Here is a 115232-nt window from a genome sequence, read left to right on the forward strand (position 1 = left end):
CCAGCTTCTGACTGTCAGAGGTTTAGAGACACCCAGAGCAAAGACAAAAAATGTCTTGTGAGGTTTCGATGGAAAAATTATGGTTTGCAGAATATGTTGATCCTATATGTATGTGTGTATCATTTTTGCATCTGAAGTTATTAATATTGACTTTGTAGCTGTATTTCAAGTGTAGTTACACCTGGGTGACACTCACTTGGCAAAATTCTTACAGTCCAGACAGCTGGTTGAGAAGGCCCTATTCCAGGTAATGGGACATTAGGGGAAAGGACAGTCTCTAGGAGAAGATTATACCCCATTTGGTGAGCCTTTGGGAGAACATTCAGGACCGTCTATGGATAATGTGTGCTATGACTCAGCAGGCATTCAAGAGCATGGAACCAGACCACATGACACTAAACTCCATTTTGGTACCTGTACTTTTCTGCTATATAATGTGGGGAATGACATCATCTCTTGGCCTCACTCCCCACACAAAAGAACTCCTGGAAACACCTGAGGAAAAAGAATAATAGAATCATAGAATATCAGAGCTGGAAGGGACCTCAGGAGGTCATCTAGTCCAACCCCCTGCTCAAAGCAGGACCAAAAAGGACTGAACCGGGGGATGTGCTGGTCCCAGGATAAAGGGATTTCTAGCCTGCGTATGGAAACTTGGTGGACTGCTTGTATCCTTAGTCAGGGTGAGAAATTGCTAATTCATATCCAATCTATCTAGCATGTTAGCGTTAGTTTGTGGGTTTTTGGTTTGATCAGATTTCTATCATTTTTAATCACTTGAAATCCATCTTTTTGTAATTAATAAACCTGTTTTATGCTGTATCTTTACCATAAAGTGTCTGCTCTGGTAGAATGACTGTTGCATATATTTCCCACATCAAGGGGAAAGCGACCTATATTAATGAGCGTATGCTGTACATACTCCTGCGCACTGCAAGGTGGTATAATTTGGGGTTTATACTTCAGGAAGGGTGCAAGGCTGGATAGCTGGGAAATTGGTTGTTGTCTCCTGCCTGTCTTTGATTTGTTGACCTGAATTTGATGGGTTAGTTGTTATGGCTCACCACTGATTGCATCCGACCACAAGATTTATAGGTTCTTGTCCAATTTGGACTACAGATTTCAAGAACTCAGAGAGTTCTATAGCAGGAGAGGACTCTCAGGGTGCTTGGCAAGAACACGTACACTGAGGACACTGAGAAATTGATAAAACCTTTATTGACATTAACATAAAAATAAGAAATGCAATGAAACTTATAACTGTAAAACAGTAAAAGAATTCCAAAACTCCTTTGCCTCACTGTTTAACTGACCTAACCAGATCAGCCACACCATCACCGGTTCATTCACCTGCACGTCCACCAATGTAATATACGCCATCATATGCCAGCAATGCCCCTCTGCTATGTACATCGGCCAAACTGGACAGTCTCTAAGGAAAAGGATAAATGGACACAAATCAGATATTAGGAATGGCAATATACAAAAACCTGTAGGAGAACACTTCAACCTCCCTGGCCACACAATAGCAGATCTTAAGGTGGCCATCCTGCAGCAAAAAAACTTTAGGACCAGACTCCAGAGAGAAACTGCTGAGCTCCAGTTCATCTGCAAATTTGACACCATCAGCTCAGGATTAAACACAGACTGTGAATGGCTTGCCAACTACAGAACCAGTTTCTCCTCCCTTGGTTTTCACGCCTCAACTGCTAGAACAGGGCCTCATCCTCCCTGATTGAACTAACCTTGTTATCTCTAGCTTGCTTCTTGCTTGCATATTTATACCTGCCCCTGGAAATTTCCACTACTTGCATCCGACGAAGTGGGTATTCACCCACGAAAGCTCCTGCTCTAAAATGTCTGTTAGTCTATAAGGTGCCACAGGATTCTTTGCTGTTTAACTGAGAGCAGCTGGATTTTTGTTGTTGGTTTTTTTTTGTTTGTTTGCCTGAAGGCAGAGTAGTTAAGTTCCTGCAAGGAAATTCACAAGCTGGGTTTTTTTCTTTCTTTCTAGCTCTTCAGTTAGGCCAGGCTAAGCACAGGAAGGCTAGGATGATGGAAAGTGAGGTCCAAAAGAAACTAGAAGTAGCCAGATTGGAAGCTGAAGAGAGACAGAAAGAACATGAAAGACAAATGGCCTTAAAGCACTTGGAGTTAGAAGCGGAGGAGAGGAGAGGCAAGACACTTGGAGATGTAAATGGAGGTGAAACGCTTGGATACGGAGTTAGAGCTGAAGCGCTTAGATCTGGAAAGGGCTAAGCTGGGTCTACCAGATAACCTAACAGTCCTTCTCCAGGTACTGCTCCCCATTCCAAAAAATTCCCCACCTACAAGGGAGGCGATGATACAGAGGCCTTCTTAGAAAATTTCCAAAGGGCCTGCCTTGGGTACAGCATCTCTAGAGACTAGTATATGGTGAAGCTGAGGCCGCAGCTCAGTGGATCCTTAGCAGAGGTGGCAGCTGAAATGCCTAAAGAACACATGAATGACTATGAACTTTCTTTAAAAAAGGCCAGACAAATGTCAGAGGTGTTGCTCTGTGGAACCCTGACACAACCCTGATCTTAGGGTCTCAGAGAATCTGATCACCTTCAATGTCTTTATCCTCCCACCACCACTGCGACGCAGGGCAGGGCTTTTATCCACCTTTGTAGGGGTTCAGAGACAGCCAATGGCTTGCCCAGACTCATGCAAAGCCAGTGAATCTAACCCAGTTGTTCTGAGTCTCAAGCAGTGCCCAGACCACAGGACCAGCCTTCCAGCCATCTGAGCGGTGACGTTCGTGGTTCAATGCTCTGCTGCACAAGCAGAGATCCCCCCTGAGCTGCAGGGAGTGGGGATGGCCAGGAGGGCACCCAAACATTTGGGAAAACACTTGGTTTTAGCGTCCACCCTTCCCGCCTGTTCGTATCACTGTTCTGACCCTTTCTGCATGCTCCCACAACTAGCTGCTGCAGCCGGATGACTCTTATTCTGGAGGGGATCTAGTAACTTAAAAGTGAAACGGCCTTCCAGCCTGCTGGACCTGCTAGCACAACACTGAAATGGTTAAAGAGCCATTCCAGTGGTAATGAAGCCATTTAACAGGCATTTTCCAACCCCCAGGTATATACTGACAAAACCAGTTGTGCATGACTGTAATATTCACTCAGAACAAGTTAGTCTACACAGGGCTGGTGCAAGGATGTTTCATGTCCTAGGCAAAATTTCCACCTTCCACCCTTCCCCATCCCCGAGCCCCCGCCCTGAGGCACCCCCCGCTGCCCCTGCAGCAGCTCCCCCACTTCGCCCTGAGGCGCCCCCCACCCCAGCTCACCCCTGCTCCGCCTCCTCCCCGAGCACGCCGTGGCTGCTTCACTTCTCCCACCTCCCAGGCTTGCGGCGCCAATCAGCTTAGGGAGGTGGGAGAAGTGAAGCGGCCACGGCGTGCTCGAGGAGGAGGCGGGGCAGGGGTGAGCTGGGGCGGGGAGTTGCCCTGCGTGCTGCCTCCCCCCTTACTTACTGCAGGCGGCCCTCCCCACGCTCCGCTGCCCCAGCTCCCTCTGCCTAAATGGTGACGACGACCGGGGTGGCCAAAGATCCGGCCGCCACGGTCGCTGCCGGAGAAAATGTGCCCCCCGAATCCCAGCGCTCTAGACGACCACCTAGGTTGCCTAAATGGTTGCACCGGCCCTGAGTCTACAGGACCTTAGTTTAAAATTTGCTTTAAAAATATTTCCTTAGAAGATTGCTGAAGATTATAAAGTTACATCTCTAGAAAATTCTTGCATACATTTTTAGATCCACAATCTGAGTATTCATCTTTAGCCTTAAATGCTTGGATCTTCGGACTTTTTTTTTTTTAAATAAATCCTTCAGAAGACCACTCTTATCTAAAATATACATTTTAATTTTAATTACTATCATACAAAAAACTTGCTTCCAAAGTCTTCCTGTCCTTTCTGTCCACCTCTTTCACCCTTCAGCCCCTGTTGAAAGGAAGCTAGCCCTTAAAGGGACATCACCCCTTTCCTTCCAGATAGCTGGACAAAAGAGTTTCCCTTTCTTTACTTCTGACTATTTGATGAGCTAGTTTTAAAAGAACCCTCCAGCAAAATCAGTACCTAGTAAGATATAAAATCCTTTGTTAAGCCTAAAATCTTTGCAAACATATTTTTTTTAAAGTAGATGAAATTTCATAAACATGTCTGTTGTTATGGAGATCACACAAAGTAAATGAGTGTTCCCTTTTTCTAAAAGCAATGAACATTATTATGAACACACTAAACCTCTGTGACTGATTAATTTAAAATAATGTCTTTGTTTCAGTGAGTTAAATATGTAGCAATCTGTAATAATTACTTTATGAAGGCTTAAGAGTACCTGAGTTCTGAAGAAGTGAGGTTTTTCACCCATGAAAGCTTACGCCCAAATAAATCTGTTAGTCTTTAAGGTGCCAACAGACTCCTTGTTGTTTTCATTTAAAATATAAAATCAGCTCAGAAATACTGATTAAGAAAATGTAAAACAGAGAAGAGCTGCATCATGTATTCCATAATATTTAATGTTGTATTCAGCAGGACAGCTGATTTGGTCTTACCACAAAGTTTTTGTAAATAAATCTCTGACAAACTTCACGGTATATCAAAATACCTGTGACTGACATTTTTTATGCCTAAATTTAGTGCTTTTAATTAGGTATCTTCTGCATGTCCAGTCTTCACCTTCTGGCATGCAGTGCAAAACATATACATTTTCTTAAAAGCAAACAAACAAACAAAAAAACCTCTTCCACAATTTCTTTCTAATATCATTTGCTTCATTCAGGGATTTGCCTGGAACGGGGTGAGCAGGGAGGGGGAGGGAAGAGAGGAGGGAGACAGTGGGGAGGGGTGGAGCCTGGGCAGAGAGGGGTGGGGTTGGGGTGCAGGGGGTGGGGTATGAGCGGGGATACAGGCAGAAGAGGTGGGCTGGGGCAGTAACCACCCCAAGCGGCAGCTTCACCCACCGCCCATGGCAGCAGGTAAGAGCAGGTTGGCTCCCGCACACCCAGCATGTGCTGCTGTGTCCTAAGGCAGGGGCCGTATTTACAGCACCGAATGCTGCGGTGCCGTGCATTCTGTGTGAGGGAGAGGGTACCGGGGTCTCTACGGGGATCTGTGACTCTCTGCCACTGTGAGGTGGGCCGGGTGGCTCAGTATCCTTGCTGCCTCATGCCTTTCCCCCTCCACAGGCTGCGATGGCAGGCTGCCGTCGGGCATAGGGGCACCAGTTTAATAATACTGCAGAAGGACCCATAAATCCTAAGGACGGCCCTGCCGGCTACAGGGGTTTGATTCACCTGCCTGTTCTCCTGCTGCCTCAGCAAAGTTTAGAGCAGCCTGGGGGCTGAGCTGATCTGCACCTGATGGTAATGGCTTGCAAGTGCACAGCCCACTGTGGCCAAGACCTTGTGGATAGGGGCTGCCCCACAGTGCCACCTTGTGACCTGAGGTAGCATAGCAGGCACCCTCCCCTTCCCTCTAAGGTCCTTGCCATGACTTACTCTCAGCCTGGGATACTTGAAACAAGAGCCCCCTTTGTGGGGTCACATTAATTCAGTCATCTCCAAAACACAGGCTCTCCTACCCTCCAGCCCCATCCTCCTCCTTTGCTCAGGATCCCCCCACCCTCCTGCTTACCGGGGTCAGTCTTGTTCCAGGCTTGCTGCAGCCTCACTGGCTTCTCCCCAGCTGGTACCCATGATATCTCAGTCCCTCTCTCCAGGGCTCAGCGAGGGCAGCTGTCCGTCCCCTGCTGGTGTTGCCCATGTTTCTCCAGAGGATGCAGCCTGGCTGCCCTTCTAGGGCTCCTCCTGCTTCGCATGGAGTGAAGCTTCTGTCAGCTCCAAAAGGCACAGGAATCTTAAAGGGCCACACCCTGAATCAGGGGTGTACTGACACCCCTAAGCATTCCAACAACAAAAAGGGGATACTCCCCAACACGTCACCTCTAATGGCCACTCAGTTAGGGTGGACCACCCATCCTGAATTGGGCAGGAGAGTCCCAAAATACAGACTTGAAGTCCCAGTGTGGGCTGAAAGACTCCCGAACAGCATTTGTCCCAAATTCCCTGTGGTGCCAATCCACACTGCTTTTCACTGCTGGGGGGCTGAGGTCCTTAGCCCTCACTCATGATGAGGCCTCACCCTGCTCCTCTTTCCCCCAAGGCCACATACCCTGACCGGGGCAGGTGAAGGTTCTGGGGTTCCCCAGAGCGGCACTTGCTCCCCGGGCTTCTTTTACCACAGCCTGGCTCTGAGATCCGGCCTGGGCAGTGGGTTGGGCTTGGGGGAAGAGAGGAGCAGGAGGTGGGAGTTGAGGGGGAAGAAGAGGGCCAGGGGTCAGGCCATGCAGGGGGTGGGGCTCCTGAATGTGTCTTGCTTGTTCCTTTTGAGAAGGTGGCCACCCTGCACTGAATGGGCTGGACTGGGTCAGGAGATCTCTGTGACTCTGCTGGGGAGCTGAGGCCCTTTTCAACCCGTTGGCATTGCTGGGGCAGCAGAAATGGAGGGGAGGGGAATATGGGCCCGAGTCTCTCCCCAGGACTCCTGTGCGTCAGACCCTCACACACACAGCCAGCTCTGCTCTGCTTCCATGTGGAGTGGGCTCAGCAGGTGTGCTGTGTGCAGAGCCACCAAAGGTGGTGGTTAGGGTGTTGCCTGAATGGCTTCTCTTGTGAGTACTGCACAATGATGTCTCTGACAGGACTCAGTCAGAAGCTCCTAGCTGAGGGAGTGGGGAAGGGTGGGTGTCCGTGCCCCTTGAATAGCCCCTGTCCACAGCTGGTGCAGCCCCCATGGATCACACAGAACCCAGAGCACTCAGGAGGGGCCAGGACTGTGACCACAAAACAGCTCTGCAGCTTTTTTTATGGCCTATGGATGTTTAACCAGAGACAGGACAGTGACAGGCCAGGTGTAACGGGAAACAACAACATCCACATCCCTTCTCTTTATTGAGAATATTGTCAAGGATTCTGAGGTCAGAGCAGCCACCAATATGGCTCTTTATGAGCCAACATCCCACCGGTCCCCTTGTTCTCCACAAACACAGTCACTCTGTAAATGCTGTTTCCTGCCTTGGTCTCCTTCCCCCAGTGCCCTGTCCTCCCTCACCAGTAGGTGGAGACAGCTCCTATATCTTTACTTCAGGCCTTAGACCCCATCTGAACCAGTCTGTGCAGAGTGTTGGTCAGTAGCTCATGTCATCACAGATATAAGGGTCCAGGATGGAATAAGTTGCCGGGTCCTGTGTTTCTTGTATCCTATGCCACCAGCACTGGCGCGGGGTACTAAACTGACCCTTCACTTCACGAACACCCTGATTATCCTCGCACGAAGGTGTTTGCTTTTCACACTGTACACAATTGGGTTCATCAGAGGAGGAACCAGAAGGTAAATGTAGCCCAGGACAATCTGAAGCAAGGGAGAAGAGCTCTTCCTGAATCTGTGCATCAAAGTCAGGGTGAACTCTGGCATGTAGAAGAGCAGGACGGCGCAGAGGTGGGAGACACAGGTGTTCAGGGCCTTGAGGAACTCCACGTGGGAGGTGATGCTCAGCACTGTTTTGAGGATCATCACATAAGAGAGGAAGATGAGCAGCGAGTCCAACCCCACTGTTATAACTGTAATAAACAAGCCATAAATGTTGTTGACTGTGATGTCTGCACATGCCATTGTCATGACCTCCATGTGTAGGCAGAAGGAATGGGAGAGGACATTGACTCGACAGAACTGGAACCTTTTCAGCAGAAGGGGGAGTGGGAGTATTACGGCCACCCCTCTTAGCACAAACACCAGTCCAATCTTGGCTATTCTCGGCAGTGTTAAGATGGACGTATATTTCAGTGGGTTACTGATTGCGATGAAGCGGTCAAAGGCCATCAACAAGAGCACAGAGGATTCAATGAATGTAAACGAGTGGATGAAGAACAGCTGGGCAAGACAGGCATTGAGGCTGATCTCCCTTGAGTTAAACAAAAATACACCCAGTATTGTCGGCATGCTGGCTATCAATAAGCCAAGGTCTGTGATGGCCAACATTGAAAGGAAAATGTACATTGGATCATGAAGGCTTAGATCTGTTTTTATAATGAACAGAATGAGAGAATTTCCTACTATCGAAATAGCATAGGTTAAGCAGAAGATGATAGAGATCCAGAGCTGGACGTCTCCCTTCCCAGGTATCCCGGTGAGAAGGAACACTTCATAGTGGAATTTGGTGTCATTGACAGCTGACATAATGTACTGGGAAGGTCTGATGAGTTTTGAGCTTTTCTTCCTGAAAGGAGAAATAATAGGAATTTAGACAACTAAAGAAAGAAAGAAACAGAATTGTTGAAAGTCTCTGGGTAAGGATAAAAGGAGTAAAAAAACAAGGGTGACGTCATGGTAGGGGTCTACTACAGACCACCAAACCAGGAAGAAGAGGTGGATGCAGCTTTTTCTAAACAACTAATAAAATCATCCAAAGCACAGTACTTGGTGGTGATTAGGGACTTCAACTACCCAGACATCTGTTGAAAAAATAACACAGCCCCAGGGCACATATTACCCAACAAGTTCTTGGAGTGTATTGTAGACTTATTTTTTATTGCAGAAGTTGGAGAAAGCTACTAGGAGGGAAATTGTTCTTGATTTGATTTCGACAATTAGGGAAGAACTGGTTGAGTATTTGAAAGTGGAAGGCAGTTTGGGTGAAAGTGATCATGAAATGGTAGAGTTCATGATTATAAGGGATGGTAGGAGGGAGAAAAGCACAATAAGATTACAATGGATTACAAGAAGGCAACTTCAGCAAAGTCAGGGAGTTGGTAGGTAAGTTCCCATGGAAAGCCAGTCTAAGGGGAAAAACAATTGCAGACAGTTGGCATTTTTTCAGAGACATTATTAAGGGCACAAGAGCAAACTATCCCACTGCAAAGGAAAGATAGGAAGTACGGCAAGAGACCACCCTGGCTTAATCAGAAGATCTTCCATGATCTAAAACTCAAAAAAGTGTCTACAAAAAGTGGACACTTGTTCAAATTATAAAGGTTTAATATAAACAAGTAGAAAAGCCAAAGCACAAAATGAGATCAAACTAGCTAGGAACATAAAAGGAAACAAGAAAACATTCTGCAAATACATTAGCAGCAAGAGGAAGTCCAAGGACAGGTTAGGCCCATTACTCAATGAGGGGGGAAAGACAATAACAGAAAAAGTGGAAATGGCAGAGGTGCTTAATGACTTCTTTGTTTCGGATTTTACCAAGAAGGTTGGTGGTGATCTAACATAGTGAATGCCAGTGAAAATGCAGTAGGATCAGAGTCTAAAATAGGGAAAGAACAAGTGAAAAATTTCTTAGACAAGTTAGACGTCTTCAGATCACCAGGGCCTGATGAAATGCATCCTAGAATACTCATGAAGCTGACTGAGGAGATATCTGAGCCGTTAGCGATTATCTTTGAAAAGTCATGGAAGACGAGAGACATTCCCAAAGACTGGGAAAGGGCAATCTATAAAAAGGGAAATAAGGACAACCCGGGAAATTACAGACCAGTCAGCTTAACTTTTGTACCCGGAAAGATAATGGAGCACATAATAGGAGATAATAAGGTGATATGTAACAATCAGCATGGATTTGTCAAGAACAAATCATGTCAAACCAACCTGATAGCTTTCTTTGACAGGGTAACAAGACTTGTGGATGGGAGGAAGAGGTGGATGTGGTATATCTTTACTTTAGTCAATCTTTTGATACTGTCTCACATGATCTTTTCATAAACAAACTAGGGAAATACAACCTAGAGGGAGCTACTATAAGGTGGGTGCATAAATGGTTGGAAAATCATTCCCAGAGAGTAGTTATTAGTGGTTCACAGTCATGCTGGAAGGGCATAACAAGTGGGGTCCCACAGGGATTGGTTCTGCGTACAGTTCTGTTCAATATCTTCATCAATGATTTAGATAATGACATAGAGAGAAGACTTATAAAGTGTGCAGGTGATACGAGGCTGGGAGGGTTTGCAAGTGCTTTGGAGGATAGGTTTAAAATTCCAAATGATCTGGACAAACTGGAGAAATGGTCTAAAGTAAATAGGATGAAATGCAATAAGGACAAATGCAAAGTACTCCACTTAGGAAGGAACAATCAGTTGTACACATACAAAATGGGAAACGAAGTACAGTCAAAGTACTGTGGAAAGGATCTGGGGGCCATAGTGGGTCACAAACTGTGTATGAGTTAACAATGTAATGATGTTGCAAAAAAAGGCAAACATCATTCTGAGATGTATTAGCAGGAGTGTTGTAAGCAAGACATGGGAAGTAATTCTTCCGCTCTACTCTGCATTGATTGGGCCACAACTGGAATATTGTGTTCAGTTCTGGTTGCCACATTTCAGGAAAGATGTGGACAAATTGGAGACAGTCCAGAGAAGAGTAACCAAAATTATTAAAGGTCTAGAAAACATGACCTATGAAGGAAGATTGGGTTTGTTTAATCTTGTTGGAAAAACCATAGTGCTAATGAAGCCTTTCCGTATTAGGCCTGAGTAAACCAAAGTTATGTTATGCTTGTCCAAACTGTGTTGGAAAGCTTACAGAACTCATTAGACTGAAGGCCGTGTATCTACCTAAGTCAGCTATTTCGCTTATCAGTTTTGTTTGGCTCCCCAAGTATATGTTGGCTTATGCAGCTGCGTTCACATGTATGCATCCAAAGTATCTAGTACAAAGGGTCAACGGATGTATCTTGTGTCCCCTTCAGAATGACAAATGTATCCTCAACAGCTGTATGTCTCTTGTAGCCCCCACAAAATGATATATGTATCCTGCGTACCCAATTATCCACAGGGTCTATAGGTCAACCAAATGACGTAGACAAACGTAGGCTAAGTTGTTTGTTTCGGGGTATAAAGGTAGGCCCATCTGGCCATGTAAGGTGTGTCTCTTTCTCTGGCACTAGCCGAGAGGAACACCCGCTCAGCTGACCGATCAATAAAGGGTGTGGTACTCGTCTTCCTGTCTCCGTGCCTCCTTGGTGTAATTAGGTAAGCTCCAGGGGGAAACGAGCCCTTTTGGCTAACAATCTGGAGAAGAGAAGACTGAGAAGGGACATGATAAAAATTTTCAAGAGTGTAAAAGGTTTTTACAAGGAGGAGGAAGAAAAATAGTTTTCCTTAACCTCTGATGATAGGACAAAAAGCAATGGGTTTAAATTGCAGCAAGGGAGGTTTAAGTTGGACATTAAGAAAAACTAACTGTCAGGGTGATTAAACACTGGAATAAACTGCCTAGAGGGGTTGTGGATTCTCCATCATTGGAGACTTTTAAGAGCAGGTTAGATAGATGACCTCTCAAAGTCCCTTCCAATTCTATGATTCTATAGATATAATTTTTTCTTCACTCCTGAGAATCCAGATTATGCCACTGCCTCTTTGCAGCACATGGGACAAATAGTTAGGGCCAGATTCTTAGTTCAATTATATTGATTTCAGTGGCACCACTCTAGATTTACATTTGATCAGAACCGGGCTCTATTAACTTTCCCTTACCATTTGCTCCCAATGATACATTCTGACCTTGAAAAATTCCAAGAGAAGCTGATGTGCTTTGCCTTGTCAATGTCACAGACAGTTACTTCAGCTGGGGGAGGGAGGGGCTGGTGTCACAAATGGGTGAATAGTGGAAAAACTGGGTTAGCACTAATATCCAGCTGAGTGTGCAAGTTACTTCAGCCATGTTCTTGTAAAGGTGCTGGGTGTAAATTGCATCAAAGACAGTATAATACACCCCTTTCCTGCACCTCAGCTCTACTCTTTGCTGAAACACAGACCAGCAGTTCTGTTCTCTCAGGACTTTTACAAATCTCTTTCACAGGTAATACAGAGGAGATTGTGTTCATGACCCTAAATGTAACTGTTAGAAACAGCTAATTACCACAAAACCTTTGCACACAGTATGTGGAGTACTTTGGAAATACTTTCTAAAGCAAAAGTCATTAAGCAGGTAAGTTACCACTGCTCCTTCCTGCAACAATGCCAAGAACTCTGCTGCTGTCTTTGGGCATGCATTCATTTCACGAAAAGTTGGTTTGTGATATTTGTATTGCAATGAAATATTCTGTCATAAGATTTACACATCTGAACTTTCATGCACACATGTCAACTACGGATACCAAACCTAGCCAGATCTGCTGGGTAAGCACAGATGATCCACAGTATGCGGTAGCTCAGGGTCCAGTCAAGGGTGGGAAAATTGTGAGATTCCACCCCATGAAAAGGCAGGGTACGAGGCCTGACATCTGGCACTCGGAGACCAGAGTGGGGGCAGAGATGCCGGTAGCCCTGGAACTCTGAGGGGTATCTACAGGGGAGAAATGCGGGAGCATTCAGACCATCAGGAAACAGAAATATGCCCTATCGGACCTGTTACCACAGAGCAACGCAGCTCTGAATTCTCCTGCCTTAAAAATTGAGCCTGAGAATAAAACTGTTGAAACTGTATTTGCTGATTAAATTTCCTGCATCATCTAAACCTGAGGTGATTTGGGAACTAGTCACTGATATGCCTTGGGGTCTCCTCTGGCTCAGACCCTGGCAGGATCGGGCCCAGAGCACACGGCACCTCTAGAAATCGGACCCATTCAGAAATCCTGACGTGGAGCATTGGGGTTTTAACACTCCGAGCTCACTTTGAATGTTAGATTTCTGTGTAACTTTAACAGCCCAATGCAGATGTAGGGGACGGATTCCCAAGCTACCTAGCGCTGCCTGCTCTTCAGCCCCCATCACTGAGTCACCCCGACAGCCCAGCTGAGTCCTCGGCTGCTGTCCAGAACATCTGCAAATGGAAACAGTTTGCAGCCTTTACCTTTTACTTTGTATTTTAAAGACAGTGAAACCTGCCAACGTACCCAATTCCTGCTAGAAGGGGAGCCGTTGACACCAGAAATCTTCACCTTAAAGGACAAGGAGTCATCGGAGAGGTAGCACAGGCAGCAGGCAGTGTCTGTTCAGATAGGGAGGCTACTGTCTTTATGAAGCATGTCTGCACATTCCCTTGGGGGCCACTGGGCCATCAGGGAATCCTCAGCTGCTTGGCTTAATGTGCACCAGCTGTAACCCCTGTGACAGCCAAGGGCAAACTGCAGGAGGCCAAATCACAGGGGATGTGGGGTGATGCTATCCAGCTGGACTGCAGTGGCAGCCCTGCTGCAGGCTCTATTCCTTATGGTTCCAATCAGTCACAAGGAAACCTTGGGGGTGGCCGAGTGGTAACAATGATGTTGTCACAGCTGTGATCTCGCTGAAATAAAATATAATAAAATATAATTATTATAATATAGGACCAGATTTTTCCCCAGCAGTCCCCTCTCCTGCATTAGAAACCCAGGTTTCAGGGCAGGCCAGGGAGATTCCACAAGGCTCCATATATGGACATTTCCCTCAGATTTTTCCAGGGCCTGTCCTTGAATACTGCATGCAGATGTGGTCACCCCACCTCAAAAAAGATCTATTGGAATTGGAAAAGGTTTAGAAAAGGGCAACAAGAATGACTGGGGTATTGAACAGCTTCTGTATGAGGAGAGATGAATAAGACTGAGACTTTTCAGCTTGGAAAAGAGGCGACAAAGGGGGGTTATGACAGAGGTCTATAAAATCATGAGTGGTATAGAGAAAGTAAATTAGGAAGTGTTATTTACTCCTTCTCATAATACAAGAACAAGGGGCCATCAAATGAAACTAATAGGCAGCAGGTTTAAAACAAACACAAGAAAGTATTTTTTTCACGCAATGCACCGTCAACCCCTGGAACTCCTTGCCAGAGAGAGTTGTGAAGGCCAATAGTATAACGAGGTTCAAAAAGGAGCTAGATAGATTCATGGAGGATAGGTCCATCAATGGCTATTAGCAGGATGGGCAGGAATGGTGTCCCTAGCCTCTGTTTGCCAGAAGCTGGGAATGGATGAAGGGGATGGATCACTTGATGATTCCCTGCTCTGTTCATTCCCTTTGGGGCACCTGCCACTGGCCACTGTCAGAAGAGAAGATACTGGGCTGGATAGACCTTTGGTCTGAGTCTGAAGGTATTGTCAGTGCAGACCCGGGCTGCCCATGCACTCGGAAGAGGGACTGGAGGGTGGGTGGATGAAGAGCTTGTGAGGGTGGAACCTCAGCCAGATCTAAGATCTGTTTGGAGCTCAAAGCATTAGTCGCTGGATGTGTGTGTGTTTGAATCCCAATTTCCAGTTCAGTCCAAGGGGCCTGCTCTGAAGATTGGATCTAGTCCAGCAGGATGGGGCTGCTGCCCCGCACCGACACTTAGTGGGGTTTTTGGCTGGCTTCTCCCAGTAACAAAAGAAAGGAGAATGGATGAAGAGAAATCAGAATCATGAGACTGACAGTCCCCAGGGCCAAGGGGGAAATGCCAACACTCCAGGTGAGCCTGATTGTCAGGGCAGGCTGGCCAATGAGGGAACCGGAAGCCCAGGATCCCATCCTCCATGTGAGGGGAGCTGCCTGAGGCGAGCGGGGCAGAGCTAAGGGGAGAGCAGCAGCCAGAGATAGGGGAGCTGGAGCAGCTGGGAATGGGCAGCGCAGACCAGCCGCGCCATCAGGGAGCCAGGGCCAAGCTGCAGCGGGGAGCTGCGTGGCCAGAGCCGGGACTGCGGGTGCCGGTCACGCTGGAGCCGGGCGCGGGGAGTGGCTGGGGAGAGCGAGGGGGGCCCTGGGCAGGGGCCCAGCGCAGGGAGACGCCCCCAGACACGCAGGCCGGACTCGGGGGAGAGGGAACGTAACAATGACTGGGGGGTGGGCAATGCTGGGGAGAAGGGCCTGGCCGGCTAGAGCCTGAGGCCTGGGAGGGAGCCGGGAGTGTGAGGAACAGGCTGTGACCTGCCCTCACGTCCCAGAGACGCCGGGTGTGGTTCCCCTGAGCCCACAGGGCGGGTCCCTTGTTCCCCTTAACCCTCTTCCATTTTTCCTTGTTTCCCTTACAGTTGCAGTTTAATAAATTGTATTTGGTTTGAACTTCATGTGCTGATCAGGGGACAGGGAAGCGGCCGGTGCAGAGAGAGTACCCCGGAGTGGGGCCATCCCCGAGCACACAAGAATCTCCACTTTCATTTAAAAAATAGTAAATGTCTAGCCCGTCATGTTCAAAATGTGACACCCCCCCCCAATGGTTCAGAAAGTATAAGGCAAATCAAAAGAATCCCCCAGATAATTTTAAAATCTCATGATTTGGGAGGCCTGACTTGTGATGTCTGAATGTACTGGGTCGTGAATGTTCTCCTTTCCTTATTCAGAATTTATTTTCAGGGAATATAATGTACTATTGAGGAGACAGTGTGTTCCAATGGGCAGAGCACTGGCTGGGCAGTCAGGAAACCTCAGTGCAGTTGCAGCTCTGCCACTGACTTGTTGCATGAGCCTGGATGAGTCGCCTCTCTCTACCTCAGTTTCCTCATGTGTTTAATAGTCTACTAACCCAGACTGCCCTTTGAAAGGAGCTTTCACAGATTCCAAGGCCGGAATGCTGTATCACACAGGCCAGAAAACTTCCCCAAAATCATTCCTACAGCAGATCTTTTAGAAAAACATCCCGTCTTGATTTAAAAGTTGTCAGTGATGGACAATCCACTACAACCTTTGGTAAATTGCTCCAGTGATTAATTACTCTCACCAATATCAATGTGGAAGAAGGGCCCAGGGAAGTAGAGCAGTCAATGGGAGGGAACTCCAGTTTCTAGGAAAAGGCAGGTGTTAGTAATGGGAGATTCGATTATTAGAAATGTAGATAGCTGGGTCTGTGATGACCGGGAGAACCGTATGGTGACTTGCCTGCCTGGTGCGAAGGTTGCGGATCTCTCGAGGCATCTAGATAGACTTATGTGTAGTGCTGGGGAGGAGCCGGTGGTCGTGGTACATGTAGGTACCAATGACATAGGGAAGGGTAGGAGAGATGTCCTGGAAGCCAAATTTAGGCTGCTAGGGAAGAGACTGAAATCCAGGACCTCTATGGTGGCATTTTCAGAAATGCTCCCAGTTCCACGCGCAGGGCCAGGTAGGCAGGCAGAGCTTCAGAGTCTCAATGCGTGGATGAGACGATGGTGTAGAGAGGAGGGGTTCACGTTCATTAGGAACTGGGGAAACTTCTGGGATGGGAGGACCCTATACAGGAAAGATGGGCTCCACCTAAACCAAAGTGGAACCAGACTGCTGGCGCTAAACATTAAAAAGGTTGTAGAGCAGTTTTTAAACTAGGTGATGGGGGAAAGCCGACTGCTGCAGAGAAGCGTGTGGATCGGACACAGACTTCTCTTAGGGAGAGTCTGATGATAGAGAATCTCCAGGTTATAGTCAGGAGCAGAGGAATGAGAAATATAATGTAAGGGCCGGATCAGATGATGAACAGTCACATAAAAAAGAATCTGGCACATCAGAAAAAGGCAGGCTAATAAACAGGGACAAGTTTTTAAAGTGCTTGTACACAAATGCCAGAAGTCTAAATAATAAGATGGGTGAACTAGAGTGCCTTGTGATAAAGGAGGATATTGATATAATAGGCATCACAGAAACCTGGTGGACTGAGAGCAATCAATGGGACACAATCATTCCGGGGTACAAAATATATCGGAAGGACAGAACAGGCCGTGCAGGGGGAGGAGTGGCACTATATGTTAAAGAAAGTGTAGATTCAAATGAAGTAAAAATCTTAAGCGAATCCACAGGTTCCATAGAGTCTCTATGGATAGAAATTTCATGCTCTAGTAAAAATATAACATTAGGGATCTATTATCGACCACCTGACCAGAACAGTAATAGTGATGATGAAATGCTAAGGGAAATTAGAGAGGCTATCAAAATTAAGAACCCAATAATAGTGGGGGATTTCAATTATCCCCATATTGACTGGGAACATTTCACTTCAGGATGAAATGCAGAGATAAAATTTCTCGATACTTTAAATGACTGCTTCATGGAGCAGCTGGTACGGGAACCCACAAGGGGCGAGGCGACTCTAGATTTAATCCTGAGTGGAGCGCAGGAGCTGGTCCAAGAGGTAACTATAGCAGGACCGCTTGGAAATAGTGACCATAATACAGTAGCATTCAACATCCCTGTGGTGGGAAGAACATCCCAACTGCCCACCACTGTGGCCTTTAATTTCAAAAGGGGGAACTATACAAAAATGAGGGGGTTAGTTAGACAAAAGTTAAAAGGTACAGTGACTAAAGTGAAATCCCTGCAAGTTGCGTGGGCCCTTTTTAAAGACACCATAATAGAGGCCCAACTTCAATGTATACCCCAAATTAAGAAAAACTGTAAAAGAACTAAAAAAGAGCCACCGTGGCTTAACCACCATGTAAAAGAAGCAGTGAAAGATAAAAAGACTTCCTTTAAAAAGTGGAAGTCAAATCCTAGTGAGGCAACTAGAAAGGAGCACAAATGCTGCCAACTTAAGTGCAAGAGTGTAATAAGAAAAGCCAAAGAGGAGTTTGAAGAACGGCTAGCCAAAAACTCCAAAGGTAATAACAAAATGTTTTTTAAGTACATCAGAAGCAGGAAGCCTGCTAAACAACCAGTGGGGCCCCTTGATGATGAAAATACAAAAGGAGCGCTTAAAGATGATAAAGTCATTGCAGAGAAACTAAATGGATTCTTTGCCTCAGTCTTCACGGCTGAGGATGTTAGGGAGATTCCCAAACCTGAGCTGGCTTTTGTAGGTGACAAATCTGAGGAACTGTCACAGATTGAAGTATCAGTAGAGGAGGTTTTGGAATTAATTGATAAACTCAACATTAACAAGTCACCGGGACCAGATGGAATTCACCCAAGAGTTCTGAAAGAACTCAAATGTGAAGTTGCGGAACTATTAACTAAGGTTTGTAACCTGTCCTTTAAATCGGCTTCGGTACCCAATGACTGGAAGTTAGCTAATGTAACGCCAATATTTAAAAAGGGCTCTAGGGGTGATCCCGGCAATTACAGACCGGTAAGTCTAATGTCGGTACCGGGCAAATTAGTTGAAACAATAGTAAAGAATAAAATTGTCAGACACATAGAAAAACATAAGCTGTTGAGCAATAGTCAACATGGTTTCTGTAAAGGGAAATCGTGTCTTACTAATCTATTAGAGTTCTTTGAAGGGGTCAACAAACATGTGGACAAGGGGGATACGGTGGACATAGTGTACTTAGATTTCCAGAAAGCCTTTGACAAGGTCCCTCACCAAAGGCTCTTATGTAAATTAAGCTGTCATGGGATAAAAGGAAAGGTCCTTTCATGGATTGAGAACTGGTTAAAGGACAGGGAACAAAGGGTAGGAATTAATGGTAAATTCTCAGAATGGAGAGGGGTAACTAGTGGTGTTCCCCAAGGGTCAGTCCTAGGACCAATCCTATTCAATTTATTCATAAATGATCTGGAGAAAGGGGTAAACAGTGAGGTGGCAAAGTTTGCAGATGATACTAAACTGCTCAAGATAGTTAAGACCAAAGCAGATTGTGAAGAACTTCAAAAAGATCTCACAAAACCTAAGTGATTGGGCAACAAAATGGCAAATGAAATTTAATGTGGATAAATGTAAAGTAATGCACATTGGAAAAAATAACCCCAACTATACATACAACATGATGGGGGCTAATTTAGCTACAACGAGTCAGGAAAAAGATCTTGGAGTTATCGTGGATAGTTCTCTAAAGATGTCCACGCAGTGTGCAGAGGCGGTCAAAAAAGCAAACAGGATGTTAGGAATCATTAAAAAGGGGATAGAGAATAAGACTGAGAATATATTATTGCCCTTATTTAAATCCATGGTACGCACACATCTCGAATACTGTGTACAGATTTGGTCTCATCAACTCAAAACAGATATTCTAGCACTAGAAAAGGTTCAGAAAAGAGCAACTAAAATGATTAGGGGTTTAGAGAAGGTCCCATATGAGGAAAGATTAAAGAGGCTAGGACTCTTCAGTTTGGAAAAGAGAAGACTAAGGGGGGACATGATAGAGGTATATAAAATCATGAGTGATGTTGAGAAAGTGGATAAGGAAAAGTTATTTACTTATTCACATAATATAAGAACTAGGGGTCACCAAATGAACTTAATAGGCAGCAGGTTTAAAACAAATAAAAGGAAGTTCTTCTTCACGCAGCGCACAGTCAACTTGTGGAACTCCTTACCTGAGGAGGTTGTGAAGGCTAGGACTATAACAATGTTTAAAAGGGGACTGGATAAATTCATGGTGGCTAAGTCCATAAATGGCTATTAGCCAGGATGGGTAAGAATGGTGTCCCTAGCCTCTGTTCGTCAGAGGATGGAGATGGATGGCAGGAGAGAGATCATTTGATCATTGCCTGTTAGGTTCACTCCCTCAGGGGCACCTGGCATTGGCCACTGTCGGTAGACAGATACTGGGCTAGATGGACCTTTGGTCTGACCCGGTACGGCCTTTCTTATGTTCTTATGTTCTTATGTATACCTTATTTCACACAGGCTCTGTTCAAGATGGTTTCTCTCAGCCGCAGTCTCCCAGCAAAATGGTGACTGGCTCTCCCCTTGCTCAGGCTCTCTTCCAGGGGCCCAAAGGTGCTGGTGTTTTGTTTTCTGAGGTGAACGAATGTGGGGTTGTCTGCCCCTTTCTTTTCTAGTCCATTGAGTCTTGGAAGCTGATTCTTCTAAAGCAGTGGTTGTCAACCAGGGGCACGGGGTACACAGAGGTCTTCTAGGGAGCACATCAACTCCTGTCGATATTTGCCTAGTTTTACAGCAGGCTACATAACAAGCACTAATGAAATAAGTACAGGTTAAAATTTCATACAGACAAAAGGAGACAGTCATCAATTTGTCAGTAAGAGTGTGCTGTGACACATCTGTATTTTAGATCTGATTTTGTAAACAAGTTGTTTCTAAGTGAGGTGAAACTTGGGGGTACACAAGACAAATCAGACTCCTGAAAGGGGCACAGTAGACTGAAAATGTTATATCCTTGGGGGCAGCCGGTTTAGGAAGAAATCACTTGAGGCCAGACAGCAGACAGCTAACAAAACCACCATTTTATTTACAGACACAGAGCTCACTCAACCGGCCGAAGCTGGCCGGGCTATCCCCTAATAATCTAACTCAGTTGCCATAGGAACAAAAACCATGACAACCAAATACACAACAGAAAAGGTTGAGAGCCACGGTTCTAAAGGATCCCCCTCAAAGCAAAGTTTATCCAAACTGTGAGGAAGGCGACCTGAAGTCTGGTGGTGAAGGCTCTGTGTGTAACCCACACACCTCCTGGGTATGGTGTCCTGTCCTGTCAAGTGGCACCAAGACCACTTAATGAGAGGGAGAGAAAATGAGTCTGTGCTGCAGCCTTTTAGCTCATGCGGTAGAGATTCATGCAGTAAGTTCCAGAGGCCCTAGGTTCAGTCCCGCTCGCCACCAACCGGGGTCTGTCAATGTTACAAGTGGGGGCTCGTCTGGGATTTCAACCGGGAAGTCTCTGAGCTCGGGACGTCCTTCCTCAGCGAGGGGAAGTCTGTAACCCACACACCTCCTGGGTGTGGTGCTCTGTCCTATCTAGTGGCACCGAGACCATTTAGAGGCAGTTCAATGAGTCTGCTCTACAGCCCTCGCTAACAGCTGGTTGGCTCTTAGTTCATGCAGTTGAGGCTCATGCACTAAGCTCCAGAAGTCCCAGGTTGGATCCTGCCTGCCAACAACCAAGGTCTATCAACATTATTTGTGCTCTTCTCCCTCCCCCTCTCCCCACTTGCATTTGCTGAGATGTAAATTGCTCTGTTCGCTACCATCTCCTTCCCCTGCTGTCTTAATGTCCCTGTTTGCTGCTTATCTAAACCCCCATTCCTTTGTTTAGGACAGACCTCTTTACCAGCGTTTGCCTAGGAGGGGCTGTCGGGTTTTCACAAGTAATGTCGTACAGGGGCAACTCATAACTCTCTATGTAATGTTTCATCACAATCTTATTGACCAGAGAGTTGTTAGTTTTCAAATGGTACCTCACAAGGCATATTTTGTACAAAGATTATTACCATCACATGCAGTGTGTGACTAGAGGGCGCTTTGGGTCACATATGCTCAGTAGGGCTTCTGCAAGAGTGGAAGGCCAATTCCACTCCCAAATTTTAAAAAAAGAGGGTGCCAACCTGTTCCGCCAGTTCAGCCAGCCCCAGAGAGAGACAGCCATATCGGAAGGGCGCTGAAGATCTCTGCCCCGAGGGCTGATGTTTGCAGGCCTGCTTTGGCTACCTGCAGCAAGCGGACAACTGCCAGGAGAAGGATCCCAGCTTATTCAAAGAACAGAGTGCTTGCTGCTTGGTCAGCTCAGGCGGGTGTGAGGACATAAATGCCAAATAAGCAGCGCATGCTTTCAATGCATAGGATTAGTGGCCCGTGTACCTTTCAGTACTGAAGAAATCTGTATGTTAGATACTGTTATTTTTCTTTGACTGGTATGTGCTGTATTGATGTAATGATAAGAGCATGTTTCGATTTATGAGGCATCTCAGTTAACCCACAGATTGTCGTCTTATCAACGGAAGGATTTTTTTTTTGTTTAGTCTGAGCAGCTTTACTACACTGTGGTGTCTTTCCTCCACATCGGAGCAATTCAGGGTACTGGCATCCCCAACTGTCCCAATTTGCATATTTGTGTTGTTCTCCACAGGTGGGAGTTCTGCTGTCAGAACAGACTGAACCTGCTCACTGTCCCTGCAATACAATGGAATTATTACAGGTACGGGTGTAATCAAAGTTTGGTGGGTTACACTCAGGCCAGGCCCTTGTCTCCGGCTCTTTAACGGAGCCCTGACTCTGCTCTCCCAGGAGCCCCTCTCTGCCTGAACACAGGTTCTCTTACAGGCCCAGCTCACTAGGTGACATCTCCCAGACTCCATGGAAGACTGGAGAACAGAGCAGGATTATGACATCACAGGTATCAAGGAGGCTGAACAGCTGTAACAGAAGAATGGCCACACTGGGTCAGACCAAAGGTCCATCTAGCCCAGTATCCGGTCTTCCGACAGTGGCCAATGCCAGGTGTTTCAGAGGGAATGACCAGAACAGGGAATCATCAAGTGATCCATCCCCTGTCATCCATTTCCAGTTTCTGGTAAAGAGAACCTAGAGACACTCAGAGCATGGTGGGGCATCCCTGCCCATCTTGGCTAATAGCCATAGATGGACCTATCTTTCATGAAATGATCTAGTTCTTTTTTGAACCCTCTTATAGTCTTGGCCTTCCCAACATTCTTTGGCAAGGAGTTGACTGTGCATTGTGTGAAGAAATACTTCCTTTTGTTTCTTTTCAACCTGCTGCCTATTCATTTCATGTGGTGACCCCTAGTTCTTCTGTTCTGAGAAGGAGAAAATAACACTTCCTTATTTACTTTTTCCACACAAATAATGATTTTATAGACCTCTATCATATACCCTAAGATGAAAAGTCCCAGTCTTATTAATCTCTCCTCCTATGCAAGCTGTTCCACACCCCTAATCATTTTTGTTGCCCTTTTCTGAACCTTTTCCAATTCCAAGATTCTTTTTGGAGATGGGGAGAACACATCTGCATGCAGTATTCCTATGCTTTTTTTCCTATGGTTCAGCCAGTTACTGATCCATGAAAGGACCCTTCCTCTTATCCCATGACAGATTACTTTGCTTAAGAGCTTTTGCTGAGGGACGTTGTCAAAGGCTCTCTGAAAATCCCAGTATGTCAGTGCACTGCAAGGCCTTCAGTGGCTTTTAAACTTTCCCATGGGGACATCGGAGACATGGTCCAGTTAACTTGTGTTCAGGCCTAACAAGAACTCAGATGCAACCTGCTGTGAGAAACTCGTTTTAACAAGGATGCCCCTGTACCAGCACAGACCACAGGTCAAAATGTGTAACTTCAATAACAATGGTATTGGAAGAGCCCAAAATAACCATTACAGGAATGTATTGACTATGACCCCTTACTTCAAATGCATTGTGGCCTAGTGGATAGAGCACTAGATGGAAATCAGGAGACTTAAGTGCTAGTCCTGGCTCTGCTACTGTCTTGCTGGGTGACCTTGGTCAAGTCACTGCTCTTCTCTGTGCCTCAATTTCCCATCTCGAAAAGGGGGCTGATGCTACAGACCTCCTTTGTAAAGTGCTTTGAGGTCTACTGATTGAACATGTTAGATAAGAGGTAGGGCTCTTTATTATCTTATGATACAGGGTGCTTTTCTTAAAGCGCCCACTGCTGGAGACAAGTGATTTATCTGAGAATCTCTGCTCTTTATTTTAGTTTATTTGTTAGCCAATTTTAAGCCCTCGTGGTTGCAAAGAGAAGCTGGAGAACATGAATTGAGTGCACCCTAGTGGCTCAGACACCAGAAGGCAAATATAGAGTTCCCCAGATGATTGTTTTGTGAAGATCTCATTATTTTGAAGCCAATCTCATGATTTCGGTGGGGCCTAGCTCATGGTGCTGGAATGCTTGTGGCTGGCGATACCATGAATGTTTTTCTGCACTGGTAGCACTAGAGAATCACTTCAGGGCTGCTTCTCACTTCAGGCTGGGAGATTCTGCCTCAGTCACAGGGGTTTTAGGAGTTCCCACAAGTAGGGAAAAAATGTCCCTTGCCTAAGGGCTGGAGAGTCCTAGAGCTTGGAAAAGACCCAGGGTTTTCCTGGGAAACCTGATGCCCTCTCTCCTGCCCTATTCTGAGCCCAGCCCACTTGGGCGATTGCCCCATCCCATCTCCTGATCTAAGTACAGCATTGACACCTCACAGACTAGAGGGAGATTGCAGGAGGGCAGCCCCATTGTGACCTAGAGATGACATCAGCGCCTGCCTGATGCCAGAGCAGCAACCTGCCCTCAGGTGTAGCCTGGGTACTTCTTGCTGCTTTGAGAGTGTCTGTGTTGAGAGTGTCTTAGTGCCTGAGCCCGAGGAAATGAGTTCACTCCTCCTCTATCTGCTCTTTGCTGTCTTTTATGCTGTGCTGAGGCTCGCCAGATCTGAGGTAAATGAGACTCCTAGAGAGATGGAAAGGCTGGATTGATGCCAGCTGAATGTAGGAACCAAACATAAGTATTTTTCAATCAGCAGGCTCGGATCATCTCCACCCAAGAGTCCTCAAAGAGCTGGCTCAGGAGGTTATTGGCCCACTGACATTGATTTTTTAACCAATGTAGGATTCCTGAGGGAATTCCAGAAGGCTGGAAGTGTGCTAATGTTTTGTCAATATTCAAAAAGCTACGGGCGGTTGGCCTGGCTTCATATAGGCCAGTTAGCCCGAAATAATGGACAAACTGATATGGGATTCAATCAATAAAGAATTAAAGGACGGGAATATTTTTAAAGCAGGTTAACAATGTTTTATGGAAGATGGGCCATGTCAAACATAGATGTGACATACTTAGACTTGTGTAAGGTGTTGTTTTTCATAGATTCCAAGGCAAGATGGGCCCACTGTGATCTTCTAGTCTGACCCTCCTGTCTAGCACAGGCCCAAGAACTTCCCCACAATCATGCCTACTGCACACCTTTTATTAAAATGTCCAATCTTGATTTTAAAAATTGCCAGTGATGAAGAATCAATCCACCATGACCGTGGTAAATTGTTCCAATGGTTCATTCCTCTCACTGTTAAAAATGGACGCCTTATTTCCAGTCTGAATTTGTCTAGTTTCAACTTCCAGCCATTGGACCATGTTAGACCTTTCTCTGCTAGATTGAAGAGCCCATTTGTAATTATTTCTTCCCCAGGTAGGTATTTATAGACTTTTCCTCAAACCACCCTTAACCTCTTTAAGCGACATTGACCGAGCTCCTAAAGTCTATCACTACAAGGAATGTTTTCTAATCCTTTAATCATTCTTATGGCTCTTCTCTGAACCCTCTGCAATTTATCAACATCCTTTCCGAATGTTAGACACCAGAACTGGACACAGGATTCCAGCAGTGGTTGCACCAGTGCCAAATACAGAGGTAAAATAACCTCTCTCCTCCAACTTGAGATTCCCCTGTTTATGCATATAAGTACCGCAGGAAATTTGGATTAAAAATTAGCACTCTACAGTATCAATGGAGCACAGGTTAAATGGATTGAGAACAGGCTAATGGCTAACTGACAGATCTCAAAAAGTAATTGTCAAAGGGCACATCAAATGTGGGTCTTTCTAATGGGGTTCTGCAGGAATCTGTACTATGTCTGATGCTATTCAACATTTTTTCAATGACTTGGAAGTAAATACAAAATTGCTGCTGATAAAAATGTACTGATGACACAAAGATTGGCAGAATGGTAAATAACGATGAGGACAGGGCAGTCATACAGAGAGTTCCGGAGATTTTGTTTGGCTAATGGGGCCCATTCAAACAAAATGCATTTTCACACAGCCCAACACAGAGTTATACATCTGGGAACAAGGAGGGCATATTCAGCTTTGGATTTCACGATATTTAGTTTTGTATCATCTGCAAATCTGGCCACTTCACTGTTTCCCCGCTTTTCTAGATCATTTATGAAGATGTTGAACATCTCTGGTCCCAGTACAGATCCTTGGGGGACCTTGCTATTTATCTCTCTTCATAAACTCACCATTGATTCCTACCTTTGGTTTCCTATCTTTAAAGCAGTTACTGGTCCATGTGAAGACCTTCCCTCTTATCCCATGACAACTTACTTTGCTTAAGAACCTTTGATGAGGGATCTTGTTAAAGGCTTTCTGAAAGTTCAGGTACACTATATCCACTGGATCGTCCTTGTCCACATGTTTCTTCACCCCTCTCACATTACACCCCATATTCTTCATAGAAATATTGTTCTATGAATATGTCATAACTAAGGTAAGTTTTATGCAAGATGGGTCATGTGAGATATCATTGGAAAGGTTCTGATTTACTGAATGGGATTATCCTATTTGTATGGATGTATAATTTCTGTATCTGAAGTTAGGAATATGGGCTCTGTATGAATTACAAAAGTGCTTGCACCAGGGGAATGCCCCCAAACAGTGAGTAATCAGCCTGGATGGGCCATTAGGAAGGACAATAGGACTTTAAAGATACTAATCTTCCTCCTTCCTGAGAAGTTTCCTGGCATGCTGCTTTAACACTGCAGGGTCATGTGATCATGTCACCTCATAGAATCATAGAATCCAAAGAATATCAGGGTTGGAAGGGACCTCAGGAGGTCACCTAGTCCAACCCCCTGCTCAAAGCAGGACCAACTCCCAACTAAATCATCCCAGCCAGGGCTTTGTCAAGCCTGCCCTTAAAAACCTCTAAGGAAGGAGATTCCACCACCTCCCTAGATCACCCATTCTAGAGCTTCCCCACCCTCCTAGTGAAAAAGTTTTTTCCTAATATCCAACCTAAACCTCCCCCACTGCAACTTGAGACCATTGCTCCTTGATCTGTCATCTGCTACCACTGAGAACAGTCTAGATCCATCCTCTTTGGAACCCCCTTTCAGGTAGTTGAAAGCAGCTATCAAATCCCCACCTCATTCTTCTCTTCTGCTGACTAAACAATCCCAGTTCCCTCAGATGGACATCATTTGGAACTGGTGGTATTTTTCCACTAGAAGGGAGTGGGGAGTCAAACTGGGAGACAAAGGATTCCTGTCATAGCCAAATCCTATTTAAGGCTTAGAAGGGAGTTAATCTAGGTTCTTCTCCACCACCTCCCTGCCCAAAAAAGGAAGCCTGCTGAAAACACCTGGAGAAATAAAGGAACTAAACTGTGGGGGAGGAGGGCAGGGGCTGAGCCCAGGCGAGAAAGCTCTAGCCTGTGAAAGGAATACCTGGCTAGTTAAGCTGCAAGCAGTGCAGTTTACCTTCAAGAAACTTTGCAGCTCCCAGGCGAGTGGGCTGAACTCATGCCAAACTGTTGTTGTTGTTTTTTGGTGTAAAAGAGCTGCCGTTTAAGGATGATATTGGGGTTATATCAGCACTTGTCTGGGTGGATTTGCATAACCCATTCATGGCTTCACCACTCAGGAGTAGCATGGCCATCCCAAATGCATGCAGATAAAATCCCGATATCATGCATTCCCTAAATATGTATCTAGGAAACACTGATGTCCAGAGGTCGGATTTCTCCCCCAAGGTCTGAATTCCGTGCATGGTATCTGGGGTTAGTTGCATACCCTGCAATCCTAAAACCTGCAGAGTTTTGTCATCTCTGCAGGAGAGAGAACTTTGCAGGCTCTCTCCTTCAATGTTTATAAACTCTGCAGGCTCCTGGTACCAGCAATTCCTGTTTCTCCAACCCCTGGATTGTTCCAGTGACCCCTGTTATGGGTTGTGCTGTGTGCCCTATATTGTCTGCATCACAGGAAAGCACAATGCCTACCCATGAGGCCTCATAGTGCAATACTCTTCCACAAGGAAAAGCTTCCCCCTGGCCCCACATGGCAATCACCTCTGGCTCATTGTTCTCACGGGTTTATTGATGAGTTCTCTTCTAACCCTGCTGCTTTCTCTGTGTGTGGCAGGTTTCTCCAAGGAAGAGGAGACACAAAAAGAAAAAGAAGAAACCAAAAGGTAAGCAGCCCCTGACCCCACAGCTGCGGTGGCAGACCCCGGCCCCATGCAAAGCAGAGAAATAGGGTCTATTCCCCCACCTGCCTCCCCTCTTCCTGCGAAGGCGCAGTCGTGCCCAGAGTCGTGCAGAGGCACTGGCTGGGGCTCCGTTCACAGGCTGCCTCTGAAATCTGGGGCAATAGGGTGCTAGGAAGCAGAGGGTGCCCAAGCAGCTCAATGTCTCCTTTATGTCTCACTTCTGGCAGCTTTTGGGTGCTGTGAGGAAGAGCTGGAGGAGGCTGGTGCATCCCTAGAGACATGGTAAGCAATGCCCCCCTCCATGAATCTGCAGTGGATCAGTCCTCTCCTTTAGCGTCATGCAATTCATCCCCACTCGAGTAATCCCTCCCCTGCCCCGACCTATGTACCACGCAAGCAACTCTTCTCCTTTAGACTCCTGCAATTCATTCCCACCCAGCAGAAGTTGCCATCTCTAATCCACCCCCACGCATCGTACAGTGGGTCATTCCCTTCCTCGAGCATCATACAGTTCATTTAACCTGGGGCAGTGGTGGTGGGGTAGATTGTGACGACTGGACTGGATCATCCTCCCATCCCAAGAGGGGGAGAAAATGTTTTCTGGGAGCAGCCCCGTGCACCCCGGGGAGATGAGGTCAGGAGGAAGGCTGGCCTTTCTGGTACGGTGAGTAGGCTGAAAGGGATCCAGCAGCACTTGTGTAACGGCCCCTCCTCCAGTCCCCCGGCTTGGGTTCCCAGCAGGATTTGAACCCTGGACCTTCAGCTCTGCAGCATAAAGCACCCCTTAGAGCTGAAGAGGTAGCTGCATTAGTTGGCAGCTATAGTAGGCTGTTATCCTATATGTTGATTAGGTTCTGTGGGTGGGACATGACACACACGCTGCCAGCAGGATACACTCTCACCTCCTCAGCACTAGACAGGGCTCACCTCACAATCCAGCTAACCCCAAACCAGAACATCCAAGGCCCGGGTATTGCAGGGGAGGAGGCTGCCTCAGTGGAGAACGGGACAGGGAGCCTTTTGGTGCCGCCCCTCTGGGTAAAAGAGGGCCTGAGGGCAGGGCCTGCACTCAGCTATCTGCTATCTCTGTTCCACAGCTGCCCTGTGCACCTGGAGAAGCTCCCCTTGGCTCAGCGCCTCAGGCTGGTTGAGAGGAGGCTACAGGATGTGGCCATACACATGGATGAAGTTCTGATACCGTAAGGCAACTGACCAGGGGGCACCAGACTGGGGGCTGGGTGGGAGGGCAGAGTGAATGTAGAGAGGAGGGAGCAGGGAAAACCAGACACTCCAGGATCCTAAAATAACAGGGAAAAAGCCAGTAGGAGGCTTTAGCTTCCAAGGTGAGAGACCAGTGAAAGTGAGGTGAGGGATTATCAGAAATTCAATGCAGAGACTACAAGTTGGGGTTGTGAGTAGGATCAAATCCTTCTGTACGGCAATATCTGCCAGCCGGCGACTGTCTAGAACCTGCCCGTGCTGTGTTTGAAAGAAAAAGCAATCCAGTGACACCCTGCAAGGGGGTGTCCACCCCACACAGCACTGGAAGGGGCTCAGGTGGCCAGGCAGGCCCATTAACTCCACAGGATGCACCTGCAGGAAGAGCCAGGGAGCAGGGAAATGATCCAAGCAGGCTCAGCTGGCAGGAATAGGCGGGGCCTATAAAGCCAAGAAGCTGGCACCAAACAGGGGCTGCGGCTGGGAAAGGGCAGCCCCTCCCTGGGAAGAGGGGGGAGTGTTTGGAGCTGGTGCACCCAGAGCAAGGAGGGAACCAGGAGTAGTAGGAAGCAGTCCAGGCTGGGAGAGGAAAGCCCAGAACTGCTGGGTTGAGGGTCCCTGGCCTGGAGCCCAGTGTGAAGTGTGGGCCCAGGTTTCCCTACCAGCCACCGAGGGCATGGCATAGACCGGCGGGGCAGTGAACAGGAAAACTGTCTGGGTCACTGTGAGAGTGACAGTGATCCCATGCGACAATTGGAAGGGGCATTGACCTGGAAAGCTAATCCCCAGAGTAGGCACCAGACAAGCAGTGAGTGGGACACCACATGATTCACCCCAAACACGAGTCATCAGCTGAGTTTAAACCCAGGACTTTCAGGACCATAGCACAGACCTCCACCACTGGAGAAACTCCATTAACTGGGAGCAATGGTAGGTTGTTAGCCTCTAGTGTATCAGCCATTAGAAGAGGACAGTTTTCCAGTGGGTTAGAATGTAAGAACATAAGAACAGCCAGACTGGGTCAGACCAAAGGTTCATCTAGCCCAGTATCCTGTCTTCCAAAACTGGCCAATGCCAGTGCAGCAGAGAGAATGACCAGAACAGGGAATCATCAAATGATCCGTCCCCTGTCGCCCATTCCCAGCTTCAGACAAACAGAGACTAGGGACACCATCCCTGCCCACCTTAGCTAATAGCCATTGATGAATTTATCTAGTCCCTTTTAGAGTTTATAGTCTTGGCCTTCACAACATCCTCTGGCAAGGGTTACACACACATGCTCACATCTTCCTCCCCCAAACCAATTGTTGTTAGCTAATCTTTCTATTAAAATAGCAGTAGATCCCTGATCATGCTCAAGGGCCCATTGTGCTAGGTGCTGCACATGTGCGTGTGACGAAGGGTTATCGTTCTAGAGAAAATGAGTTCCAGCTCCCCCTCTCAGTCCTTCGTCACCCAGCTGATGTCCTTGTGTCAGGGTGTGGTGTGCAATGCATGCCTAGGCACTGCCCCATTGCACTACAGTTGGAAGGCTGTGCCCAAGCCCTGCCTTTGCTCAGCAGGGCCATGTCCCATCTGTCCCTGTCTGCTCTCTCCCACAGGCCGAGTGTGTCGACATCTGGGATGAGACAGTTCTCCTACTCCTCTAGGGAATCCAACACCTCTCCCCTCTGGAGTCCCAGCTCCTTTTCCCTGAGAGAAGCCTCCGTGACTTGGTCAGAGCCCCTCTACCACACAAGGGAGATCATGACTGTCACAAGCTGGGAAGGATCCACTCATCCCATCCAAGCCCAGCCTCTCCCCAGGCCTCTTGCCCACAGCAGACGAGACCGGCGAGAGCAGAACATAGGTCTGGACCAGATGTCAGCCCATGGCTCAGACTTCAACATCCGACAGAAGCATCTGCAGAGCCAACTGGGGGCTCCACAAACCCCCTTCCCAGGAGAGCCATTGCTGGGTGAGCAGGACGCCAAGCAGCAATGGGAATTCAACACAGATCGGCCCAAATGTGGATTTCCGGCAAAGGTCCCAAAGCCCCTGAGATCCGACACCAGGCCTCAGCATGCACAGGAGATCCAGGAGCCATGTGTCTGCCCCTGGGGAGCCCTGCCCCAAAAGGCCCACAGGATTATAGCATCCCCTGAGGCCATCCTGGCCAGGTTTGTGCCCACGGTGGGGGTCAAGCTGCAGGATCACGTGGCTCAGAAATGCTCTGAGATCCAAATGAAGACTTTTCCTAAGATGGTGCGAAAGTCGCACAGAGATGCTCCCCTCCGGAGAGAGACTGCCCTGCCTGGGCCACTCCGCCCCCCTAGGGAGCCAGGCAAGCACAGGACAGCGGCATTCCCAACAATGGGACAACAGCCTGCCCACCCCGTCGAACTCCACATAAGGCGTGAGCGTCTCATCATGCAGAGGGGGCTGCTCAGCCTGGATCCAGAGCCCCCGGCAAAGCTGCCTCACGCCATCCAAGCCAGGGGAGCCAGTGTGGAGTTCAGTGAGATGGAGACCGATTTCCTGCACACAGGGAGGCAAAGCACAAGCTCCTCTTCTTCCACACGTCCTCCAACGCCAGTGGAAGATACCACCATGGAGACGGGCAGGAATGATGGCGCGGCAGGAAACCAGACTAACCCAGATCGCGGCACTCTGCCAGCAGGGATGGATCTGACATCGCCACCTCCAGGAACCACAATAGCAGAGAAGACAGTCGAAGCAACACTCCAGATTTATAGGAGCGAGTTGAGAAAGCCCCTTACCAGTGTGTGTGACAGCAATGGGACTGAAGAGAAGCTGGAGCTGCACATGGAGAGGAAGGTTACCTTGGGAGAAGGCTCCTGCCTGGGGCCAGGGGCACAGGCAGGTGAGGGCAGGGCAGATCTTCCCAGGACCCAATGCCACCAGGTTGCCCCAGAGGCCCCAGGCTCTGAGCAGCTAACCAGATCCACCCTTGACTCTCTCATTGCTGGGCAGGCTGCACACGACCTGCAGATCAAGCACCTGACAGAAATGTTGAGCAGCTCCCGCCCCTTGGTGGCCCAGGTCTCAGTTTGCCAGCAGTGCCGCAAGGCACATCCAGGAAAGATGAAGGGTAAGAAAACTCCGAAGGAGACATCTGCTGAGCTGCATGGTCTTCAAGACATCATGGATTCACATGGGTTCGATGGCACTGTGAATTCAAAGCTCTCCAGGGACCAGCCGCCAATCAAAATCTGCAAGAAGTGCAGTAAGCTTCGATGGAAGAGACTAGCTGGCTCTGCAGGTGCTGACTTGCCCAGCAGATCCCATGGAATTCCACAGCGATGGACTCCAGGAGACTCCTCAGCATCATCCAACCACAAGATACCAGTGGTGTGGCTCCTTCCAGCAGACAAGAGCAAGACGCAGGATGGAATGAGGAAAACATCTCCCTACAGGCAACCAAAGATGGTGTCCATTGCTACGAGTACAACAGGGCTTTCGCAAGCTGGGGAGAAAGTAACTGGGAGTCCTGACGGTTCTCTCCGAAAGTCAACAAAGGCCTCCAGAGCTAGGACACCATCCCCTTCAAGGAGAAAAGTTCTCAAACAGATGTTAATGCGCCTCAAGCAAATCTTCAGCAAGCTTCAAAACAAAGTGAAGTCCCGAATGTCCAAGGACTCTCGTTCCAGAACCCCCGACACTAAATTTATAAAGCCACCCTTTTGGAAGGCAAGGGCCTCCAAGGGTGTCCGGTTTCCATCCTACTGAATCCCACCCTGCCAGCAGGCCCAATAACAGAAGGGGCCCACAAATTCCAACATCTCCCTATCATCCAGTGGGTCTGGTAAGCATGGGCTAAAGTGGCTGAGAAGAATGGCTTGTTGTCCTGGGACACAGAGACTGATGTATAAGAGACTCTCCTTGGGGTATGACATTTAAACCCAGATTCCAAGATGAAGGGGGGCCTGGGGGCTTGGATGAGATTGAGGGTGTGGCTAGCTCACTGGATTTGTTACTTTACCTCATGTGGTTCAAGAATCAATCCTTCCTTCAAGAAGAGCTGATACTAAATTTACAAAGCCACCCTTTTGGAAGGCAAGGGCCTCTAAGAGTGTCCAGTAGTACTATTAGGGCCCTACAGTCAATCAAACCCAAACCAGCCCCATGACCCCTAAAACCCCACCCCTTGACCCCTTAAGCCCCGACCACCTATCACCAGAAGTCCCACCCATGGGGGTATTACTTCCGGGTCGAGGTGGACACATGATCGGAAGCAAAGTGTGTCATGTGACCCCTCTAAGAACTCCACCCACTGCCCTCTACCAATCAGGAGGGGTTTTGCCCCCATAGGCCTGCCCCAAGAGGTGATTTGACCAATCAGGGGTGTTCCAGGGTGGGGTGACCCATCCAGATGTGGCTTGTGTGACCCCTCTAAGAACTCCTCCCAATGCTCTCTACCAATCGCGATGGGTTTCCGCCGCATAGGACCACCCCCAGAGCAGATTTGACCAATCGATGGTGTTCCGGTGCGGGGTGACCCACCCAGATGAGGGTCGTGTCACCCTTCTAAGAACTCCTCCCAGCGCCTTCTGCCAATCAGAGCGCAACACTATCACCCCATAAGTCCCAGCGCCGGGGCAGAAGAGGCCATCTTTTACCAAGGATGCGTGCTTTAGAAATCATGGAAACATGGACTCCTTCACCACCTCTGTGAGCACTTTGGACTTTGTTTTAGCCCCGAGGGCCTTTAGACTTGTGTGGAGAAAGCGCTACATCAGCGATAGTTCCCTCGAGGGCTCTTTGACTCAGCCGTTGATGGATACACCAGAACCCGAAACCCAAACTCTCGTGAGGCACCCCAATGAGCATGAAGGCCTCTCATTGTTCACCCCCTAGAGGTGGAAGGCGAACACAGCTCGGTTGAGTCATCGGAGGACAAGGTGAATGGAAAAGACATTGCTCAGGTAAATGAATGATTAAGAAGTGACTGCTGATGATGGGGTGTAATGGGGTTAGGAACCGGGGGTGGGGGGGCTGTGTATGTTTAAAAACAAGCAGTGGGAACTTACACTGTTTCTTTTCTGAAAATCTCTCGACAGCTTGATGATGCCTTTCTAGAGGACCCGGAGGCCCTGGACAGCGTTACATCAAGCACCGAAGATGAACCGGGCTCTCCTTGTTTTTGCTCAATGCCGATACAAATTGTTGAAGAGGACTCTGAGGATGACAGCTATGAGGAGTTTAGGAGGCTTGGCATGGAACTAACTGAGCCAGTGCCACGTCGTGAGCATAAAAAAGTCATGCGGACTATTGTATGTGTTGCTGTTTATGTGTCCTTAATCACTGCCTTAGGGAAAAGCTTTTTGAAGATTGTGAGGGCCGTGCCATAGATGTGCCAGCCCAACGGCGCCATGACTGTGTGACTTGGACTTCAGTAGATCTAAACTGCAAGCTCCAGGGCCTGTGTGCTGAGCTGTATTTGGAAAGCTTATTAAACACTGTTCTTGCCATAGGTTATGCGATGCAATGTCTGTGCCTAACCCAAGAACATTTAGCGTAAGGGGTGATCTTGATAAATGCTGTGCAATATTGTGCAGACCTTGACCATGTTTTAAAGAAAATGACCAAACCGGAAGATGCCTGTGTCACATTATTGACTTGAACTGTGACCGTATAGAACATGGTTGCAACCAAGGTCCTATAGTGGCACCAAACCTTATGTAAAGGAGGTCATATAAAGGGGTCTAAGACCAGGTTATGGGTTGCTGGTTATGATTATGCTGTCTGTATGCGTGTGTCATTAGGTAGTTGAAGTTATGACTATTGGCTCTATCCTGTCTGTATTTCAGACTTATGCTATGCTTCTGGGTGACATCCCAGACGAGTTGGTGTTAGCTCTGCCTAGCCTGCTTGATGGCCCATTAAGGACCATCAGCTACACAACTGACCCATTGAGAGAAGGCAGATGTGCCTTGTAAGTCAGCAAAGTATGCAGGGACTTGTCCATATGACTCCAAACTCCATTTTGCTTGTAATTTTCCACTGTACGGACAAAGAGCTGTTCTTACACCTGGAAAAGATGATAAAAGGCTGATGCCTCATCTCCATCTTGTCTTCAATCCTGCTTCTTACCTCTGGAGGGACTTTGCTACAAACTGAAGCTCTGAACAAAGAACTGATGACCCATCCCAGCTGGGGATGTACTCCAGAGACTTAATTTAAACCCGCCGTTTATTCTGTCATTGCTACAAGCCTGAACCCAGAACTTTGCCATTACTGTATGTAATTGATTCCACTTAACCAATTCTAGCTCTCATCTGTATCTTTTTCCTTTTATGAATAAACCTTTAGATTTTATAGATTCATAGATTCATAGATTCTAGGACTGGAAGGGACCTCGAGATGTCATCGCGTCCAATCCTCTGCCCTCATGGCAGGACCAAATCCTGTCTAGACCAGCCCTGATAGACATTTATCTAACCTACTCTTAAATATCTCCAGAGATGGAGATTTCACAACCTCCCTAGGCAATTTATTCCAGTGTTTAACCACCCTGACAGTTAGGAACTTTTTCCTAATGTCCAATATAACCTCCCTTGCTGCAGTTTAAGCCCATTGCTTCTTGTTTATTCTTAGAGGCTAACTAAGGTGGAAAATGGCCCATTTCCAGCAATTGACAAGAAGATGTGAGGAACTGTAGTGGGGAGAAAAATAAGCATGGGGAAATAGTTTTACTTTGTGTAATGGCCCATCCACTGCCAGTCTTTATTCAAGCCTAATTTAATGGTGTCCAATTTGAAATTAATTCCAATTCAGCAGTCTCTTGTTGGAGTCTGTTTTTGAAGTTTTTTTGTTGTAATATTGTGACTTTTAGGTCTGTAATCAAGTGGCCAGAAAGACTGAATTGTTCTCCGACTGGTTTTTTAATCTTATAATTCTTTACGTCTGATTTGTGTCCATTTATTCTTTTACGTAGAGACTGTCCAGTTTGGCCAAAGCACATGGCAGAGGGGCATTGCTGGCACATGACGGCATATATCACGTTGGTAGATGTGCAGGTGAATGAGCCTCTGATAGTGTGGCTGATGTGATTAGGTCCTATGATGATATCCCCTCAATAGATATGTGAACAGAGTTGGCAACAGGCTTTGTTGCAAGGATAGGTTCCTGGGTTAGTGTTTTTGTTGTGTGGTTGCTGTAGGTTTGGGGGCTGTCTGTAAGAGCGGACTGGCCTGTCTCCCAAGATCTGTGAGAGTGAGGGATTGTCCTTTAGGAGAGGTTGTAGATCCTTGATGATGCGCTGGATAGATTTTAGTTGGGGGCAGTGGGGGATTAACAAATTTGCCTCCCCTAGGCCCTCAAAAAATTGCCGCACCCCCCCCCCCCACGCGCCAGCTCACCTCCGCTCCCCCACGGCAAGCCTGGGAGGGAGAGGGGAGAAGGAGAGTTGTGGCGCGCTCGGAGGATGGCGGTGGTGGAGCAAAGATGAGCTGGGGAGGGGAGCGGTTCCTGCCCCCCCCAGGTTATTCCGTGCACCCGCAGTCCGCAGCTCACTTCTGCTCCACCTCCTCTGAGTGCGCCGCTACTCACTTCTCCCTCCCTCCCAGTGCTTTCGCGTGGCAAGCCTGGGAGGAAGGTGGAAGGAGAGAAGCACGGTGCGCCTGGGGGACGAGGCAGGCCAGGGATTTGGAGAAGGGGCAGAGTTGGGGAGGGGGCGTGAGCAAATTTGCCGCCCTAGGCCTAGGCCTTGTTGGCCTAGGCGATAATACACCGCTGGTTGGGGGCTGAAGGTGATGGCTAGTGGCGTTCTGTTACTTTCTTTGTTGGGCCTGTCCTGTAGTAGGTGACTTCTGGGTACTCTTCTGGCTCTGTCAATCTGTTTCTTCACTTCAGCAGGTGAGGACTGTAGTTGTAAGAACGCTTGATAGAGATCTTGTAGGTGTTTGTCTCTATCTGAGGGGTTGGAACAAATGCGATTGTATCGTAGAGCCTGGCTGTAGACAATGGGTTGAGTGGCATGGTCTGGATGAAAGCTGGAGGCATGTAGGTAAGTATAGTGGTCAGTAGGTTTCCGGTATAGGGTGGTGTTTAGGTGGCCATCGTTTACTAGTGCTGTAGTGTCTAGGATGTGGATCTCTTGTGTGGAATGGTCCAGGCTGAGGTTGATGGTGGGGTGGAAATGTGTAAAGTGTAAGTGTCCCTCTCTGAAAGCCAAACTGTTACCTGTCTTCTATTTAAAGTTTTACTATGCTTTCTGGCCACTTGAGAAAGAGGGTTCACCCCGCCGAAGCTCCCAACTTCCCCGGTGATGTAATATATTTTCTTTAACAGAGCTGCCTGTGTAGAAATGACTGTTACTGGTACCGTCTTTTACACACAAATATGAAGGGGGACACATTCATATTGACACATTTAAATAAATAAGTTTTATTAATTGTCTGGTTTAACACGACCTTTTACAGCCGCCTGTAAAAATGGACACCACAACTACTACCATAAGAGATTCTGAGCTGGTTCATTCTTCCATTTTGTCCTTTTCTGGATTTTCTTCTTGAGATCTGTGTCTCAGACATGAGCGAAACCAGCTGATGCATGATATATTTACTCCCACATAGTGGTGAGCTGGAGCCAGTTCCCACCGGTTCGCAGGAACTGGTTGTTAAATTTAGAAACCCTTTTAGAACCGGTTGTTCCAGGACAACTGGTTCTAAAACAGCTTTTAAATTTAACTAAAGCTCAGGCAGCTATCCACCCGGCCCCCAGCCCCAGCTCACTTCCCTCTCCTCCCCTGAACGCTCCGCCCTCCTTCTCCTCCCCCTCCCCTGCTTCCCGCGAATCAGATGTTCGCGAGAAGCCTGAAACAAGCAGCAGGCAGGTAAGCTGTGGGGCAGGCATGAGGAGGGCTGCAGAGAGGCATGGCGCGGCCCAGTCCGGCTCAGGCCGAGCGGCTATCTCCGGCCTGGCCACTGGCCTGGCCCTGGCTGAGTGCCCCTACTCAGTCCTGGCCAAGCACCCCCGGCTCTGGCCCCAGTGGCATCAGCCCGGCTCGGGTCCCGCGGCGCCAGTGCTGGTCCCGGCCGACCGACTCCGAGCCAGCCCGGCTTGAGCCCCACAGCGCCGGTGCCGGTCCCGGCTGAGCGGCTCCGGCTCAGCTCGGGCCCTGAGCCTGTGGTGCCGGTCACGGCCGAGCGGCTCTGGGCAGCCCGGGCCCTGACTCCCCGGCCCAGCTCAGGCCCCGCGGTGCGGGTCCCGGTCCCCGCCGAGCAGCTCCTGCCTGGACCCTCTTGTGGTGTGAGGAGGACAGAACCTGTTGTTAATATTTTGGCAGCTCATCACTGCTCCCATGAGACTACCGATGTCAATTCTCAAAGGCCTCTAGAAAGGCATCGTCGAGCTGTTGAGAGATTTTCAGGAAAGAAACAGTGTAAGCACCTCACTGCTTGTTTTTAGATTTACACAACTTCCCGGTTTCTAACTTCATTACACTCCATCATCAACCATCGCTTCTTAATCATTCATTTACCTGAGCGACATCTTTTTTGTTCACCTTTTGTTCACCTGGTGACTCCCCTGAGCTGCTTTCGTCTTCCACCTCTAGGGGGGCGGACAACGAGAGGCCTTCATGCTCATTGGGGTGCCTCACGAGGGTTTGGGTTTCGGGTTCTGGCGTATCCATCCACGGCTGAGTCAAAGGGCCCTCGTCGGAACTGTCACTCGTGTAGCGCTTTCTCCACACAAGTCCAAAGGCCCTCGGGGCTAACACAAAGTCTGAAGTCCTCACCAGGGTGGTGAATGAGTCCATGTTTCCACGATTTCTAAAGCACGTGTTCTTGGTAAAAGATGGCCTCTTCTGCCCCGATTGCTGGGACTTATGGGGTGAGAGAGCTGCGCTCTGATTAGCAGAGGGCACTGGGATGAGTTCTTAGAAGGGTGACACGACCCTTTTCTGGGCAGGTCACCCCACCCCGGACATCACCGATTGGTCAAATCTGCTCTCAGGGTGGTGCTGTGTGGCTGAAACCCATCGTGATTCGCAGAGGGCAGTGGAGGAGTTCTTAGAGGGGTCACACGAACCACTTCCGGATGGGTCACCATGCCCCGGAACACCCCTGATTTGACAAATCTCCTCTCAGGGTGGGCCTACAGGGGAGAAACCCCTCCTGATTGGTAGAGGGCAGTGGGAGGAGTTCTTAGAGGGGTCACATGACACACTTTGCTTCCAGTCGTGTGTCCTCCTTGACACTAGAAGTAATATTCCCCATGGGTGGGACTTCCAGTGACAGGTGGTCGGGGCTTAAGGTGTCAAGGGGCAGGGTTTAAGCAGCCAAGAGGAGGGGTTACAGGTCCCTTATACTATTTCCGATTTCCATACTACTGAATCCCACCCTGCCAGCATGCCCATTAACAGAAGGGGCCCACTCATTCCACCATCTCGCTAGCAACCAGCGGGCCTTGTAAGCATGGGCCAAAGTGGCTGAGAACAATGGCTTGTTGTCCTGGGACACAGAGACTGATGATAAGGGACATTCCTTGGGGTATCACATTTAAACCCAGATTCCAAGATGAAAGCGAGGCCTGGGGTTTCAATAAGACTGATGGTGTGTCTAGCTCACTGGATTTGTAATTTTACCTCATCTGGTTCAAGAAGCAATCCTTCCTTGGCAGATGCGTGGCTGAAGTCTCGTCCTTACAGATGTTTTGACCACATGTGTGAATAAAAGCCAACAACCCACGGAGAAGGAGATTAGCATGGCCCATGGGTGATTAACCAGGGATGGGACAGTGACAGGCCAGGTGTAATGGGAAACAACAGCCACATCTCTTCTCATAGTGACTTTATTCATAGGAATTCTGAGGTTAGAGCAGCCACCGATACGGCTCTTTAGGGGCCAACATCCCACCGATCCCCTGGCTCTCCACAAACAGAGTGACTTTGTAAATGCTGCTGCCTGGCTTGATCTCCTTTCCCCAGAGTGCTGTCCTCCCTCAATTGCGGGTGGGGATGGCCCCCCTAAGCTTCAGGTCTTAGACCCTGTATGACCCTCTCTCTACAGAGTGGAGATCAGTAGCTCTTGTTTCCTCGTATATAGGGGTCCAAGATGGAATAGGTGGCCATGACCTGTGTCATCATTTCTGGAGCCGGATGATGAACTGACTCTTTACTTGACAAATACCCTGATTATCCTCGCTCGAAGATGGTGGCTTTTCATGCTGTACACGATTGGATTCATTAAAGGAGGAACCAGCAGGTAGATATAGCCCAGGATAACTTGAAGCAAGGGAGAAGAGCTCTTCCAGAATCTGTGTATGACAGTCAGGCTGAACTCTGGCATGTAGAAGAGCAGGACAGCGCAGAGGTGGGAGACGCAGGTGTTCAGGGCCCTAAGGCATTTTGTGGGGGACGTGATGCTCAGCACTGCTTTGAGGATCATCACATAAGAGAGGAAAATAAGCAGCGAGTCCAACCCCACCGTTATGACTGTAATAAACAAGCCATAGATGTTGTTGACTGTGATGTCCGAACAAACCAGCTTCATGACGTCCTGGTGCAGGCAGTAGGAATGGGAGAGGACATTGGCTCGAAAGAATCGGAACCGTTTCAGGAGAAAGGGGAGTGGAAAAATTACTGCCACTGCTCTTAGCACAAACACCAGTCCCATCTTGGCTATTCTTGGCAGGGTTAAGATGGAGGCATATCTCAGCGGGTTACAGATTGCGATGAAGCGGTCAAATGCCATCAACAAGAGCACAGAGGATTCAATGAATTGCAGAGAGTGGATGAAGAACATCTGGGCAAAACAAGCATCAAGGCTGATCTCTTTAGAGTTAAATAAGAATAGGCCCAGTATCGTCGGTATTGTGGCTATCAATAAGCCAAGGTCTGTGACGGCCAACATGGAAAGGAAAATGTACATGGGCTCATGGAGGCTTGGATCTGTTTTTATAATGAACAGAATGACTGAATTTCCTACTATCGAAATAACATACATGAAGCAGAAGAGGACAGAGACCCAGAGATGGATGTCTTCCTGCCCAGGTATCCCAGTGAGAAGGAACACTGCAGGTGTGAATTTGGTGTCATTGGCAGCTGACATACCGTACTGGGCAGGTCCGAGAAGATTTGAATTTTCCTTCCTGAAAGGAAAAAGAACAGGAAAATAGATGATATTTAACGAGACATCTTTCTGCTCTGAGTGCAAATCTAGGATTCCCAGAAGCTCAAGGAAGATCAGAAAAAACATAGATTTGGATTTACACCCCCAATAGGCTATGCCAATAGGAAGATAGGCACTGCCAGACTGGATCAGACCTATAGTCCTTTTAGCCCAGTAACCAGTTACACATGCGTCAGGGGAAGATGGAAGAATCCCTGCAATAGGGAGCTATGAGATTAATTGATCCAAGGGAAAGTTTCCTCCAGGCACCCACTAGATAGACATATTTTGTGGTGTAAATTCAGTCCCTCTCTGAATCCTGCTAATCCCTTGGCCCCATTGATATCTTGTGGATCAGAGTTCCACAGCCTTCTTGAGCACTGTGTGCGTTTGCAATAATGACATTCACACAGACACCCTTTCTGGCCCTCAACGTCAAAGTGTGGCCCATTGTATCATGACATGTGTGTACACATATGGCAAGTGCATGACGAACATGGTCATTGTGTTTATCTGTCCTGTATTTAAGTTATTCATAAACGTGTTTCATTGCCTCATTATATACATTCTTTTTTTATTTTCTCTGCTCCTGTGAGTTCAAATTATGCCACTGCGTCTTTGCAGCACATGGGATACATTTTCAGGGTCTGTTTCTGAATTCAATAACGGCATCACTCCAGATTTACGTGTGTAAATTCGTTCAGAACTGGGATCTATTAACTTTTCCTTACCAAATTCTCCCAGTGATACACTCTGACCCCCAAGAATCCCTCCAAGAGAAGCTGAAGTGCTTTGCCCAGCCTATGTTGACTGAATCCAGAGGGTTTGATCATCCTACAGGTTCCCCTTCATCCTCACAGGACACGCATCTGCTCCCCATGCAAGGGATTGTAGTTATCTGGTAAGTTACACGCTAACATGGACAGTTACTTCAGCTGGATGAGGGAGAGGTCGGCAACGCAAATGGGTGAATAGTGCAAACACCAGGTTTGCACTAATATCCAGTTGAGTGTGCTAGTTACTTCAGCCATGCTTTTTTAACAGGTGATGGAGGTAAATTACATAAAAAACTATTACACTGCTCTTTCCTGCACCTCAGCTCTACTCTTTGCTGAAACACAGACCAGCAGTTCTGTTCTTTCAGGACTTTTTGGAAAGTCTTGCACGGGTATTGTAGAGTTATTGTGTGCATGACCCTAAATGTAAGTATTACAAATGGCTTCTGCTCCGTTAGCAGTGGAGAGTACCATACAGCTGTTCACTGAACAGAGAGTTAATAGCACAAACCCATTGCAAACAGTATGTGGGGTACTTCTGAAAAACTTTCTAAAGCAAAAGCCATTAAGCAGTAAAGTTACCACTGCTCCTTCCTGTAGCAATTCCAACAACTCTGCCGCTGGCTTTCAATATGCATCTATGTCATGAAATTTTTGTTTGTAATATTTGTATTACAATGAAAAGTTTTGGCATAACATTTACACAGCTGTACTTTGGCACACACATGCCAACCACAGGTACAAACCCAGCCGGACCTATTGAACAGGGACAGTGGTCAGTGCTCCAGCCACATTGTGCGGTAGCCCAGGGCCCAGTCTGAGGGTGGGAGAATGGCGGGGTTTCACCCCGTGAGAAAGGAGGCTACGGAGCCTGACATTTGGCCCTCAGACACCAGAGAAGGGAAAGAGATGAACATAGCCCTGTAACTCTGAGGGGTATCTTCAGGGCAGAAGTGCTGGAGCCTTCAGCCAGTCAGGAAACAGAAATACAGGCAAGTCACATCTTAGGCGCATTTAACATGCGCGAATTCAGCTTTGTGCAGTCGGTAAAAAAAGGGGAAAAAAGAAAAAATTACAATTAAAAACTGCATCTGTAGAGCGGGCAATTCTGCCTGCCATTCAACTCAATGAGTGTTTCACCATACGTGGTTTTCACTTTATGCGCTAACAATGGAACGGAATCCTCGCATAAAATGAGACTTGCTTGTATGCCCTCAGAGCTACACAGCTCTGAATTCCTGCATCCACAATCAAGTCAAAGAATAAAATTGTTGAAAATGCATTTGCTGATTAAATTTCCAGCAGCAAATGTACCTGATGCAATTTGGGAAGGAGTCACTGATATTCCGTGGGGTCTCTTCTTCTTCAGCCCCTGGCAGGATCGGGCCCAGAGCACACAGCACCTCTAAAAATGGGACTCCTTGAAAAATCATTACTCAGGGCATCAGGGTTTTAATGCTGCAAGCTCGCTTTGAATATCAGATTGCTGTGTAGATTAAATTACTCACCATGGAGCATGGGCAGATGTAGGGGAGGGGTTCCCAAGCTACCTATTGCTACCTGCCCTCCATCCCCATCACTGAATCACCCCAACAGCCCAGCTGAGTCCTCTGCCACTGCACAGAACATCTGCAAATGGAAACAGCTTGCAGCCTTTACACATCACTTTGCATTTTAAAGATAGTGAAACCTGCCAACATACCCAATTCCTGCTAGAAGGGGAGCCGCTGATGCCAGAGGTCTTCACCCTAAAGGACAAGGAGTCATCGGAGAGGTTGCAGGGCAGCAGGCAGCATCTGTTCAGATAGGGAGGCACCTGTCTTTATGAAGCATGTTCGCAATATCCCTTAGGGGTCACTTGACCATCAGGGAAACTTAGCAGCTTGGCTTCGTGTGCAGCAGCTATAAACCCCGTGAGAACGAAAAACAAAGTGCAAGAGGTGAAATGATAGGGAATGAGTGCTAATGCTACCCAATTAGACTGCAGAACCTGCCCTGCTGCAAGCTGTCTTGCTGGAATTGGGGCTTATCATCCCTGTTATTCACGTGGCTACCTCGAGGGTGGCCGAGTGGTAATGATGATTCCATAACAGCTGTGATCTTGCTGAAATAAAATAAAATAGAATAATAATATTAATATAGGAGCAGATTTCTGCGCATCAGCCCCCTTTCCTGCATTACACACCCAGGGTGCTGACCAGAGTACAGAGAATCCACAAGTCTCTGTACATGGAAATTTCCCTTAGATCTTTCCAGGAGGGGAGCTCCCTTCCCTTTCCCTGAAGAATGAAAAGGGGGGAACCGTGGACCCAAGAATCCCCAAAGCTATGCCCTGATCTCAGTGATCCATTGGGAGCTAGGCCCACTCATGCACAATCTCTAGGCCTCCCCAACTACTCCAGGACCCTCTCCAGCTCAAGGGTAGCTCAACAGAGATGTGCTCCCAGGGCCTGTCACAATAGCCCACAGAGATCGGTAGATTGCTTGGTGTAGCTGACGGGCACAAATCCTCAGCCATAGACTGGTTGGGAGGTTTTGACCTTTCCACATCCAGAGTGCAGCCAGAGACTCCACCAGTGCAGCCTTCATTTATGTTACAAGGGAGAAGCAGATGAAATGTCCCAATTTCTCTTGGGGATCCAGGCAGCTGCAGCTGGGCAGTATCGTGGAAATTGAAATTTTAGAGAAAAATTTCTCTAAAATTTTTCACGGGCTTCTATGAAAACACCCCAGATAATGGATAAAAAGGAAACATTTTAGTTTGGGTCATACTTTTTTATGGGGGGGTTGTGGGGGGGGGGGACCTCTCAGTTTTCCAGCCCAGCTCTAGCTTTGAACCATGAGCCTCTGTCCCATTTCATGTGTGAAATGATGTTCTATTTCCATGAATACTCATGCATTTGACTTTGAAATCAGTGTCCTGCAAACCCTCATCGTGCCTGAATTACAGCTTTGGGGTCACTATGTACTAGAGAGTGAGAGCTCAGGGAATGCCTGTTACCACTCCGGATACAGGCTGCAGACTGACAGAACAGAACCTGAGGAGAACCAGTCACCTATTAACCCAGGGACAGAGGAGCTGCTAGACTTTTGTTTGCTGACAAGCCACTGAATGAGGGCTGAGATGTTGGGATCTTTCAGGTTCTGAAGAAATCCAGATGACAGATGCTACATTTTATGTCCCACTCTAGCCTGAGAAATCATCTCTGAAAGACGAACAGAGGGGAACAAGTGGGTTTACATGGGTGTGTCAAAGTACAAATGTGTAAATGTTATGCCAAAATTTTCATTGTAATATAAATATTAAAAAGACAAAGTTTCATGACATGCATGTATATCAAAAACCAGCAGCAGAGTTGTTGGAATCTCTACAGGAAGGAGCAGTGGTAACTTTACTGCATAAAGGCTTTTGCTTTAGAAAGTATTTCAATAGTACTCCAAATAGTGTTTGCAATGGGTTTGTGCTATTAACATTTCGTTCAGTGAACAGTTGTATGATACTGTCATTAGGTAACTGAGGAGAAGCTGTTTCTAACACTTACATTCAGGGTAGGTCTATACTCACCGTCCGGGTCGACGCGGTGAGTTCGACTTCTCAGAGTTCGAACTATCACGTCTAATCAAGACGCGATAGTTCGAACTCCCCGCACGCTCCGGTTGACTCCGGAACTCCACCACCGCGAACGGCGGTGGCGGAGTCGACCTTGGAGTCGCGGAGTTCGACCCCGCCGCGTCTGGATGGGTAAGTCAGTCAAACTAGGGTACTTCGAATTCAGCTACGCTATTCGCGTAGCTGAACTTGCGTACCCTAGTTCGACCCCCCCCCCCCGTTAGTGTAGACCAGGCCTCAGAGTCATTAACAAAATCCCTCTGCGGTACCCGTGCAAGACTTTCCAAAAAGTCCTGACAGAACAGAACCGCTGGTGAGTGATCCAGCGAAGAGTAGAGCTGAGGTGCAGGAAAGGGGAGTGTAGTAGTGGTTCTATATCGTTGTGATGGGTTGGATCACAGAAACCCCTTGGGATGTGCCACCTGGTGTGCCGAGATTACCTCTGAGCCCATTTTCTTTGGCAGTTTGGGACTTCAGTGCCTTGCCTGGTTTGAGCCATACACGCTATGTCTGCTGCAAACCCAGACCCAGGTATGAACAACATCCCCCAGAAGCTTTAGGCTTAACTGAAAGCAGCTTGAGAAGTGTTCCTGTCTTCAGCACTCAGATGCCCAGCTCCCTATGGGAGGTCCTAATGGGATCCAAACCCCAAATAAATCCGTTTTACCCTGTATAAAGCTTACACAGGTAAACTCATAGATTGTCTGTCCTCTATAACACTGGTAGAGAGATTTGCACAGCTGTTTCCCCCCCCCCCCGCCCAGGTATTAATACATACTCTGGGTCAATTAATAAGTAAAAAGTGATTGTATTAAATACAGAGAGTAGGATTTAAGTGGTTCCAGATAATAACAGACAGAACAAAGTGAATTACCAAGCAAAATAAAATAAAACATGCAAGTCTAAGCCTAGTACAGTAAGAAAGTGATTACAGATGAAATCTCACCCTCAAAGATGTTCCAATAAGTTTCTTTTACAGACTAATCTCCTTCTAGTCTAGGTCCAGCGATCCTCACCCCTGTGGTTACTGTCGATTGTTCCAGTTTCTTTCAGGCATCCTTTGGGGTGGAGAGGCTAACTCTTGAGCCAGCTGAAGACAAAATGGAGGGTCTCCAAGGGGCTTAAATAGACTTTCTTTTGTGGGTGGAGTCCCCCTCCTCTCTCCTGTGCAGAATCCAGCAAGTCACATGTCCGCGCATGACTCAGAACTTTACAGGTGGCAGCCATTGTTCACATGCTACCTTCAACGTCCCCAAGTAGACTTCTTATGTGGATTGGAGTCTTTCAAGGTTCTATTGTCCATTAAGTGTTTCTTGATTGGGCACTTAACTTGCAAATTCCTTTCTTAAGAATCTGACCAAATGCCTTACTAAGGCTACTTAAAATCAAACAAGTATACAGCCAAAATTTATAACTTCGAATACAAAAATGGTACATGTGTACAGATAGGATGGATAGATTCAGTAGATCATGACCTTTGCAGAGATATGTTACATGGCATGCCCAGTTATGTCATATATACATTCATAAGTGTATTTCCATAAAGCATTATAGGATGCAACATCACAATCATTTTCCAATTTTTCAAAAAAATCCTGAGAGAACTGAATGGCTGGTCTGTATTTCAGCAAAGTCTAGAGCTGTGGTACAGTAAAGGGGTGTGTGATGCATGGCTAGAAAGGGTTAAACATCTTGCAAAATAAATAACCCACAGAAGACATGTGGGGAGATAATGTTTGTGGTTTTGTGTATTTACATATGTATGAGTAGTGTGGAAAATTTAATCAACAGTCCCTGTCTACGCTGTATTCTGATAATTCAGAAGTCAAAAGAACATTCTATCATGTAAATAAATTGTAAAAACAGGCTATCTCAGTATTCATCTCTCTTTGAAATGTACTGTGAATGGTGGAGAACAAGCAAATGGCCTTATGTTAATTTGTGTAGCTAAGTAATGGTGATGGACGTCCTTCAAAGTCATCCCAATTACCTTTTGTTCTCTGAGGAATTCCAGCTTGACAAAAGACATGAAATTGTATAAACGATCCTTGGGTCCTGATTCTGTCATGTCAGATCTGCTTAGACTTCATCAGGGGAAGTTTGAGTCGCAAGCCTGAGGTCCCAGTTATCCTGGTACGCCCTGAATATGAGATTTGAACATTGTACTCTGACCTTTTGAACTGAATTCTAAAGGAACTCTTTGCAACTACGAAGGTCACCATCTCTGCGATGAATCTGCATGTTAACGAATTGAACTCATGTCTGGATGTACAGAAATATGTTAATCATACTCTCTCTTTTTTGTTTTTTAATCATTTTAATTTACTTAATGAGTGCCTGTCTGGTATCTCAGAAGTAAATCTGGCATTAGATAAGGCTCAGGGAAATGTTTCTCTGGAACAAATTAAAGTTGGTGATCAGGTTAAAGCCCTAACTGAGGAAGGAAGGGGGACAGTCTTGGTGAGTGATGAATTGTTGGCTAGTAAAGCTTGGGGAAGTCAGCCTGACCCAGGTAAATGCCATGTGCTTAAAGTAGCTCATGTAATAAGACACTATTTGTGGAAAACAGCAGTTTACCTGGTAAGGGAAGGGAAGGCAAAGAAAGTTTAGATGAGCCTAGGCAGCCTTCTGAGCTGATGGCTTTGACTAATCAGCAGTTTGGGAAGGGAAGGTTAGTGGAACATGAGGATCCCTATATCTTACCTGTTGACAGTGTGGAGAACTGTAACAGTGAAGGAAATATTCCTGTGTCTGTTAGGGGTAATGACTTTCCCATGAAGGGAGCGATCGCAGTCTCCAAGCAATTGTCCTCGAACAGCCATGTGGGACAGGGGAAAGGATATCCCAAGTTGTTTGCCTGTTAAAGGGGAATGTTTCCCCAGCTCAAGGTCCTTTTGGCTGAGTGTGACTCCCTCATTTGTGAGAAGTTAAGCACAGTTCTCCTCACCTTTGTTCATACAATAAAGACAATGACATTGATAACAACATTGCACTACCCCGGCATTCAGTACAATGGTGATTTTGTAACCCAGCACCAGCCACAGTAGATCACTTTGAGCAACACCACTATCTGCTGAATGTTTGCTCCTGAGGTCTCTCCCACACCCAGCTAGCTGTCAGGGGGAACTCATTTAGACCCTGCTTACAAAGGTTTATGCACCGAACAATATGCCAGGGTCACGTGCCATAGAAGAGGACTGGACTCATTGACCTAGGTCGCGTCCAGGCCTATGTCCCTATGGGTCACATTAGCCCATTTTGCATCACTTCAGGAGCTTATGTGGAGTTGCTTGCCAACTCTGACCGTGCTCTGCACCCTGGATGATGGATTTGTCCCTCCATAGATTCAGGAGAAAGCATGACACAGCATTATCATCTGGAAAAGGAATTGTTCTTGGGCTCTTGTTTAGTGATCTCATGGGAGTTTAATTCCCAGGATTCCTGGTAATCTCAGCATGCTGAGCTGCCAGCTGCTCCCACCTGTCACTAGCCCCAGGGAGGAAGGATGGTTCAGGGCTTAAAGTGCTGTCCTGGGTCTCAAAAGAACTGGCTTCAGTTCTAGGCTCTTCCACAGACGTCTTCTGTGACCTTGGGCAACTCACTTAATTCCTCTGTGCCTCATCAACATATGTTTTAATATGGCTCAATGTAAAGGTTACAGCTGGGAACAAGGGATTCAGGCCATCCTTGCCGGATGGGGGACCCAATCCTGAGAAGCAGTGACTCTGAAAAAGACTTGGAGGTCAGTGGTGTGCTATGGCTGAAAAACCCAGTGTAATCCAGGAAGTATAACCAGGGGAATCTCAAGCAGGAGCACAGATGATATTTTCCATGGGTATTTGGCACAGGTGGGAGCACTGCTGGAATACTGTGTCCTGTTCTATTGCCTACAGTTGGAGGAAGACATGGATAAATTGGAGGGGGGACAGAGAACAACCAAGAAAATGATTAAAGGATTAGAAAACCTGCTTTAGAGTGATACACTGAAGAAGCTCATTCTATTTAGTTTAACAGAAAGGGGTGTTATTGTTAAGGGCTGACGTGACCAAAGTCTGTAAGTACCTACATAAAGAACAAACATTTAACAATGGGCTCTTCAGTCTAGCAGAGAAATTTATAACGTGATCCAATGGCTGGAAGATGAAGCTAGACACATTGAGAAAGGAACTAAGGTGTAATTTTTTTTTTTTAAGAATGAGGGTAATTAACCATGGAAACAATTTATCAAGGGCCGTGGTTGATTCTCCATCACTGACAATTGTTAAATCAAGGCAGGACGTTGTTCCATTAGCTCTTCTCTAGGAGTTATTTCAGGGGAGGTCTCTGGCCCATGCTATACAGGCAGTCAGACTAGGTGATCACAATGGTGCCTTCTGGTCTTGGAATCTGCCTAGTGGTGTTAATGACATTGCCCTACAGCACGGGGTGTTGTACTGATAAATATGTTACAGACTGAGAGGTCCTCAGATGCTACAGTAATCTGGGCCATAGATTAGTGCCTCTCTTACCCTCCAGTCCCATCCTCCCCCAGTGACCTCCTTTCAGGGGTCCGCAATAGTTCAGGGATGCTGCATCCCCTGCTCCTCATTTTCCCCTTAGAGCACCCACCCCCTGTTCCTCCCCTTCTCCTGAGGCCCTTCCCCATGTTCCTTCTCTTCACCTCACGTGCGGTCCCCAGCCTGGCCGGAGCTGGGTTGTGGTAAGAACTGGCCAGGGAGCCCAGGACACTGTTGAGACACCTTTAATTGTGGTGTGTCCTGGTGGTGGGAACACGGGCTGGGGGCTGTTCTTGGGTCCCCTGACCCTCCTGCCCAGGGAAGGTGGAACATCAGGGCTCTCTGGCCAGCTCTTACCACGGCAAGGCTCCATCTTCCAGCCTGGGCAGGGTCGGGGATCTGGGGGAAGTGGAGGAGCAGAGGGTGGTGCCCCAGGGGGAAGAATGACCTGAATGGCGTCTCCCAGGGCTCCTGCATTAATCATGTTTCTGACATGACTCAGTCACAAGCACTTTTCTGAGGGTGTTGGGGAAGGGTGGGTGTCCATGGTCCTTGAATAGCCTCTGTCCACAGATGGTGCAGTGCTCATGGATCATGCAGTGCCCAGACTGCAACTGCAGAACAGATTTTATCATGGCTCTGCAGCTTTTTTCATGGCATGTAAATTTTTAACCAGAGCCAGGAAAATGACAGGCCAGGTCTAATGGGAAACAATAGCCACATCCATTCTCTTTATTAACTGTATCAACAGGAATTCCGAAGTCAGTGCAGCCAAGGATACAGCTTTTTATGGGCCAAAATCCCACCAGTCCCCTGTCTCTCCAGAAACACAATTACTTCGTACATGTCAGGCCTCCCTTGGTCTCCTTCCTCAATTGCACTGTCCTCCCTCACCAGCGGGTGGGGACATCCATCTCCCATTCTGCCAGGGCTTAGACCTCATCTGAACCTCTCTAAAAAGTGGAGATAAGTAGCTCATATCAACTCAGATGTAACGGTCCAGGATGGCCTGTGGTCCATGTTTTTTGTCTCCTAAGTCACCAGTGCCATAGCCAGGTGATGAACTGACCTGTCACTTGAAGAACACCCTGATTATCCTCACACGAAGGTGTTTGCTTTTCACGCTGTACACGATTGGATTCATCAGGGGTGGGACCAGCAGGTAGACATATCCCAGGACAATCTGAAGAGAGTGAGAAGAGCTATTCCCAAATCTGTGTATCACAGGCAAGCCAAGCATTGGTGTGTAGAAAAGCAGGACAGCACAGAGGTGGGCAACACAGGTGTTCAGGGCCCTGAGGGACTCCATGTGGGATGTGATGCTCAGCACTGTTCTAAGGATCATCACATAAGAGAGGCAGATGAGCAGCGAGTCTAACCCCACTGTTAAGAGTGCAATAAACAAGCCATAGATGCTGTTGACTGTGATATCTGAACAAGCTAACTTCATGACCTCTTGGTGCACACAGAAGGAATGGGAGAGGACATTACCTCGACAGTATGGGAACCGTTTCAGGAGAAAGGGGAGTGGGAATATTAGGGCCACTGCCCTTAGCACAAACAGCTGTCCCATCCTGGCTATTCTGGGGAGGGTTAAGATGGACGTATATCTTAGGGGGTTGCAGATTGCGACAAAGCGGTCAAAGGCCATCAACAAGAGCACGGACGATTCAATGTATGAAAGCGAGTGGATGAAAAACAACTGAGCAAAACAGGCATCGAGGCTGATCTCCCTAGATTTAAACAAGAATATACCAAGTATTGTTGGCATGGTGGTTACCGATAAGCCAAGGTCTGTGACGGCCAACATGGAAAGAAAAATGTACATGGGCTCATGGAGGCTTGGATCTGTTTTTATAATGAACAGAATGATTGAATTTCCTACTATTGAAATAACATATATTAAGCAGAAGGGGACAGAGATCCAGAGATGGACGTCTTCCTGCCCAGGTATCCCAGTAAGAAGGAACACTGCAGAGTTGGATTTGGTGTAATTGACAGCTGACATAATGTACTGGGCAGGTCCCAGGAGTTTTCAACTTTCCTTCCTGAAAGGAAAAAGAACAGGAGACTAGATGATATTTAACAAGACATCTCTCTGCTCTCAGTGCAAGTCTAGAGACTCCCAGGATCTCAAGAAAGATCATCAAAAACATAGTCTTGGATTTACACCACTGATGGGAAGATAGACATTGCTAGAGTGGGTAAGACCAGTATTCCATCTAGCCCAGTAGCCTGTTTCCGATGCTGGAGAGAAAGGTGGAAAAAGCCCTTCAATAGGCATCTGTGAGATAACCTGCTTCCAGGGAAAGTTTCCTCCTGACACCCAGCACTTACACATATTTTGTGGTGTAAATCAGGAAGGTTTAGAGCCCTTCCAATACTTTATTAAAAACAATCCTCACTACTGTAATTAGATTTTCTGGTAACCCATATAAACACCCAGTTCATCTACACCAGCGACATCATCACAGGACCTAACCAGATCAGCCATAACATCACCAGTTCATTCACCTGCACGTCCACCAATGTAATATATGCCATCATATGCCAGCAATGCCCCTCTGGTATGTACATCGGCCAAACTGGACAATCCTTACGTAAAAGGATAAATGAACACAAGTCAGATATTAGGAACCACAATATACAAACACCTGTAGGAGAACACTTCAACGTCCCTGGCCGCACAATAGCAGATTTAAAGGTAGCCATCCTGCAGCAAAAAAACTTCAGGACCAGACTCCAAAGAGAAACTGCTGAACTTCACTTCATTTACAAATTTGACACCATCAGCTCAGGATTAAACAAAGACTGTGAATGGCTTGCCAACTACAAAACCAGTTTTTCCTCCCCTGGTGTTCACACCTCAACTGCTAGAAGAGGGCCTCATCCTCCGTGAGTGAACTAACCTCATTATCTCCAGACTGATTCTTGCTTGCATATTTATATCTGCCTCTGGAAATTTCCCCCACATGCATCTGATAAAGTGGGTATTCACCCACGAAAGCTCGTGCTCCAACACATCTGTTAGTCTATAAGGTGCCACAGGACTCTTTGTCGCTTTTTACAGATCCAGACTAACATGGCTACCCCTCTGATAATATGTCTACACTGGTATAAAGTCTTGTGTCATTCCAAGGTTTTTTTCTGGAAGAGTTAAAGGAATTAAGTTATCAATTCAAAGCTAATAAATTCCCATTGCCCATAACACAAAGTCACATAATGTTGTACCAGGAAAGGGAAATGTCTTTACAGGTACTCAGCAACAATAAAAAAAGCATCCTCAAAGGGAAACTGGCTTGCAACACCAGGTATTGTTCTGCCTTTGCACCTCAGCTCTATGCTGAAACACAGCCCAGTGTTCTCTCTTGACTTGTCTTGCACAGGTATTGCAGAGGGATTTTGTTCATGACCCTGAATGTAAGTGTTAGAAACAGCTTCTCCTCAGTTACCTAATGACAGTATCATACAACTGTTCACTGAACAAAGAATTAATAGCATAAAACCACTGCAGACAGTATGTGGAGTATTTCTGAAAAACATTCAAAAGCAAAAGCCATTAAGCAGTAAAGTTACCACTGCTCCTTCCTGTAGAGATTCCAACAACTCTGCTGCTGGTTTTTGATATACAGGCATGTCATGAAGTTTTGTCTTTTTAATATTTATATTACAATGAAAATTTTGGCATAACATTTACATGTTTATACTTTGACACACACACATGTAAACCCACTCATTCCCCTCTGATCGTCTTTCAGAGATGATATCTCAGGTTAGAGTGGGGTGTAAAATATAGCATCTGTCATCTGGATTTCTTCAGAACCTGAGAGATCCCAGCGTCTCAGCCCTCAGTCAGTGGCTTGCCAGCAAACAAAAGTCTAGTAACTCCCCTGCCCCTAGGTTAATAGCTGACTGGTTCCCCTCAGGGTTCTGTTCTGTCAGTCTGCAGCCTGTTTCCAGAGTGGTAATGGGCATTGGGATCAGTATATAAACTCTACATTCCCTGAGCTCTCATTCTCTAATACATAGTAACCCCAGCACCTGTTACTCAGGCATGATGAGTGTTTGCAGGAAGTAGTTTTCAAAGTCAAATGCATGAGTATTCATGGAAATGGAACCTCATTTCCCATATGAAAGTGAGTCAGTCAGTCTCTCTCCCCTCCCGCTCTTCACTGTATTAATAAAATACGCAGCACCCAGGAGTGGCGTTGTGACTGACACGGAGCTGAGCTGCCATAAAGAATGTGCATGTTAACTCCAGTTCTTGGGATGTTTGCTGTATTGGCTCTTCCTATTTTAATAGCAGGCTGTTGGAAAACAAGCAGGAAGGGAAGTAATAGCTTAAGGAAAACCATCTCTCAGGATGCGCTTAAGGGAAGTTGAGAGACCACAGTGGAGCTACAAGCAGGGAATTCCCTGCTCCTGGGCTCCAGCCACGTTACACAGCTCGTTTTGCCAGCGCTAGGAGCCTGTGCAGAGCTGGGGCAGCTGTTACTGCGGCGCTCTTCAGTCTGACAGGCACAGACACTGCTGGGGAAGACTCAAGGCCCTTGGCCTGCCTGGGTCCCTGTCAGAGTGGGAGGGCTTGGGGTCAGAGACGTGTGCTGACTGTTGTTTGAAAACCCTCTTATTCTCCCATGTTACACTTTGTTCCTGCTGTTTGATTAAACATTATTTTGGTTCAAGAAGGCTGGTCACCGGTCTCAGCACATGCTCACAAAGGGAAGAACCACTGGTGCCGAACTCACTGGCACTGCAGGGCAAGCACAGTCGATTCACAATGTGCTGTAGCCCAGGGCCCAGTCTGAGGGTGGGAGCATCACAGGATTCCACCTCATGAGAGGGAAAGGCTAGGACGCCTGACATGTGGCACTCAGAGACCAGAGAGGGGGCAGAGATGCAGGTAGCCCTGTAACTCTGAGGGGTCTCTACAGGGCAGAAACGTTGGAGCCCTCAGCCAGTCAGGAAACAGAAATAAACCCTATCAGACCTGTTACCACAGTGCAGCGCAGCTGTGAATTCCTGAGTTCACAACCAAGACAGAAAACCAAACCTTTGAAAATGAATTTTCTGATTAAATTTCCAGGAGCAAATAAACATGAGATGACTTGGGAACTAGCCTCTGATATTCCGTGGGGTCTTCTCTCACTCAGCCCCCGGCAGGATCGGCCCAGAGCACACAGCACCTCTAGAAATGGGACCCCTTGAGAAATCCTGACTCAGTTAATAGGGGTTTTAACACTCCGAGCTCGCTCTGAATGTCAGATTTGTGTGTAGCTTGAATATCCCAACGTGGAGAACAGGTAGATGTAGGGGAGGGGTTCCCAAGCCACCTAGTGCTCCCTGTCCTACAGCACCATCACTGAGTCACCCCGACAGCCCCGCTGAGTCCTCTGCCGCAGCACAGAACATCTGCAAATGGAAACAGCTTTCAGCCTTTCCCCTTCACTTTGCATTTTAAAGATACCAAAACCTGCCAATGTACCCAATTCCTGCTAGAAGAGGAGCCGCTGACACCAGAGGTCTTCACGCTGAAGGACAAGGAGTCATCCAAGAGGTTACATGGGCAGCAGGCAGTATCTGTTCAGACAGAAAAGCAACTGTCTATATGAAGCCTGTCTGCACATTTCCTTGGGGGCCACTTGGCCATCAGGGAACCTCTGCAGATTTGCTTTCTGTGTTCCAGCTTTAACCCCATTCAGAGCCAAAGGCAAACTGCAGGAGACCAAATCACAGGGGACATGGCCTGTGATGCTACATAACTGGACTGCAGCGCCAGCCCTGCAGCAGTCTCTATTCCTGGAATCCGGGCTTGTCATTGCTGTCCGTATGGTTCTGATTAATCACATGGCTACCTCGGGAGTGGCCGAATGTTAGTGATGATGCTTTCAAAACTGTGATCTTGCTGATATAAAATGAAATATAATAAAATAATAATAATATAGGACCAGATTTCTCCCCGGCAGTGCTCTGTCCTGCATTACAAACCCAGGGTGCAGGCCAGGGAAGGGAGAGTCCACAAGGCTCCATACAAGGAAATTTCCCTTGGATCACTCTGTGGGGGAGGTCTCTTCTCTTCTCCATGAAGAATGAAAAGAGGGACCCAGGATCCAGGGATCACCAAAGTTATGCACAGATCTCAGAGATCCACTGGTAGCTCAGCCCACCCACCCACAATCTCTGTGCCTCCACAACTGCTCTAGGACCCTCTCCAGCTCCCTGCTAGCACAGGTTCATCAGAGATGTGCTACCAGGGCCTGTCACAGTAGCCTCTGCCTGCAGGATCTGCTGAAGGGGCCTTGTACAGGGTGGGGGTGGGGCTGCACAGAGATGGGAAGGCTGTCTGTCTGTGTAATGGCCTTCTCTTACTGTGACAGTCTGAGGCCTGGTTCTTCGGCTAAGCAGCTGAGACAGCCATAAGCTGGGAGGTGTATGGTCACATCCTCACATTCCAATCTAGTCACATTGAAATAAGGTGCTATTGGGCTATTAGGAATACAATCCTGCCCTGATATTCCATCACCTCCAGAGAAAGGGAAGAGCCTAGAAGATGTAAAAGGAAACTTAGTTTAATAGCATCCTGTCTGGTAAGAACTCACTTATCAATAGACAGAGCTGGAAAACCCTTACGTCTGTATAGATGTAGTTGTGAAATCCTCACTTCTGTATTGTTTTGTATGTTTATTTGCATGGTCTCTGTCTGGTTCTGTGATTGTTTCTGTCTGCTGGATAATTAATTTTGTTGGGTGTAAACCAGTTAAGGTGGTGGGATATAATTGATTAAATAACCATGTTACAATATGTTAGGATTGGTTAAATTTCAGTACAATGATTGGTTGAGTTATAGCTAAGCAGAACTCAACTTTTACTATATAGTCTGCAGTCAATCAGGAAGGGGGGTGGGAATTGGGATCCTGTTTTGCTAAAGGGGGAAATGGGAATAGGAACAGGGACATAGGCCAGGCTCTGTGCTGTCAAAGCTGGGAAGGGGACACTAAGGAAGGAAACTGGAATCCTGCTTGCTGGAAGTTCACCCCAATATACATTGAATTGTTTGCGCCTTTGGACTTCGGGTATTGTTGCTCTCTGTTCATGCGAGAAGGACCAGGGAAGTGAGAGGGTGAAGGAATAAGCCCCTTAACAAATAACCCAGCCCTAGACTGGGCAGGAGATTTTGACCTTCCCATTCCCAGAGTGCAGCCATAGACTCAGTCAGTGCAACCTTCATTTAAGTTACAAGGAAGTGGCTAAAAAAGGGACTGTCTCCGCCAAAATGGGACATACGGTCACCCTACTCTTGATATCTGCGAGGGTGGCTACACTAGCTCTATTTAAAAGAGATCCCCTGGAAAAGGCTTGTCTGCAGAAGCCCATCACCCAGAGAAACAATTTAAGAACAGAAAAATGGTCATATTGATTCAGACCAATGGTCCATCTAGCCCAGTGTCCTGTTTTCTGACCATGGTCAGTGCAGATGCTTCAGAGGGAATGATCAGAAAAGCACAATATCATGTGCTCCATCCTATGTCATCTGTATCCATCTTCTGACACTCAGAGTTTTAGAGACATCCAGAGAATGTAGTTGAGTCTGTGACCATCTTGGCTAATAGCCACTGGTATAGTATTTCATGTCTTCTTGGGTATAAGGATGGAATAGGTGGTCCTTGCCATGGCCCATGTTTTTCATGTCTCATGTAACCAGCGCTGGAGCCAGCTAATGAACTGACCCTTCACTTTTTGAATGCCCTGATTATCCTCGCACGAAGTTGTTTGCTTTTCAAGCTGTACACAATTGGGTTCATCATGGGCGGGACCAGCAGGTAGATGTAGCCCATGAGAATCTGAAGCAAGGGAGAAGAGCTATTCCCAAATCTCTGTACTATAGACAAGCCAATCCCAGGTATGTAGAAGAGGAGAACAGCACAGAGGTGGGAGACACAGGTGCTCAGTGCTCTGACACACTCTGCATGGGAGGCAATGCTCAGCACTGTTTTCAGAATCATTACATAAGATAGGAGGATGAGAAGCGAGTCCAACATCGCTGTGGAGACAGTAAGAAAAAAGCCATAGATGCTGCTGATTCTGATATCCGAACAAGCCATCTTAATGATCTCTTGGTTCAAGCAGTAGGAACGGGACAGGACATTGGCTTGACAGTATTGGGAACGTTTCAGGAGAAAGGGCAGTGGGAACACTATGGCAACCCCTCTTAGCACACACACCAGTCCCATCTTGGCTATTTTTGGCAGGGTTAAAATGGAAGCATATCTTAGTGGGTTAGAGATGGCGATGAAGCGGTCAAAGGCCATCAACAAGAGCATGGAGGATTCAGTATATGAAAGCGAGTGGATGAAGAACAGCTGGGCAAAACAGGCATCAACGCTGATCTCCCTAGCGTTAAACAAGAATATGCCCAACGTTGTTGGCATGGTGGCTATCGATAAACCAAGGTCTGTGACAGCCAACATGGAAAGGAAAATGTACATGGGCTCATGGAGGCTTGGATCTGTTCTTATAATGAACAGAATGACTGAATTTCCTACTACAGAAATAACATACACTAAGCAGAAGGGGATAGAGATCCAGAGATGGACATCTTCCAGCCCAGGTATCCCAGTGAGAAGGAACACTGCAGAGTTGAATTTGGTGTCATTGACAGCTGACATCATGTACTGGGAGGGCCGAGAAGTTTTGAACCTTTCCTCCTGAAAGGAAAAACAACAGGAGATTAGATGATATTTAACAAGACATCTTTCTGCTCTCAGTGTATCTCTAGAGAGTCCCAGAAGCTCAAGGAAGATCAGCAAAAACTTAATCTTGGATTTACACTGCATATAAGAAGAAAGGCACTCCCAGACTGGATCAGACCTGGAGTCCATCTAGCCCAGTATCTACTGGCCAGTTTGATATGCTTCAGAGGAAGACAAATGAAGCCCGGCAATAGAAAGCTATGAGATGACCTACTCCCAGAGAATGTTTTCTCCTGACGCTCACTATTTACACATATTTTGTACTGTACATAAGGAAGGTTTATAGTCCTTCCAAAACTTTTTAAAACAATCCTCAATAATGTAATTGGGTTTTTGGTTACCCACATAAATATACGGTTCCTCTTTGAATCCTACTAAACTCTTGGCCCTCTTGATAACTTGTGGATGGGAGTTCTGCAGTCTCCTTTAGCCCTGTGTGATTTTACAGTTGTGACCTTCTCACTGACACCTTTTCTGGCCCTCCACTTCTGAGTGTATCCCATTGTTTCATGCAATGAGAAGTGCATGGTGAAATCTGTCATTGTACTTATCTGTTCTGCATTGAAGCTATTTATAAAAATTGGTTAATCACCTCATTATATATATATATATATTTAATTTTCTCCACTCATGAGAGTCCAAATTATGTCTCTGCCTCTTTACAGCACATGGGATAAATTCTCAGGGTCAGGTTCTGATTTTAATAACAATGGCTTCAACTGTGTCACTCCAGATTTACATGTGTAAATTCAATCAGAACCGGGCTCTATTAACTTTCCCTTATCAAATGCTCCCAGTGATACACTCTGACCCCTAAGAATCCCTCCGAAAGGATCTGAAGTGCTTTGCCTGGCCAGCGTTGACTGAATCCAGAGAGTTCAATCATTAAAGACAGGATACTGAGCTAGATCATTGGAAGACAGGATACTGAGCTAGATCATTGGAAGACAGGATACTGAGCTAGATCATTGGAAGACAGGATACTGGGCTGGATCATTGGAAGACAGGAAACTGGGCTGGATGGACTTTTGGCCTGACCCAGTATCGCCGATCTTATGTTCTAAATGTAAGTATTAGAAAGAGCTTCTTGTCAGTTTCTCGGAGACATTATTATGCTACTGTTCACTAAACAAAGAATTAATTGCCCAAACCCATTGCAAACAGTACGTGGAATAGTATCAGGGGGTAGCCATGTTAGTCTGTATCCACAAAAACAACAAGGAGTCCGGTGGCACCTTAAAGACTAAGAGACTTATATGTGGAATACTTCTCAAATATTTTCTAAAGCAAAAGCCATAACATTTGCACATCTGTACTTTAGCACACACATGTCAACCCATTCTTTCCCCTCTGATCTTCTTTCAGAGCTGATTTCTCAGATTAGGGTGGGACTTGAAATGCAGCATCTGTCATCTGGATTTCTTCAGAACCTGAAAAGATCCCTGCATCTCAGCCCTCAGTCAGTGACTTGTCAGCAAACAAAAGTCTAGTAGCTCCTCTGTCCCTGGGTTAATAACTGACTGGTTTTCCTTAGGTTCTGTTCTGTCAGCCTGTAGCCTGTATCCGGAGTGTTAACAGGCATTGGGGTCAGGATACGAAATATTAATTCCATGGGCTCTCACTCTCTAATACAGTGGTTTTGAACCTCTTTTCATTTGGAGGGCCCTAATCAATTTTGATTGGAGGTAGACATAGTCAGAAGATCCCCAGTGGCCACTACTGGTAGTAGTACATAGTACACTAGTACATAGTAACCACAACACCTGTTATTCAGTCACAAATAGGGATTGCAGGAAGTACGTTTCAAAGTCAGATGCATGTGGAATTCCATTACCCATGTGAAAATAACGAGGAGTCCTTGTGGCACTTTAGAGACTAACACATTTATTTAACTAACAACGCTTCGTTGTTTTTGCTAATACAGACTAACACGGCTGCCACTCCAAAACCTGTCACATGAAAACAGTCTATTACTCTCTGACTGTTTCTGTCCAGTATTCATAAAATCCATATAACCGAGGAAAGACATTGGGACAGACATGGAGCTGAACTGCCATAAAGAATGTGCATGTTAAACCCAGCTCTTGGGATGTTTGCTGTATAGTTACATTGGGTGAACTATTGGAATAAATTGCCTAGGGAGGTTGTGGAATCTCCATCTCTGAAGATATTTAAGAGTATGTTAGATAAATGTCTATCCGGGATGGTCTAGACAGTATTTGGTCCTGCCATGAGGGCAGGGGACACGACTCGATGACCTCTCGAGGTCCCTTCCAGTCTTAGAATTTATGAATCTATGAATGTTTATTTGCTGGATATATTGGGTTAAAACAGTACGGCTCATCTTAGTTTAACAGCGGGCTGCTGGAAAACAAGCAGGAAGACAAGGAACAATGGAAGAAAAGCCATTTCTCAGTAAGTACATCAGGGAGGTTGAGAGACAACACCAGAGCTACACGCTGGGAAGAGCCTATTTCCAGGCTCGAGCCCCGTTATGCAGCTTGTTATGCCAGCGCTGGGAGTCTGTGCAGAGCTGGGGCAGCTATTGCTAAGGAGCTCTTCAGACACCGCTGGGGAAGTCTCAAGGCCTTTGGCCTGCTTGGGTCCCCATCAGAGTGCGAGGACTTGGGGTCAGAGATGTGCACAGACTGTTGTTTTAAAACTGTTGTTGATTCATCGCAGTTAACTCACAAGAATTAATCACGATAATCACAGTTTTACTCACACTCTTAATAATAGAATATCAATTGAAATGTATTAAATATTTAGGAAAGTTTTCTACATTTTAAAATATATTGATTTCAGTAGAAACAGAGAATACAAAGTGTACACTGCTCAATTTACATTATTATTTTTATTACAAATATTTCCACTGTAAAAAAGACAAACAGAATAAATAAGATTTTTCAGTTCATCGCTTTATCGTGGATGTGTAACTTACAAACATAGTTTATTTTTGTTACATAATTTCACTCAAAAACAAAACAATGTAAAGTCCTATGTCTTGTTCAGCCAATCACTAATAGAAAGAAGTTTGTGTGCATTTATTGGAAATATACTCCCTCTTTTATTTACAATGTCATCTGAAAGTGAGAACAAGTTTTTGCATGGCATTGCAGTAGCCGGCATTGCAAGATATTTACTTGCAAGGTATGCTAGATATTTGAATGCTTCAACGCCATTTGAGAGAACATGCTTCCATGCTCATGAGGCTTGTTAAAAAATAATGTGTTAACTACATTTCTGACTGAATTCCTTGGGGAAAAATTGTATTTCTCTTGCTCGGTTTCACCTGCATTCTGCCATATATTTTGTGTTATGGCAGTCTGAGATGATGACCCAGCACATGTTGTTCATTTTTAGAACACTTTCACTGAAGATTTGACAAAACACAAAGAAGGTACCAATGTGAGATTTCTAGAGATAGCGACAGCACTCGACCCCGGGTTTAAGAATCTGAAGTGCCTTCCAAACTGTGAGAGAGATGAAGTGTGGCGCATGCTTTCAGAAGTCATAAAAGAGCAACACTCCAATGCGGAAACTACAGAACCAAAAACCACCAAAAAAGAAAATCAACCCTCTGCGGGTGGCCTCTGACTCAGATGATGAAAATGAACATGCATCATTCCACACTGCTTTGGATCGTTATTAAGGAGAATCCGTCATCAGCATGGATTCATGTCACCTGAAATGTCGGTTGAAGCATCAAGGGACATAAGAATCTTTAGCGCATATGGCATGGAAATGTCTTGCGATGCCAGCTACAAAAGTGCCATGTGAACACCTGATCTCACTTTCAGGAGACATTGTAAACATGAAGCAGGCAGCATTATCTCCTGCAAATGTAAACAAACTTGTTTGAGCTATTGGCTGAACAACAAGTAGGGCTGAGTGGACTTGTAAACCTCTAAAGTTTTGCACTGCTTTATTTTTGAGTGCAGTTTTTTTTCTACTTAATTCTATATTAGGTGAATTGTAAAATTAAGTGAATTGAAAACTACTATTTCTTTTGTTTTTTTTTACACAAGAAAAAATAAATATAAAGTGCGCACTGGAGAGTTTGTATTCTGTGTTGTTATTGAAATCACTATGTTTGAAAAAGTAGAAAATATCCAAATAGATTTAAATGAATGGTATTATATAATTGTTTAACAGCGTGATTAATTGCAATTCATTTTTTAATCATGCAATTAATCAGGATTTTTTTAAATGCTTGACAGCCCTATTTAAACCCTGCTTCTTCTCCTATGTTCTGCTTTATTCCTGCTCTTCAGATTGAACAGTATTTTGGATCTGGAAGGCTGGCTGGTCACTCGTCTCTCCACTACTCACAGGCTCCCAAAGGGAAGAACCACAGGAGCCGAACCCACTCAGACCTGCTGGGCAATCACAGTCATTAAGCCATGTGCTGTAGCCCAGGGTCCTGTCTGAGGGTGGGAAGATCGCGGGATTGCACCCTATGAGAGGGAAGGCTACAAGGTGGTCACCTGGCACTAAGAGACCAGAGAGGGGGCAGCGATGCTGGTTGCCCTGTTACTCGGAGGGGTCTCTACAGCGCAGAGATTCTAGAGCGCTCAGCCAGTCAGAAAACAGAAATATGCCATATCAGACCTGTTACCACAGAGTAACATGGCTCTGAATTCCTGCCTTCACAATCGACCCAGAGAATAAAAACTTTTCAAATGAAAATACATTTGCTGATTAAATTTCTAGGAAGAAATAAACCTGAGGCTATTTAGGAACAAGTCACTGATATTCCGTGGGGGTTTCCTTTAGTTCAGTCCCTGGCAGGATCGGGCCCAGAGCACATGGCACTTCTAGAAATGGGACCCGTCGAGAAATCGTCACATGGGGCATCGGGGTTTTAACACTCGGAGCTCACTTTGAATGTCAGATTTCTGGGTACATTGAGTAGCTCACCGTGGAGCATGGGCAGATGTAGGGGACAGATTCAGAAGCTACCTAGCGCTGCCTGCCCTCCAGCCTCTTCACTGAGTCACCCCGACAGCCCAGCTGAGTCCTCTGCCCCAGCACAAAACATTTGCAAATGTAAAAGGATTGCAGCCAAATCCCCTTCACTTCACCTTTTAAAGACAGTGAAATCTGCCAACGTACCCAATTCCTGCTAAAAGGGGAGCCGCTGACATGAGAGATCTTCACCATAAAGGACAAGGAGTCATCGGAGAGGTTGCACAGACAGAATCTGTTCAGATCGGGAGGCAACTGTCTTTATAAAGCATGCTTCCATATTTCCTTGGGGGCCACTTGGCCAACAGGGAACCTCAGCTGCTTGGCTAAGTTTGCACGAACTTTAACCACCATCACAACCAAAGGTGAACAGCAGGCGGCCAAATCACAGGGGATGCATGGTGATCCTACCTGGATTGCAGTGCCAAGTTTGCTGCAGTTTCTATTCCTGGAATCTGGGCTTGTCATCACTGTTCATATGGTTATGATTAGTCACAGGACTACCTCAAGGGGGGACCAAATGGTGGTGATGATGCTGTCACACTCTGATCTTACTGAAATAAAATAAAATATATTAATAATTAATAAGACCATATTTGTCCCCAGCAACTCCCTTTCCTGCATTACAAACCCAGGAGGCTGAAGTTCCCTAGATGGAAATTTCCTTCAGATTGCTCTAGGGGGGATGTTCCTTCCCTTCTCCCTGAGGAATGGAGAGGGGGACCCAGGATCCCCAAAGTTATGCACAGATCTCAGTGATCCACTGGGAGCTAGGCCCACCCACCCTCAATTTCTGGGCTTCCCCAACTGCTCTAGGACCCTCTCCAGCTCCCTGCTAGCACAGGCTCATCAGCGATGTGCTGCCAGGGCCTGTCACAATAACCCACAGAGTTGGGAGGGCTGGTTAGTGTAGCTGAAGGGAACAATACCCCAGCCACAGACTGGTCTGGAGGTTTCGACCCTTTCATACCCAGACTGCAGGCATGGACTCTGTCAGTGCAACCTTTTATTATGTTCTGAGGGAGAGGCAGGTGGAAAGCCTCTGCTGAAATGCACATACCGTGCAGTAGCAAACATATCCATGTGCAGATGGCAACAATTTTGTATAAAGCTGTGCAAGCTTAATAGAAATCCTCCAAAATTCCCAGTGCCGTCTGAAGACCAGATCTGTCTGGAGTAATCAGCTTTGCTAGTTATTCTTTTCTGTGGGTAAAATGTGCACAGGGAGGTTTTTTTCCCCCTAAAGCGTCTCACACACATCCCTCTCTGATGCATTCCACACTTCCCCCAAGGGGGTCAGCCCCCCAGTTTGAGAACCTCTGGACTAGATGATCTAATGGCTCCTTCTGGCCTTTAATTCTATGACTCTGTGAATCATTGGCTTGAGTGGATTGTTATCTTGCATGCAACTTGAACAAGTTGCTCCTCTGAATGCTGATAGGCACTCAGCAAGGATAGATGCTGGCCAAGAAGAATCAAGATTGTCACAATAAATCCAGGATATATCGTCTTCCTACCCTCTAAACCAGGTCCTTTCCTGTCTTTGGGGAATCTCGCAATTGTCCCACTCTTCCAGCTAGTAACATCACCCCATCCATGCTAAATGCTTATCACCAAGCAGGTCTGATTGGACAACTCAGTCTCTTCCCTTCGAGTGCTTATGACTTGAGCCATACAGTCACCCCCAGCCTCCTTAAAACAGAACTTAGGGAAACCAAGCTTAGCCTAGTTCTCTTGAAACTTAACATTTAAGAAGAACAAGCATAGCCTACAAATAGTAGCACTCATCGTAGATAGATAGAGTGGAAGAAGTAAGTGAGAAATGGAAATAAAGAAAAATGGAGAGCATGAAGAAGAAGAAGATACTCTATTGAGGTGGGTTGCCTCTTTTATAGGGCAAATGCCGGACATCCTTCCTCTCATGCCCAAATTTCATTCCTCACCCACAGAAATTTTAGGGTACACTTACCCCATAGGCTAGTATGTATGTGCGTATTGATGACAGGTATGTACACACATCAGTCTCCTGTGGTGTACTTGTTAAGTCTGTGGGAAAAGCCCCTATGCCATTCGTCATTGTCTATTGGTCCAAATAAAAGGTCATAGACATAGGCGTGGGTACTCATCTATTTAGGTAACAAGATCGGGATGAACGTAACTTACAGGACTTACCGGTACTGCTGGAGTACTGACGGGGGCGTGGCCTCTCCCGGAAGAGGCGTGGCCTCTCAAGATTTAAAGGCCCTGGGGAACCAGCTGTGGCTGGGAGACCCAGGGCCTTTAAATCAACCAGGGGCTCCCAGCTGAAGAGGTGGCTGGGAGCCCCTGGGGCTCAGGGGCAAATTAAAGGGCCCGGGGCTCTGGCCGCTGAAGGGAAACCCGAGCTTTGCGGGGCAGGGATTTAAAGGGCCCAGAGCTCCTGCCGCTGAGGGGAGCCCTGAGCCCTTTAAATCCTGGCCCCAGCCCGGCCTCCAGAGCCATGGCCGGGATTCAAAGGGCTCTGGGCTGCCCACAGCTGCAGGGATCTCTGAGCCCTTTAAATCCCAGCCCAAGCCCGGCAGCCGGAGTCGCAGCTGAGATTTAAGGGGCTCTGGGCTGCCCGCAGTCGTGGGCAGCCCAGAGCCCTTTCAATCCCCACCATGGAAGCCAGTGTGGTCCGGCACGGCATACCGGCTCTTGCCGGTACGCCGTACCATACCGGACCAGCTTACTTTCACCTCTGAACAAGATATAGGTCAACTTTCTGAGTAAAAGATCTTAATATAGATATGCTAACTTTGCTTTAGCTTAACATACAGGGTATGGCCTGTAGGTCTCTTGCATTACAGCCAAATTTACTTTAATATAAACCTATAAACCTAATACAATAGAGCAAATAAAAATCTATCTATCTATCTATCTATCTATCTATGCAAGCAGGTTAGTCCTATAGGCTACATGCCCCCCTTTGACGGGGTGGTTTGCACCAATGACCCCTGTCACACAGGTAGGATGTAGGTAGTTAAGTATTTATGGGAATAGTGTTAACACCATTTTTATAAAGATGATAGGCTGGGTCAGGCTGAATAATAGTAATGTTTTCAAAAGTGGGAATAGGTGAAATAACTTAATTCCCTATTGAATAAAACAAAAATTTGGTTCTGTGACAGGACACTCCAAGGGACCATATTGGTACCTTTTTTTTTGGTTGGTAGCCATGCAAAATTGGTTATTTCCAGCATAGGTCACCCCTCTTGGTCAGCCTCATTAGGCATGACGATGATGAATTCCGTACTCTCTCTCCCAGTAGTTCACACAGAACAGTGTTTGTTTCAAACACGTTACACCTACAGATGTACCGAGGCTCTTTTTAGAGCACCATCTGTGGCACTTTTCAAGTCTGAGTTGGAATGTGATAAACCACCAGGGGAGGTGCATTAATGTGTTATATAGATGTTGTCTTCGAGGTGACCTATAGAATGGACAGCAACCAATTGCCTGTACACATCCTCGTCTGGGTCAAATACTGCTAATGAGACCATACATGAGACATACAATATGCCATAGCACCCACTGACAAATGCTGGCATGAATCCAAATGTGTGGATTGTTCCTTTTCCAGCTTTTGAAAACACTTCGGACATTGCCAACTGAATAGTTGTTCATTTTTAATGAAGTTAGGAACTTTTCCCAATTTTAAGGATTGTTAATGCATTAGTGATCGCGTTTACAACGTATTCTCCATATGCAGAGCATATAATTTACCGTAATGTTGATCCCTGTGCTGATCATTGTTTAAAGTGATCAGCTGATTACTTTGATGCTGGGTCTCATTAAACAGTTGGGTTATGTTATACATATTATAAACAGTAAATTGTTCTTTTTGTGGATAAGTTCTGGATTGAATATAATAGTTCGTTTCTTTTGTGTTGATATGTTCTGTTTTCCATGCTCAAGCAATTGAGCACGACTGTGTCATCTGGTTTTCTGGGGTTGTAAAGTTTAGTCCCAAATTTGTGACTTTGGCTCAGTCTTACCCTTAGAGCAATTATAAGGGTGCAGCAAATGAGAAATATTAATGTCCATTTTATGATTGCAATTTTCTGGGCTCCAGTTGTTGCGATTCTGTTGGATGCTGTTCGCATAAGTCCTGAGGAGGAAGTTGATCCTGTGACCTGGATGACCTATACAACATTAACTGATTAATATGATAGATTTTGTCTCTATTACACTTGTCTCCTGTTATTTTAATCTTATGCATTGCTGAACTGAGTTTATCAGTGATTCAGAAGGGTCCAATTTATTGGTTACACAGCCCATGTTTTGGTGATTTATACAATAACAACATTACGTGGTTTTTAACCTTCCAAGTATTCTCTCTTTGTTTGTTGTCAAAGTAAGACTTTGCCTTCTGTAGGAGAGCAGAGTGGCAGCGGAAGTGGTCGTTCGACGATGACGGTTAGAAGTCCTACTGCACTGTCTGCTGAAAGCAATATGACTCCCGCAGGGAAAAATGTCGCAAAAAGATTGTCTGCCATTGCTTTCATGGAGGGAGGGGTGACTGAGAACACGTACCCAAAACCACCTGCGACAATGTTTTTGCTCCATCAGACATTGCTCGTTCAACACACAATTCCAATGGGCAGCAGAGACTGCGGAAACAGTGGGATAGCTACTGACAGAGCAACGCTCCGGAAGTCGATGCTAGGCACGGTACTATGGACGCACTCCACCGACTTAATGCGCTTAGTGGGGACACACAAAATCACCTTTAAAAAATTACTTCCTAAAAAATCGACTTCTATAAATTCAACATAATTTCAAAGTGTAGACATACCTTGAGATAGCCCTGATCTTAGAGTCTCAAAGTATCTGAGCACCTAGAATGTATTTATTCTCCTGCCACCTCTATGAGGAAGGGCAGGGCTATTATCCACCTGTGCAGAGGCTCAGAGACAGCCAATGGCTGCCCATGGTCACACATAGAAAGGGAATCAAACCCAGCTCTCTTGAATCACAGAGCAGTGCCCGGACCACAGGACCATCCTTCCAGCCATGTGAGCAGTGAGAGGCCCAGCTGGATTCTCTTCTGCCCCAGCAGAGCTCCCCACAGTGCTGCAGAGAGTGGGGATGGCAAGGAGCCAGTTACAGTGATTGATTCACTGGCCTGTTCTCCCTGTGAAGTTGCACTGCATATGCTTTATGAAAAGATGCTTATGAATGTGAATATGATGTAACTGGAATATGCTTCATGCAAAAGGTCTCTTGTAAGGTATTATTACAAAGCATCTACTGAGTTTGTTCATCCTATTTGTTTGAATGTATTATTTCTATAGTCTGAAAATAAGATGTAAACATGTATTACTGATGTAACCATATTAAATGGAACCCATTAAGGGTGCTTCAGGATCAATGAACTGTGAATGGCTCTGTTTACTTGCAAACTTTCCTGTGCATATGTGGCCTAGCCCAGGATGAATGGAGGCTGGGGTGTCACAGGACATGTGGCCATGTCACCTGATACTGGAATCCATCTTAAACCTGGTACATTTCCATTTTTGGGGACCCAGAGAGACAAAAGATTACCACCTTGTGCCAAAGCTGTAAAAGGTAGGTGGAGCAGGAGAAAGCCCCTGCTTAACACCTAAGGTGCCTGCTGGAACTAACAAGAACTGTACTGGGGAAAAATTTGGGCCCAGACTAGGAAGGAGTCTAGTCTGTGAAAGAAGCTTATTGGAACATCTCTGAGGATGAGAAGTTACCTGTAATCAGTTTCTTAATGTATTGGACTTAGACTTGCATGGTTTTGATTTATTTTGCTTGGTGACTTACTTTGTTCTGTCTGTTATTACTTTAAACCACTTAAATCCTACTTGTTATATGTAATAAAATGACTTTTGTTTGTTAGTGAACCCAGAGTAAGTGATTAATACTGGGGGAGCGAATAGCTGTGCATATCTCTCCATCAGTGTTATAGGGGGTGGACAATTTACGAGTTTACCCTGTATAACTTTATACAGAGTAAAACGGATTTATTTGGGGTTTGGAACCCATTGGGAGCTGGGTGTCTGGGTGCTGGAGTCAGATAACCTGCTAAGGTGTTTTCACTTAAAGCCTGCAGCTTTGAGGGTGTGACCCAGGCTCTGGGTCTGTGTTTGCAGCAGGCTAGTGTGTCTGCCTCAACAAGGCAGGGTTCTGGACGTGCCAAGCTGGCAGGGAAAATGGACTCACAGGTAATTTCAGCACATCATGTGACAGTCCAAAAAAAGGGGGTCTCTGTGACCAAACCTGTCACACTTCTCCCTGCATCAGCGGAGTTTAGAGCAGCCTGGGGGTTGGGCTGACTTCTACCCAGTGGTAACGGCTTCCAAGAGCACAGCCCACTCTAGATGAGTGTCACCCCAGAGTGCCCCCTTGGGGCCTGAGGTGGCTCTGCAGGAACCCTGCCCTTTCCTATAAGGTCATTGCAATGACTTACTCTCAGCCTGAAATATTTAAGACCCCCCCTTTGCGGGGTCACATTAATTCAGTATCCTCCAAAACACAGGCTCTCCTACCCTAAAGCCCCATCCTCCCCCTTTACTCAGGAACCCCCCACAGACACACACACAACTGATTGCTGGAGTCAGCGTTGGTTCAGGCTTGCCACACCTGCTATCCCATCTCTTCCCAGAAGGCCCTGTCCCTTGTTGCTCCCTTTTCCCTGAGGCTCCAGCCCCAACCACCTCAGAGCTAGGCTGTTGTAAGAGCTGGGCTGGGACTGGAGACGTGCCACTGCGGGGAGTTGAGGACCGTTTCCATCCATTATCATTGCAGCACAAATGGATGGCAGGAGAAGGGAATCTGGGCCGGAGGCTCTTTCCAGGACTCCTGTGTGTCAGACCCTCACTCGCACACACAGATCTGCTCTGCCTCAGTGCGGAGGGGGCTCAGCACGTGTGTGGTGTGCAGAGCCATCAACAGGGATGGGGGATGGGGGCAAGGTGCCTGAATAGCTTCTCCTGGGTCTCCTCCATTAATCATGTGTCTGATATGACTCAATCACAAGCACCTGGGTGAGGACGTAGGGGAAGGATGGGTGTCCATTTCCTTTCAATAGCCCGTGTCCACGGCTCAGGCAGTGCTCATGGATCAAGCTGTACCCAAAGGGCTCGGGAAGCGCCAGGACTGCGACTACAGAATAGCTCTGCAGCTTTTTTCATGGCCCCTGGATATTTAACCAAAGACAATGGGACATTGACAGGTCATGTGTAATGGGAAAGAACACCCCCATCCCTTTTCTCTATTGAATGTATTGACAGGAATTCTGAGGTCAGAGAAGCCACCGATTCAGATGTTTATGGGCTAACGTGTAACCAGTCCCCTGGCTCTCCACGAACACAGTCACTTTGTAAATTCTGCTGCTTCCTTGGTCTCTTTCTCCCAGTGCACCATCCTCCCTCACTAGGCCCTGTCCCATTGCTCCAGGACTTAGACCCTGTCTGAACTTCTCTCTACAGAGTGCAGATTAGTAGTTCATGTCTTCTTGGATGTAAGGATGGAATAGGTGGTCCTTGCCATGGCCCATGTTTTTCATGTCTCATGTGACCAGCGTTGGAGCTAGCTGATGAACTGACCCTTCACTTTTTGAATGCCCTGATTATCCTTGCACGAAGGTATTTGCTTTTCACGCTGTACACAATTGGGTTCATCATGGGCGGGACCAGCAGGTAGACGTAACCCATGAGAATCTGAAGCAAGGGAGAAGAGCTATTCCCGAATCTCTGTACTATAGACAAGCCAATCCCTGGTATGTAGAAGATGAGGACAGCACAGAGGTGGGAGACACAGGTACTCAGTGCCCTGACACACTCCGCATGGGAGGCAATGCTCAGCACTGTTTTCAGAATCATAATATAAGATAGGAGGATGAGCAGCGAGTCCAATACCACTGTGAAGACTGTGACAAACAAGCCGTAGATGCTGTTGACTCTGATATCCGAACAAGCCATCTTCATGACCTCTGTGTGCAGGCAGTAGGAACGGGAGAGGACATTGGCTTGACAGTATCGGAAGCGTTTCAGGAGAAAGGGCAGTGGGAACACTACGGCCACCCCTCTTAGCACACACACCAGTCCCATCTTGGCTATTCTTGGCAGGGTTAATATGGAGGCATATCTCAGTGGGTTAGAGATTGCGACGAAGCGGTCAAAAGCCATCAACAAGAGCACGGAGGATTCAATGTATGAAAGCGAGTGGATGAAGAACAGCTGAGCAAAACAGGCATCGAGGCTGATCTCCCTAGCGTTAAACAAGAATATACCCAGTGTTGTCGACATGGTGGCTGTTGATAAACCAAGGTCTGTGATGGCCAACATGGAAAGGAAAATGTACATGGGCTCATGGAGGCTTGGATCTGTTCTTATAATGAACAGAATGACTGAATTTCCTACTACAGAAATAACATACATTAAGCAGAAGGGTATAGAGATCCAGAGATAGACGTCTTCCTGCCCAGGTATCCCGGTGAGAAGGAACGCTGCAGAGCTGAATTTGGTGTCATTGATAGCTGACATCATGTACTGGGCAGGTTCAAGAAGTTTTGAACCTTTCCTCCTGAAAGGAAATACAAGAGGAGATGATATTTCACAAGACATTTTTCTGCTCTCAGTTCAACTCTAGAGAGTCCCTGAAGCTCAAGGAAGATCAGCAAAAACTTAATCTTGGATTTACACTGCATATAAGAAGACAGGCACTCCCAGACTGGATCAGACATGCAACCCATCTAGCCCAGTATCCACTGGCCAGTTTGAGATGCTTCAGAGGAAGCCAGATGAAACCCTGCAATAGAAAGCCATGAGATAACCTGCTCGCAGGGAATGTTTTCCCCTGACACCCACTATTTACACATATTTTGTTCTGTTAATGAGGAAGGTTTATAGTCCTTCCAAAACTTTTTAAAACAATCCTCACTAGTGTAATTGGGTTTTCTGGTTACCCACATAAACATATGGTTCCTCTTTGAATCCTACTAAACTCTTGGCCACATTGATAACTTGTGACTGGGAGTTCTGCAGTCTCCTTTAGCCCTATGTGATTTTATAATTGTTACCTTCCCACAAACACCTTTTCTGGCCCTCCTTCTGAGTGTAGCCCATTGTATTATGCAATGAAAAGAGCCTGGTAAAATCTGTCACTGTACTTATCTGCCCTCTATTGAAGCTATTTATAAAAATGATTAATTGCCTCATTATATATTTTTTACTTTCTCCACTCCTGAGAGTCCAAATTATGCCGCTGCCTTTTTATACACTCTGGATAAATTCCCAGGGCCAGGTTCTGATTTTAATAACAATGACTTCAATTGTGTCACTCCAGATTTACATGTGTAAATTCATTCAAAACCAGGCTCTATTAACTTTCCCTTACTAAATGCTCCTGGTGATACACTCTCACCCCCAAAAATACCTCCAAGAGAAGCTTATGTGCTTTGCCCAGCCAGCGTTGACTGAATCCAGAGAATTTAATCATCCTACAGGCTTCTCTTCATCCTCCCAGGACCTGCATCCACTTCCCGTGCAAGGGTCTGTAAATATCTGGCAAGTTATAAGCTAACACAGACAGTTACTTCAGCTGGATGGGGGAGGCATCCCAAATGGGTGTATAGTGCAAACATTAGGTTTGCACAACTATCGAGCTGAGTGTCCTAGTTACTTCAACCATCCCTGGGTAAGAGGTGATGTGCATAAGTTACATACAACTACTATTGCACTCCCCTTTCCTGCACCTCAGCTCTACTATTTGCTGAAACACAGAGCAGCGGTTCTGTAGTCTCATGACATTTTGGAAAATCTTGGATAGGTATTGCAGAGGGATTGAGTGCTAGATTTCAGATTGAAATCCAGGACGTCCATGGTAGCACTCTCTGAAATGGTGCCCATTTCTCCCGCAGAACCAGGTGGACAGGCAGAACTGGAGGGTCTCAATGCAAGGATGAGAAAATGGTGTAGGGAGGAGGGATTTAGATTTATTAATAACTGGGGAAACTTTGGGGACAGGGGGAGCCTATACAGGAAGGATGGGCTCCTCCTAAACCAAAAATGGAACCAGATTCCTGGCACTTAAAATTAAAAAGGCTGTGGAGCAGTTTTTGAACGGAGAGCTAAGAGTATGGTGACATATGTGCAGGAGTACGTGGTTCAAACAGAGACATCTGTTAGGGGAGGATCTATTAAAGATTATTCCCTATGTCATAGTAAGGAGGAGAAGATGGACGATGATAAAATATGGGTAGAATCTGATGAGAAACAATGAACTATGTCACGTTATGGCAGACAGCTAAAAAGTGACCATTTTAAGTGCTTATATAGAAGGGCTAGAAGTCTAAATAATAAAATGGATGAAGCAAATTCCTCATATTGAATGAGGATACTGATATAATAGGCATCACTGAAGCCAAGTGGCATGAGTATAATTAATGGGACACAGTAATTCCAGGATATAAAAAATATCGGAAGGACAGATCAGGTCTTGCTGCTGGGGGAATGGTGCTATATGTGAAGGAAAGGGTTGAATCAAATGAAGTAATAATCTTAAATGAACCAAACTGGACCATAGAATCTCTATGGATAGTAATTCCATGCTTGAATAATAAGAATATAGCAGTTGGAAATATACCAACCGCTGCCTGTCCAGGATAGTGATAGTGATCGTGAAATGCTCAGAGAGTTCAGAGAAGCAATAAAAATTAAAAAACCCTCAATAATAATGGGAGATTTCAACTATCCCCACGTTCACTGAATACAAGTTGCCTCAGGGTGGGATGCAATGAGCAAGTTTCTTGACACCCTAAAGGACTGCTTCTTGGAGGAGATAGTCTTGGAACCTACATGAAGAGAGGCAGTTCTCAATTTAGTCCTAAGTGGAACACAGGATCTGGTCCAAGATGTAAATATAGATGGACCACTTGGTAATAGTGACCATACTATAGTTATATTTAACATCCCTATGGCAGGGAAAACACCACAGCTTCCCAACGCTGTAGCATTTCATTTCAGAAAGGGGGACTACACAAAAATGAAGAAGTTAGTTCAACAGAAATGAAAAGGCACAGGGCCAAAAGTGAAATTCTTCCAAGCTGCATGGAAGCTTTTTAAAGACAACATAGTAGAGGCTCAACTTGAATATCCCCAATTTAAAAAAACATAGGAAGAGAACCAAAGAAGTTCCATCATGGCTAAACAAGAAGATAAAAGATGCAGTGAGAGACAAAAAGGCATCCTTTAAAAAGTGGAAGTTGAATCCTAGTGAGGAAAATAGAAAGGAGCATAAAACCTGGCAAGTGCAGTGCAAACATATAATTAGGAAGACCAAAAAAGAATCTGAAGAACAGCTAGCCAAAGACTCAAAAAGTAATACCAAAAATTCCTTAAGTAAATCTGAAGCAGGAAGCCGGTTAACCAAAGGGGCCACTGGATGATCAAGTTGCTAGATAAGGCCATTGAGGGGAAACTAAATGAATTCTTTGCATTGGTCTTCACAGCTGAGGATGTGAGGGAGATTCCCAAACCTGAGCCATTCTTTTTAGGTGACAACTATGAGGAAATATCCAACATTTAGGTGTCATTAGGGGATGTTTTGGAACAAATTGATAAACTAAACTGTAATAAGTCACCAGTATGAGATGGTAGTCACCCAAGAGTTCTGAATAAAGCCAAATGTGAAATTGCAGAACTACTAACTGTTGTCTGTTACCTACCATTTAAATCAGCTTCTGTACCAAAGATTGGAGGATAGCTAATGTGACGCCAATTTTTTTTTTTAAATGGTTCCTAAGGTTTATATAGGCAATTACTGGGCGGTAAGCCTGATTACCCGGAAAACTGGTTGAAACTATAGTGAAGACACATAGATGAATGTAATGTGTTGGGGAAGAGTCAACATGGTTTTAGTAAAGGGAAATCATGCCTCACCAATCTACTAGAATTCTTTGAGGGGGTCAACAAGCATGGGGACAAGAGGAACCAGTGGATATAGTGTATTTAGATTTTCAGAAAGTCTTTGACAAGGTCCCTCACCAAAGCCTCTTAAGTAAAGTAATCAGTCAGGAGATAAGAGGGAAGTTCCTCTCATGGATCAATAACTGATTAAAAGATAGGAAACAAGGGGTAGGAATAAATGGTCAGTTTTCAGAGTGGAGAGGGGTAAGTAGTGATGTCTCCGGAGTCTGTACTGGGACCAGTACTATTCAACATAGTCATAAGTGATGTGGAAAAGGGGTAAACAGTATCATGTCAAAATCTGCAGATGATAAAAAGCTACTCAAGATAGTGAAGTCCAAAGCAGACTGTGAAGAGTTACAAAGAGATCTCACAAAACTGGGTGACTGAGCAAGAAAATGGCAGATAAAATTCGGTGTTGATAAATGTAAAGTAATATACATTGGAAAACATAATTCCAGCTGTACATATAAAATGATGTGGTATAAAATAGCTGTTACCACTCAAGGGAGAGATCTTGGAGTCATTGTGGATAGTTCTATGAAAACACCCACTGAATGTGCAGTGGTAGTCAAAAGAGGAAACAGAATGTTGGGAATCATTAAGAAAGGGCTAGATAATAAGACAGAAAATATCATATTGCCTCTATATAACTCCATGGTGCACCCACACCTTGAATGCTACATGAAGATGTGGTTGCCCATCTCAAAAAAGATATATTGGAATTGGAAAAGGTTCTGAAAAGGGCAACAAAAATTATTAGGGTTATGGAACAGCTTCCACATGAAGAGAGATTAATAAGATTGGGACATTTTAGCTTGGAAAAAAAAACGACTAAGTGGGGGACATGATAGAGGTGTATAAAATCATGACTGGTGTGGAGAAAGTGAATTAGGAAGTGTTATTTATTCCTTCTCATAACACAAGAACCTGGGGGTCACCAAGTGAAATTAATAGGCACCAGGTTTAAAACAAACAGAATGAAGTATTTTTTCACACAATGCAGTCAACCTGTAGATCTCCTTGCCAGAGGATGTTGTGAAGACCAAGACTATAAGAGGTTCAAAAAAGAAGTTCATGGAGGCTAGGTCCATCAGTGGCTATTAGCCTGGATGGGCAGGGGTGGTGTCCCTAGCCTCTGTCTGCCAGAAGCTGGGAATGGGTGACAGGTGATGATTACCTGTTTTGTTTGTTCCCTCTGTGGCACCTGACATTGGTCACTTTTGGAAGACAGGATACTAGGCTAGACGGACTTTCGGCCTGACCCTGTATTGCCGATGTTATGTTCTGAATGCAAATGTTAGAAAGAGCTTCAGGTCAGTTACTCGGAGACAGTATTATACTACTGTTCACTAGACAAAGAATTAATTGTCCAAACGCATTGCAAATAGTATGTGGAATAGTATCATGGGGTAGCCGTGTCAGTCTGTATCCACAAAAACAACGAGGAGTCCAGTGGCTACTTAAAGACTAAGAGATCTATTTGGGCATAAGCTTTCATGGGTAAAAAAAACACTTCTTCGGGTGCATATTTTCTAAAGCAAAAGTCATAACATTTACACATCTGTACTTTAGCACACACATGTCAATCCATTCTTTCCCCTTTGATCTTCTTTGTGAGATGATTTCTCAGGTTACAGTGGGACTTAAAGTATCATGTCTGTCATCAGGATTTGTTCAAAACCTGAAAAGATCCCAGCGTCTCAGCCCTCATTCAGTCGCTTGTCAGCAAACAAACGTCTAGTAGCTTCTCTGTCCCTGGGTTAACAGCTGACTGGTTCTGTTCTGTCAGTCTGTAGCCTGTATCCAGAGTGGCAACAGGCACTGGGGTCAGTATATGAAACAATCGTTCCATGGGCTCTCAGTCTCTAATACAGTGGTTTTGAATGTCTTTTCATTTGGAGGGCCCTAATAAATTTTGAATGGAGGTAGACAAAGTCTGAAGATCCCCAATGGCCCACAGACCCCAGGTTGAAAACCACTACTAGTAGTAGTACATAATTCACTAGTACACAGTAACCACAACACCTGTTATTCAGTCACAAATAGGGATTGCAGGAAGTACATGTCAAAGTCAGGCACATGTGGAACTTTGTTACCCCACGTGAAAATAACCAGGAATCTTTAGAGTACTTTAGAGACTAACAAATTTATTTAACTAACAACATCTCATTGCTTTGGCTAATACAGACTAACACGGCTACCACTCTGAAACCTGTCACATGAAAATAGTCTATTGCTCTCTGACTGTTTCTGTCCTGTATTCATAGAATCCATACAACCCAGGAACGGCATTGGGACAGACATAGAGCTGAGCAGCCATAAAGAAGATGCATGTTAAACCCAGTAGCTACATTGGGTTAACTATTGGAATGATTATTTGCTGGATATGTTGGGTTCAGACAGGACGGCTCATCTTCGTTTAACAGCAGGCTGCTGGAAAACAGGCAGGAAGAGTAGCAACAGCTCAAGAAAAGCCATTTCTCAGTAAGTACATCAGGGAGGTTGAGAGACAACACCAGAGCTATAAACTGGGAAGAGCCTATTTCTGGCCTCTAGCTACATCACACAGCTTGGTTTGCCAGCGCTGGGAGTCTGTGCACAGGTGGGGCAGCTGTTGCTAAGGAGCTCTTCAGACACCGCTGGGGAAGTCTCAAGGCCTTTGGCCTGATTAGGTCCCCATCAGAGTGTGAGGGCTTGGGGTCAGAGATGTGCACAGACTGTTGTTTTAAAACTAGGGCTGTTGATTCAACTCAATTACTTCATGCAATTAACTCAAAAGAATTAATCATGATAATCACAGTTTTACTCACACTCTTAAACAATAATAGAATATCAACTGAAATGTATTCAATATTTAGGATAGTTTTCTACATTTTCAAATATATTGATTTCAATAAAAACAGAGAATACAAAGTGTACACTGCTCACTTTACATTATTATTTTTATTACAAATATTTGCACTGTAAAAAAAACCAAACAGAATAAATAATATTTTTCAGTTCACCTCTTTATCGTGGATGTGTAACCTACAAGTTCACTCAGTCCTACATCTTGTTCAGCCAATCACTGAGAGAAAGAAGTTTGTTTATATTTATAGGAAATAATGCTCCAGCTTCTTATTTACAATGTCACCTGAAAGTGAGAACAAGTGTTTGAATGGCATTGCTGTAGATATATCCGGCTTTGCAAGATATTTATTTGCCAATATGCTAAATATTTGCATGCTTCGACACCATTTGAGAGGACATGCTTCCATGCTAATGAGGCTTGTTAAAAAAATGTGTTAATTACATTTCTGACTGAACTCCTTGGGGAAAAATTGTATGTCTCTTGCTCTGTTTCACCTTCATTCTGCCATATATTTTGTGTTATGGCAGTCTGAGACGATGACCCAACACATGTTGTTCATTTTTAGAACACTTTCACTGAAGATTTGACAAAACACAAAGAAGGTACCAATGTGAGATTTCTAAAGATAGCTACAGCACTTGACAAGATCTAAGAATCTGAAGCGCCTTCCAAACTGTGGGACATGGTTTCAGAAGTCTTAAAAGAGCAACGTTCCGATGTGGAAACCACTGAACCTGAACCACCGAAAAGAAAATCAACCTTCTGATGGTGACAAATAAGCGTGCATCAGTCCACACTGCTTTGGATAATTATTAAGCAGAACCCATCACCAGGATGGATACATATCTCCTGAAATGGTGGTTGAAGGATCAAGGGACATAAGAATCTTTAGCGCATATGGCATGGAAATATCTTGCGATGCCGGCTACAAAAGTGCCATGCGAACACCTGATCTCACTTTAGGAGACATTGTAAACACGAAGCAGACAGCATTATCGCCCGCAAATGTAAACAAACTTGTCTGAGCTATTGACTGAACAACAAGTAGGGCTGAATGGACTTGTAAAACTCTAAAGTTTTACATTGTTTTATTTTTGAATGCAGTTATTTTTTTCTACTTAATTCTAGATTAGGTGAATTCTAAAAATAATTGAATTGAAAACTACTATTTCTTTTGTTCTTTTTTTACACTCCACATATCAACAAGCAAAAATAAATATAAAGTGAGCACTGTAAACTTTGTGTTCTGTGTTGTTATTAAAATCACTATATAGATTAAATGAATGGTATTATATAATTGTTTAACAGTGTGATTAATTGCAATTAATTTTTTTTAATCATGCAAATAATCAGGATAATTATTTTAATGCTTGACAGCCCTATTTAAACCCCAAAACAACAAGGAGTCTGGTGGCACCTTAAAGACTAACAGATTCATTTGGGCATAAGCTTTCGTGGGTGAAAAAAACCCCTTCTTCAGATACTATTGAACTGCGGATTATTCTCCTATGTTCTGCTTTATTCGTACTCTTCAGATTAAACAGTATTTTGGGTCTAGAAGGCTGGCTGGTCACTCGTCTCGCCACTACTCACAGGCTCCCAAAGGGAAGAACCACATGAGCTGAACTCACTCAGATCTGATCGGCAAGCACAGTCATTAAGCAGTGTGCTGTAGCCCAGGGCCCCGTCTGAGGGTGGGAAGATCACGGGATTGCACCCTATGAGAGGGAAGGCTACAAGGTGGTCATCTGGCACTCAGAGACCAGAGAAGGGGCAGAGATGCTGGTTACCCTGTTACTCTGAGGGGTATCTACAGGGGAGAGAGTCTAGAGCCCTCAGACAGTCAGGAAACCGAAATATGTCCTATAAGACCTGTTATCACAGAGCAACAAAACTCTGAATGCCTGCATTTACAATTGACCCAGAGAATAAAAACTTTTCAAATGAAAATACATTTGCCGATTAAATTTCTAGGAAGAAATAAACCTGAGGCAATTTAGGAACAAGTCACTGATATTGTATTGGGGTTTCCCTAGCTCAGTCCCTGGCAGGATCAGGCCCAGAGCACACGGCACGTCTTGAGAAATCCTGACACGGGGGATTGTGGTTTTAACACTCGGAGGTCACTTTGACAGTCAGATTTCTGTGTAGATTCAGTAGCCCACTGTTGAGAATGGGCAGATGTAGGGGAGGGATTCATAATCTACCTACTGCTGCCTGCCCTCCAGCCCCATCACTGAGTCACCCCGACAGCCCAGCTGAGTCCTCTGCCGCTGCACAGAACATCTGCAAATATAAATGGCTTGCAGCCCATTCCCCTTCACTTTGCATTTTAAAGATAGTGAAACCTGCCAACGTACCCAATTCCTGCTAGAAGGGGAGCCACTGACTCCAGAGATCTTCACCCTAAAGGACAAGGAGTCATCGGAGAGGCTGCATGGGCAGCAGGCAGTATCAGTTCTGATAGGGAGGCAACTGTGTTTATGAAGCATGTCTGCACATTCCCTTGGGGGCGACTTGGCCATCAGGGAACCTCAGCTGCTTGGCTTCGTGTGCACCAGCTTTAACTCCCGTCACAACCAATGGCAAACAGCAGGAGGCCAAATCTCATGAGATGTGTGGTGATCCTACCCACCTGGACTGTAGTGCCAAGCCTGCTGCAGGCTCTATTCCTAGAATCTGAACTTGTCATGTGGTTCTGATTAGCAGTCTCAGGGGGAGTGGGAACAAATGGTATTGATGATGCTGTCACACTTTGATCTTGCTGAAATAAAATAAAATAGAATCATAATAATAAGGTAAAACCAGATTTGTCCCCAGCAACCCCCTTTCCTGCATTACAAACCCAGGGGGGGCAGCAAGGGAAGGGAGAGTCCACAAAGCTCCCTACATGGAAATTTCCTTCAGATTGTTCCAGGAGGGGACGTCCCTTCCCTTCTCCCTGAGGAATGGAAAGGGGGACCCAGGATCCCCAAAGTTCTGCACAGATCTCAGTGTTCCACTGGTAGCTCGGCCCCCCACCCACAATCTCTGTGCTTCCCCAACTGCTCTACGACTCTCTCCAGCTCCCTGCTACCTCATCAGCGATGTGCTGCCAGGGCCTGTCACAATAACCCACAGAGATGAGAAGGCTGGTTAGTGTAGCTGAAGGGCACAAATCCTCAGCCATAGACTGGTCAGGGGGTTTCAACCTTTTCATACCCAGAGTACAGGCATGGACTCCATCAGTGCCACCTTTTATTATGTTCTGAGGGAGAGGCAGGTGAAAAGCCTCCAGTTTCTTTTGGGGATCCAGGCAGCTGAAGCTGGGCAGCATCATGGCAGCTGAGCTTTCAGAGAAAAATGATCCATTTTCTATGAAAATTCACCCACAAAAATGGGTGAAAAGGAAACATTAGTTTGCGACAAAATGTTTCATTTGGGAAGAATCTCTCTGTTTTCCAACCCACCTCTAAGTCAAATCATGAGCCTCTGTCCCTTGTGCTACAGGTCCTCATCCCTAGGTGGCAGCACTAGCCCCCACATCAGGCTCCCACACTCAGCAGCGCCTGGATGTCTGCCATGGTGTCTATGGCAGCTCTACAGCAGAGGGAGCCCCTGGAAAAGGCCAGTCTGCAGCAGCCCATAGTGTAATGGAACAATTTAAGAACATAAGAACAGTCATATTCAGTCAGACCAATGGTCCATCTAGCCCAGTGTCCTGTCTTCTGACCGTGGCCTGTGCAGATACTTCTGAGGGAATGAAAAAAAAAACAGCAATGATTGATTGATCCATTCGCTCTCGCCTGCTCCCAGCTTTTTGCAGTCAGAGGTTGAGAGACACCCAGAACATGGGGTAGCATCGCTGACCATCTTGGCTAATAGCCACCCCTGGATCTCTCCTCCATGAACTTACCTAATTCTTTTTTAGACCCAGTTATAATTTCGGCCTTCACAAGATCCCCTGGCAATGAGGTCCACTGACTGACTGTACGTTGTATGAGGAAAGACTTCCTCTTGTTTGATTTAAACCTGCTGCTCATTAACTTCATGGGTGATCTCTGTTTGTTGTGTTATGTGAAGGGGTAAATAACACTTCCTGATTCACATTCTCCACACTGCTCATGATTTTATAGATCTCTGTCATATCCCCGCAGTCTCTTTAATCTCTCCTCTTATGAAAACATTTCCATACTCCTAATCATTTTTGTTCCCCTTCTTTTTCCTTTTCCCAATTCTAATATATTTTGTTTTGAGATGGGGCGACCAGAACTGCACAATGTTATCAAGGAATGGGAGTACCATGGATTTATATAGAGGCATTATGTTATTTTCTTTCTTATTATGTATTGCTTTCATAATGGTTTGCAACATGGGTGGTGGGCGGATCTTCCATTCAGTGAGGCTAGCCCCTCCGGCCTCAGGCCTTCTGCCCAAGGCACACACACACACACCCCCCGCATCTGGAGCATTAAGCCCCCCTCCAGTAGAAGCCCATAATCTCTCCTTCCCTGTTCAGTGAAGCACTGAGTCCCACCTATCTCCCCATAGTCGGATGAGCGCTGGGCCAACCCAACTCCCCGAGCCATGCCGCACCTCCTCTCCTGGGACTCCAAGCTATCCCATGGGAAAACCGTCTCTCTTCCAGAAGAAGCTGAGCTTTTTATATGTGTCATGCAGGTTCCAAGACAGTTGGCAGGAGGTTGTGACACCATTCATTGTAGTGATATCAAGCTTGGAGGGGTTGTAAGTGCTTTGGAGGATAGGATTAAAATTTAAAATGATCTGGACAAACTGGAGAAATGGTCTGAAGTAAATAAAATGAAATTCAATAAGGACAAATGCAAAGTACTCAACTTATGAAGGAGCAATCAGTTCAAAATACAAAATGGGAATGACTGCCTAGGAAGGAGCACTGTGGAAAAGGATCTTGGGGTCATAGTGGATCACAAGCTAAATATGAGTCAACAATGTAATGCCGTGGCAAAATCAAACGTCATTCTGGGATGTATTAGCAGGAGTGTTGTAAGCAAGACACGAGAAGTAATTCATCAGCTCTGCTCCACGCTGATTAGGCCTCAACCGGAATATTGTGTCCAGTTCTGGGCATCACATTTCAGGAAAGATGTGGACAAATTGGAGAAAGTCCAGAGAAGAGCAACAAAAATGATTAAAAGTCTAGAAAACATGACCTATGAGGGAAGATTGAAAAAATTGGGTTTGTTTAGTCTGGAGAATAGAAGACTGAGAGGGGACAGGAGAACAGTTTTCAAGTATGTAAAAGGTTGTTAAAAGGAGGAGGGAGAAAAATTGTTCTTCTTAACATTTAGTCCTGCCTTAAATACAGGGGACTGGAATCGATGATCTCTCGCGGTCCCCTCCAGTTCTATGATTCTATGATTTCCCTTTCAAAAGCTTTGTTGATTCTTCCCCAACAAAGTGTGTTCATCTGTGTGTCTGATAATTCTGTTCTTTACTATAGTTTTAATGAATTTACCTGGTACTGAAGTTAGGATTATTGGCCTGTAATTGCCGGGTTCACCTCTGGAATCTTTTTTAAAAATCAGCATCACATTAGCTATTTGCCAGTCATCGGCTATGGAGGCTGATTTAAGTGTTAGGTTACATTCTCCAGTTAGTAGTTCTGCAGTTTGATATTTGAGTTCCTTCAGAACTCTTTGGTGAATGTCATCTGGTTCCTTGACTTTTTCTGTTTAATTTATCCGTTTGTTCTAAGACCTCTCTGATAGGTTGTCACCCAGGTGAGCAGTCTGGGGGTTAGTGGAATCGCTGAGCCCCCTAACCTTCCTACACTGCTCTGAAGGTGAAACAGCCAGCCTCTCTTGGCCCTGTTATCACCCAAAATGACATCAGGTAGCACCACACACCCAACTGATCTACCTGAGTGCTTTACCTACACCACTGAAGGATAAATAGGAGAGAGCAGCCAGTTTACCAGCTCCCCAGCCTCTCTTATTTACTGGAATATAAACTCAGAATTATACCGTCTTGCACTGCAGAGGAGTCTGTACAATGCACTGTCACTAATATGGGTTATTTTCCCCTCAATGTGAGATAGAAATGGAACAGCCTTTGTTTACAGACCTGAGATGTTCCCAGACACTTCACTCAAAACACACTTGTTATGATAAAACATAAAACAAGTTTCTTAACTACAGAAAGACAGATATTGGGTGATTATAAATGATAGCAAATTGATGAAAGCAGATTACCAAGCACATAAACAAATCTGAAAATTCAGCCTAATGTACTAGATAGCTAGGATTTGAATTAGCAATTTCTCACCAGACTGATGATACAAATAGTCCTCCAAGTTTTCATACACAGTTTTCTCCCAGTTCAGTCTTGGTTCCTTGGGTGTTTCTATAAGTTATCTTACATGGGGAGTGAGGGCAAGAGATGATGTCACTCCCCACCTTATATATTTTTTCCATATGGTGGAAACTCTTTGTTTCAAGCTAAGTTCCCAGCCCTGTTTCTGGAAAAATACAGGTACCAAAATGGAGTTCAGTGTCATGTGCTCTGGTTCCATGCCCTTGCATGCCTGCTAAGTCATAGCAACCATTACTCATAGGCCGGATGAAACGTTCACTGGAAGGCTAAGCTCTTCCATGGTCACTTATCTTTGTTGATGAGCCGTCAGCACTGTTTCTTCATTTTTGTACTTGAAAGGGTAGTTGTGGGTGTTACCCAGAATAAGCACATTTGAATTACAGATACATAGTCAATATTCATAACTTCAGGTAGAAAAATGGAACATGCACACAAATAGGAAAAACAGATTCAGCAAATCATAATTTTTCCAATGACGCATCACAAGACATATCTTGTACCAGTTGCATCATAATTATGTCATAATCATTTTATAATCATACCACAATGACAAATATGGGGTGCAGCATCACAACCTCCTCTACCGACACCTCAATCTAGGGAGTTCCTCAGATTTGTCTCCTAAAAAGAATGGCTCAAGTGTGGGAATCTCCCTCACATCCTCTGCAGTGAAGACCAATGCAAATAATTTATTTAGCCTTTCCACAACAGCCTCGTCTTCCTTGAGTGCTGCTTTAGCACCTTGATCGTGCATTTGCCCCACTCATTGAGTCACAGGCTTACAGCTTCTGAAATACTTTGAAAAAAAGGAGTTATTAATTTTTCAGTCTTTTGTTAGTTGCTCTTCAGATCTTTTGAGCTAGGTATGCAGTATTGCCAAGCCCCATTCAAAAATTATCACTAACACCCCCCAAAATTAAGAGATTGGTTTAAAATCATGAGATTTAAAAATATTTTAATGTGGGTTTCGTATTCATTTGCCTTTCATTTCTGAGTCTTTAGGGTGCACCTACTTCAGATTTTCGTCTTTTCTCTAACACACTTTTTTAAATAAACATTTTTAAGAAAACTGAAAATTCCAATTCACATACAGTGTCTTGATCCCAGAAGTTGGCTCTTTAAGAAAGACAGGAAATAGTGTGTGACTCCCAATAAAATCCCAGGAGTTGGCACTGCTGGCCATATCTCAAGCGGGGCACCCACAAATGAAGGCACTGAGGGTTGGTAAGTGGACATTTCTGGTCACACAATCCATCGGTGGCTGAGACAGTGTTTCCCTATACACTGGGCTACAGAGCCCCTGGTTCTAAGGAACAGGATTACACCACAGACAGCCAGACATCATAGTGATGGGCTTGCACAGTCACTGGTTCCTGAGGCACAGCTCAGAGTGTCTCCTTCTCATGTTCAGGCATGAGACATGCACAAGCCATGTAATAAAGGCAATCAACATCCTTAATAGGAAGGAGCATGATCCAAACTCAGCTCCAAGTGCCTGCTGCTAGTTCTGTATTGGACCCAAAAGACCCCTCCTTCCCCCAGATCCAGCTACCTCCAAACTTGGTGGTGATGGACATTTGGATGCAGGGTGTGAGGGTCTATATCCAGTGCTAGAGCAACTCTCATTGATCATGGAGCGGGTGGGGATCAGGATCAGTCTCAGAGTATCTGAGCATCTCAAATGTATTTATATTCCCACCACCTCTGTGAGGCAGGGCAGGGCTATTATCCCCCTGTGCAAAGACTCAGAGACACGCAATGGCTTGTCCGTGGTTACACATGGAAAGGGAATCAGACCCAGCTCTCCTGAGTCACAGAGCAGTGCCCGTACCACAGGCCCAGCCTTCTACCCATCTGAGTCTCTGCTGTGCCAGCAGAGCTCCCCCATGCACTGCAGAGAGCAGGGACGGCAAAGAACCAGTTACAGGGGTTTGATTCGCTGTCCTGTTCTCCCCCCGCCTCAGAAGAGTTTAGAGCAGCCTGGGGGCTGAGCTAACCTCTGTCCTGTGGTAATGGCTTCCAGGAGCACAGCCCACTCTGGCCAAGTCCCTGTGAATGGGAGACACCCCAGAGTGCCCCCTTGGGGCCTGAGGTGGCCCTGCAGGCTCCCTGCCCTTCCCTCTAAGGGCCTTGCAATGACTTACTCTCAGCCTGGAGTACTTAAAACAAGATCCTCCTTTGTGGGATCACATTTATTCAGTTTTCTCTAAAACTGAAAATCTCCTACCCTACAGCCCCATCCTCCTCCTCTACTCAGGAGCCCTCCCTTCCGCCCTTCTTGGTGCCTTCAGCCTTGCCACACACCCCACCCTTCCTTTCCCCTAAGTCTCCCTTACCCCATTAATTCCCAGTAGGCCCTGCCCAATTATCCTCCATTTCTCCAAGTCTCTTCTCCCTGGATAGTCCAGAGCTGGACTGTGGTAAGAGCTACCCATGGAGCTACGCACAGTCTGCCTGTACACTGTGAATGGACTATTCGAGTTGAAAGGCCCATTGACAAAGACAATGGGGGAAAGCTTATCTTCACCTGGCGAACTGTCCTGGGGATGCCTCAGTCAGCCTATGCATACTAGCTGCCATAACTCAATAGCATGCAAGGGCATGTGACTAGATCACATGATACTGAACTCCATTTTGGTACCTGTATTTTTCCACAAACTAGGCTGGAAACTTGGCTTGAAACAAAGGCATTCCCAACATATAGGCACTGAGTGGAGAAAACTTCATCTCTTCCCAAGGGGTGATAAGTAAAACTAGGTTTTAGTTATGGGTATTTTTAGTAAAAGTCATGCACAGATCATGGGCAGTGAACAAAATTTCATGGCCTATCAAACTCTCAGCAAATGGTGACATGTCCCTCCTGGTGCTCTGAGCTCCACATGCTGCCCCCAATACAAGAGTTGGCTACGCATCTCCCATAGGCCAGGAACCTCAGCCACTGGGAGTTGTGGGGTGGTAGTGGGTCTGGAGGCAGTGCATGGACTAGAGTTAAGTGCAGAGGGAGGGATATTGTCACCACTTCTGCCAGAGCCCTCCCCAAGGTAAGCACCACCCAGAGACCTGTTGCCTGATTTAGGAAGTTGTTATTATTTTGGATAGTATGGGTTACAGGCTCTTTAATTTAATATGGAGATATACCTATCTCATAGAGCTGGAAGGGACTGTGAAAGGTCATTGAGTCCAGCCCCAAGGACCAAGGACCAATTTTTCTCCAGATCCCTAAGTGGCCCCCTCATGGATTGAGCTCACAACCCTGGGTTTAGCAGGCCAATGCTCAAGCCACTGAGCTATCCCTCCCCCCATCTCCTGCTCAGACCCCAGTGCCCCTTGCATGCTGGGGTGCTGCCCCTTGGCAGTACACCCCTCAGTCTCTGGATCTCCCCTCCCCAGGGAACCCCCGCCCCCTATCCCCACCTCAGTTGTAGGCTACTGCCAGTCACCAACAAGCCCCCACTCCCTGGGGCAGACTGCAGTATAAGCCACTCATCACAAGGGTAAGCAGAGTCAGGATGAGATCTACCCTGACATCTGGTGGTACATTATGAGGAGTACGCAAAGGAATTTTAGGAATGTGCATTTGCATTAAACACTCCACTCTAGCACACACACACAGCATGGGATGGATATTTATTTTCACACTGGTCCCAATTTCTTTGTTATTGGGGGGGGAAGGAAAAAAAAAGAAGTTACCTTACCTATGTATGTGAAATGAGGAACTATGAGACTGCTTTAAAATAATAAATACTCTCAACCTACTTACATTAAATAGTACTGGACAGAGGGACATGGGTTACAAAGAGGGGAGAGAGGGGGAGGACTGTGGTGTGTGTGGTACCTGGTATGGGCCCTTCCCTCTGCCTGGAACACCAATTGCACATCCTCTCCTCTCCACTGTTAAGCAGAGAGCATATTTTTTTTTTCCTGAGAGTCCATCCCATCTGCTGAATGCTGATCTCATGGGTGACACACTGGGGCAAAAGGGCTCACTAACTAAAAACTGAAAGAGCTGAAATCACTAAAGAGAGCTGCTGAGATGAGCTGAGATCACTGAGTGGGAGATCGATTGCTAAGCAGCTGCAGCAGCTGAGCAGTCAGCAGCCTGCAGCAGCCTGTGGAAACAGTGGCGAGTGTGTGGCAGTGTGGGAGGGGTGGCTGGGAGCGGCTGATGGCACAGCTGGTGGAGGAGAGAGGAGTGGAGCTGGTGTGGTGAGGCCAGCAGTGAGAAAGCACAGAGAGAACAGGCAACGGGCCTGGCCCCACGTAAGCCCCTGCGTAACACCCCGTGTGTGCCCTGTGGCCCACCCCATTTCAGCAAAACTGGGTAAAACTGGACTTTACTGGGGGAACTCTGGGTGGCTGACCAGAGACACAGAGACTGGGGTTGTTTGTGAGGGGGAAAGGACATTGCCAAATGTACTTGGAAGTGGGTTTTTGCTTATGGTTTGTGTATAGTCCTGTGTTTGGTGTCTCTCCAACGTGATGCCGCATTGTTTCTCTCCTTTATTAAAGATTTTGCTACACCTCACTGAGTGTGAGTGGTGGGAAGGGGGCCTCCTAGAGGCGCCGGGGTGGGGGTGGTGGTGTGTGTCCCAGGTCAGGTCACTGGGCTCGAGCCGGTTTTGTTGTGTTTTGAAATGGAACCCTGGATACTGAACCCGGCCTTGTTTGTTGCTGGGAGGGAGGAGGGGGGAGGGCAGAGCAAGGAAGGTTGGGTTTGTACCTGCTGCCTCTACCTATCTCTGGGCTGCCCCTCTGAAGCCCTAGTACCCTCTAGTGGGCCTTTACTCAGCCTGCAGCCTGGGGCTTTGCTAGGCTGGAGCTCCCCAGCTCCCTGGCCCTTCCCCAACACTGGTCCACCCTCGGTACCTTCCTCAGCTCCCCAGGCAGCCAGGTCCATCCCTCCCTCCCTCTCCAAAGGCTAGAGAGTGAGTCTTCCAGCTCCTGGCTCACTGGCCTTTTATAGGGCCAGTTGTGGCCTGATTGGGGCGTGGCCCAGCTGCAGCTGCTTCCCCAGTCAGTGAGTCTTTAGGTCGCAGCCCCAGCCGTCTCCCAGGGCTGGCTTTAACCTTTTCTGAGCCAGAGCGGGTGACCACCCGCTACATATATATTCAAACAAGCACAGGCAAACAAGCAGGTTATCCCTATAGGCTACAGCCCCCACTTGCTCCATCACCCAAACTCCTGCTGCTGCTGGGGAATGGGCAGAGGGCACAGTGGTCCGAGACTGCCCCAGCAGCAGCTGGTGTTGCTGGTCCAGGGGATGCCTGAGGTGCCCAGGTGGCCCCAGGGCCAGACACATTGGCTGCTGCAGAAGACACTGAGGTCACAGAAAGTCATGGAATCCATGACTTCCATGATCTCCCTGTCAAATATGGAGCCTTCGTGATGATGCCTGTCACTAGCACAGTATCCTTTGTTGAAGGAGATCACTTGATATCATGTCTACTTATTCATTCACTCTGAAACATCTGCACTGGTCACTGGCAGAAGACAAGCCACTGAGCTAGAAGGGCCATTGGTCTGAATCAATATGGCCATTCTTCTGTTCTTAAATTGTTCCTCTGAGGGATGGGCTGCTGCAGATGAGTCTTTTTTCCAGGGGATCCCTTTTGGTGTAGCCACCCTATCAGATGTTCAAACAATTGAGGTTCCCTGATGGCCAAGTGGCCCCCACAGGAATGTGCAGACATGCTTCATAAAGACAGTTGCCTCCCTGTCTGAACAGATACTGCCTGCTACCCGTTTCACCTCTCCAGTGATTGCTTGTCCTTCAGCATGAAGACCTCTGGTATCAGCGGTTTCCCTTCTACCAGGAATGCAGATTTCACTATCTTTAAAATGCAAAGTGAAAGGTAAAGGCTGCAGGCTGTTACCATTTGCAGGTGTTCTATGCAGGGGCAAAGGGCTCAGCTGGGCTGTCAGGGTGACTCAGTGACAGGCAGCGCTAGGTAGCTTGGGAACCCCACCCCTATGTCTTCCCATGATCCATGGTGGGTTGTTCAAGCTGCACAGAAATCTGACATTGAAAGCAAGCTCAGAGTGTTAAAATCCCAATACCCCAAGTCAGGGTTTCTCAAGGGCCCGTGTTTCCAGAGGTGCTGCTCCAGCCCCAAGTGACGTCAGAGCTAGACTGTGGTAAGAGCTGCTCAGGGAGCCCAGGCCCCTGTGAGGAGCCCCAGACACGCCACCTTTCCTGGATTTTAAGTTCTGGGGGGTGGGGATACAGGCTGGGGGCTTCCGTGTGGTCCCCCAGTGAACTGCCCAGCACAGGTGGAGGGTTTGGGGCTCCTCAGAGTGGCTCTAGATCCCTGGGCAACTCTCACCATGGCCCAGCTCTGACGTCTGGTCCAGAGAGGGTGCGGAGCCTTCACCAGTGAGGAGGACCAGGGGGTGGGGTCTTGGGGGAAGAGATGGGGCACAGGGAGGGGTCCTCATGGGAAGAGGAAGAGTAGGGGGTGGGGCCTTAGGGGGAAGTAGAGAGGCAGTGGGGACGGTGCTCCTGCATGTGTCTCACTTTTGCCTTTTGAAAAGATGGTCACTCGACACTGAACGGGCTGGGCTGGAACTGGAGATGTGCCTCTTTGGGGGAGTTGAGGACCGTTTCCAACCATTTTCATTGCAGCACAAATGGATGATGGGAGAAGGGAATCTGGGCCTGAGTCTCTTTCCAGGACTCCTGTGTGTCAGACCCTCACTCACACACGCAGCTCTGCTCTGCCTCAGTGAGGAGGGGGCTCAGCTTGTGTGTGGTGTGCAGAGCCATCAACGGGGCTGGAGGATGAAGGCAAGGCTCCTGAATAAGTTCTCCTGGGTCCCCTCCATTAATCATGTGTCTGACAAGACTCAATCACAAGCACCTGGCTGAGGAGGTAGGGAAGGATGGGTGTCCATTCCCTTTCAATAGCCCCTGTCCACAGCTGGTGCAGCGCTCATGGATCATGCCACACCGAAAGGGGGAAGCGCCAGGACTGCGACTACAGAATAATTCTGCAGCTTTTTTTCATGGCCCCTGGATATTTAACCAAAGACAATGGGACATTGACAGGTCACGTGTAATGGGAAACAACACTTATATCCCTTCTCTTTATTGACTGTATCGGCAGGAATCTGAGGTCAGAGCAGCCACCGATTCAAATGTTTATGGGCCAACATGTAACCAGTCCCCTGGCTCTCCACAAACACAGTCACTCTGTAAATTCTGCTGCTGCCTTGGTCTCTTTCTCCCAGTGCACTGTACTCCCTCACCAGGCCCTGTCCCATTGCTACAGGCCTTAGACCCTGTCTGAACATTTCTTCTTTCACCAGCGCTGGAGACAGTTGATGAACTGACCCTTCACTTTTTGAATGTCCTGATTATCCTCGAACGAAGGTGTTTGCTTTTCACGCTGTACACAATTGGGTTCATCAGAGGAGGAACCAGCAGATAGACGTAGCCCAGGACAATCTGAACCAAAGGAGAAGCGCTATTCCCAAATCTCTGTACTATAGACAATCCAATCATTGGTATGTAGAAGAGGAGGACAGCCCAGAGGTGAGAGACACAGGTACTCAGTGCCCTGACACACTCCGCATGGGAGGCAATGCTCAGCACTGTTTTCAGAATCATCACATAAGATAGGAGGATGAGTATCGAGTCCATCACCACTGTGGAGATTGTGACTAACAAGCCATAGATGCTGTTGACTCTGATATCTGAACAAGCCATTTTCATGACCTCTTGGTGCAAGCAGTAGGAATGGAAAAGGACATTGGCTTGACAGTATTGAAACCGTTTCAAGAGAAAGGGCAGTGGGAACACTACGGCAACCCCTCTTAGCACACACACCAGTCCCATCTTGGCTATTCTTGGCAGGGTTAAGATGGAGGCATATCTCAGTGGGTTAGAGATTGCGACAAAGCGGTCAAAGGCCATCAACAAGAGCACTGCGGATTCAATGAATGTAAGTGAGTGGATGAAGAACAGCTGGGCAAAACAGGCGTTGAGGCTGATCTCCCTAGAGTTGAACAAGAATATCCCCAGTGTCGTCGGCATGGTGACTATCGATAAGCCAAGGTCTGTGACGGCCAACATGGAAAGGAAAATGTACATGGGCTCATGGAGGCTTGGATCTGTTTTTATAATGAACAGAATGACTGAATTTCCTACTATCGAAATAATGTACATTAAAAAGAAGGGGATAGCGATCCAGAGATAGACATCTTCCTGCCCATGTATCCCAGTGAGCAGGAACACTGCAGAGCTGAATTTAGTGTCATTGACAGCTGACATAATATACTGGGAGGTCGGAGTAGTTTTCAACCTTTCCTCCTGAAAGGAAAAACAAGAGGAGACTAGATAATATTTATCAAGACATTTTTCTACTCTCAGTTCAACTCTAGAGTCTCTGAGGAGCTCAAGGAAGATCAGCAAAAATTTAATCTTGGATTTACACTGCATATAAGAAGATGGGCACTCCCAGACTGGATCAGCCTTGCAGTACATCTATCCCAGTATCCACTTGCCAGTTCGAGATGCTTTATAGGAAGCAAGATCATGCCCTGCAGTAGAAAGGTATGAGATAACCACTCCCAGGCAATATTTTCTCCTGACACACACTAAAACTCTTGGCCTCATTGATAACTTGTGGCTGGGAGTTCCGCAGTCTCCTTTAGCCCTGTGTGATTTTACATTTGTGACCTTCCCATGGACACCTTTTCTGGCCCTCCACTTCTGAGTGTAGCCCATTGTATCATGCAATGAAAAGTGCATGGTGAAATCTGTCATTGTACTCATCTGCCCTGCATTGAAGCTATTTATAAAAATGGTTAATTGCCTCATTATATATTTTTTTTATTTTCTCCACTCCTGAGAGTCCAAATTCTGCCACTGCCTCTCTACAGCACATGGGATAAATTCTCAGGGTCAGGTTCTGATTTTAATTGCATCACTCCAGATTTGCATGTGTAAATTAGATCAGAACCAGGCTCTGGTAACTATCCCTTACCAAATGCTCTTGGTGATACACTCTGACCCCCAAGAATACCTCAAGGAGAAGCTGAAGTGCTTTGCCCGGCTAGTGTTGACTGAACCCAGAGAGTTCAATCTCTTCATCCTCACAGGACCTGCATCCTCTCCCCTTGCAAAGGTCCGTATATATCTGGCGAGTTACAAGCAAACACAGACAGTTACTTCAGCTGGACAGGAGAGGCATCACAAATGGGTGAATAGTGCAAACACTAGGTTTGCACTAATATCCAGCTGAGTGTCCCAGTTTCTTCAACCATGCCCGTGTAACAGGTGATGTGCATCGATTACATACAACCACTATTACACTCCCCTTTCCTGCACCTCAGCTCTACTCTTTGCTGAACCACATGACATTTTGGAAAGTCTTGCACAGGTATTGCAGAGAGATTGAATGCTAGATTAGAAATTGCTACCATGAAGGTCCTGGATTTCATTCTTGGAAATGGTTCCCATTTCTCTCGCAGGACCAGGTGGACAGGCATTACTGCAAGGGCTCAATGAAAGGATGAGACAATGTTGTAGGGAGGAGGGTATTAGATTTATTAAGAACTGTGGAAACTTTTGGGAAAGGGGAGCCTATACAGGAAGGATGGGCTCCTCCTAAACCAAAAATGAAACCAGATTCCTGGCACTTAAAATTAAAAAGGTTGTGGAGCAGTTTTTGAACTGAGGGCTAAGGGTATGACGACAGGTGTGCAGGAGCATGTGGTTCGGTCAGAGGCATCTGTTGGAGGAGGATCTATTAAAGGAGATTCCCTATGTCATAGTAAGGAGGAGAAGATGGACAATGATAAAATATGGGTAGGATCTGATGAGAAACAGTCAATTACATCATGTAATGGCAGACAGCTAAAAATTGACCATTTTAAGTGCTTATATACAATGGCTAGAAGTCTAAATAATAAAATGGGTGAAGTAAATTACTCGTATTGAATGAGGATGTTGATATAATAGGCATCACTGAAGCTAGATGGGTTGAGTATAATTAATGGGACACAGTAATTCCAGGATATAAAAAATATCAGAAGGACAGATCAGGTCTTGCTGCTGGGGGAATGGCGCTATATGTGAAGGAAAGTGCTGAATCAAATGAAGTAATAATCTTAAATGAACCAAACGGGACCATAGAATCTCTATGGATAGTAATTCCATGCTTGAATAATAAGAATATAGCAGTAGGAAACAAACCAACCACTGCCTGTCCAGGATAGAGTGATTGTGAAATGCTCAGAGAGATTAGAGAGGCAATAAAAATAAAAAAACCCTCAATAATAATGGGAGATTTCAACCATCCCCACATTCACTGGAAACATGTTGCCTCAGGATGGGATGCAGTGAACAATTTTTCTGACACCTTAATGGACTGCTTCTTGGAGAAGGTAGTCCTGGAACCTACATGAAGAGAGGCAGTTCTCGATTTAGTCCTAAGTGGCGCACAGGATCTGGTCCAAGATGTAAATATAGCTGGACCACTTGGTAATAGTGACCATAATATAATTAGATTTAACATCCCTGTGGCAGGGAAAACACCACAGCTGCCCAACACTGTAGCATTTCATTTCAGAAAGGGGGACTACACAAAAATGAAGACGTTAGTTCAACAGAAATGAAAAGGCACAGGGCCAAAAGTGAAATTCTTCCAAGCTGCATGGAAGCTTTTTAAAGACAACATAATAGAGGCTCAACTTAAATTTATGCCAAAAAATGAAAAACATAGTAAGAGAACCAAAAAAGTGCCACCGTGGCTAAACAAGAAGATAAAAGATGCAGTGAGAAACAAAAAAGCATCCTTTAAAAAGTGGAAGTTAAACCCTAATGAGGAAAATAGAAAGGAGCATAAAACCTGGCAAGTGCTTTGTAAAAATATAATTAGGAAGGCCAAAAAAGAATTTGATGAACAGCTGGCCAAAGACTCAAAAAGTCTTGACACAAAAAGTGGGAATGTGCTAATGAAGTTTGCGGATGATAATAAACCAGAAAATATCATATTGCCGCTATATAAATCCATGATACGCCCACATTTTGAATATGGTGTGTAGATGTGGTCACCCAGTCTCAAAAAAGATATACTGGAATTGGAAAAGGTTCTGAAAAGGGGAACAAAAATGAACAGGGGTATGGAGCAGCTTCCGCATGAAGGGAGATTTATTAGATTGAGACTTTTTAGCTTGGAAAAGAAATGACTAAGGGGGGGATAGGATAGAGGTCTATAAAATCATGACTGGTGTGGAGAAAGTGAATTAGGAAGTGTTATTTATTCCTTCTCATAACACAAGAACCTGAGGGGTCACTAAAATGAAATTAATAGGCAGCAGGTTTAAACCAAACAAAAGGAAATATTTATTCACACAACACACAGTCAACCTGTGGAAACTCTTTGCCACAGGATGTTGTGAAGACCAATACTATAAGATGATTTAAAAAAGAACAGAAGAAATTCACAGAGGATAGGTCCATCAACGGCTATTAGTCCAGATGGGCAGGGGTGGTGGCTCTAGCCTCTGTCTGCCAGAAGCTGGGAATGGGTGACAGGGGATGATTACCTGTTTTGTTCATTCCCTGTGCAGCACCTGGCATTGGCCACTTTTGGTAGACAGGATACTGGACTAGACAGACCTTTGGCCTGACCCTGTATTGCCGATGTTATGTTCTTATGTTCTGAATGTAACTGTTAGAAAGAGCTTCTGGTTAGTTTCTTGGAGACAGTATTATACTACTGTTCACTAAACAAAGAGTAAATTGCCCAAACCCATTGCAAACAGTATGTGGAATACTTCTCAAATATTTTCTAAAGTAAAGTCATAACGTTTACACACCTGTACTTTAGCACACACGTCAACTCGTCCTTTCCCCTCTGCTCTTCTCTCCAAGATGATTTCTCATGTTAGAGTGGGACTTAAAATGTAACATCTCTCATCTGGATTTCTTCACAACCTAAGAAGATCCCTGCATCTCAGCCCTCAGTCAATCACTTGTCAGCAAACAAAAGTCTAGTATCTCCTCTGTCCCTGGGTTAATAGCTGACTGGTTCTCCTCAGGTTCCATTCTGTCAGTCTGTAGCCTGTCTCCAGAGTGGTAACAGGCATTGGGATCAGGATATGAAATATTCATTCCATGGGCTCTCACTCTCTAATACAGTGGTTTTGAACCCTTTTTCATTTGCAGGGTCCTAATAAATTTTGAACGGAGGTAGACATATTCTAGTGACCCCAGTGGCTCACAGACCACAGGTTGAAAACCACTGGTCTAGTACATAGTAGCCACAACATCTGTTATTCAGTCACAAATAGAGTTTGCAGGAAGTACGTTTCAAAGTTAGATGCATGTTGAACTTCATTTCCCATATGAAAATAGTCTATTGTTCTCTGACTGTCTATGTCCTGTATTCATGAAATCCATACCACCCGGGAACAGGATTGGATCAGACATTGAGCTCAGCAGCCATAATGAATGTGTATGTTAAACACAGTTCTGGGGATGTTTGCTGTACAGCTATATTGGGTTAACTATTGGGATGTTATTTGCTGGATATATTGGGTTAAACCACTACGGCTCATCTTAGTTTAATAGCAGGCTGCTGGAAAACAAGCAGGAAGAGAAGGAACAACTCAAGAAAAGCCATCACTCAGTCAGCACTTCAGGGAGGTTGAGAGACAACAACGGAGCTACAAGCTGGGAAAAGCCTATTTCCGGGCTCCAGCCATGCTAAATATTTGTATGCTTTGGCACCATTCCAGAGGACATGCTTCCATGCTGATGAGGCTTGTTAAAAAAACAATGCGTTAATTACATTTGTGACTGAACTCCTTGTGGAAAAATTTTATGTCTCCTGCTCTATTTAACCTGCATTCTGCCATATATTTTGTGTTATGGCAGTCTGAGATGATGACCCAGCACATGCTGTTCATTTTAAGAACACTTTCACTGAAGATTTGACAAAACACAAAGAAGGTACCAATGTGAGATTTCTAAAGATAGCGACAGCACTTGTAGACCCAAGATTTAAGAATCTGAAGCGTCTTCCAAGCTGTGAGAGGGATGAAGTGTGGAGCATGCTTTCAGAAGTCTTAAAAGAGCAACGTTCCGATGCAGAAACTACAGAACCTGAACCACCAAAAAAGAAAATCAACCTTCTGCGGGTAACATCTGATTGACATGATGCAAATAAGCGTGCATTGGTCCATGTTGCTTTGGATCATTATCGAGCAGAACCTGTCATCAGCATGGGCACATGTCATCTGGATTGGTGTTTGAAGCATGAAGGGACATAAGAATCTTTAGTGCATGTGGCACGAAAATATCTTGCGACACTGGCTACAAGTGCCATGTGAACACCTGATCTCACTTTCAGGAGACATTGTAAATACGAAGCAGGCAGCATTATCTCCTGCAAATGTAAACAAACTTGTCTGAGCAATTGGCTGAACAACAAGTGGGGCTGAGTGGACTTGTAAAACTCAAAAGTTGTATACTGTTTTATTTTTGAGTGCAGTTATTTTTTCTACTTAATTCTATATTAGGTAAATTGTAAAATGAAATGAATTGAAAAGTACTATTTCTGTTGTCTCTTTTTTACAGTGCACATACCCACAAGCAAAAATAAATATAAAGTGAGCACTGTAAACTTTGTATTCTGTGTTGTTATTGAAATCACTATATGTGAAATAGTAGAAAATATCCAAATATATTTAAAATAATGGTATTATATAATTGTTTAATAGCGTAATAATTGCTATTATTTTTTTAATCATGCAATTAATCAGGATATTTTTAATGCTTTATAGCCCTATTTAAATCCCGCTTATTCTCCTATGTTACACTTTATTCCTACTCTTCAGATTAAACAGTATTTTGGGTCTAGAAGGCTGGCTGGTCACTCGTCTCACCACTGCTCACAGGCTCCCAAAGGGAAGAACCGCACGAGCCGAACCCACTCAGACCTGCTCGGCAGCACAGTCATTAAGCAGTTTGCTGTAGCCCAGGGCCCCGCCTGAGGGTGGGAAGATCGCGGGATTGCACCCTATGAGAGGGAAGGCTACAAGTTGGTCATCTGGCACTCAGAGACCAGAGAGGGGGCAGAGATGCTGGTTGCCCTGTTACTCTGAGGGGTCTCTACAGGGGAGAGAGTCTAGAGCCCTCAGCCAGTCAGGAAATAGACATATGCCCTATGTGACCTGCTACCACAGAGCAACACAGCTCTGAATTCCTGTGTTCACAATCGACCCAGAGAACAAAAAGTTTTCAAATGAAAATACATTTGCCGATTAAATTTCTAGGAAGAAATAAACCTGAGGCAATTTAGGGACAAGTCACTGATATTCCATGGAGGTATCCTCTAGCCCAGTCTCTGGCAGGATCAGGCCTAGAGCACACGGCACCTCTAGAAACGGGACCCCTTGAGAAATCCTGACACAGGGCATCGGGGTTTTAACACTCCGGCTCACTTTGAATGTCAGATTTCTGTGTACATTGAGTAGCCCACCGTGGAGTATGGGCAGATGTAGGGGAGGGGATCCCAAGCTACCTAGTGCTGCCTGCCCTCCAGCCCCATCACTGAGTCACCCCAACAGGCCAGCTGAGTCCTCTGCCACTGCACAGAACATCTGCAAATGGAAACAGCTTGCAGCCAATTCCCTTTCACTTTGCATTTTGAAGATAGTGAAACTTGCCAACGTACCCAAATCCTGCTAGAAGGGGAGCCACTGACACCGGAGGTTTTCACCCTAAAGGACAAGGAGCCATCAGAGAGGTTGCACGGGCAGAATCTGTTCAGACAGAGAGGCAACTGTCTTTATGAAGCATGTCTGCACATTCCCTTGGGGGCCACTTGGCCATCAGGGAACTTCAGCTGCTTGGCTCAGTGTGCACCAACTTTAACCACCATCACAACCAATGACAAACAGCAGAAGGCCAAATCACAAGGGACGTGGAGTGATCCTACCCACCTGTACTGCAGTTCCAGCCCTGCTGCAGGTTCTATTCCTGGAATCTGGGCTTGTCATCACTGTCGGTATGGCTCTGATTAGCTACCTTGGGGGGGGGAACACGACACCAAATGGTATTGATGATGCTGTCACACTTTGATCTTGCTGAAATAAAATAAAATAGAATCATAATAATAATGTAAAACCAGATTTGTCCCCAGCAGCCCCCTTTCCTGCATTACAAACCCAGGGGGGCAACAAGGGAAGGGAGACTCCACAAAGCTCCTGACATGGAAATTTCCTTCAGATTGTTCCAGGAGGGGACGTCCCTTCCCTTCTCCCTGAGGAATGGAAAGGGGGACCCAGGATCCCCAAAGTTCTGCACAGATCTCAGTGATCCACTGGGAGCTAGGCCCTCCCACCCACAATCTCTGTGCTTCCCCAACTGCTCTAGGACTCTCTCCAGCTCCCTGCTAGCACAGGCTCATCAGCGATGTGCTGCCAGGGCCTGTCACAATAACCCACAGAGATGAGAAGGCTGGTTAGTGTAGCTGAAGGGAACAATACCCCAGCCATAGACTGGTCAGGAGGTTTCAACCTTTTCATACCCAGAGTACAGGCATGGACTCCATCAGTGCCGCCTTTTATTATGTTCTGAGGGAGAGGCAGTGGAAAGCCTCCAGTTTCTTTTGGGGATTCAGGCAGCTACAGCTGGGCGGCATCATGGCAGCTGAGCTTTCAGAGAAAAATGATCCATTTTCTATGAAAATTCACCCACAAAAATGGGTGAAAAGGAAACATTTTAGTTTGGGACAACAGTTTTAATTTGGGAAGAATCTCTCTGTTTTCCAACCCAGCTCTAACTCAAACCATGAGCTTCTGTCCCTCGTCCTACAGGACCTCACCCCTAGGTGTCAGCACTACCCCCCACATCAGACTCCCACACTCAGTAGCCCCTGGATGTCAGCCATGGTGGCTATGGCAGCTCTATAGCAGAGGGAGCCCCTGGAAAAGGCCAGTCTGCAGCAGCCCATAGTGTAATAGAACAATTTAAGAACATAAGAACGTTCATATTCAGTCAGACTAATGGTCCATCTAGCCCAGTGTCCTGTCTTCTGACCGTGGCCTGTGCCGATGCATAAAAAACAGCAATGATCGATTGATCCATCCGCTGTCACCTGCTCCCAGCTTCTTGCAGTCAGAGGTTGAAAGACACCCACAACATGGGGTAGCATCGCTGACCATCTTGGCAAATAGCCACCCCTGGACCTCTCCTCCATGAACTTACCTAATTCTTTTTTAGTTATAATTTCAGCCTTCACAAAATCCCCTGGCAATGAGGTCCACTGACAGACTGTGCATTGTGTGAGGAAATACTTCCTTTTGTTTGATTTAAACCTGCTGCTCATTAAATTCATGGGTGATCCCTGTTTGTTGTGTTATGTGAAGGGGTAAATAACACTTCCTGATTCACATTCTCCACACCACTCATGATTTTATAGATCTCTGTCATATCCCCGCAGTCTCTCTAATCTCTCCTCTTATGAAAACAGTTCCATACTCCTAATCATTTTTGTTCCCCTTCTTTGTTCTTTTCCCAGTTCTATTATATCTTGTTTGAGATGGGACGACCAGAACTGCACAATGTTATCAAGGTATGGGAGTACCATGGATTTATATAGAGGCATTAGGATATTTTATTTCTTATTAACCTTTCATAATGGTTTTCAGCATGGGCGGCAGGTGGATCCCCCATTCAGTGAGGCTAGACCCTCTGGCCTCACACTTTCTGCCCAAGACCCCCCCCCCGCACACACACACACATCTGGAGAATCAAGCCTCCTCTTGTAGATGCCCAGAACCTCCCCTTCCTCCTTCACTGGAGCCCTGAGTCCCACTTATCTCCCCATGGTTGGAGGAGCCCTGGGCCAGCCGGACGCCCCCCTACCATGCTGCACCCAGGGTCAGCTCCAGGCACCAGCCGTCCAAGCACGTGCTTGGGGCGGCACCTTGGGGCGGGGCGGTGCTTTGTTTTTTTTTGTTTTGGTTTGGCGGGGTGGCGCCGGAGAGTTTTTTTGTTTGTTTTTGTTTCGGCCAGGCAGCGCTCGGGGGGGGTGTGTGTTTAGGAGGCATGGCGCTCGGGGAGGCGGGGGCTTCGGGTGGCTTGGCGCTCCGGGGGGTGGTGGCTTGGGCGGCACGGTACTTGTGGGGCAGGGGCTTACATGGTGTGGCGCTCGGGGGGTGGGGGCTTCGAGCGGCACGGCACTCGGAGGCGGAGGATTCAGCGGCGTGGCTCTCGGGAGGGCAGGGGTTTCAGAGGCGCGACATGGTGCTCAGAGGTGGAGGTTTCGGTGGCACGGCGCTCGGGGGGGCAGGGGCTTCGTCAGCGCGGTGCTCGGGGGTTTTGGCGGCGCAGCGCTAAGGGGGGCGGGGGGTTCGGCAGTGCAGATCTGGGGGGGGCTTGGGCGGCGCGGCATGGAGCTCAGGAGGATGGGGGTTTTTGCGGTGTGGCGCAGGGGGGGTTCAGCGGTGCTCATGGGGGGGTGTTATGGCACAGTGGCACTCTTTTTTTTTGCTTGGGGAAGCAAAAAATTAGAGCCGGCCCTGGCTGCACCTCCTCTCCTGGGACTCCAAGCTGTCCCATGGCTTCTCTCTTCCAGAAGAACCTGAGCTTTTTATATGTTTCATGCATGTTCCAGGACAGCTGAACAGGTGGTTGTGACACTACCGATCATATTCATTGTAGTGCTATCAACCTTGGAGGCATTGTAAGTGCTTTGGAAAATAAGATTAAAATTCAAAATGATCTGGACAAACTGGAGAAATGGTCTGAAGTAAATAGGATGAAATTCAATAAGGACAAATGGAAAGTGCTCCACTTAGGAAGGTATCAGAGGGGTCGCCGTGTTAGTCTGAATCTGTAAAAGCAGCAAAGAGTCCTGTGGCACCTTATAGACTAACAGACGTATTGGAGCAATAGCTTTCGTGGGTGAATACCCACTTCGTCGGATGCTGTAGTGGAAATTTCCAGGGACAGGTATATATAAGCAATCAAGAAGCAAGCTAGAGATAATAAGGTTAGATCAATCAGGGAGGATGAGGCCCTCTTCTAGCAGTTGAGGTGTGAAAACCAAGGGAGGAGAAACTGTTTTTGTCGTTGGCAAGCCATTCACAGTCTTTGTTTAATTCTGATCTGATGGTGTCAAATTTGCAAATGAACTGAAGCTCAGCACTTTCTCTTTGAAGTCTGGTCCTGAAGTTTTTTTTGCTGCAGGATGGCTACCTTTAAATCTGCTATTGTGTGTCCAGGGATATTGAAGTGTTCTCCTACATGTTTTTGTATATTGCCATTTCTAATATCTGATTTATGTCCATTCATCCTTTTCCGTAGGGACTGTCCAGTTTGGCCGATGTACATAGCAGAAGGGCATTGCTGGCATAGGATGGCGTATATTACATTGGTGGACGTGCAGGTGAATGAACCGGTGATGGTGTGGCTGATCTGGTTAGGTCCTGTGATGGTGTTGCTGGTGTAGATATGTGGGCAGAGTTGGCATCGAGGTTTGTTGCATGGATTGGTTCCTGAGTTAGAGTTACTATGGTGCGGTGTACAGTTACTGGTGAGAATGTGCTTCAGGTTGGAAGGTTGTCTGTGGGCGAGAACTGGCCTGCCACACAAGGCCTGTGAAAGGCCTTAGGAAGGAACAATCAGTTACACACATACAAAATGGGAAATGGCTGCCCAAGAAGGAGTGCTGTGGAAAGGAATCTTGGGGTCATAGTGGATCACATGCTAAATATGAGTCAACAGTGTAATGCTGTTGCAAAATCAAACATCATGCTGGGATCTATTAGTAGGAGTGTTGTAAGCAAGAAGTAATTTTCCACTCTAGTCCACGCTGATTAGGCCTCACCTGGAGTATTGTGTCCGGTTCTCGGTGTCACATTTCAGGAAAGATGTGGACAAATTGGAGAAAGTTCAGAGAAGAGCAACAAAAATGATTAAAGGTCTAGAAAACATGACCTATGAGGGAAGTTTGAAAAGAATGGGTTTGTTTAGTCTGGAGAATAGAAGACTGAGAGGGGGGCATGATAACAGTTTTCAAGTATGTAAAAGGTTGTTACAAGGAGGAGGGAGAAAAATTGTTCTTCTTAACCTCTGAGGATAGGACAAGAAGGGATGGGCTTAAATTGCAGCAAAGATGGTTTAGTTTGGACATTAGGAAAAAGTTTCCATCTATCAGATTGGTCAAGTACTGGAATGAATTGCCTAGGGAGGTTATGGAATCTGCCTGGTACTGAAGTTAGGATTATTGGCCTGTAATTGCTGGGTTCACTTCTGGAACCTTTTCTTAAAAATCAGCATCTCATTAGCTATTTGCCAGTTATCTACTATGGAGGCTGATTTACTCTCCCTGGTCACTTGATTACAGACATAAAATTCTCAATATTACAACCGAAAAAACCCTTCAAAAACAGACTCCAACGAGAGATGGCTGAATTGGAATGAATTGCAAAATGGACACCATTAAATTAGGCTTGAATAAAGACTGGGAGTGGATGTGTCATTACACAAAGTAAAACTATTTCTCTCTCTCTCTCTCTCTCCACCCCCAGGTGTCTGTACAATGCAAAGTCATTAATATAGGTTGTATTCCCTCAATGTGAGATAGCAATGGAACAGCCTTTGCTTACAGACCTGAGATCTTCCCAGAAATTTCACTCAAAACACACTGGTTATGATAAAACATAAAACAAGTTTATTTACAGAAAAACTGCTTTTAAATGATTATAAATGATCACAAACAGATCAAAGCAGATTACCAACCAAATAAACAAATCTGAAAATTCAGCCTGAAAAGAATGGCTCAGGTGTGAGAATCTCCCTCATATCCTCTAGGATTTGAACTAGCAATTTCTCACTCAGACTGGTGATACATGTAGTCCACCATGTTTCCATACACAGTTTTCTACCAGGTCAGTCTTTGTTCTTTGGATGTTTCTAGGAGTTATCCTGTATGGGGACTGAGGCCAAGAGATGATGTCACACCCCACCTTATATATATTTTCTATATGGTGGGAACCCTTTGTTTCAAGCTAAGTTCCCAGCCCGGTTTCAGGTACTAAAATGGTTCAGGTTCAGTGTCATGTGCTCTGATGCTATTCCCTAGCATGCCTGCTAAGTCATAGCAACCAGTACTTATAGACCAGATGAAACATTCACAAGAAGGCTAAGCTCTTCCATGGCCAATTATCATTGTTGATGAGCCATGACCACTGTTTCTTCATTTTTGTACCTGAAAGGCTAGTTGTGGGTGTTACCCAGAATAAGCACATTTGAATTACAAATACATAGTCAATATTCATAACTTCAGGTAGAAAAATGGAACATGCACACAAATAGAAAAAAACATATTCAGCAAATAATAATTTTTCCAATGACACTTCACAAGACATATCTTGTACCAGTTGCATCATAATTATTCCATACTCATTTCATAATCATACCACAATGACAAATATGGGGTGCAGCATCACAACCTCCTCTACTGACACTTCAATGTAGGGAGTTCTTCAGATTTGTCTCCTAAAAAGAATGGCTCAAGTGTGGGAATCTCCCTCACATCTTCTGCAGTGAAGACCAATGCAAAGAATTCATTTAGCCTTTCCACAACAGCCTCATCTTCCTTGAGTGCTGCTTTAGCACTTTGATTGTCTAGTTGCTCCACTCATTGACTCACAGGCTTACAGCTTCTGAAATACTTTGGAAAAAAGGAGCTATTAATTTTTCTGACTTTTGCTAGTTGCTCTTCAGATCAAATCATGAGATTAGTTTAAAATAATGAGATTTAAAAATATTCAAATGTGGGTTTCATTGTCATTTGCCTTTCATTTCTGAGTCTTTGGGATGTACCTACTTCAGGTTTTCGACTTGTTTGTAATCCACTTTTTGAAACATTTTAAAGAAAAGATGTGTGACTAATGAAGGCACTGAGGGTTGGTAAGTGACATTTCTGGTCACACAATCCATCGGTGGCTGAGACTCTGCAGTGGGCTACAGAGCCCCTGGTTCTAAGAACAGGATTACACCACAGACAGTGTTACTTCCCAGTAGGCCCTGCCCAATTCTCCTCTCCTCCATTTCTCCAAGGCTCTGCTCCCCAGATAGGCCAGAGCTGGACTGTGGTAAGAGCTACCCATGGAGCACAGGCCGCTGTGGGTAGGCCAGCATTCTCCACCTTCCCTGGGTTGTATATCCTGGAGGCTGTGACATAGGATTATCTCAGGCCCGCAAGCCTCCTGTCCAAGGCAGTGGGAGGGTCTGTGTCTCCTCTCAGTTGCTCTGGTAACCTGGGAAGCTATTACCAAGGCCTAGTTATGGCTTCCAGCCTGGAGAGGAGACAGAGCCTCAGATAAAGAGGAGGAGCAGGAGGGTTGGCTTTGGGGGAATAGATGGGGCAGAGAGAGGGGTCTCGAGAGAAGAGGATCCAGAATGGAATAGGTGGCCATAGACCATTTTTTTTTCATCTCCCATGTCACCAGCACTGGAGCCGGATGATTAACTGACCCTTCACTTGATAAATGCTCTGATTATCCTCGCACGAAAGTGTTTACTTTTCACACTGTACACAATTGGATTTATCAGGGGTGGAACCAGTTGGTAGATATAGCCCAGGACAACCCGAAGCAAGTGAGAAGAGCTATTTCCAAATCTGTGTGTCACAGCCAGACCTATCACTGGTATATAGAAGAGCAAGATGGCGCAGAGGTGGGAGACGCAGGTGTTTAGGGCCCTGAGGAACTCCGTGTGGGATGCGACACTCAGCACCGTTTTGAAGATCATCACATAAGAGAGCGAGATGAGCAGCGAGTCCAACCCCATAGTTATTAGTGTAACAGATAAGCCATAGATGTCGTTCACTTTGATGTCCGAACAAGCCATCTTCATGACTTCCTGATGCAGGCAGTAGGAATGGGAGAGGACATTGGAACAGTATTGGAACCATTTCAGGAGAAAAGGGAGGGGAAATGTTACTGCCACTGCTCTTAGCACAAACACCAGTCCCATCTTGGCTATCCTTGGCAGGGTTAAGATGGAAGCATATCTCAGTGGGTTACAGATCTCGATGAAGCGGTCAAAGGCCATCAACAACAGCACAGAGGATTCAGTGCATTGAAGCGACTGGATGAAGAACAACTGGGCAAAACAGGCATTGAGGCTGATCTTCCTAGAGTTAAACAAGAATATGCCCAGCATTGTTGGTATGGTGGCTATTGATAAGCAAAGGTCTGTGACAGCCAACATGAAAAGGAGAATATGCATAGGCTCATGGAGGCTTGGATCTGTTTTTATAATGAACAGAATAACTGAATTGCCTACTATCGAAATGACATACATTAAGCAGAAGGGGACAGAGATCCAGAGATGGACGTCTTCCTGCCCAAGTATCCCGGTGAGAAGGAACACTGCAGAGTTCAATTTGGTGTCATTGACAGATGACATAATGTACCGGGCAGGTCAGAGGAGTTTTGCGCTTTCTTTCCTGAAAGGAAAAACAACAGGAGACTAGATGATATTTAACTAGACATCTTTCTCCCCTCAGTGAAAATCTAGAGTCCCCCAGGAGCTCAAGGAAGAGCAGCAAAAACATCGTCTTGGATTTACACCACCGATAGGAAGATAGGCACTGCCAGAATGGATCTGACCTGCAGTCCACCTAGTCCAGTATCCAGTGGCCAGTTCCAGATGCTGCAGAGGAAGGTGGAAGAAGACCTGCAATAGGCAGATATAATATAACCAGCTCCCAAGAAAAGTTCCCCCCACATACACCAGTTCAGTGGTTCTCATACTGGGGGTTGGGACCCCTCAGGCGATCCAGAGGTTACTGCATGGGCTGTCATGAGCTGTTAACTTCCACCGCAAACCTTGCTTTGCCTCCAGTTTTTATAATGGTGTTAAATATATAAAAAAGTTTTTAGTTTATAAGAGGGGTCACACTCAGAGGCTTGGTACGTGAAAGGGGACACCAGTACAACAGTTTAAAATAAATATACCAATCTCCTAGAACTGGAAGGGACCCTGAAACGTCATTGAGTCCAGTCCCCTGCCTTCATTAGCAGGACCAAGTACTGATTTTTTGTCCCAGATCCCTAAATGGCCCACTTAATGATTAAACTCACAACCCTGGGTTTAGCAGGCCAATGCTCAAACCACTGAGCTATCCCTACACTAGTTAGACATATTTTCTGGTGTAAATCAGGATGGTTTAGAGCCTTTTGACTACTTAAAAAAAACAAGAACAACAAAAAACAGCTACTGTAATTGGATTTTCTGGTAACCTCTATAAACATCCAGTCCTCCTTTGAATCCTGCTACTCTCTTGGCCCCATTGATCTCTTCTGACTGGGAGTTCCACAATCTATTTGAGCACTGTGTGAATTTACAATTTTGACATTCCCACCGACACACTTACTGGCCCTCCACTTCTGATTGTGGCCCATTATATCACGGCCTGTGTAAACACATGGAAATTGCATGGTGAAAACGGCCATTGAATTTATCTGTTCTGCATTGAAGCTATTTATAAACGTGTTTCAATGCCTCTTTGTTGTATTTTTTTTCATTACTCCGAGCTCAAATTATGCCACTGCCTCTTTGCAGTTCATGTGATAAATTCTTAGGGACAGGTTCTTCATTCAAAGACATTGAATTCAATGGCGTCATTCTAGATTTACATGTGTAAATTCAATCAGAACCGGGCTCTATTAACTTTCCCTTATCAAATGCTCCCGGTGTTACACTCTGACCCCCAAGAATCCCTCCAAGAGAAGCTGAAGTGCTTTACCTGGCCATCATTGCCTGAATCCAGAGAGTTCGTTCATCCCATAGGCTTTTTTTCATGCTCAAAGGACCTGCACCCACTCCCAAACTAAGGGTCAGTAGACATTTGGCAAGTTAAAAGTTAACACAGAGCGTTACTTCATCTAGGTGCCGGAGGGATTAGTGTCACAAGTGGGTGAATAGTGCAAACACTAGCTTTGCAATAATATCCACTTCAGTGTTTAAGTTACTTCAGCAATGCTCCTGTAAGAGGTGATGGATGTAAACTACATGCAACCACTATTACACACCCCTTTCCTCCACCTCAGCTCTACTGTTTGCTAAAACATTGACCAGCAGTTCTGTTCATTCAGGTCTTTCTGGAAAGTCTTGCACAGTTATTGCAGAGGGACTGTATTCGTGACCCTGAAGATAAGTGCTAGAAACAGCTTCTGGTCAGTTACCAGGAGATGGTATCATAGAACCATTCACTGAACAAAGAGTTAATAGCACAAACCCATTGGAAACAGAATTTACATTACTTATGAAACACTGTCTAATGCTGAGCAAGCCCAGTCATCCCACAGTGTGCTGTAGCCCAGGGCCCTGTCTGAGGGTGGGAGGATCATCGGATTCCAGCCCATGAAAGGGAAAGCTATGAGGCCTGACATCTGGCACTCAAAGACCAGAGAGGGGACAGAGATGACGGTAACCCTGTAACTGTGAAGGGTATCTACAGGGCAGAAATGCTGGAGACTTAGCAAATCTAGAAACAGAAATATGCCTTATCGGACCTGTTACCACAGAGTAATGTAGCTCTGAATAGCTCCTTTCACAGACAAGCCAGAAAATAAAACCTTTGAAAATGTGTTTGCTGATTAAATTTCTGGGAGCAAATACACCTGAGGCAATTGGGGAAATAGTCAATGATAGTCCGTGGTGGTCTCCTCTTGCTCAGCTCCTAGCAGGATCAGGCTCAATGCACCTCGAGAAAAGGGACCCCTTGAGAAATCCTGACTCGGGGCATCGGGGTTTTAAAACTTGAAACTCGCTTTCAATGTCAGATTTCTGTGTAGCTTGAATCACCCACTGTGGGGTATGGGCAGATGTAGGGGAGGGGTTCCCAAGCTACTTAGTGCTGCCCACCTTCCAACCCCATAAAATGGAAACAGTCTGCAGCATTTCCCCTTCAGTTCACATTTTAAAGACAGTGAAACCTGCCAACGTACCCAATTCCTGCTAGAAGGGGAGCTGCTGACACCAGAGATCTTCACCCAAAAGGACAAGGAGTCATCAGAGAGGTAGCACAGGCAGCAGGCAGTATCTGTTTGGACCGGGAGGCAACTGTCTTTATGAAGCATGTCTGCACATTCCCTTGGGGGCCACTTGGCCATCAGGGAACCTCAGCTGCTTGGCTCAGTGTGCACCAGCTTTAACCCCCGTTACAGCCAATGGCAAACTGCAGGAGGGCAAATCACAGGGGATGTGGGGTGATCTTACCCACCTGGACTGCAGCACCAGCCCTGCTGCAGACTCCATTACTGGAATCCAGGCTTGTCATCACTGTTCGTATGGTTCTGATTAGTCACATGGCTACCTCAAGGGCACCTGAGTGGTAATGATGATGCTGTCACAGATGTGATCTTGCTGAAAAAAATATAAAATAGAATAATAATAATAATAATAATAATAATGTAGGACCATATTTCTCCATGGCAGCCCCCTTTCCTGCATTATGGATCCAGGGTGCAGGGCAGGGAAGGGAGATTCCACAAGGCTCCGTACAGAGAAATTTCCCTTGGATCAGTGGGTGAGGTCCCTTCCCTTCTCCATAAGGAATTAAAAAAGGGGACTCAGGATCCAGGGATCCCCAAAGTTATGCACAGATGTCAGTGATCCACTGGTAGCTCGGCCCACCCACAATCTCTGGGCCACCACAACTGCTCTAGCATGCTCTCCAGCTCCCGGCTAGCACAGGTTCATCAGAGATGGGCTACTAGGGCCTGTCACAGGAGACGCTGCCCACAGGATCTGCTGAAGGGGTGTTGTACCGGGTGGAGGAGGCTGCACAGAGATGGGAAGGCTGGTTAATGTAGCTGATGGGAACAATACCCCAGCCATAGACTGGTCGGGAGGTTTCGACCTTTCCATACCCAGTGTGCAGCCATAGACTCCATCAGTGCATCCTTCATTTATGTTATGAGGAAGAGGCAGACGAAAAGGCTCCAGTTTCTCTTGGGGATCCAGGCAGCTGGAGGTGGGCAGAGTCATGGCAGCTGAGCTTTCAGAGAAAAATGATCCATCTTCTATGAAAGCTCACCCCAGAAAATGGATGAAAAGGAAACATTTCAGTTTGTGGGGAAGGGAAACCTGTTTTCCAGCCCAGCTCTAGCTCAAACCATGAGCCTCTGTCCCTCGCGCTACAGGACCACACCCCTAGGTGGCAGCACAACCCCCCATCAGCCTCCCACACTCAGCAGCCCCTTAAGGTGACTATATTTCCCAAAGAGAAAACGGGAGACACTGTCACTGGAATACTGCAGGGGACTCCCCCCCACACACTCTGCCTCACCCCCTCTGGGGTGCTGCCATCTGCACTAGCCTCCCTCAAACATTCCTCCACTCCCACTTCCCCATTTTTTTGACAGAAGTGGACATTTCTCCTGTTTACTGTTGCCAACTGATCAAGTCAGCAAGAGCAAACAATAGAAATGTCTCCTTATCAGGGGGAGGGATTAATTGGCTGGGACAGGGCTTAAAAAAGAGACCATCTTGGCCAGAAGGTGAGGTGTGGTTACACTACCATGGATGTCTGCTAGGGTGGCTACAGCAGCTCTGTAACAGAGATAGTCCCTGGAAAAGGCTTGTTTGCATCAGTCCATCCATCAGTGGAACAATTTAAAAACATAAGAATGGCCATATGGATTCAGACCAAAGATCCATCTAGCTCAGTGTCCTGCCTTCTGACAAAAATAACGAGGACTACCATCTTAGAGACTAACAAATTGATTTGGGCATAAGCTTTCATGGGCTGAAATCCTCTTCATCGGATGCATGCACTGGAAAATACAGTAGGAAGATATATATATACACACACACAGAGAACATGAAAAAAGGGTGTTGTCATACCGACTATAAAGAGACTAATCAATTATCAGCAGGAGAAAAAAACTTTTGTAGTGATAACCAGGATGGCCCATTTCCAACAGTTGACAAGAAGATGTGAGTAATGGTACATCTATACTATCCGCTGGATCGACAGGTAGTGTTTCATGTATTGCGATCAATTTATCATGTCTTGTCTGGACGCGATAAATCGATCCACTAATCAATGCCCATATGCCACCTCAGCAGGAGGAGTAAGTGGAGTCAGCAAGGGAGCCGCGGCAGTTGACTCGCCACCGGCGGGTAGTGTAGGCATACCCTAAGACTCACTGCTACCTCCAGACAACAGGGTATCTCAGGATTTAGAGTGAGCAACACTGGAGCCTTGACAATGGCTTGTTTCAGACGGGATATTGCTTCCATGTGTTGCTCAGTCCATTCCCATTGGACACTCTAACAGTTGGCACAAGGGACCTGCAATAGAAGTAAAATTGGGAACAAAATCTCTGTGGTACCCAGTCAGACCCAAAAAGGATATTAAAGCCAGTGGGTTCTAAGGTACAGGCAACAGTTGGATTGTGTCTACCTTACGATGCACTGGGGTTCTACCCCATTTTGTCAAAGTGAGACCTAAGAAAGAGACATGGTTGGCCATTAGCTGTGCCTTCAGGTCTGCTTCCTTTAGGACCTGCAGCATCTTGTCAAGCCTTTCCAAATGCTCCTACTTGGGACAGGTTGAGGGACAAAGTCATCAACATATTGGAACAAAACAGTTTGTTTAGAAAATTGCGACAGTGCCCGCCTCATTTGCATGTGAAATAATGCAGGAGAATGTTTATAACCCTGGGGTACATGAGTCCAGGAATATTGGACCCCTGGAAACTAAATACAAAATGGTACTGGGAAATGCGGGTGAATGGTAAAATCCAAAATCCGTTACTGATGTCATTAATATGGATGTATATGTCATCAATACATACAAACACACCAGCCTATTGAGTAAATGTACCCTAACATTTTTGTGGGTGAGCAAAATAAATTTGGACATAGAAGGAGGGCTCAAGCACCCACGCCCTATAAGAAGCGGTGAGCCATCTTGCAAAGAGAGCTTGTTTTTCTAAGCTTCTGAGGTTCTGAGTTCCAGAGCTTGTTTTCTAAGCTCCATGCTTCTTTGTTCTTAGTTTCTTAGTCTATTAGTCTGTTCGTTTTAATTTTAAATTTTAATTCAGTTAGTTAAATTAAACTCTTAAATTAGCTTCAATAGCTCTTAGCTTTAGCTTCTCCTAAACTCTGCACCTCCCACTCAAGAACTGAGGAACCTGGACCTGAACTCCTGGCATGGTGGAGGTGAGGCTGGCCCTTTGTCTCTTGCCACCTGAATAGCAAGGAAGGGTGTGAGCATATTAAGCAAAAGCTTTATAGTGACTAATGCCATGTGTACCTTTGGAATAATAGTGCCACATTTGTAATTCTAATTATTTTACCATTCAGTTACTATATGAATATTATTCTATTTGGCTCAATAAAAGTCTTCAAAGCTATATTTGTCTCACTGTCAAGTATCACAAGGGGGAGGGACAGCTCAGTGGTTTGAGCATTGGCCTGCTAAACCCAGGGTTGTGAGCTCAATCCTTGAGGGGGCCATTTAGGGATCTAGCACCAAAAAAAAAAAAAAAAAAAAGCTGGGGTTTGGTCCTGCTTTGAGCAGGGGGTTGGACTAGATGATCTCCTGAGGTCCCTTCTAACCCTGGTATTCATGATTCATATGAAGAGTGATAACAAGCCTGGGTTCCAGGAATAGAGCCTGCAGCAGTCCCCTGTGATTTGGCCTCCTGCAGTTTGTCACAGGGTTAAAGCTGGTGCACACTAAGCCAAGCAGCTGAGGTTCCCTGATGGCCAAGTGGCCCCCAAGGTAATGTGCAGACATGCTTCATAAAGGCAGTGGCCTCCTATCTGATCAGATACTGTCTACTGCCCATGCAGCCTCTCTGATGACTCCTTGTCTGTTAGGGTGAAGACTTCTGGTGTCAGCAGCTTCCCTTCTAGTAGGAATTGGGTATGTTGGAAGCTTTCACTGTCTTTAAAATGTGAAGTGTAAAGGCTACAAGCTGTTTCCCTTTGCAGATGCTCTGTGAAGAGGCAGAGGACTCAGCTGGGCTGTCAGGGTGACTCAGTGGCAGGGCAGGCAGCACTGGGTAGCTTGGGAACCCCTCTCCTACATCTGCCTGTGCTCCACTGTGGGTTATTCAAGCTACACAGAAATGTGACATAAAAAGCAAGCTCAGAGTGTTAAAACCCCAATGCCCTGAGTCAGGATTTCTCAAGGGGTCCCATTTCTAGAAGTGCCGTGTGCTCTGGGCCCTGATCCTGCCCGGGGCTGAGTAAGAGAAGACCCCACGAAATATCAGTGACTAGTTCCCAAATTGTGTCAGGTATATTTGCTCCTGGAAATTTAATCCGCAAATTCATTTTCAAAGGTTTTCTTCTCTGGCTCGATTGTGAAGGCAGGAATTCAGAGCTGCGTTGCTTCATGGTAATAGGTGAGATAGGGCATATTGCTGTTTCCTGACTGGCTGAGGGCTCTTGCACTGCTGCCCTGTAGAGACCTCTAAGAGTTATATGGCTACTGGTATCTCTGCTCCCACCCTGTTCTCCGAGCATCAGATGTCAGGCCTCGTACCCTTCTCTCTCAATCCTCACACCCTCATCCTGGGCCCTGGGCTACCGGATACTTACCCAGCAGTCTAAATGGGTTCAGCACCTGGGAGTCTGTGAGTAGAGTGGCCAGCCAGCCTTCTTGAAGCAAAATACAGTTTAATCTCAACAGCAGGAAGAAAGTGTAACATGGGAGAACAAGAGGGTTTTCAAACAACAGTCAGCACACGTCTCTGACCGCAAACCCTCCCACTCTGATGGGGACCGAGGCAGGGCAAGGCGTTCAGACTTCCCCAGCAGTGTCTGTGCCTGTCGGCCTGAAAAGCTTTTCAGCAACAGCTGCCTCACCTCTGCACAGACTCCCAGCGCTGGTAAAAAAAGCTGTGTAATGTGGCTGGAGCCTGGAAATAGGCTTTTCCCAGCTTGTAGTTGCTCAGTCTCCCTGAAATGCTGACTAAGAGCAATGGCTTTTCTTGAGCTGTAGTTTCCTTTGCTGCTTTTTTTCTAGCAGCCTGCTATTAAACTAGGAAGAGCCATAATAGAGCCATAACATAAACATCCCAATAGTTAACCCAATGTAGTTCTTCAGCAAATATCCCAAGAACTGGGTTTAACAGACACATTGATTATGGCAGCTCAGTTCCATGTCTGTCCCAATTCCCGGGTGCTATGGATTTTATTAATACAGGACAGAAACTGTCAGAGAGAGAGAGAGAGCGCAATAGCCTACTTTCATGTGGGAAATGAAGTTCCATTTCCATGAATACCCATGTATTTGACTTTGAAATCCACTTCCTGCAAACCCTCATCGTGCCTGAATAACAGTTGCTGGGGTCACTATGTACTAAAGAGTGAGGCTCAGGGAATGAGTATTTTTTATGCTGAGCCCAATGTCTGTTATCACTCCGTATACAGGCTACAGACTGTGTGACACTCTGTACCTCGGGGGAACACCCAGCACCCCCATGTTCATCCTTGTAAAATGATTGTGTGGTATCCAATGCAAAGTTTGTCATATCGGGTGCCTTCGGAAGGCACATGATGCACTGAGCATGGTTGTTATAGTGATGTTATAGTAATT

At 46.1% G+C, this 115232-nt stretch overlaps 6 protein-coding genes and 1 long non-coding RNA gene across 7 annotated transcripts; 1 reads left to right on the forward strand and 6 right to left on the reverse strand.

The window, feature by feature from the left end:
• Positions 1 to 7325: 7325 nt before the first annotated feature.
• LOC120395404 (olfactory receptor 51G2-like) lies at positions 7326 to 8261 on the reverse strand. The gene has a single exon (XM_039519767.1). The coding sequence runs from the start codon at positions 8259 to 8261 to the stop codon at positions 7326 to 7328; it is 936 nt and encodes a 311-aa protein (XP_039375701.1).
• Positions 8262 to 23868: 15607 nt separating this feature from the next.
• On the forward strand, positions 23869 to 28146 carry LOC120395411. The gene is made up of 3 exons (XR_005592621.1): positions 23869 to 24014; positions 27495 to 27543; positions 27789 to 28146. It is a non-coding gene; the product is annotated as an uncharacterized LOC120395411 (long non-coding RNA).
• An 11753-nt stretch (positions 28147 to 39899) lies between these two features.
• Positions 39900 to 40835, reverse strand: LOC120395396 (olfactory receptor 51G2-like). Its single transcript, XM_039519760.1, has one exon. The coding sequence runs from the start codon at positions 40833 to 40835 to the stop codon at positions 39900 to 39902; it is 936 nt and encodes a 311-aa protein (XP_039375694.1).
• A 9810-nt stretch (positions 40836 to 50645) lies between these two features.
• LOC120395393 (olfactory receptor 51G2-like) lies at positions 50646 to 51785 on the reverse strand. Its single transcript, XM_039519758.1, has 2 exons — positions 50847 to 51785; positions 50646 to 50730 (listed from the first exon to the last, which is right to left on the reverse strand). Exon 1 carries the CDS (start codon positions 51783 to 51785, stop codon positions 50850 to 50852), a length of 936 nt encoding a protein of 311 aa, XP_039375692.1. The 3' UTR covers positions 50646 to 50730; positions 50847 to 50849.
• Positions 51786 to 57507: 5722 nt separating this feature from the next.
• Positions 57508 to 58443, reverse strand: LOC120395402 (olfactory receptor 51G2-like). Its single transcript, XM_039519766.1, has one exon. The coding sequence runs from the start codon at positions 58441 to 58443 to the stop codon at positions 57508 to 57510; it is 936 nt and encodes a 311-aa protein (XP_039375700.1).
• Positions 58444 to 71093: 12650 nt separating this feature from the next.
• On the reverse strand, positions 71094 to 72032 carry LOC120395387 (olfactory receptor 51G2-like). The gene has a single exon (XM_039519752.1). It carries the CDS (start codon positions 72030 to 72032, stop codon positions 71094 to 71096), a length of 939 nt encoding a protein of 312 aa, XP_039375686.1.
• Positions 72033 to 91972: 19940 nt separating this feature from the next.
• Positions 91973 to 92908, reverse strand: LOC120395399 (olfactory receptor 51G2-like). The gene has a single exon (XM_039519763.1). It carries the CDS (start codon positions 92906 to 92908, stop codon positions 91973 to 91975), a length of 936 nt encoding a protein of 311 aa, XP_039375697.1.
• Between the last annotated feature and the right edge of the window lie 22324 nt (positions 92909 to 115232).

This window comes from Mauremys reevesii, linkage group 1 (assembly GCF_016161935.1).
Source record: "Mauremys reevesii isolate NIE-2019 linkage group 1, ASM1616193v1, whole genome shotgun sequence".
NCBI classification, from domain to species: Eukaryota; Metazoa; Chordata; order Testudines; family Geoemydidae; genus Mauremys; species Mauremys reevesii.

Excerpts from the sequence above, each read along its gene's own strand:
- LOC120395404 (XM_039519767.1), bottom strand. The coding sequence starts at position 8,261 with ATGTCAGCTGTCAATGACACCAAATTCCACTATGAAGTGTTCCTTCTC.
- LOC120395396 (XM_039519760.1), bottom strand. The coding sequence starts at position 40,835 with ATGTCAGCTGCCAATGACACCAAATTCACACCTGCAGTGTTCCTTCTC.
- LOC120395393 (XM_039519758.1), bottom strand. The coding sequence starts at position 51,785 with ATGTCAGCTGTCAATTACACCAAATCCAACTCTGCAGTGTTCCTTCTT.
- LOC120395402 (XM_039519766.1), bottom strand. The coding sequence starts at position 58,443 with ATGTCAGCTGTCAATGACACCAAATTCAACTCTGCAGTGTTCCTTCTC.
- LOC120395387 (XM_039519752.1), bottom strand. The coding sequence starts at position 72,032 with ATGATGTCAGCTATCAATGACACCAAATTCAGCTCTGCAGCGTTCCTT.
- LOC120395399 (XM_039519763.1), bottom strand. The coding sequence starts at position 92,908 with ATGTCAGCTGTCAATGACACTAAATTCAGCTCTGCAGTGTTCCTGCTC.